Source organism: Oryctolagus cuniculus, chromosome 6 (genome assembly GCF_051225735.1).
Source record: "Oryctolagus cuniculus isolate XC-2025 breed Fujian yellow rabbit chromosome 6, ASM5122573v1, whole genome shotgun sequence".
NCBI classification, from domain to species: Eukaryota; Metazoa; Chordata; class Mammalia; order Lagomorpha; family Leporidae; genus Oryctolagus; species Oryctolagus cuniculus.
In genome coordinates, this window is record NC_142872.1 from 143,221,986 (window position 1) to 143,366,164 (window position 144,179).

At 40.0% G+C, this 144,179-nt stretch overlaps 1 protein-coding gene across 1 annotated transcript; it reads left to right on the forward strand.

The window, feature by feature from the left end:
• Window positions 1-32,052: 32,052 nt before the first annotated feature.
• SLC30A8 (solute carrier family 30 member 8) lies at window positions 32,053-78,530 on the forward strand. Its single transcript, XM_008255843.5, has 8 exons — window positions 32,053-32,233; window positions 47,505-47,704; window positions 59,041-59,187; window positions 62,916-63,069; window positions 67,974-68,124; window positions 70,241-70,346; window positions 76,210-76,344; window positions 77,620-78,530. Exons 1-8 carry the CDS (start codon window positions 32,163-32,165, stop codon window positions 77,763-77,765), a joined length of 1,110 nt encoding a protein of 369 aa, XP_008254065.3. The 5' UTR covers window positions 32,053-32,162; the 3' UTR covers window positions 77,766-78,530.
• The last annotated feature ends 65,649 nt before the right edge of the window (window positions 78,531-144,179 follow it).

Here is a 144,179-nt window from a genome sequence, read left to right on the forward strand (position 1 = left end):
TATAGGGACAAAGTCCTTGACTTCCAGTTCCTGCGAACACCTTCCCAGACATCCCTCATGCCTCTAATCAGGTCAGGAAGAAGTGTTCTCTGCAGCTTTCAAAACCATTCACTGCAAACAGGAAAAAACAAGCAAAGTACCTAACCAGATTTTATAAACTTTCAGGAGCCCTGAGTGTATTTTGGCTGGAAAGTTGTTTGTTCACTTGTGTTTAATGAATGCCCCTTATCTGACAATGCTGAAACACCCATTTAAACTACAGCATCTGTATTTATGTCTGCTGCAGACATGCTGTTATTAAGTTGAAAAATTGTTATCGCAACACACTAGTATGCTTTAACTTTGTCTTCCAAGGTAAAAATTCTTTAACAAAGAACCTTGGTGCTTTTAAGGACAAATCCTGAGATTTCAAAGAGGAAATTCTTTTGAGGGGATGATCCAGGAGGAATTACCATTCAGAAAAGCCAGCTCAGCATTTATAGTGATTAAGATGCTTAACACTACCCTTTCTCTATTGACTTTTCCAAGCCCTCTCTGTTTTGCAAAATAAAATGCAAGTGCAAACCATTTCATCCACTTAATGGAGAATTTAAGTTATTAAAAATTCTTCATTATACCTTGTAAGACAAGTATAACTGGTAAGATTACACTAAAATATTTTGATTCTAAAACTCCTAAAATGACTACCATGGATGTTTGAGGAGGGCCTCACAGAGAGATGCTGGGGCTTTTCCAATTTTCTTTTTTCCAATTTCTATTCTGAATTGTGGAAGCAGTCAGCACAATAGATTAAAAAAGATTTTCATCCAGTAGGTGGAAATGGTAGTTTAATGCCATGCATTCTGTCATTTGCTTGTTCTGATTGAGAGCGGAGGACTTCTTTCCAGTCCTGTGGGTGTAAGAACCGAAAAGCTTAAAAAAAAAAAAAGCACCCCGGAAATGACATAAGGCAGTCGTGTGTGTAGTGGGAATGGTGACCTGGAGATTGATGAGCTGTGCCCGTCAGACTTGCCAAGCAGGTCTATAACAAGCTGGGAGCAGGGGACCTGGCATACATGAGGCACACAGGGAAGTTTTTATCTGTTAAGGTGTTAAAGTCCACTAAGTTACAGAATGTCTGTGAGGATCCAGGGATTGGATGAGAAGGGAGGATGCTCTTGGCTCAACTAGGAGCAAGTGACTGTAGGACTGGTGTGTTGGAGTACTTTTATTCCAAATTCATATCCATCCTTTTGCTTGATTATAGGAGGAAAGATAGTCATCATGCTACTTGTACAATACCTCACTTATCCTCACGATGGACTGAGAGATGAGATAGGCAGGTATCATAATTCTCACTTTTTACAGAAGAGAATAACAAGGTCTGAAGATGCCAAGTGATTTGCCTTAGAACAGGCAAACACTAATTGTAGGCAAGACCATGACAACATAGCTGGGCAGCACAGCATAGTGATTTATGGCTTAGACTCTGAAATCAAACCGACTTTTCTATGCTTGTCCTTCTGCGACTGTCATTGGGAACCCCAGTTGTATCAACTAAACATGCAAGTGTGATGAAATACAGTTTAATAGGCATTTGTGATAAAATTATGTATGATAAATAAACTATGTGTGTGCTTAGCACAAGTCTTGACACACATCAGGATTTAATAAATAGCAGTAGCATTTGTTATAAAGGTTTTCAAGCAAGTTTCCAAGACAGGACCCAAATATACAGAAGGATGGGGAGTCAGTTGCCCAGAATAGCATTCAGAATAAATGGGGACTATATTTTGGAACTAAGCAGAAGCCTGATTATCAGAATTAGAACATAATGGAGAATCAGTTATTAGAAGTAGACCTCTCTTGATTGTCTACTCTGTTCCTTCTCTTGATAACACTAGGTTTCTGTTGCTGAATTACCCCATTCTAAATTATTGATTGCGTGCCTCAGTGAGGTTCCACTCTCCAGGCCAGAAGAGCATACTTAACTAGTCCAGCTCCCATGATTGGTTGGTTTTGCTTTGGGCAAATGGACCAAGCTGATATTATTAGAGTGACGTCTGGATCTTTTTTTTGGACACTACTAGTAAGAAAGCTACTGTCTTTCCACTGGAGCTGCCGAGCTACTGCTGTGTCATATGATGGGCTATAGGTCATCCGGGTCTCATTGAGGGGAGCACCTTCCTAATAATCAAGTCACCTGAAGATCAGTCTAGAGATGGACAGAAACAAGCACCTGATGATCTGGTTTGAGGCAGCTGTGCAGCAAATCAGCTCTGCTCTGTAACTGGAGGGTTTTGGTTTTTCAATTCCTTTCTTGACATATGAAGATGTCTAGATAATGGGCCAATTAGTGCCTCTTCTGGGAGCCAAGAAGTTCCAAGTGCATAAGAAGCAGACTGCGGAGAAGTGGATAAGCAGCAGCATCTGAGCTGTGTCCCTCTGCACTGAAGGGCCTCTGCATCCTGTTCTTGTCCGTTCCAGTCCTTGTTTCCTCTTCCCCTCCCCACTTTCTGCAAGGTTTTCGTCGCTGCCGAGAATTGTTGAAAGTGCTATTTCACCACTAGAGTTGTAAACGACAGGTTCCTTTCATGCTTTACAGAGACAGAATGAATGTTCCAAAGTGTGTTCTCCAGAGCTTGAGAGAAGGCATTCCTAGAAAATAGCTGAATGTGTTATTCTATCTTAAGTCCTTGGAGAATTAAACTTCATTGTATTTATCCTGTATTTTTTTAAGAAAGCTTTTATTTATTGAATATAAATTTCATAGGTATAGCTTTTGGAATACAGCGGTTCTTCCCCCCATACCCGTCCTCCCACCCCCAATCCCATCCCATTTCCTGCTCCCTCTGTCATCCCATTTCTTTTTTGACAGGTAGAGTTATAGACAGAGACAGAAAGGTCTTCCTTCCATTGGCTCACTCCGCAAATGGCCACTACGGCCAGTGCGCTGCACCAATCCAAAGCCAGGAGCCAGGTGCTTCTCCTGGTCTCCCATGGGGGTGCAGGGCCCAAGGACTTGGGCCATCCTCCACTGCCTTCCCAGGCCACAGCAGAGAGCTGGACTGGAAGAGGAGCAACCAGGACAGAACCAGTGCCCCAACTGGGACTAGAACCTGGGGTGCCAGCGCCGCAGGCGAAGGATTAGTCTAGTGAGCCACAGCGCTGGCCTCTCATCCCATTCTTCATTAAGATTCATTTTTAATTATCTTTATATACAGAAGACCAACTCTATACTAAGTAAAGATTTCAACAGTTTGGACCCACACAGACACACAAAGTATAAACCACTGTTTGAACACTAGTTTTACTGTTATTTTGCATAGTACAACACTTTAAGGACAGAAGTCCTACATGGGGAGCAAGTGCACAGTGACTCCTGTTGTTGATTTAACAATTGACACTCTTATTTATGACATCAGTGATCACCCGAGGCTATTGTCATGAGCTGCCAAGGAGATGGAAGCCTTTTGAGTCCACAAACTGTCAGTATTTAGACAAGGCCATAGTCAAAGTAGAAGTTCTCTCCTCCCTTCAGAGAAAGGTACCTTCTACTTTGATGGCCCATTCTTTCTGCTGGGACCTCATTCACAGAGCTCTTTCCAGTAGGCCATTTTTTGCCACAGTGTCTTGGCTTTCCATGCCTGAAATGCTCTCATGGGCTTTTTAGTCAGATCCAAATGCCTTAATGGCTGATTCTGAGGCAAGTGTGCTGTTTAGGGTATTATTCTATGAGTCTGTTGTGTGGCCTGCTTCTCATGTTGGATCATTCTCTCCTTTTTAATTCTATTGTTATTAGAAGACACTTGGTCTTATGTGATCCCTTTGACACTTATTCCTATATTTATGATCAGTCATGCAATTAAAATAATCACTTTAACTAGATCCTGTAGGCTTAATAAAGCCCTTTACTTCATATCTTAGCTCAAAACAGTTAAATACCTTTCTCCCCTTCTCCCCTCCTATTATACTAGAGTGTTGTGTAGAAATGGAACTGGTTTATGGGAAAAAGCCTTGGGATGCAGTGAAGTGTCAAAGCCTGGGCTGGGAGGCAGAAATCCCGGGTCAGCTCAGCCTTCTTTGTTCAGAGGAAAAAAATGAGAATGCTGAAATTGGTTTACTTCACTGAGCCTTGGGAAGAAGTATTAGGAAGAAAATGTCTTTGCAGTACAAGTAGTACTTGGGGGAAACAAAGCCATTGTATTACTTGTATTACTTATAGGATCCAGAATGTACTCTGCTGGAAGCAATCACATTAACAAAATGTGTGATTCTGAGACTCAAATAGCTCAAATGATTCACCTGCTCTGCATGTCTTTTTTTTCCATCAAGTTTGATCATGGGCAGTTCTGCATAGTCAGCACTTTGTTATTGAGTGCTGGTTAATTTTTTTGTTTGTTTGTTTGTTTTTTTGTTTTGTTTTTTTTTTTTTTTTTTTTTTTTTGGACAGGCAGAGTGGACAGTGAGAGAGAGAGAGACAGAGAGAAAGGTCTTCCTTTGCCGTTGGTTCACCCTCCAATGGCCGCCGCGGCCGGCGCGCTGCGGCCGGCGCACCGCGCTGATCCGATGGCAGGAGCCAGGAGCCAGGTGCTTTTCCTGGTCTCCCATGGGGTGCAGGGCCCAAGCACCTGGGCCATCCTCCACTGCACTCCCTGGCCACAGCAGAGGGCTGGCCTGGAAGAGGGGCAACCGGGACAGAATCCGGCGCCCCGACCGGGACTAGAACCCGGTGTGCCGGCGCCGCTAGGCGGAGGATTAGCCTAGTGAGCCGCGGCGCCGGCCTGTTATTGAGTGCTGGTTAATTCTTTAATCCACTACTTATTTCTTGAGTGTTTTGCTATTTCTTCAGCACTAGACATAAAAAGTGAATCAAGAATGGTTGTCTTTCATTAATTTTTTTAAAATTTTTATTATGAAATATAAATTTCCAAAGTAGTTTATGGATTACTATGGCTTCCCCCCCCATAATTTCCCTCCCACTCGCACCCCTCCCATCTCCCGTTCCCTCTCCCATTCCATTCACATCAAGATTCATTTTCAATTCTCTTTATATACAGAATATAGTATATATTAAGTAAAGATTTCATAAGTTTGCACCCACACAGAACATAAAGTGTAAAATACTGTTTCCGTACTAGTTATAGCATTACTTCACAATGGACAACACATTAAGGACAGATCCCACATGAGAAGTAAGTACACAGTGACTCCTGTTGTTGACTTAACAATTTGACACTCTTGTTTATGGCCTCAGTAATCTCCCTAGGCTCTAGTCATGAGTTGCCAAGGCTATGGAAGCCTTTTGAGTTCACCAACTCTGATCATATTTAAATAGGGTCATAGTCAAAGTGGAAGTTCTCTCCTCCCTTCAGAGAAAGGTACCTCCTTCTTTGATGGCCCTGTTCTTTCCACTGGGATCTCACTCACAGAGATCTTTCATTTAGGTCTTTTTTTCCCCCCAGAGTGTCTTGGCTTTCCATGCCTAAAATACTCTCATGGGCTTTTCAGCCAGATCCGAATGCCTTAAGGGCTGATTCTGAGGCCAGAGTGCTATTTAGGACATCTGCCATTCTACGAGTCTGCTGTGTATCTCACTTCCCATGTTGGATCGTTCTCTCCCTTTTTGATTCTATCAGTATTAGTAGACACTAGTCTTGTTTGTGTGATCCCTTTGACTCTTAGACCTATCAGTGTGATCAGTTGTGAACTGAAATTGATCACTTGGACTAGTGAGATGGCATTGGTACATGCCACCTTGATGGGATTGTGCTGGAATCCCCTGGCATGTTTCTAAGTCTTTCATTAACTTAACACATCTTTATAGAGCACCTGCTATGCACTAAGAAGTGAGTATATAAAGTGGATTAGCCATTGTCACTATTTCTACAATATCACCACTCAAATTGTGGTCTGGGGACTAGCAGCATCAGCATCCCATAGGAGTTTGATAGACAAATACAAAATTCAGGTCCCACCCCAAACTAAATCAGAATTTGCATTTTAATAAGTCTTCCAGGTAATTTGAATGCTCATGGTAGTTTGAGAAGCACAGCCCTAGGAAGGCTTCTCATGGTGCAGTTTAGGAAGACAAGAATGAACAAGTCATTTAGAAGCCCAGCTGATAATTCTTGCCAACTTTCTACCCTTATGATTGCAATGGAACTGAAGCAAGTCACTTATCTCTGTTAAGACTCAGTGCATTATGTTCAAAATAGAGATAATCATATCTGCCCTTCCTCCCTCATGTGCTATTGTGAAGATCAGATGAGAAAATAGTTGCAACACTGTTAGTGCCATCCAAAAGCAAGGCATTGCTATTGTCATATTTAGCATATGGAGAAGCTATGCCCAGGAGCTGCATTGCCCAGGAGCTGGGATTCAATTCTGATCTAACAGTTTCCTACATTGTAATTCAATGTTTAGGCAGTCTTATCTCTAACATTCAGAGATGGAAATAGTGGGTTTGTGAAGCCATCAGCATATAGATTGTAGTGCTTTTTAGCTATAGGTATTCAGAAATTGTTGTAGTAGACGTTTTATGTTTAACTCATTTCAATAAAACTTAGCGAGGGTTTGACTACTGGAACAAACTATAGAGCCTGGCAGGCTTGGTTCCAGCCCACAAGCAGTGTTTAAGACAATGATCTAAAATACAAAATTATAATTCATGGTACAATATGTAGACATCCTGAATATGTCTCAGACAATAGTTGGAGACGGGTAGATTTTGTAAAGCACAAAAGATTTGTAAAACAGACATGACAGATCACTAAGATTACATTTTTACTCCTTGCTCCTTTAGCAAACTTGCAAACTTGTAAACTGCTGGGTCATGAGACCTCCACAGGTGTTGGAGAAAGATATCAGTCAAAAATGATGAGTCAGCTCCTGTCGGAAATAAACACTGTCTTATTCATTAAAGTGGAGAATTCAGGCTTCTATCAGCTAGGAAAAGGGGTGGTTGTTCTCTCCTGTAATTTACAAAAATTTCTCCAGTAAAGTGTTATCCTACTGTCTGTCTATACCTAGGAATGATTGTTGGAGGAAATTAGACTAGGATTTGGATGTCAATGTTCAATTAACAAGAATCAAAGTTGAGCTTGGGCACTCCTGCCTCATTCCCTTTCCCATCCTGCCCCTCTGAATTGCATTCAGATTGTATAGCACAGAGTTTGAACACCGAGGGAATACACTTGGTGGCATAGCAACAATTTGGTGATGATAGAGCGTGGAGAATCAATCTGGAGGAATTAAGTTCTGTTACCGAACCCTTAAGCAGAGGAGTAATCACTAAAGTGAATTCACCCTCAAAGGTTAAGCTGACCCCTGTCAGCTTTAAATCCCTCGTCCTCCTATTACCCAGTGTTTCATTTTAAAAAGTGAATTAATTGGCTGTTTAGAGAGCCAGAGGCTTATGGTTTCCTACTTCTCATTCAGCAGATTCTCAGCTCTGAGACTTAGACACTGGAGGCTCCTGAGACAGCAGGTGGGGTCATGACAGACAGTTATCCTCACGTAGGTTCTGCCTCTCCAACCACAGATATTTTAGAACTGTGTGAAAATGACCCCAGAGTCTTGCCTCCCTCCCCCCATGACAGCCACAGAGGCCAGAATGCAGACAGGGAAAATACAAAGGGGGAGATCTGAATTCCATTTTACTCACTACAGTATAACAGCCTTATTTGTCTCTCTAAATGAAAAACCAGCAAGTGAAACTGCTCTAGTTAGCATCTGAGGTAGGGAAAGTTGTGAGAATCAAATGTTGCCTTTCCCAGAGACCTTCTCTCTCTGCCATTCTGTCCCTCTATTCTCCACCAGTCTCTGTCCCACTTCCCTTTGCTCTTTTCTGGGGTACTTTAAAAAAAGATTTACTCATTTATTTGAAAGGCAGAGTCACAGACAGAAAGGGAGAAACAGATTTTCCATTTGCTGGTTCACTCCCCAAATAGTTAAAACAGCTAGGGCTGTGCCGGCGCCGCAGCTCACTAGCCTAATCCTCCGCCTTGTGGCGCCGGCATACCGGGTTCTAGTCCCGGTCGGGGCGCCGGATTCTGTCCTGGTTGCCCCTCTTCCAGGCCAGCTCTCTGCTGTGGCCAGGGAGTGCAGTGGAGGATGGCCCAAGTGCTTGGGCCCTGCACCCCATGGGAGACCAGGAGAAGCACCTGGCTTCTGCCATCGGATCAGCGCGGTGCGCTGGCCGCAGTGCGCCAGCCATGGCAGCCATTGGAGGGTGAACCAACGGCAAAAGGAAGACCTTTCTGTCTGTCTCTCTCACTGTCCACTCTGCTTGTCAAAAAAAAAAAAAAAAAAAAAAAAAAAACAGCTAGGGCTGGGCAAGCCCAAAGCCAGGGGCCAGGGGCCAGGAGCTTCATCCAGTTCTCCCATATCAGAGCAGAAGCCCAGGTGCTTGGGCCATCTTCCACTGCCTTGTTTGTGTGATCTCTTTGACTCTTAATCCTATCATTATGATCAATTATAAACTGAAACTTATCACTTTGACTAGTGAGATGGCATTGGTACATGCCACCTTGATGGGATTGAATTGGAATCCCCTGGCACGTTTCTAACTCTACCATTTGGAGCAAATCCAATTGAGCATGTGCCAAAAAGTACATCTCTTCCCTCTTATTCCCACTCTTATATTTAAATTTAACTGAAAAGTGATCCCTGTTAAACACCTAAGAATAATTGTGTGTTACAGAGTTCAACCAATGGTATTAAGTAGAACAAAAAAATACTAAAAGGGATAAAGTAGTAAACTGTTCCTCGACAGTCAGGACAAGGGCTGATCAAGTCACTGTTTCTCAGTGTCCTTTTCACTTCAACAGGTTTCCTTTTTGGTACTCGGTTAGTTGTCACCGATCAGGGAGAACATATGATATTTGTCCCTCTGGGACTGGCTTATTTCACTCAGCATGATGTTTTCCAGATTCCTCCATTTTGTTGCGAATGACCGGATTTCATTTTTTTTTATTGCTGTATAGTGTTCTATAGAGTACATGTCCCATAATTTCTTTATCCAGTCTACTGTTGATGGGCATTTGGGTTGGTTCCAGGTCTTAGCTATTGTGAGTTGAGCTGCAATAAACATTAATGTGCAGACTGTTTTTTTGTTTGCCAATGTAATTTCCTTTGGGTAAATTCCAAGGAGTGGGATGGCTGGGTTGTATGGTAGGGTTATATTCAGGTTTCTGAGGAATCTCCAGACTGACGTCCATAGTGGCTTTACCAGTTTGCATTCCCACCAACAGTGGGTTAGTGTCCCTTTTTCCCCACATCCTCGCCAGCATCTGTTGTTGGTAGATCTCTTGTATGTGAGCCATTCTAATTGGGGTGAGGTGAAACCTCATTGTGGTTTTGATTTGCATTTCCCTGATGGCTAGTGATCCTGAACATTTTTTCATGTGTCTGTTGGCCATTTGGATTTCCTCTTTTGAAAGATGTCTATTACTTCTTCATTTTTGAAACCTCTACCTTTTGGCCGCTTCCCCCCAACACCAATCCTTCATCAGATTAGTATAAATATTCATTAAATCATTCTTTCATAGTTGTGATTGTGTTTTCTTCCACAAGAAAACACTGAACAGCTACCATGCCTTAGGCAGCAGCCAAAAAAGTTTCTGTAATTGAAATTCTTTGTGTGAAGGAAGCAGATGCTAACCAAGTAAATAAATTAAATAGGTTAATTTCTAGTAAGCAATAAATGGAAGGAAGAAGGTGCTATAGTTTTGGTATCAATCTGGGTGTTGTCCTTATTAGGAGGTAGTGGCACCTTTGAGAGGTAGAGCCTGGTGGCAGATCCTTAGGTCATTGGGATTCCTGCCCTTGGAAGATTTCAGCACCCTGGTCTGTCTCTCTCCCTGTTTCCTGCTATAAAGGTCTTCTATACATGTATGTTCCTGCCATGATGTGTTGCCATCTACCGTGTTTACAGAGACCAAACCAAAGAAGCCCATTTGATCTTGGACTTTGAATCTTCAAAACTTTAAGCTAAATAAACTTTTTTTAAATAAAGTTAGCTTTCTCAGGTCTTTCATTAGAGTGACAAGACTGATGAGTACAAACAATAGTTACAGAACTGTGGATGAGGGTAAGGAGTGGGAGCTGCTTTCTCTAAGTGTTCATTGAGGCAATGGTATATGAGTTAAAACCCAATCAGTGAGAAGGAGCCACTGGTCTGAGGTCTGGGGAGAATCATTCCTCAGAGGAACCACAGGTACAAAGTCATTGGTGTTTCCACAGTTTTGATACAGGAAGTGCTGGAGGGTGGAGTGACAGGAAAGGGGGCTTCAAGACTGGCCTGGAGGCTACATTTGCAGAGCAAGTACATTGGTATTGCTTGTATTTTATTTTATTATTGTAAAAAATTTGACAGATAATGAGAGAGAAAGAAAGGTCCTCCCTCCATTGGTTCATTGGTTCACCCCCCAAACGGCTGCCATGGCCAGTGCTGCGCCGATCCAAAGCCAGGAGCCAGGTGCTTCCTCCTGGTCTCCCATGCAGGTGCAGGGGTCCAAGCACTTGGGCCATCCTCCACTGCCCTCCCGGGCCACAGCAGGGAGCTGGACTGGAAGAGGAACAACCAGGACTAGAACCCGGCACCCACATGGGATGCTGGATCCTCAGGCGGAGGACCAATCAAGTGGGCCATGGCACCGGCCCCACTTGTATTTGATAGTGTGCTTATGTTGTGAGGCTTGAAGATTTGCAAAATTTTATGGAGGAGGATAGGAGCTTACCACACCACCTTCCCCATACCCTGTCTTAAAGACTTTGGTAAATACTCAGATAAAGATAAACAGCAAGAAGAGCAATGTGGTTGGATTTGTTGTTAAGAGGGCAAGGGTGGAATGAGCTAAGGCTTGAGAAGCCCACAAGGACTTAGGGGAAGACCATGGCTCAGAGGCTGAATTTTATTCTGTGAGTGATGGGATAGCACTGGAAAGCTTAATTAGAAGCCACATAATGATGGTTCTCTTGTTTTGCTCTAACAAAACACCCAATTCATTGGTATGTCCAGATTCTGATTCAACTAAACTAGAACTAATGTTAACAGACAATTGAAATTCTGTATAGTCATTTATATTTCAGCAGCTATCAATGGCATATGTACAACTCCTGCTCATAAGCGCAACAGCTCAGATAAAATACAAGATAGAATAAAGATAATTCCACGTATTGTAAATGTAAGGGCACCCTTTTCTTTTCCAATTCCCAAAACATACCCCAAATGCACAAGTGGCATAATTATGGATACTACTTTCAAATCTGCTTTCACTTTTAATAGAGCATTATATTGTTGATTACATTCTACTCCCAGCATACCTTACAAACTGACAGGGAACGTGGATGACTTCTACATCACTGGCTTTTCTTAAGCCCCCATTGAAATCAAGGGTAGTTATGTCAGTGAAATTGGAGAAGTTTTGTTGGTTTAGTGTATACTGAAGTGTACATAAGACAGTGACAATAGGTTTATTCTCTGAATATGTACCTTTGAATAGAAACAATGATTTCCCTATTAAGAAATGTTTTGGCAATCAAATTCAAGGTTTAATCAGGATTATAGGGGAATATTTGAAGAGCCCTTCCTAGAATCCCTGACACTGTCCCATGTAGGTCTTCCTCACCTGTACAGTGGTGCCCACATCCTAATGTTTTAGAACACTACTCTCTTCCCACCACCTTATGTCTTCTAGGATATTTAAACTTTATAGGCAACTCTTGAGATTCAAAGTAACCAAAAATAATTTGTAGTTAATAGCATTTTTTAGCCTTGTGGGAAGGACCTCCCTTTGGAAGAATTTCTCACTTACATGAAGCAGAAGGGCTCTTCTGAATAGCACAATTACAACTAAAAGTTACAACACTTGCTGATGCATATAGTGTTTTCTGTGTGCCAGGGCTGTGTTCTGAGCACTTCACTTAATATTAGCTCATTTAATCCTTACAACAACTCTGAAAGAGGTACTATTACCACTTCCATTTTAATAACAAAAAAATGGGAGCCCTTATGCTAAATTCATATACTTGCAAATATGTGGATAATCTGGAGGCTCTGAATATGCACATCTCCTCAATAAGAGCTTTACCTGTGGGGTCTGATCCCAGAGGACACAGTTTATGAATCACTAAGCTCATTTCTGCAGAATGTGCCGAAGGCTTCCATGGTTGGAGAGAAACATGCCTTAGCAATAAAGCTATGGAAAAGCTTTCAACTTTTAATTAAACAGTGAAGTAGAATTTCAGATGAATCTTCTGGGTACATTTTATTTTATAATGTTTTATGTTGCTATATGTATAGATGTCAGGGGAGAAGGCTTAAAATTAGTTTTGACTTCAGGGGGACCAGCCATCCTAGCACCAGGGGTGAAGGTCCCATTTCATCCCAGCAGGTAGCCAATAGCATCCCAAACCAATAGGATGAAATCTGCATTAAAACCTGAGAAGGTCGGATGTAAAACTCCTTTCAGACTAAATATTTGGCTTCCAAGGTAAAACTGCAAGTTAATGTTAACTACAAGGTCTATTTTTTTCCTTCTTATGATATTTATCTTTTCCAATGAACATGACCAAGAATTCATTTTGTAGAGGCCACCAAAATTATATAATTGCTCCTGTATTAACTTTTCAGACTTTAAACTTGTACAGATTTTACTCAGAAACATCTTGGGTCATTTTTCCAGTTCAGGTGCCACACCATGTCTTTCTCTGCCTCAAAAACACAACAACAACAACAAAAAAGCAGAAACAAAAAAACTTACAAAACAGTTGCTCACAGGTAAAATAGCTACTGTCTACCTGTCATCATTAGTCTTTTGAAACCAGTTTCATTTATTTTCAACTTTTGACATATGCCTCAAAACACCTTTTGATAGACAGGATAAACGATTACTTAAAATGCTGTCTATAAACTTTATAAAGATATTTGATTAAATTGTAAGTATAAATGACTGACACTCAGAATAATTGCTGCCCTAGTGGTTCAGCATGTGAGCTCTGCCATGTATTATGCTTTTAAGTGAACTAATCTAAATTAAAATCTTCCTGGATAAATAGGTCTTCTTTTAAAAATATCACAAAGCATTCTTAATGTATTACTAGACCAGGTCAGTAATATTCTCAGAACCTGATAGTCTGTAGCAGCCTGATATAGATTTGGTGGAATATTTTATGTCAGGACCCCCCCACCCCCTTTTTTTTTTTTTACACAAATACATTAAGAAATATCAACCATGCCAAGTGTAAATGTGTCTGAATTAGCTACTTCTTTCTCATCACAGCACACCTCCTTACTTGAAAGATATTATCACTTTCCTTTGATATGTAAAACTTCTCATCAACCCTGTCTTTTATTACTTGAATAACAATTTGAGTTATTCATTTCTGCATTGCTGTCAGGTGATGCTAAGATTTTGGTGAATTTATAGAAAGAACAATTCAGTTAACAGTAAAACCTTACTCAAAAGTGGTATTGGAATGAAGGCAAATGCCCCTGTTCCTCTGAGACAGACCTAATGTCCCTGGGGATTCAGACTTGGTAGAAGTCGATTATAGCAGGCCCCTTTGGTTTGGTTTCCATGACAAGGAATGTAGAAGCTCTAACTTGAAAAGGAAAAATCCAAATTTTGATTATGTATATCCCAAAAAGTGTTCCGGAAACGGTTCCAGGCAAGCTTGTCTTAATGGCTAAGAGAAACTTGAATGTGGTACTGATAAGTTGTGATACTGGCATTTGAGGGTGCTTCCTTAGAATGATCCACGAGTTACACTGCATTCGCAAAGCAACTCCCAGCTTTCATTGTTGTCTGTAACTTCCTTAATTCATCCACTGTATGTTAGGGGAATATTTGAGTCCTTTCTTGAGCTAGAAATCTTTGGGAGTCAGTCCCTGTCATTTATTTTCCTTGTTCATAGTGTAAACTAAGTTTCCAAAGGAGAAAATAAAAGGAGACTCTTGGTCAGTGCCAGGATTCTGGCTGCTGAAATCTTTCTCCATTTGCCACATCAACTTTAGTCAAAGAGGAAGCTAAGAGGAATGAGGGAAGAATATATTCTCTTAAAAATTACTCTGACTACACATTCAACAATTTCTTTGTGCTACAACTCATCACCACTCTCACTCCCATATGACATCATGTGGTATAAAACATGGTTGTTAAGATTACATTCCATCCTGCATGACATATCATATAAGACCTCATTCTTAAAATGGCCTTTGGGGGCCTAGAATCTTGAGCAATGGTAGAAACTATAGTGTTATATTACACAGTATATTATATAGTGCTATATTAAGATAAAATATAAAATGATTTTAATAAATTCAGTAAACTTGTAAGATAAAAATCAATGTAAAAATCAGTTATGTTTCTATGAAGTGACATGAACTGAGAATATTAAACAAATGATCCTATTTGCAATATCCCTGGAAAAGAATAAAATACTTGGGAATAAACTTAACCAAGAAAGCAAAATACTTTAATACTGAAAAATATAAAACATGATTAAAAGTTTTAAATCACAAATATAGCAAAACATCCTATATAGATTGGAAGATTTACTATTGTTCAAATGTCCATACCATCCAAAGTGATCTATAGATTCAATGCAATCTATCAAAATTCTAATGGCAGTTTTTGCAGACATAGAAAAGAAATCCTAAAGTTCATGTGGAACCATGCAAGAATTCCAAATAATGAACCAAATAATGAAAATAACCTTGAGAAATAACAAAGAAGCTTGATCTATGGCTTCCTAGCCTCTAAACCCCTGGTAATAAATTTCTGTTGTTTATAAACTACCCAGTTTATTATATTTTATAGCAGTCCAAATGGACTCAAAGAGCAGAATTTACTTCTCTTTTTGGGGGGGGGGGTTGAATATTTAATTATATGTGTATACCATAGTTTCCTTATCCATTTATCCACCTATGGACATTCAGGCTGGCTCTTTTGGCTATTTTGTTATAATAAAAGAAAATATGCTAACACAAATGGGTATTAAGCATTAGTTGAGAAGGTACATCCCAGAGATCTGTACACTGTTGCAACTGGAATTAAAATATTATACTCCAAAATTTAAAATTTTAGATTTCATGTGACCTTATCACACAAAAAGAAAATGTAAGATATTCCTACAGTGTCAGTATGTGAAATATTATTGAAATGGAAATCAGGGAATTATAGTGATCATTTACATTTGACACTATTTTATTGAGTGCTTATAGTCAAGCAAATTATTAGTAACTAAGGCTTAGAACCAATGATAAGACTGACTTTTGCATGACCTATAGGCATCTATGTGGGAAAAGGAGATTAAGAGACCTACTTGCAGCTGCAGAGGTTAGGTCCTGACATACTTTCATAATAGGCAATGTGCCTTGAGAGCTTGTGGAGTGCTAAGCAATATTCTAAGTGCTGATAATAAATTGTCTTGTTTAATTGTCATAATAGTTCAATATATTAGGCACTATTAAAATCATTCACCTATTTTATATATAAGGGAATAGTTAATTTACTTGCCCCATGTTACCAAGCTTAAAAGAGGCAGAACTAGGCCAGTGCCACGGCCCACTAGGCTAATCCTCTGCCTTGTGGCGCTGGCACACCAGGTTCTAGTCCCGGTCGGGGCACCGGATTCTGTCCCGGTTGCCCCTCTTCCAGGCCAGCTCTCTGCTGTGGCCAGGGAGTGCCGTGGAGGATGGCCCAAGTGCTTGGGCCCTGCACCCCATGGGAGACCAGGAGAAGCACCTGGCTCCTGCCTTCGGCGCGGCGGCCATTGGAGGGTAAACCAATGGCAAAGGAAGACCTTTCTCTGTCTCTCTCACTGTCCACTCTGCCTGTAAAAAAGAGGCAGAACTGGGATTGAAGTCCAGGCTTTTCCCCTCATTGTTCAGTGATTTATATCATGCCTTTCCCTATCTTTACTCTTCACAGCTTCCAACCACTAAGCTCACCATTTACATGCACTGTTCAGCAACAGCTGATATTCGCTGAAGTCCCCAGATGAACTCATGGTTAAGGTGGGCATTTTTAAACATGATAACACTTTCATTTCATAAGACGTGGTAATAGTCCCACGCCACATTGGAGTGATGAATGTTCCATTGTGGGCCTCCCTCATTGAAGCCTGAATCTCCATGACCACAGAGCCTTGCGATGTCTTTTGTATCCTTGTTGATAACCATGCTCTGCTTTACTCTGCAAAGGACCCGATTTCATTTTACTTCATGGGGTCTTTGCCTTTTAGAAATCATTGAATCAGTTGCAATCATGATGAATCTCATCACGGCTCCTGATATTGGACTGGGAAGTCCTCTATACCAGTAGAATATGCATTCCATAGGAGAGGAAACCACTTTGGCAATAAGCACATTGCTTGACATAGACTAGGCATGCACCAAACACTTGTTGGATGAATTAATGGGCAGATTCTCCATTTTCTGCCTTAATTTGAGACTTTGAGGACATCTCAGACCAGATTTTTTTAAAATTTTGATTTCAGATAAATTTACTGAATAGTCTTCTATAAAAATCATGATTTTATAAGTACAACTTTAGGATTATAGCAGTTCTTTCCACTGTATCTGCCCTCCCACCCTTAAACCATCCCACTTCCTGCTCCCTCTTCCATCCCATTCTTCATGAAAATTCATTTTTAATTATCTTTATATATAGAAGACCAACTCCATACTAAGTAAGAATTTCAACCATTTGCACCCACACAGACACACAAAGCATAAAGTGCTGTTTGAAGACTAGTTTTACTGTTAATTCTCATAGTACAACACATTAAGGACAGAAGTCCTACATAGGGAGCAAGGGCACAGTGACTCCTGTTGATTTAACAATTGACACTTTTGTTTATGGCGTCAGTAATCACCCTAGGTTCTTGCTCAGACCAGATTTCATCTCCTCTATCTTTCATGCTTGCTACCTACCACTGGGAAGTAGCTACCTTCTTCTGGATCCCAGTGTTAGTACATAGCAACAGACAATGTGCCAACATTTAAAACTTCACATTGACCCAGACAACATCAACTCTACAGGTCTACCGCCCCCTAGATTCTTCTGTTTAAAAAATGTGATGTATGGGGCCAGTGCTGTGGCTCACTTGGTTAATCCCCTGCCTGTGGTACCAGCATCCCATATAGGTGCCAGGTTCTAGTCCCAGTTGCTCCTCTTCCAGTCTAGCTCTCTGCTATGGCCCTGGAGGGCAGTGGAGGATGGCCCAAATGCTTGGGCCCTGCACCTGCATGGGAGACCAGGAAGAAGCACCTGGCTCCTGGCTTCGGATCGGTGTAGCTCCGTCTGTGGCAGCCATTTTGGGGGGTGAACCAATGGAAGGAAGACCTTTCTCTGTCTCTCACTGTCTAACTCTGCCTGTCAAAGAAAAATATGATGTAGTTGATTTTATATAGTGCATAAACAGAAATCAGAATGTGACTGATGGGTGATATTTACATAAACAAGCTATCTACATTAAAATAATGATGGAAACCTAAAATGTAATATTAGAAACCTGAATTAATTTCATTATTACTTGCTAATACCGTGCTAACAGTCATACTTTTTAAATAAAATGAAATTTAAAGATCTTTTTGTGCAGAGTAGGATGAAAATTTCAGAACATAAAGTAATATTTGATTTTTAAAATTATACTTTATTTAAAGCAATCATGTTAACTTGGTCATTTTTAATAGCTTTTCTGAGGTGCAATTCACTTATCTTAAAGCCCAGGATTTTTACGTGTACAATTCAATGATTTCATTAAACTCAGAGTTTGTAATATAACTGGATTATAATTTTAAATCATAATATAAACTGGTTGCTTATTTTAATTTCTCAGTTCACTTATAAACCACAGGAAGGACATTGAAGATACTGCGATCTTTTAATGAGGGAATTGATCAAGTAATTTGCACTGGATATTGCTTAGTACAACTGATACATTAACTGGCTATAGGGAAACCTCACTTCTTTCCCTTTTTGTGTTGAGAAGCAAGTGCTCCATTAACTTCAACTTGACAGCTCTTGATAGATGTCCAAGGCAAAGGCAAAGCTAGGCTTGAGTGTGGATAGGTATAAAATTGATTTCCATGAGCAACTTCTGCAAAAATGGTCATTTTTTTTCAGCGATTGAGGCTCACAGGGAGTTTTACAAAAGAGTAGAACCTGTTTTAAGTGCTCATCCCTCTGAAAATAAAATTTAGTCTAAAGGGATGCAGTCTTTGATCAGAGAGTGGACAGAGCAAAGCATTGTGCCAAGTTCTTGCAATAAGAATATTGTCTTAGAAGATGCTAGTATATGCTATAAAAAATAAGTCACAGATCTGAGATGCAAACAGTAACAAAAATTCCTTTCCTCTTATATTACAATCCCAACATAGGTTAGTAGGGAGGCTGTGTGATGCTGTGTAGTCATTCAGGAACTGAGGTGCAGGCTCAATTTCTACTTTCATGGTTGCCACAGAAGGGCAGAAATCAATGCTGAGAGATCCCATACTGGTATTTAAACAAGAAAGTAATTTCCATTACTTCGATCTCAGCCCATTGGGCAGAGTGAGTAATATGATCATTTCCAATATCCCAACTTGAGGTGCCAGGGAAGTCCTCTACTGTGTCTAGACAGCAAAAAGAGAATTAAGATTGCTACATATTTGATGGAATGAGGAAAAGTTAAAAGTAAACCTAAAAGAAAAAGCTTTCAAAATTCTTCCAGAATTTATTTTCGTGGAAGAATTCTTTTCATTTGGGAAAATATCCAGGTAGACATCTTGGTGTGAGCATTTGGAAATCACAAAGAAGACAACAGAAAAGTATCACTGAATTACCTTGAATGTGATCTGTTTAAGAATTTGCTATGATTCTAAGAGGAAGAAGAGGAAAAAATTAAGGAACAGAAGTCAGCAACATGGAAAAACAAAGAGGGCAAAAGACCAGTGAACACCTCATACATTAATCATCTAATGCATTTTTTTGAATAGTGATGCCCACAGTTCCATTTCATGCTGCAATCATTCACATGACTACAACTGAACTTCTTTCATCTTTGCTTCCAGTCTTTAGCAGAAGTGTAGTACATTCATCAATGCACCAAGTTCATAGGTTTCTTCTGTAATGAAATGGAGAGCTTTCTTTCCTGATTTAATATATGGCTAAATGAAGATAGCTTCCATAGAAACACACCCAGGAAGCAAATACTTTCTTGCCCCTTGTACCCTTGTGGTTCCAAGCAAGTTGCTAACATGTAGGGAAGATTTTGGATTTCTCATTCTAGGAAAGAAGATCCCTAGATGGTTAAATGAAAATGTATCCAGAATTTTTTATCAAGATAAGGATTTTTGGATTTAAGAAAGTTTGTTGTTGTTGCATTTATGTTGATTATTAAAACTAGTCTTCAAATTTGGAAATGCAGCTTTGTCTTATGGGTACTGGTTCATTCCTTTAAATGGTTTCATTCCTTTATAGTTTTAAAATTATTTTCTCCATTTTGAATGAAGAGATCCCAACCAAGATTCGTATGGCTCTGATGTGGTCTGTGGAGGAACCAGTAGTTTATGCCACAATTTTGTTAAATATGTATTTGAAAGACAGACTTATAGAGAGAAGGGGTGAGAAACAGAGCTACCTTCCATCCGCTTATTCACCCCCAAAATGACCCTGGGGCTGGGCCAGGCTAAAACCAGGAGCCTGGAACTCCTTCTGGGTCTCCCATGTGGGTGACAAGGGCCCATGTACAAGAGGCATCTTCTGTTGCCCTCGTAGGCGCATTAGCAGAGCGCTAGATCTGCAGTGAGGCAGCCAGGATTTGAACTGACACTCATTATGGGATGCCAGAATGGCAGGCAATGGCTTAACCCACTGTGCTACAACACTGGTTCCCCAGTACTTTTTTTTTTTTTTTTTTTTTTTGACAGGCAGAGTGGACAGTGAGAGAGAGAGACAGAGAGAAAGGTCTTCCTTTGCCGTTGGTTCACCCTCCAATGGCCGCCGTGGCTGGCGCACTGCGGCCGGCGCACCGCGCTGATCCGATGGCAGGAACCAGGAGCCAGGAGCCAGGTGCTTCTCCTGGTCTCCCATGGGGTGCAGGGCCCAAGCACCTGGGCCATCCTCCACTGCACTCCCGGGCCACAGCAGAGAGCTGGCCTGGAAGAGGGGCAGCCGGGACAGAATCCGGTGCCCCAACCGGGACTAGAACCCGGTGTGCCGGCGCCGCTAGGTGGAGGATTAGCCTAGTGAGCCGTGGCGCCGGCCAGCACTTTTAAGTTTATGAAAAAGGCAGAAACACACACACACTGTGAAAGAGGGAAAATATCTTCCATTCACTGGTTTACTCCCCAACAGTCTGCAACTCCCCAGGAGCCAGGAACTCATTATGGTTCTCCCAAGCAGATGTCAGAGACCCAAGTACTTATCTGCTGTTTTCCAGGGTACAAATTACCAGGAATCATGGGATGGGGGTATCCCAAGCAGAATTCTAACCCTCTGAGCCACAGGGGCTTGCCCCTATGCTACCAATTTTTGTTCCTACTTCTGGAGCTTCAGAGACATACACTTTAGGAATTTTTTTCAGCCTAAGGAAAAAAATTCAAATGTTGTGAATAGAGCGGTGTATGGGAAATGTGTAGCTATCAGCAGGGATGGCACTGTGGCGAGGAAGGGCCTTCTATAGCAACAGCTGATGTTTGGAAATAAAAGGCTTCCTGTTCGACATTTTTGCCAGGTGGATAACCTATCCCCTTAATTAACTGCAATTATAAGGATGATAAAATGGAAAAGTAAATATTGTGCACTGAGTGAGCAAAGCCAATTAGTTTTGCACCAGTGCAAAAATAATGCAGGATTTCTCATGTGTTTTGATAAATTGACCTGATCCACATGTATTTTTAAATGCATATTTACTATTCAAATGTACTTAGAAATTTAAGTAGCACTAGAATTAGCTTATGAGATTTAGTAACATTTTTATATTTTAAGAAAAGTTAAGATAAATTATTATGTACTAAGGTCCTATCTAATAAATGTCAGAGTTGTCTTGTTTTATTTCTAAAACATGTTTCAATGATCTCATCTCCCTAACTATTCCACCCCTTAATGAAACAGAGGTAAAGATTTGTCTGTTAGCAGTATAATTTCAAGCTTATTACCCTTACTAAGTTCAAAATTTAATGCAGAAAAGTCCAGTCTATTATAGCTTTTTTTCCTATGTTAGTTGATAACTAGACCTGGATGCACGAGGTGAATTTTATTGTATTAGACTAGATAGAATTGCCTATTTGAAACAGGCTGGTTTTATGTATGAGGTATTAAATATACTTTATTTATTGAGCACTTACCATAAGCTTTATGTGTGAAATACAATTTACCTAAATTATTGAATTTAATTTTTATAACTGTCTTAGAGGCATTAGGACTAGAGGAAAATATAATTATTTACACTTTACAGATAAGAAAGTAGGTTCTGAAAGATTATGATTACCCACTACATGAATGATAGCCAAGTCTACCTGAATTCAAAGGCTTTCCTCTGAATTGTCACAACACTTTCTCACTAATATATTCCATACTTCCATCATCCATCCTTTGAGTTTTTTTCTTTTGCATCCACCCATTGATTTCTAAAATACGTAGTCACCCATGATATACCATACACTGTTCACCAGGAACTTGGTATGCAACTGTGTAAAAACAGCCAAAATTCATGACCATCAAGAGCTGATATTCTCATAGGATTAGATGAGATGAAAAACAAAAAGAAAACAAAGAAGGTAGCAGAAGTGTCACAGGGGCACTGATAGTAGTACGAGTGCTGTGTGAAAAAGGAAAACTGGGAAGAGCTGAAATTACTCTGCTACTCTCAGGGAGATCAGAGAAGGGTCTCATAGGAGGTGCTGTCTGGTGAGGTGAGCAGGCAGCCACCATGGGCACAGCTAGCCTTGTGACAAGGAGAGTTCAGGTGTTGGGGAGAAGTGACTCATAGAATCATTTGCAGGGAAATGAAATTTACTCCTTCAGGTATCAATTTTTTGGAAATTTAATGAATATAAATTTCCAAAGTACAACTTATGGATTACAATGGCTTCCCCCCCATAACTTCCCTCCCACCCGCAACCCTCCCCTCCCATTCACATCAAGATTCATTTTCAGTTCTCTTTATATACAGAAGACCAGTTTAGTATATACTAAGATTTCAACAGTTTGCACCCACACAGAAACACAAAGTGAAAAATACTGCTTGAGTACTAGTTATAGCATTGAATCACAATGTACAGCACATTAAGGACAGAGATCCTACATGAGGAGTAAGTGTACAGTGACTCCTGTTGTTGACTTAATTTGACACTCTTGTTTATGGCATCAGTAATCACCCTAGGCTCTTGTCATCTCACTAGTCCAAGTGATCAATTTCAGTTCACAATTGATCATAACGATAGGACTAAGAGTCAAAAGGGATCACATAAACAAGACTAGCGTCTGAAAATACTAACTGATAGAATAAAAAAAAAGGGGAGAGAACAATCCAACATGGGAAGCAGGATACACAGCCGACCCATAGAATGGCAGATGTCCTAAACAGCACTCTAGCCTCAGAATCAGCCCTTAAGGCACACGGATCTGGCTGAAAAGCCCATGAGTGTATTTCAGGCGTGGAAAGCCAAGACACTCTGGCAAAACTAAACCAAACCAAAAACAAAAACAAACAAAAAAACCCTAAATGAAAGATCTCCGCAAGTGAGATCCCTGTGGAAAGAACAGGTCAAAGAAGGAAGTACCTTTCTCTGAAGGGAGGAGAGAACTTCCACTTTGACTACGACCTTGTCTAAATATCAGAATCAGTGAACTCAAAAGGCTTCCATAGCCTTGGCAACTCATGACAATTTTCCTTGCTTATTTTACAAATTTGAAAGGCAGTGGGGGAAAGAGGGAGAATAGAGTTAGAATTCTCCCATCTGCTGGGTTACTCCCAAAATATCTGCAACAGCCAGAGTTGGGCAATGCCAAAGCTGGGAGCTAGAAACTCAGTTTTTTCTCCCAGATGAGTGGCAGGGACTCAAATACCTGAGCCATCATCTGCTGCCTTTCAGGTGCACATTAACAGGAAGATGAAATTGCGAAAGGAGCTGGTACTCCAACCCAGGGACTTCAATTTGGGATGTGGGCAAGAAACTTCATATCTTAACAATGAGCTAAAAGCCCACCCCCAGGTGTCAATTTCAAAAACAAAGTCACCAATGCAGTGAAAACTATCCTCCATCAACTATATACCACACCGTCCTCTAGAAACAAGACCAATGGGCCTGTCCTTGGGTTTTATCGACTGCGTTAAGGCCACTGTTATCTCCATAGGTGTTCATTCTGGCTGAGCAACTGGAAAGTCTAATGATCATATACACCACATTTATTTCAGAAACCGAGAAAGGAGTCTCATGTGGAAGTTCTTAGGGGAAAATGATGGGCATCTTGCACTTCTAATGAGTCTTTTCATATTACTTAATGTCTTGGTTAAATGACTTTTTTTGGTAGCCTTCCCACTTCCTCTCATCTACTGAATAATAAGCTGCCGAGTATTTGTAAACAGTATGTGGAAGAGTAATAACTGGAACTCTCCGTGAAAAGATTTGCAATGCAGAGTGACAGGATAATTTTGCCCTTAGGGTGCTGGAGGAGAGATTATTTCTTGTGCACTGTCATTACTCCTACAATTAGACTGAGCCAGAAAAGATTCACCTTCCTGTGACATCTCTCTGTAAGACGGCAAAATATTTGCATTCATGTGACAAAGTAAATGTTTCATTTTAAGTCATCTAACTGTGCAGAACAATGTTAGAAGTTTCAGTGGCTGTTAGTTCAGGCTCCAGGGAGTGGGTTTCTTTCTGCCATGAGAAACTAGAAGATAAAGTGTGATGTGTGACATTGTTTGTGATGGATAAGGCCAGATCTAATAATCCACAGGCCTAAGTGAGGAGTTTCTAATTTTTAGTGCTGACACTGAAGGTACGTGGGCTGGCAACATGCACTTTTCTCCTTCCTCGCTCTTTGTTCTGGTTTTGTGCATGAGTGTTATGTACTTTAAGGTTAGGATGTTGGCAGCGCTGTGACACGTTTGCTGGTTTCTGATTGCTATCATGTATTACACTGTAAGTGTATTGCTTTACAGAGGCAATTTTTTATGTTAGAAATTGTAAGAGCAGAGTTATGTCGCTCTAAATGGCCAGACTTAGCAGGAGCTTCGAGTGTGCCCGTTAGATGTAGGAATTTCTTCAGGGTTAGAGAGGGAGGGGAGGATGGGCCTAATGTGGCTGTGATTAGGTCCAGCAATGAGCTGGATCCTCTATCAGCACTCCTCACTTTCTTCTTTCACTTTTGCTGGTAAACAAGACAAGAGGTGGAAAGTGGGATTGCACCTGCTGACTCATGAGGGAGTTATGGAACAGCAGCCACAAGCATCAAACCTCCCTGGTCCAGGAGGCAGAGGACAGGCTGGGGAGTCTCCCAGCAACAGCAGGCAATGAGAAAATGGCTTCATTATTCACACTACCTTAGCAGCCATCAGACCACAGCCACAAAAAAATACAACAAATTTACCTTGAAAACGTGTGTATGTGTCCATAGATGCACAAATAATTCTGTGAATAGGTTCAAAAACGTTCTTTAAAAACTGATTTATCTCTTGAATCTTAACCTAGGATCTCAGGCAAGAGGACTTATTGCCTATTCCCTACTCTTTTGAATTTTATACATACTTGGGTAAATGTGTTACTTCATTAATAAAAATGTTAAATTTACCAATAGATAAATTAACTTATCAGTAAATGAGTTTTTGAAACCTTGGAAAGTGCTATGTTAATTTAAGGATAAAGAGAACTTTATTGTATCAATGTCTTCTGAGATGGTCACACACATTTTTCTGGTTAGAAAATCAGGACAGCAAGAAAACAAACTTATTTTTATTCACTGAACACTAGGAATTAGTAAGAGGGACAGAATTAGAACTCGCAGCCTGTTAGTTTCCTAAGTGAATACATTCAGCATGAAATTGTGTTCGTCAGTAGTATAAAGTAAAATGGGTGCTTGGACTGGACTCAGGTGTCACAAACTCTAGTCCTGAGAACTATCTTTAGAGCAGAGACTAGTATACTACTGGATAGAGATTTGATAATCTTATTTGCCCAGTAAAGAGTTTGAATTAGTAGCTAGTGGCTATGTGCATAGAGCAGAATGTTCCATGCCTTTTAATTTGGCAGTGCAAATGATGTGTTTGAGCAGACAATGAATCTATTGTGTCCAAACTATGGGACTAACTAGGATACCTCACTTTAGTCAGGAGTCTTTATCAAAAAGATGAGAAATGGCTATATAAGAGCTATAACAATGATGATTCTAAGAAATGGTATAAAATTACTGTTCATTGGGGCATTAATCATAGAATTGATTTCTATTTCCTTCAACAGAAAAAGTCTAAGGGAATTTGAGTTTTCTATTTACGACTTTAGTAAAATTAACTGACAGAAATGTAAGATTTTACAAAATTCCATTATAACCAACCTTTATAAAAAATTTGTGTTGTTTATTCATATCAATTTTATAACAAATAGGAAAACATCATTTTGAGTATTCCTTTTAGCAGTTTTATGTGAACATTTATAATATTCAAAATTGGAACTTTCAATGATAAACTATCTGTTTTAGATTCTGAATGGTCAAGGGGAATATTATTCTAGTCACGTAAGACTTTAAAAACTGTTCTTAAATATCTTATTTTCAACCATGCTTTGTGCTTGCCTTTCGTAATTAAACATTTTTATTCTTTCAGAGTTAGTTGACTGCAAAGGAGTTGGAAGCCCCTGTCATCTGCTCACTGACCGATATCTAGATGATAGGGTAGAGAGTTTAGGGTTGCAAACAGTAATATGATGCCCCATTTGTTTTTATTGGAAGCAAATTCAAAGAACTCCATCCCTGATGGTGATGGTGAGATGCTACAATTGGATTAGCAGTATTTCAAAATGTAGACTCACTGGAGGAAATTCACTAATACCAAAGGAAGAGATGAATTTGTTAAAATGCCTTGTGGTTGTGCTTCCAAGCAGAAAAGACAGCTCTGGCCCTTGATGCATTTTTGCATTGCATGTGGAAAGCAAGAGCTAAGTCTTTCTGGGGAATGCTTGGAGGCAGCTTTTGTCTTGTTTCCTGGACTATCTCCTACGAGGCAGTCATATCAGCCAGGAGCCCAAATAAATCCAGCCTTCAAAATTCAGAGAAGACAGGCTGTGCCTTTGCTCTCCTGGCATTCATCGAGAGAAAATCTGAAAATCCCTTTCCCTAAGACGAATTACAGGCCCCCAAGGCCTTTCACTAAAGGAAAGTAAACAATGCTTGTGAAAGTGAAATGGTGGCTTTCCAGAAAATGACAAGAGGGCTCTATTACTATTATTTTTAATCCAGGATTTGGGTACTTTAGTTTTCAGTGATGCTCTGTGCACTTACAGACCCAGAATTATAGTAGCAGAAAGTATACTTTTGCATTCTAATGCCTTAACATTATGACTTAGGTCCTTATCCTCTCTTGCTCACCCAAACCAAAGAAGACAGATATAGTGGTGAGATTGTGATGCCATTGGATCGATGCTTTGATGTTTGCAAGCCATAATCATCGTATCTAGCCTAGAGGGGGCCTCTCAGAGTTAATTAGTTCAGATTTGCAGAGAGCTTAGGAAAGAAAGTGTGGTATAAAGAGACTAGTTGATAAAACATATGTCATAAACATTTCAACCATCTAGCCCCAACATTTGCCTCCTCCAAAACACTGCTAGTTTGTTATTGGTTTTTATCTGAGATTTAATAAAATGGTGCTTCTATTTTCTTCATATCAATGTTTTATCAAGCCTTTCTTTTCAGACACAAACAGCATTTTTCATTGGGAGATTTCTACAGCTCAATCTCTTTAGAAATAAGTTACATGCCCTAATTTATCAAGATGTAAAAATAAGATGGCTCTTAGTCCATTTTTGAAGAATGCATGAAATATTATAAATGGATTGTATTTTATACAAGCTCACTTTAGATTAAAATGAGATTTTCATAGTGTTTCCTAAAATACAATTCAGTTAAATTTTCAATGTCTTTGATTTTATGTGTCCGGATGGAACTCTTGAAAAACTCATTGTGATAAGGAAATGTTGCCCAGTAGAGAAATGTTTTCATTGTCTGTGTGAGAATATTGTAAGTCTACAATCTTTAGTAGGCGATTATACTGGTTCACTTTGAATTTCCTCCCTGTTGTCAAACAGAGCTCTGTACTAAGGACCCATTCTGAATGGTGCTGCACTGGGAAGAGGGTAGAATGAGGCAGGCATGAATCTATAATGTCTTTTGCAACAAAATGGATGCAGCTAGAAGCCATTATACTTAGTGATATAAGCCAGTCCCAAAATGACAAGTGACTTGTGCTTTCCCTGATCTGTGGAAATTAATAGAACACCAAAAATGTAATGTAAAAGGAGTGAAACTGACATTTTGAGCTTTGATGATTGTTTACAGCCCTGGTATCGACTGCTGAACTTTTTTCTTCTTCATACTATTTGTTGAACTCATTTAGTGTAGGATTAATTTTATGAGTATAAAACTGAAAGTAGATCATTATACAAATTAAGAGAGGGAATAAGAGAGGTTGAGGAAGGGTAGGAGCATGAATGAGAGGGAGGGTAGGGTGTGAAGTATCACTATGTTCCTAAATATGCATATGTGAAATACATGAACTTTGTCTACCTTAAATAAAAATTTTTAAAAAAGTTGAGCCCAGAAAGTTTGCAAGATCTACCAAAAGCCATTAGCTGAGAGGAGGTTCAAATTCCAAGCTGCTCTTGCCAATAACCTATAGTTCCTTGGTAGATTTTTTTCCCCAATCATGGATGATTCTTAGCTTTCTGCTAAAGCCAGGGCCAATTCCTCAAGGCCAGCAACATCCCACCTAAATATGGCCAAATAGGTAGCAACTGGTTATATGGCAGAAACTATGCTAAGAACTTTTACTCTTTTTTTCCTCATCACAAGAACTCTGTAAGATGGATTCCATTGGATCCCATTTCATAGATGAGAAATTGAAGTACACAGAGGTCAGGCAACTTGGTCAAGGTCACACATCTAAAGGAGGGATCAACCGGAAATTGAAACAAAGTCTATCTAATTTAAAACTCTATGTATTAAACCACTTTACCACACTTTGATCCACACAAGCACGAAATAGCCAAGCATGATAAAAGTCTACATTTATTATTTAAATAAAAAGCACAGTTTTGCATCTCTTTTTTTAAAGGTTAGTTATAGGTAAACAGTGGCAATATACAGTATTTCTGAAATGTTTAAATGTTAGCAGCAAAACTTGTGAGAACTTGGTACCTTAGTGTCTAGGAATGATCACGTGTTTGCAAAAAATGCACAAACACTTTGTGCAAGTAAAATACTAAAAACACCTATAACACTTGTGTAAATTGTTTTTGTAAAAATGAGCTGTTTATAAAATACTATGAAGAAGCTATTGTTGACAACAGTCAGCATGGGGAGCCAAACCCCTCCTTCACTATGTCAGTGAGGTTCTTGTGGCTGACAGAATATTTATTCCCAGAGGTAACTGTAGTAAATTGCATTTTGCCCCTTCGGATGCTATAAGCTTGTGATGCTGAGTGGGTGGAGAGGACAACCTGTAATTCAGGATGGTTTGGAAGCTGGTTACCTAGGAAACAGAGGCACAGCATAATGCCAACCCAAACCAACTGTCAACAAGGGAGGATTTAATTTTTTGATCCAGATTGCTTTCCAAATGCATATCTTGCGTCTCGTGTGGAGCTCCAACAAGGCTGTTGGCCTTTGGTGGTCAGTTCATGCCAAAGAAGGCTAAAGGTTAGCCAGGGAGATGGGAATTTCATAAACATTGTGCTGACAAGATATGAGTATTTGGGAGGGGGTGATGATGTACTCCAAGTGTGTTTGTAAGAGGATAAGGTAAGCAACAGATGAATAATTTATATAATGAAACTTGCAGTCAATTCTTGATCATAATTTGCATTTGAATTTATAGCAGCAAAGCATACTTTAGTATAAAAGTCTTATTTTCTGTAATTCACTGTTCTTTGCTCTTATGCTTTATCCACACTAGAAGCTTAGGTTTATAGTAGTCATTTTCAAGAGTAGCCCTTAGAAATTCATAAACTTTTGATGAAAATGGTATCTAATTTCCCAATATTTCAAAGATGTAGACTACTTTTTAAAAATGCATTATGCATGGCCACACATACTTTATAAATATTTATACATGTGTGCATATACATATAGGAGGGGTCTTCTTAAAGTTCATGGAGAGGTGGCATTGAGCCTAGTGGTTCAGTTGCTGGTTGAAATGCCCACAACCCATATTGGAGTACACGAAGTCAATGCCTGGCTCTGGCTCCTGACTAGCAGACCCTGGGAGGCAGGAGTTACTGACTTAAGTAGTTAGGTCCCTGCCATGGGCAACCCAGATTGAATTCCAGCTCCTGGCTTCAACCTGGCTCAGACTCCGCTATTGGCCTTTGGAGAGCAAACTAGTAAATGGGAGCAGTATCACTCTCTTCTCCCTTTCCCCCTACCCCTACTTTTCAAATTAAAAAATTGGGGCTGGGGTTATGGCATAATGGGTTAAGCTGCCGCCTGTGATGCAGGCATCCCATGTGGTTGCAGTTTGTGGTCTGTCTGCTCTACTTCCAATCTAGCTCCCTGCTAATGGCCTGGAAAAGCAGAAGATGGCTCAAGTGTTTGGACCTCTACCACCTACATGGAGCCTTATAAACCTCCTGCTCCTGGCTTTGGCCTGGCCCAGCAGTGCCCATTGTAAGGATCTGGGGAGTGAATCAGTGGATAGAATCAATCCCTCTCCCTCTCCCCCTCCCCATTCCCTTCCCTCCTCCTAATTCTGACTTTCAAAAATACATTTTTAAAAAAGAGAACAAATAATACCCATGGAAAGAACTATACATGGATTTCAAAAATGCTCTAAAATCAACACCTGTTAATTCCATTTTCTACAAGCTTTTTGGAGTATCCTTATGCTTAAGTCAAACTATATGGACTTGCTAGTAAATCACATAGAATGTATGAAAATGATAGTTTTATGTTGCTCAACTTACAAATAGAGAAGATCAGAGAAGATCTCTTTTGGAGTATTTTCTTGTCTGCTCTTGATAGAAACCCTCCCCCCATTCCCTCTTTTCCTACTTCCACATTACCATGTCCTATATCTACCCTATCTTACCTCACTCTATCCTTGCCCTACAGGAAGCCCACACTACAAACTAGTGTGTAGGCTTCATATTTACAGGGTCATAAGGAGGTAGAAATACATTTGTACATGCATGGCCATGCTCATGTCCAAGCTTATAGTACAGAATCGCAAATCCCTCAGATTGTCTTTTTCCTATGGATATTGGTAGTCAAATGCTCTATCTTCTGGATTTGAATTTTGCTGATCTTCTATTCTTTCTACTTATCCTAAATGGATTTCAGTTCTATTTTAAATAGTTTCTTGCTTTTCAATACACATTCACTTGTACTAATTCTTTCACTGTACTAGAATTTCTTACACATGATTCCAGCTCTAAAGCACGGCACCATGTTGTATGAGTGGATCATTAATTCTTTTCTGGTCTCCTAGTTTTGCCTCCACAGAATTTCCAATTATCCCGCAAAGTTAAGAGTAAGGACATGAAAATGAAATGCTTTTGATTTTATTCTGCTAACATCAAACCCAGAAATCTACAACTTTTCCTGCAAGCAAAGTGAACAGGCAAAGTGATTATGTGAGAAGGCCCTAGAATTTATGTTATCAGTGAGTGTGTTGCAAATCTTAAGTACAGATCCAACCACATATGCAATAGGAGACTTACATTTTTTACTTTTAGCCAAAAGTCACATTCCTCCTCACTGCCTACTCCAGTTGCCACTGAACCCCATTATCCTTCTAAGAAACAATATTTATTTTATTAGGCCATGATAAGAGATCACGGCTGAGCAAGATGAGCAAGTTCCCATGACTCTGGGCCACTGGATTAATCTCAGATTAAACTACTGAGTTTTCTCACCAGGAAGTTGGTGTGAGCAGCAGGGTGGGGTGGACAGGAGGGGGTGGGTGTGGGTGGGAAGGAAAAGAGGACTCAGTGTGGTTTACTCCTCTTCCTCACTCTGTATCCACCTGCTCCTGCATGCGAATGCCTCATGCAAATGCCTGCTGTGCAACCAGGCTCTTGCCATTGGGTCATAAAGTCACTTCTGTTATTTGGAAAGGAAAGTGCTTTATAATGAAGTAAAATACCATTTCTTAGCTGTTTACAAGTTGAAGATCTCTGGGGAGCAACTCAGAGGGCTCTATTCCTGAGTTGTGAGGGCTGCTCTAGAGTTTTTTGGGGAGGCGCCTTTATTCTCAGCAGAGTGCTTCCTGGTCAAGGGGAACACAGTTCACTTTGGTTCTTGGGTGATTGAAGGCTGTTATTTACTTGGAAGCTGAATCTGCCCTTCTCCTGCCTGTCAACGGGTCTCAAAGCTGCCGCACCAGGAACTGGCTCAGATCAGACTTCAGTAAACTAATGACCCTTGTCCTCCCCTTCGGTAGTGAAATCCCAAAATGGTCCTAGGGGAGGAGAAGCAAATCCTGACAGCTGCTTAGAGGTCATCTTAGAACTAAATCCCGTAAGAAATGCTTTTAGGTTGAGAGAGAGAGAAAAGAGACCAGTAACAAAAGAAAAAAAGGAAAATGAAATTAGTGCACAGAGGGGAAGTGATTTGCAGTTCATCCAGGTGTGCTGTGAAGGTAAATCTACATCAGCAATGAGCAGCAAACCCTGGAGCTCCTCAACCTCTTAGAAAGCACAATTAAATCACACACACACACTTCATTTGACCCCACCCGTAAGCCTCCCCAGGAGAGCAGTTTCTGTGGGTGAAAGAATGAGGCCAGGTGATATTCCAAGGAGGCCATCGTTTTAGCAGACTTACCAAGAACATTGGCGTAGGAGGTTTGTGCATTTAAGTCCAAGCAGGAAGCCTTTTTTATTTTTTACTTTAGAAAGTGTGTGAATAATTGTGGTGCTGCTTTGCTTCCAAAACTGGGCAGCGATTTAAACAGCAGCAGCAGCTCTCATCCTGGCCACCATGGAGTTTCTTGAAAGAACTTACCTTGTGAATGACAAAGCCACCAAGATGTATGCCTGCACCCTAGACAGGTAATAGATGTCTGTGTCTCCTTCACTATTTTCTGTGTTTTGGTATTCAAGAAGTCCCTGGATCCTATTGCTTCTGAATTGTAAACTTTTGTTTTGCAACTCCTGGGGCATTTTGCAACATTTTATAAGTTGCTGACTGACTTGTATAATTCATATACTGAAAAATGCAATACTCTATAGTTGATTTGATTCCTTAAATATCCAAAGTGCCTAAAGGAAACATTTTAATATATTTTTCTCCCAGAAAAAATACATATACAATCTAATGTGTTTATTTTTCTCTCCTCAATGATTCTCACTTTTAAGCTAGATGGTGCATTTAAAAATTCTATTTAGAAAAAAATTCAAAATCTTTCAACAGTGGGGTAAAATTGTTATGCTGCTCCTTATTTTCTTAATCATAAAATATACTCAAATATATACATCAAAATAAATACAACTGAATTTAATGTTTTACCTAGTTCCAGTCCCACCCAATATGCCAAATATGATAAATTCATTCATCACTCACTTCTTTAATAGTTACAGGTAAATATACCTGTGCTAACTGCTGGACACATAATAGAAAAGGGAACATTCCTGGTCCCAGCTCTATCTTCTTGAAACTTGGAGTCTGATGTGGAACACATTTAAATGTAGGCGATTATAAAACAACATGTAAGCACTGTGCTAGTGGTATTCATTGGGAATGTCCTAGGGGAACCTAGATTCCTGGACTCGGGTCAGAAAAAGCTTTTTTCGTAAGTGGTAGGCTAACCATCGCAAGATAAAAAGGAGTGACAGTGGGATTAGGGAAACCCTACACAGGAAATAGGGTTAGGGAAAGTTTTCCAGGCTGAAATAATTGCCCACTAAAGACAGACATGTAAGGTGAGTCTAGTGTGCTTAGGTAGTTCAATCTAAGTAGCAAAGAGAAACACACAGGGTATATTTAAAATATGAGAATTGAAAATATGTTCATGTTAGGAGCAGAATTTAGGAGAAAACATACATTAACACTTGTTTCATGGAATCAAATTAGCAGTTTTCTAGAAAGTAGTGATGACATGTCTAACAGCAAAGATTCTAGCAACTGCAAAGGGACTTTTGAAAACGATATTTTGAATTTCACTTAAAAATGTACAAGAATCTAATGTATGTATATCACATTAGATGGATTATTTCTTAAAATATTAGATGTAATTTATTGAGGTTACAAACAAAAATAAAGACACATGTTACTTCAGGCAAAAATTTTGGAAAAATTGTTAATGCTATGGACACTATTAATAAAGCATCTCTATACTATGTAAATAAAAGTATCCCTCTTATTACAGTTGGCTATTAGGGTTCTTGCACCAACAAGCCCATCGTTCAGAGTTACAGGGTCTCATTCACCTCCTCAGTGACTATGGTTTTCAGGATAGAGTGTTTATAAAAACTCTCCAACTCATTTTCTTGCTTAGTACAAAGATTAAATTTGAAAGAGATTAATCCTGAGCTCTCATTTCACCAGGTAGGAAACTGAATGTCCAATGATGGAAGAATTGGGATCTGAAGCCATGCACTTTGTTAATGTAATGTGTCCCCCCTTCACCTCCCCAGCACCCACATGTCCACTGTGTGGGCTCTGAATCTTTCCTGATTTTCTCTTGAGGTCACATGTGCTTTGATTCACTCTTTCTACCTTCAACCTTTCTTTTGGATTTTGTTCTGTTTCACAGAGAGTTCTCTACCTTGATATTCTTTCTCTTTTCCTCTTCCTCTTATTTTCTTCCATCTACTAGTTTTCTGCTTAAATTGTTGCCTGCAATTATGAAATGTAACTTGTGGGGTGGATATTGTATCACAGTGGGTTAAGCTGCTATTTGATTGCCTGCATCCCTTATCAGTGTGCCGGTTCAAATCCTTGCTACTCTGCTTCTGATTGAGGTTTCTGCTAATGCAGAAATGTCCTAAGAGGCAGCAGGTTATGGCTCAAGTTCTTGGGTCCCTGCCACTCAGGCTCCTGGCTTCAGCCAGACGTAACCCTGGCTTTTCTGGGCATCAAGGGATTTGACCAGTAGATGGATGATTTCTCTCCTGCTCTTCCCGCTCCCCATCACCACAATCCCCCACTGTCACTTTGCCTTTGAAGTAGGTAAAAATAAAAATGAGACATTACAACAAAAGAACTTAATCTGAAGAAAACCTTATGATTTAATTTCAGTGAGTATTTCATTTAGATGTTGCTGTGCAGCAAACTACCCAAAACCTAGTGTCTTAAACAACCATTATTTTACTGCTCACAATTCTGTGGGGGGACTCTGTGTCGGGTCTGTTGGGTTTTAGAAGGCTGTACTAGGCTGGTGTCTGGGGGCTAGGAGGGCCACAATGACTCCATACACAAGACTGGATTCTTTGTGATGGTCTGAGGTGTTCATTCTTCTCAGGGGACATGGATTTTCTCAGACTCAGAACTCTTCTTTCAGAAAAAGTTTTAATTTACTTATTTTCATTTTATCTTAAAGGGGTGGGGAGAGGTCTTTCATCTGCTAGTTCTCTCCCCAAATGCCCACAATAGCTGGGGCTGAGAGACGCTGAACCCAGGAGGTGGGAAAACAATTGCGATTTCCCATGTGGGTGATAGGAACCCAAGTACTTGACCATCACCTGCTCTCTCCCAGAGTGCACCTTGCAGGAAGCTACAATCAGCAGCCTAGATGAGACTTGACCCATGCACTCTAATATGGGATGCGGGTGTCACAAGCAGCGGCTTAAGTGCCATGCCAAATGCCTGCCCCAGCTCAGAATTCTTTATATGATCCTTCAGGGTAGCAAGAGAGCAACAGCAGAAGTTGATAAGTCTCAGATGCCTAAGCCCAGAAGTGGCACTGGCTGAGTTAAAGCAAGACCCAAGTCTCAGATTCCAAGAGTGTGGCAAAACATTCCCTTGTCTGCTGACATGAGCATACAAGATTACAGCATTTACTGGAGGTCATCGTTCCAAACATTTTACAGAAATGGCATTAAACCCTGTAGCAGCCATAGACACTACCTTTACCCTTCCTCTACCCGATTTCTGTTCCAATGATAGGATTCCCAGTGCTTCAGCTTCCTGATAGTAAAAAGATACTTGTGAAAAATTGACTTACACAATTGAAATGGTTATCTTGGCACTGGGTGTGAGGGGTTGCATTTCTTTGTCATTTATTAAAGAAGTGCAGGGGAAATCCAATTTTCCCAGCACCATTTATTGAATAGACTGTCCTTACTGCAGGGATTGGTTTTGGATCCTTGATCAAATATGAGTTGGCTGTAGATTTTTGAATTGATTTCTTGTGTTTCAATTCTGTTCCATTGGTCTATCCATCTGTTTCTGTACCAGTACCATGCTGTTTTGATTACAACTGCCCTGTAGTATGTCCTGAAATCTGGTATTGTGATGCCTCCAGCTTTGTTTTTGTTGTACAAGATTGCTTTAGCTATTCGAGGTCCACGTGCAGAATCATGAAGCAAGACCCCTACCTTTCACCTTACACAAAAATCCACTCAACATGGATTAAAGACTTAAACCTATGACCTGACACCATCAAATTATTAGAGAGCATTGGAAAAACCCTGCAAGATATAGGTACCGGCAATGACTTCTTGGAAAACACCCCAGAAGCACAGGCAGTCAAAGCCAAAATTAACATTTGGGATTGCATCAAATTGAGAAGTTTCTGTACTGCAAAAGAAACAGTCAGGAGAGTGAAGAGACAACCGACAGAATGGGAAAAAATATTTGCAAACTATGCAACTGATAAAGGGTTGATAACCAGAATCTACAAAGAAATCAAGAAATTCCAAAACATCAAAACAAACAACCCAGTTAAGAGATGGGCCAAGGACCTCAATAGACATTTTTCAAAAGAGGAAATCCAAATGGACAACAGACACATGAAAAAATGTTCAAGATCACTAGCAATCAGGGAAATGCAAATCAAAACCACAATGAGGTTCCACCTCACCCCAGTTAGAATGGCTCACGTACAGTAATCTACCAACAATAGATGCTGGAGAGGATGTGGGGAAAAAGGGACACTAACCCACTGTTGGTGGGAATGCAAACTGGTTAAGCCACTATGGAAGTCAGTCTGGAGATTCCTCAGAAACCTGAATATAACCCTACCATTCGACCCAGCCATCCCACTCCTTGGAATTTACCCAAAGGAAATTAAATTGGCAAACAAAAAAGCAGTCTGCACATTAATGTTTATTGCAGCTCAATTCACAATAGCTAAGACCTGGAACCAACCCAAATGCCCATCAACAGTAGACTGGATAAAGAAATTATGGGACATGAACTCTATTGAATATTATACAGCAATCAAAAACAACGAAACCCAGTCATTTACAACAAGATGGAGGAATTTGGAAAACATCATGCTGAGTGAATTAAGCCAGTCCCAAAGGGACAAATATCATATGTTCTCCCTGATCGGCGACAACTATCTGAGCACCAAAGGGGAAACTTGAAGTGAAATGGACACTGTGAGAAACAGTGACTTGATCAGCTCTTGTCCTGACTGTTGATGTACAATGTAATACTTTATCCATTTTAGTATTTTGTTTTTGTTCTAGTACCATTGGTTGAACTCTAATTAACACACAATTGTTCTTAGGTGTTTAAATTTTAACTGAAAAGTGATCCCTGTTAGGAATTTGGAAAACATTATGTTGAGTGAAATAAGCCAATCCCAAAGGGACAAATACTACTTGTTCTCCTTGGTAGGTGACAACTAACTGAGCACCAAAAAGGAAACCTGTTAAAGTGAAATGAACACTAGGAGAAATGGTGACTTGATCAGCCCTCACCCTGACTGTTGATGAGCAACTTGATATGTTATCCCTCTTAGTATTTTTTTGTTTGTTCTACTTAATACTTTTGGTTGAATACTGTAATCAATACACAATTATTCTTACATGCTGAAACTTAACTGAAAAGTGATCGCTGTTAAATATAAGAGTGGGAATAAGAGAGGGAAGAGATGTGCAATTCGGGACATGCTCAAGCTGACTTACCTCAAACGGTAGAGTTAGAAACATACCAGGGGATTCTAATTCAATCCCATCGAGGTGGCATGTACCAATGCCATCTCACTAGTCCCAGTGATCAATTTCAGTTCACAATTGATCATAATGATAGGTCTAATAGTCAAAGGGATCACATAGATAAGAATAGTGTCTGCAAATACTAGCTGATAGAATCAAAAAGGGAGAGAATGATCCAACATGGGACGTGAGATACACAGCAGACCCATAGAATGGCAAATGTCCTAAACAGCACTCTGGCCTTAGAATCAGCCCTTAAGGCATTCGGATATGGCTGAAGAGCCCATAAGAGTATTTTAGGCATGGAAAGCCAAGACACTCTGGGGAAAAAAAAAAAAAAAAACCTAAATGAAAGATCTCCACGAGTGAGATCCCAGTGGAAAGAATGGGTCATCAAAGAAGGAGGTACCTTTCTCTGAAGGGAGGAGAGAACTTCCACTTTGACCATGGCCTTGTCTAAATATGATCAGAGTCAGTGAACTCAGGGGGCTTCCATAGCTTTGGCAGCTCATGACAAGAGCCTAGGGTGATTACTGAGGCCATAAACAAGAGTGTCAAATTGTTAAGTCAACAACAGGAGTCACTGTGCACTTACTCCTCATGTAGGATCTTTGTCCTTAGTGTACTGTACATTGAGATTTAATGCTATAACTAGTACTCAAACAGTATTTTCACTTTATGTTTCTGTGTGGGAGCAAACTGTTGAACTCTTTACTTAATGTATGCTAAACTGATCTTCTGTATATAAAGATAATTGAAAATGAATCTTGATGTGAATGGAAGGGGAGAGGGAGTGGATAAGGGGAGGGTTGCAGGTTGGAGGGACGTTATTGGGGGGAAGCCATTTTAATCCATAAGTTGTACTTTGGAAATTTATATTCATTAAATAAAAGTTAAAAAAAAAGAAAACAAAAGTAGTGCAGGGGAAGCAAGGGTAGGAAAAATGGTAGGGATGAACTGTTGGAATCTTTCAATCACTTTTTCTCCAAATAAGTTTTAATATTCAGGTCTTTGGAAGTTGCCTTAAGGGCATGCAGAAAAGACTTATTCAAGAAAATCTACTGAATCTCAGCAAGAAGTGAGAGTCTGGCATTTGAGCCCGGACCTGCTCTATAGAATTCTCCTCTTCCCCAAGTTTAGTGTGCTGGAAGCTCCACTGAGTGGGTATAGCCAGAAGACAGGGCTTCCTCTGCTCCCAGTTTCTAGTTAAGGGCTATCACGCACCCTAGAGCGCAAGGCTGAAGGAATCTTATTGCCCCAGATCCGTGTTGCAGAAGCTCTGTTCCATATAGAGGCAGCCAAGGTGACACACTATTTAGCCCCTACTCATAGGGCAAGGAGCAGCAAGGTCCTGAATCTCTCTCCCTGGCTCACTCAGATTAGATGTTCCATTCTAGCAGACACAAAGAAAGAACACTAGGGACTATCATCCCTGTTTTGTACTCCACTTATAAAGCAAGAGTGTCATCCCAGGAGAGGTCAGAGGTCATCAACCCTCTCAGCTCGTTTCAGTGATAAAAAGTATTCCTCATGGGAGAGGAAGGATGCAAGAACAGAAAATTATACATTTTTCCCTTATTGAACAGATGATACACAAGCTAAAGCAGTGTTCAGTTTAGATCTTGAGGTAGTTCATACTGCAGGTCACTGCTGAAAACGATAAAGACATTTTCTGCTGAGCAATTAGGAGTAGGCTGGTTGCTTCATGACAGCAACAAGATAGTGTTTAGCTGGCTAGAAATTTAACAGAATCAGGGAAGAAAATGGGCAAGAACCCTCTTGGAGTTAGGACTAGCCACAAATGTTGGCCTGTGGTACTACTCCTATAAAGAGGCCTTTTATGGGTTGAACATGTCCCAAAAATTCACATGTTGATATCCAAATGCCCATCATGCCTATCCTTAGAGGTAGGGCCTCTAAAGAAGTGATTATGGTTAAATGAAGTTGTTGGGGTCAGTATTAGCATTTTTTATGGGTACAGTATGATTTGTCTCCCCAGATAAGCAGCTGTTTGAACTCTGATGTCTTGATGTTGGAAGATCACAAGTAAAGATTTGATCTAAGGATTGCCTCTGAGAGATGGGGCCAGTGGGAAGTCTTTGGGTCATTGGAGGCATGCACTTGGGGGGTGGTTCATAAGAGAATTGATTAGTTCAGTTCCAGTTCAGTGTAGGTTCTCTTTCTTGGCATATGAAGTGAACATGCTTGTGTATCTTCCATAACTAGGTTCCAGCAGGTATTGGAAAATGGGGTTGCCTGATTCAGTAACATCAACTATAAGCTGAAATAGTTTTTTCTAAAGAAGATCAAATCAGTATTTTAAATTAATAGAAAGTGGGCTAGTAGTGTTCTAGGAAGAGGCAGCAGAGAGCTAATTCTCCCTACCCTTGCCCTCTCTGCATACACTGAGCACGGGAAAAAGACCGGATAAGGATGTAATGAGAAGGACGATGTCTATCAGCCAGGAAGAAAACCCTCACCAGCAACCTGTCTTCCAAAAGTGTGATAAAGCCAGTTTCTGTTGCTTAAGTCATCAGTTCATGTTATTTTGTTATTGTAGTTCAAGCAGACTTTCACATGGCCCACGTTTATCAGAATGTGGAGCAATGTATGCTTCAGGGCATTGTTGAAAACAGTAGGGCAATCAGGAAAAAAAATCAAGGAGGCAAAAACTGAGTGAGAGAGCAATGTAGGCAGAAAATCACAGAAACTTAACAGTGAGGCCTTGGAAAGACAGTTGCAGTGAGCACAACTAAAAAGATTACCATCCCTAGAGTGTGTGGGAGAGGTAAGGATGCTTTTGCACATGCCCATTGATGCTCCCTCTGAGGCTGGACAAGCAGGAAAATTCAGAGGAAATACACTCGACTGAATTAGATAAACCAAGTCATTAAACAGAAGAAGAAAGCCAATAATTAAACAACAACAAAAAGCCTATGGGAGCATCAGTATCCAGAAGTGCTACTATGTGTTCTCTACAACTTCTCATTTTCCACAAAATTTAATGAGATGCAAAGATATAGGCTAGAATAACCTATGCACAATAAAAACAGGCAAAAGCTGACAAAAGAGACTCTGTGAACTTGTAGATCTCATGCAACAAAGAATAGAGAGAAAAATAAAGAGAGCCCGAGAGCAATGTGGTACATGGTTAAATGTGTTAACATATGCATAATCAGTACCCGAAAAAATGAAAGCACAAAAATGGTCAAAGAAATAATGGTTGGGAACTTCCAAAGCTGGGTGAATATTAATTAAAACATCTATAATGTTCAATGAACTTTAAAAAGAATCAAGAAAATAAATCTGCACCCTGGTACAGAAGAAAACACTAACGGCAAAACAAGGAAATCTCAAAAGCAGTAGGAGTCAAAATGATACATCCTGTACAAGAGAATTTCAGTAAGCTCATCTCTTACAAAGAGGATGAGAGGCAGAGAAACTATATTCAGGGCGCTGAAAGAAAAAATTATGCATCCAGTCAACCAATAATCTTATATCCAGTGCAGTTATCTATCTAAAACAAAGGTGAAATAATGACCAACTGAGTTTGTTAAAATAGTCAAGGATGAAATAGTTAAAGAAACTTACTAGATGACAGATTACATCAAACATTTCAAGCAATATACACATACAAACACAAATAGCACCAGCACTCCCTTTCATTATCTGAGCACTCAAACTAATAGGAGGCTAGTTACTAACAGAGTATAGAAAAATATTGAGTAAAATTAACATCTTAGGATTTGATTATTGTTTATAGCACTTGTCTATTTCTGCTGAACAGTGGACTTTCAATTTTTTTCAAAAAGATTTTTAAAAAAGACTTATTTGAAAAATCAGAGTCACTGAGAGGGGAGAGACAAAAGAGATATTCTATCTGCTGGTTTACTCCCCAGATACCTCAATGGTCGGGGCTGTGCCAGGCTGAAACCATGATCCACTTCCAGGTCTCCCACATGGGTGCAGGGGCCCAGGCACTTGGACCATCTTCCACTGTTTTCCCAGGCCATTAACAGGGAGCTGGCTCAGAAATAAAGAAGCCGGTACATGAACCAGCACCCAATGCAGGAGGAGGCTTAACCTGCTATGCCACAATGCTGGCCCTCACTTTCTACTTTTTACTTGTTGAACTCTATCTGGTTATAAGGTAATTTAAAGGTATTATAAGGTAATAAGGTAAATTAAAAATTTTATAGAAAAATTAAAAAAGGAAAGGGGAGGGAGGAAGGAAGAGAGTATTTTATTCTTAGAATTCTATCTATGAACCCATGAAATCTGCTCTTTATAGGAATAAAAATTGTAATTAGGAAATAAGAGGCTACTTCAACCTGATGAAAGGTGTCTCTGGCAAATCTGAAGCTAACATCATAAATGACTGTGAAAGCCTGAAAGTCTTCCCTTAAGATCAGGTTTAAGATAAGGATGTCCACTCCCACTACTTGTACTTAATATATCACTGTGTGTTCCAGCCCTAGCCGTTGAGAAAGTCCACAAATTGAAAACAAAGAATTAAAACACTTTTTATTTGCAAATATCATCTTGTATGCAGGAAATCCTAAGGAATGCACTAAAAAACTTTAGGACTAATGAATAAGTTCATCAGGGTAGAGTATATGAAGTTAATATACAGATAATTGTATTTTCATATAGTTGAAATGAAAAAATCTGAAAATGAAATTAAGAAAACTCAATAGTATGAAAAAGTAAGATATTTGAGAATAAATTTAATATATTAAATATAAAACATACTAAAAATCACAAAACATTGAAGGGATTGAAGAAATTAGTGAAATAATTATCAAAAGGTCCAAAAGTTGAAAAAGATATCCCATTTTATATATTGGAAGATCTAGTATTGTTAAGATGGCAATATTCCTAAAATTGATAAATTTGTTACAATAACTATTACAAGTCCAGCTTTCCTTTTGAAGAAGTTGACAAGCTGACTGTATAATTCATACGGAAATGAAAACTACCTAGACAAACCACTCTTGTAAAAGAATAATACGCTTGGAGATTGACACTTCTGATCTCAAAGGTTAATACAAAGCTAAAGTGGTCATGGCAATGTGATACTGGCTTCAAGATAAACAGGATAGAATTGAGAGTCCAAAAATAAGCTCTTTATGTATTATCAATTGTTTTTCAACAAGCTTCCAAAACAATTCAAAGGTAAAAAAAAAAGTCTTTTCAATAATATTGCTGGGGTAACTGATATCCTTATGCAGAAGAGTTAATCTGTAGATCTTTCTGACACAATAAAAAACATACTGAAGGGACTGGTGTTGTAGCATATAGATTAAGCTGCTGCCGGGGACTCTGGTATCCTATATGGTTGGTGTCCTGGCTGCTCCACTTCCTAGCTGCCTACTAATGGCTTGGGAAAAGCAACAGAAAATGGCCTAAGTTCTTGGGCCCCTGCTACCCACATAAGAAACCTAGAAGAGGCTCCTGGCTTCGGCCTGGCCCAGCCCCCTGCCATTGTGGCTATTTGAGTAGTGACCCAGTGGTTGGAAGATCTCTGCTTCTTTCTTTGTAGCTCTGCCTTTCAAATAAAGAAGTAAATCTTTAAGAACTGTAAGTAAAATGGAAAATGGATCATATTCCTTAGAGCTCTTAGCATGAAGTTCTTAAAAGAAAACCTGCCACATAACCAGAAAATACCCTTCAAATATGTCTACTACTTTTTATTTTCATTGTCAGCACTCTGTTCCAAGTTATAAGTATCTGTCTCCTTAAGGGTCTCTTTTTCCTCTCTACAATTCAGCCTTCTAAACAGCATCCAAAGTAATTGTAATCATTTTAGAAATATGAACCACATAGTGTTACTTCCCTGGTGAAAATCTTCCAAGTTTCTCCCTTTAGAGCGGGAATTAAACTAAACTCTTTGCAGAGATCTGCAATATTCTGCCTGATCTACCCCTGCTTACATTTTGACCTAATCCCATTCATTCTTTATGCCACAGGGGCCACCCGTGCAGTTTTTCTATTCAAGACAGAGGCTTCAACAGGGAATCTCTTGACTTTGGACTTTTGCACCAGCAATGCCCTTTGTTTGTGATATACTTCATTAAAATGGATCTTCCCCTGGCAATCCTTAACTTGTTCCTGAGCTACTATCTCTATAGGGGTGCCTTCTCTTATTACTACATTTAAAGTAGCTTCAGCTTCTGAGACTGTCCTTCATAGCCTCTGCTATTATTGACTCATTTATTGTTTATCTCCCCCTAGTAGGATATAAACTGCTAAAGATAGGAACTTTGCCTCATAGAACATGGTATCATTAGCACGTCTGATAATACAGGCACACTGTAGACAGGCAATAAATATTTGTTGAATGAAAAATGCATGAAGTGTTGGAAATGCATGGTGGAATTTAAGTTTTCATCTTCTTTTCCAATAGGAATAGTGGCTTGAGATTCCTGGTAGATGTGATGGGAATGTGCAAAAACAATGTGATTTTGTGTACTTAACATGTAGAATAAGATGGTAAAAAATATTGCCAGTTTCACTTTGAGATAGAAGCAAAGGGATTTAAGTTATACCACCAGGGGCCGGCGCCATGGCGTAGGTTAATCCTCTGCCTGTGGTGCTGGCATCCCATATGGGTGCCAGTTCTAGTCCCAGTTGCTCCACTTCCAATCTAGCTCCCTGCTATAGCCTGGGGGAGCAATAGAAGATGGCCCAAGTCCATGGGCCCCTGCACCCATGTGGAAGACCAGGAAGAAGTGTCTGGCTCCTGGCTTCGGATAGGCGCAGTTCCGGCCGTTGCAGCCATTTGGAGAGTGAACCAACGGAAGGAAGATCTTTTGCTCTCTCTCCCTCTCACTGTCTGTAACTCTACCTTTCAAAATAAATAAAATCTTAAAAAAAGAAGTTATACCACCAAACAAGAACAAAATATAAAAGTTTCTCCAAGATTATAAAATATACATGAAGCTCTATTTTTAAAATTTCTATTCTAAGAGATGGATTCAAAGTTCTGAATGTATCAAAATTTCTAGTATTTGCCTATTTTTCCCCTCTATTTATTCTCCTTTTTTCTCCTCTTTGATGCTACAGCCAATTTCATTGGCCTGTTATTCCTATTTTTTAAAGCTTTGGCTATATTTGAATGCATGTGAATCTACTGATATTTACTAATCAATATCAAATTCACATTTCATTTTTGGATGCATCATAACATTTTTATAGCCTTCTTAATAATGCTTCTTAGAATTCATATCATTTTTTTCAGATCAAGAGCCTGTTCTACATCTAGAGATACTTAGATCACTTTGCTCTAATGAATTAATGAGGAATGTATTTTAACTTGGTTACAGAATCTTGGAAGTCCAGGCAAAGACTGCTTTTGCCTTTCCCACAAAACATACCCACATCTCTTGTTTAGCAGTAGTGAAATAGACACACAATCTCTGAAAAAGCAAGTCCACAACCTGATTACCTTTGGCAACTATCTCAGGAAGACTACCCTGAGGTTGAAATACGGTTGAGAACTACAAGTAAACCTGGAGCCCTGATCAGTGTCTGAAACCTAGAAACCTCTGGACATTCAGTTGCTCAACCAATAATTTTCATTGATTGTTATAAAAAGAGCTTTGCTTTCCGTACTTGAAATCCAAAGAATCCCAACTAATATGGACCCTAATTGTGTTTAAAAGCATGTATGCAAATGTGTACATAAGGCTGTACAACAAAATATCAAAAATACATGTTTCTTAGAGGTAGTGATTTTTCTCTTCTTTGCACTTTTTTTTTAACTTTTATTTAGCAAATATAAATTTCCAAAGTACAGCTTACAGATAATGGCTCCCCCCCCATAACTTCCCTCCCTCCTGCAACCCTCCCAACTCCCGCTCCCTCTCCCATTCCATTCACAAAGATTCATTTTCAATTATCTTAATATATACTAAACTGATCTTCTGTATATAAAGATCAACAGTTTGCACCCACACAGAAACACAAAGTGAAAAATACTGTTTGAGTACTAGTTATAGCATTAATTCACAATGTACAGCACATTAAGGACAGAGATCCTACATGAGGAGTAAGTGCACAGTGACTCCTGTTGTTGACTTAGCAAATTGACACTCTTGTTTATGGCATCAGTAATCACCCTAGGCTCTTGTCACAAGTTGCCAAGGCTATGGAAGCCTCTTGAGTTCGCTGACTTCGATCTTATTTAGACAAGGTCATAGTCAAAGTGGAGGTTCTCTCCTCCCTTCAGAGAAAGTTACCTATTTCTTTGATGGCCCATTCTTCCCACTGGGATCTCACTCAGATCTTTCATTTAGGTCATTTTTTTTTTTTTTTTTTTTTTTTTTTTTTTTTGTTGCCAGAATGTCTTGACTTTCCATGCCTAAAATACTCTCATGGGCTTTTTTTGTTTGTTTGTTTGTTTGTGTTCGTTTTTTCTAATTTTTTTAACTTTTATTTAATGAATATAAATTTCCAAAGTACAGCTTATGGATTACAATGGCTTCCCCCCCCCCATAACTTCCCTCCCACCCGCAACCCTCCCCTTATCCACTCCCTCCCCCCTTCCATTCACATCAAGATTCATTTTCGATTCTCTTTATATACAGAAGATCAGTTTAGCATATATTAAGTAAAGATTTCAACAGTTTGCACCCACATAGAAACACAAAGTGAAATATACTGTTTGAGTACTAGTTATAGCATTAATTCACAATGTACACCACATTAAGGACAGAGATCCTACATGAGGAGTAAGTGCACAGTGACTCCTGTTGTTGACTTAACAAATTGACACTCTTGTTTATGGCATCAGTAATCACCCTAGGCTCTTGTCATGAGCTGCCAAGGCTATGGAAGCCTTTTGAGTTCACCAACTCTGATCATATTTAGACAAGGTCATAGTCAAAGTGAAAGTTCTCTCCTCCCTTCAGAGAAAGGTACCTCCTTCTTTGAAGACCTGTTCTTTTCACTGGGATCTCACTCGGAGATCTTTCATGTAGGGTTTTTTTTTTTCTCTCTCCAGAGTGTTTTGGCTTTCCATGCCTGTCAGCCAGATCCACGTGCCTTAAGGGCTGATTCTGAGGCTAGAGTGCTGTTTAGGACATCTGCCATTCTATGGGTCGGCTGTGTATTTCGCTTCCCATGTTGGATCGTTCTCTCCCTTTTTGATTCTATCAGCTAGTATTAAGAGCCAAAGGGATCTCATGGGCTTTTTAAGCCAGATCTGAATGCCTTAAGGGCCGATTCTGAGGCCAGAGTACTGTTTAGGACATCTGCCATTTTTTGAGTCTGCTGTGTATCCCACTTCCCATGTTGGATAGTTCTCTCCCTTTTTGATTCTATCAGTTAGTATTAGCAGACACTAGTCTTGTCTATGTGATCCCTTTGACTATTAGACCTATCATTATGATCAATTGTGAACTGAAATTGATCACTTGGACTAGTGAGATGGCATTGGTACATGCAACCTTGATGGGATTGAATTGGAATACCCTGGCACGTTTCTAACTCCACCATTTGGAGCAAGTCAGCTTGAGCATGCACTTATGTAATTTCATACTTTCTATAGTTAATGTTAATGTAATTCAGAAAAACAGAAGTAGAATACTAATAATCATCACCATTTAAGTCCAAAATCAGATTAATTCTGGATGACCACCAACCAAATGAAATGAATCTTCAAATGGAAGGTAATTTATTGCATTTTTTTAAATGTTTCAGGGCCAGAAGTGCAAGATTAAGAATCAACATATTCAAATTAAAAATTTTCAAAAGTCACATTAAAGATGTGTGAGCATTTATATTTGTACCAGTAAAATTTGGTTTTAGTGTTGTTGCCGAGTTAAAGAGATAGTGTGTGGTGTAGTAGGAAAAGACATGGAAGCTCCCACCCTCCATTTCCTGGCTATTTTATCTCACACAATTACTTGACCTTTTCTCAGTCCAGAAACTATGAAGTTGAACTAAATATTATCTACAATCTGTCTGTGAAATTCTATGATCCTTTGAATGACTAAATCTAAAGCTTTATTTAGGGGTTAGAACTGACAGCTACTGCCTGATTTGGGAAATATTAGATTTCAAATCTCATTACAGCATTAAGTGATGAGTAGACATTGTCTACATAAGCAATGGTAGGAAGCTTTATGGCAGTGGTTCTGAGTAAGGGCAGGGATCTCTGAGGTGTGTGTTTGTAACCGTGTTCACTTTTTGCCTCTGTTTAACCCACCCATAGTGTGGAACTCCAGCAGAAACCTGTGAATAAAGATCAATGTCCTGGAGAGGGGCCAGGGGAGCTGGAGGCAGGAGGCATCTATCACTGCCATAGCAACTCCAAGGCCACAGAGAACAGGGCAAATGAGGAAGTGCAAGCCAAGTGGAAACTCCGTGCTGCTTCGGCGATATGCTTTGTTTTCATGATTGCAGAGGTTGTGGGTGAGTACTTCTGAAGATTTTTCTGGTTAAACAAGCCAACAAACAGAACCTCACATCATGGTGTGAGGGTTATTTATGTTTCCTTTTAAAGTAAGATTTAATATTTGTTGTAAGTAACATACTCGTTGTAGAGAAGTTGGAAAAAATAAAATTCTTTACTATCCCACATTCAAGTGATAACTTCCCATAACATTATGGAGTAGTTTGTATAATAGGTTTTCTGTGCATAGCTCAGAGTTTGCCTTATTACTTTTACATAATTGAAAACATTGAATGCTTTTGATAATACAAACATTGTTCAAAATTTTTTCATGCCTGAACAATATTCTATATGCTCCATTATAATTTATATAACCTTTCTCTACTGGTAGAAATTTAGGGAACTTTTCCTGCTTGTGGACAATACTACAATGAAAAATCTTGAACAAAACCCTGCTTTTCTGGTTAATACTTTCAAAGAGATACCTAAAAGAAATAATTGGTTAATACAAATATTTTTATTTCTTGATTCCTATTACCAAACTGCTATCAGGAAGTTTAAAAAATTCATAGCTCTGCTAGCTATATTCTCCCATTAAATATTTAATAGGATTTATTGGGGTGGTGATTAAGATGTCACTTGGGACACCCAATGTCCCATATCAGAGTGCCTGGTTTGAGTCCCAGATCTACTTTCTACCCAGCTTCCTGCTAATGCATACTTTGAAAGGCATCAGGTGATGGATCAAGTATTTGGGTTCCTGCCACACACCTGAGAGACCCCAGCAGAGTTCTGGGCTCCTAGCTTTGACATGGCTTAGCTCTGGCTATTGTGGGCATTTGACATTTTTAATTAAAAACCTTTATTAGTGTATAAATGGATATTCATTTTAATTTATTGCTTTGTTACTTTTAGAATATTTTTGCAGGTTTGTCAGTGATATGTATTGACCACTGTTATGGATTTCTTCCTTGCATCTTAAAGTCTATTGCTCATTTGAATTTTTTTCCTCATCTTTTTAAGAGAATTTTCTAATTCTCTATTGGTCTGTGGGAACTCATAGTTGGGATGTTTAATCTTTGTTGTATCTACTAGGAGTATGTTTCTAGTTTATTCACCTATAACATTTTGTTTTGGCTTTAACTGTACCAAATTTTCATGGAGATTTCTTTTACTCATTTAATATTTTAGTACTTAATAATCCTTCCCCATATGTTAAGATGTATCTTTTTGTTCTTACTCAAATTTTTCATTTAATTTTTTTTAACTTTTATTTAATGAATATAAATTTCCAAAGTACGACTTGTGGATTACAATGGCTTCCCCCCCATACCGTCCTTCCCACCCACAACCCTCCCCTTTCCCACTCCCTCTCCCCTTCCATTCACATCAAGATTCATTTTCGATTATCTTAACATACAGAAGATCAGCTTAGTATACATTAAGTATGGATTTCAACAGTTTGTTCCCACACAGAAACATAAAGTGAAAAATAATAGATGATTTTTTTTAAATGATGATGAAATCAGAGCAGACCTATTGTCATGTTTAATCCCAGTGAGAGTCAAGTTGGGAATTGATAATTTTTTTTTTTTTTTTTTTTTACAGAGGATCAGTTTAGTATGCATTAAGTAAGGATTTCAACAGTTTGCACCCCCATAGAAACACAAAGTGAAATATATTGTTTGAGTACTCGTTATAGCATTAAATCTCAATGTACAGCACATTAAGGATAGAGATCCTACATGAGGAGTAAGTGCACAGTGACTCCTGTTGTTGACTTTACAAATTGACACTCCCGTTTATGGCATCAGTAATCTCCCTATGCTCCAGTCATGAGTTTCCAAGGCTATGGAAGCCCTCTGAGTTCTCCGACTCTTATCTTGTTTAGACAAGGTCATAGTCAAAGTGGAGGTTCTCTCCTCCCTTCAGAGAAAGGTACCTCCTTCTTTGATGACCTGTTCTTTCCACTGGGATCTCACTCGCAGAGATCTTTTGCCAGAGTGTCTTGGCTTTCCATGCCTGAAATACTCTCATGAGCTTTTCAGCCAGCTCCGAGTGAAATTTTTCATTTAATTTTTATGTTGGCTTGAAATATGGCATATTGTATGCTCTAAGGATTGAAAATTTTTTAAAATGGTTAACAATTTTTAGCACCATGTGTAGAATAATTACTTATTTCTCTCATTGATGTTTTTAAGATTTGAAAGAGAGTTACAGAGAGGTAGAGACAGAGAGAGAGGCCTTCCATCCAATGGTTCACTTCCCAGATGGTTGCAATGGCTGGAGCTGTGCCAATCCGAAGCCAGGAGCCAGGAGCTTCTTCTGGGTCTCCCACATAATGCAGGGGCCCAAGGACTTGGGCCATCTTCTACTGCTATCCCAGGCCATAACAGAGAGCTGGATCAGAAGAGGAGTGGCCGGGACTAGAACAGTGCCCATATGGGATGCCGATGCTTCAGGCGAGGGCATTAATCCACTGTGCCACAGCACCAGCCCCTCCCTCATTGATTTTTGATGTTTATTCAATTTTTTAAAAGTATTATTTATTTGAAAAGGTAGAGTCACAGACAGAGAGCGACAGAGAGAAAGGTCTTCCATCCACTAGTTCACTCCCCAAATGGCTACAGTGGCCAGTGCTGGGCCAATCCAAAGCCAGGAGCCAGGCACTTCTTCCAGGTCTCCCATGCAGGTACAGAGACCCAAGAACTTGGGCCATCCTCTGTTTTCCCAGGCCATCAGCTCAGAGTTGGATTGGAAAAAAAGAGCAGCCAGGACAGGAACTGGCATCCATTTGGGCTGCCGGTGCTGCAGGTAGAGGCTTAGCCTACTACACCACAGCAGTGACCCCTGTTTATTATTACTTTTTTTTTTTTTTTTTTTTTTTTTACAAACAAGGTTTCAATTCTAAGATTTTCCAATTCTTTGTCAGTAACATACTTAATATTTGTGTAATATTTGTTGTTTCCTTCTCATGATTATTCATTTACAAGAAAAGTAAAGGTTATTCATTTATATTTGTTGTCCTAATTAAACATGGGAATCATTTTGTTCAATTCTCCCTCAGATATAACCATGATAAAGATTTGTGTTTCAAAATTTATTGAAATTTTAGTAAAATTTTCTGTTTAGGTGTCAGTTTTCTAGGTTTTTGAATCAGAATTATACACGCTAAAATGGAACATGTAGTTTTAGTATGTTCATCTTTATAAAGAAACAAATAATTTAGTAAACATTGCAATCATTTCTTTCTTTTTAAGAACACTGTGGGTACCTCTCTGGCTTTGGAGATATTTTTGAAAATAAGTTTTGGATATTTTTGAGCATTTTCACTATTCATTAATATATTTAAAATGTCTACCTCAGGTGTATTTGACCATTTTCCCAGTGCCATTCATCTTTCTGAAATGTTCAAATGTATTATTTTACTATGGAACATGATGGCCTTACATTGGACTTTAGTCACTTCAGATTTTGATATATTTTGGAAAATTATCAAATAATAAAACATATAACAAAGAACACCATGGTATCAACTACATGGTATACAGGACCATAATCTGCCATCACTGTTAGCATGTTACCTATAATTTTTTTAAAAAATATTTTTGAGAGGCAGAGTTAGAGGAAGAGACAGAAAGTCTTCCATCTGCTGATTTACTCTCCAAATGGACACAATGACTGGAGCTGGACTGATCTGATGCCAGAAGCTAGAAGCTTCTTCTGGGTCTCCCATGCTTGGGTGCAGGGGCCCAAGCATGTAGGCCATATTCTACTACTTTTCCAAGCCATTGCAAAAAGCTGGATCAGAAAAGGACCAGCTGGGACACAAACCAGTGACCATATATGCTAGTGGTGCAGGTGGAATCTTAGCCCACTATGTCACAGCACAGGCCCCCTGTCAATATTTTTGTGGCTTTTTTTCCTATTATCAAAAGATTGTTGAAATAAGACAAAGTGGGAAAAATAGACTGTTAAGCACTTTTTGCATTATAATTTTTAGCAATGAGAATTTGCTAGTTTTTTTAGCTACAGAGTCTATATGGCTTATGACCTTTTATTTAGATTTTCATAGCTTTTGAAGTGTAGAAAAGAACCTAGGACCCAGTTCAAAACAACTCTAGGGTTGGCAAATAACCATCTAGTCTAATTAATACCATACAATTTCTAGAGCCAAGGTTAGCCCTTTGAAGAAACTGACATAATAGCTCAATAGAGTGGCAAAGACTTTAGTTCCAGTATGGAAAATTCCCTTGGGAAATCCACGGCCATCTATTCCAAAGGAGTATTCTTTTTATTATTGAAATTCCCAAGATTATGGATAATATGAATTGCTCGTGTTAAGAGTTTGACCAAATGGGAAACCCAATAAAAGAATTCCTTCAAAATATGATTTGAAAAGCAATGTTCTTGGCACTCTTAACGATGTACTGGCACCACCTCAGGCAAACACATCTCAGGAAGATGTATAAACTGACTTGTTTGCTCCACTGCTTTCCCCTCAATCTGTGTGAATGCTAAGGATGGTTGGTGTCTCTTCAAAGCCAATGTTTGATCAGTCTGAAATGAGGTATTCCCCCATTCACAAAACCCACTTTGACACCCTTGCTTATGCTCTGTAATTCTGCTTTAGGAAACTTAATTTTAAAATTAATCAAAATCGAATTCTTCATCACAATATGATGTTTAGATATGTGGGCTTTGAAATAGCTAAATTGAGCTTACTATTGCACATTGATTCTGTATCCTGTAACTTTACTGAGTTCATTTGCTAGGATTTTTTTAGTGGGCTCTTAAGAGTTCTCACCATATAAGATCATGTTATCTGTACCGTTTGACTTCATTCTGTCCAATCTGGATGCCTTTTCCTTCTTTCTATTGCTGAATTGCTCTGGCTAGGACTTCCAGTACTATCACACAGAAGTGTGAGAATGAGCATCTTGTTTTGTTGCTGATCTCAGAGGAAAAGCTTTCAACGTTTTTACCACTGAGTGTCCTATAGCTGTGGATTCATCATGCATAGCCCTTGCACTACATGAAGGTACACTCCTTCTACACCCAATTTGTTGAGTGTTTGCCACTTTGCTTTTAAAATGCCATTAATTTTTAGGTGGTAGAAAGGGCAGTTATTCATTTGAAGTCAATAAATGAACCTCTTTCCCTTTTTGTTCCTATAATTCATAGTCGGATTTGTAATCTGACTATAGAGCCAGATGTTGTCAATGAAGGAACAAAATGGATACTGAGTGAGAATCATTTGTATTTTGAACTGTATTGATATTGAGCCAATTTTACTAAATCCTGTTCTTATCTACTTCTGTCTTCAGAATTGCTCAGTGTCTCCCTTCTGCCTAGTTCAGTAGTTCACCATCTTTCCCCCCATCATGGTAGACAGCAAGCTTTACTGTGCACTGGGCTAAACTGACATGTGTGCTGTAGCTGGAAGTGACTGGTTCAGAGACTTGTAGCTGGAAAAGCCTGTGCTAGGCCCCGTATGCCTTCCCCAACTGAAATGAGATCAATATATTGGGATCCTTTGGCATCCTGGTCAATAAAAAATTTTGGCAATCAAGACATTCTACAATCTGACTGCCAAAGTAACTATTAATATTTACTCTGCTACTGCCATTCTTGATCTATATTTTAGCCAAATGTATTTAATCATTCTGTGCAAAGCAACCTTTGTGTTAGAGTCCCTGTAGCATTTGCTTGTACCTTTTTGTTTGAACACAGAAGCCTCCTTTTTTTCCCCACACTTTTCAAAATCCTGGGCCTCTAATCAAGACCCCAGTTCACAGTTCACCTCCTCCCCAATGCTCTTAACTATGTCAGAGCAATAAGTTATTCTCAGATCACTTTTGGGAATGTGGGAGATCCTCCTGCAGGATATGGGATCTGACCAAAGCTTTGAAGAATGGATGGGAGTTAAGGGTGGCCAAACGGAAGATAATAAGGGTCTTCCACATAGAAGGGCCTGGATGAGTAGCTTTGAAGGATTGCCAGTGGGTAAGTCTGGAACAGGACAGGTCATTTGTACACTTAAAGTGAATCAAATTCAGCTGCCACTATATATAGCTGGATGATGTTTCTTGTTCAAACTTTCTCATACAATTTGCTCTGGTTGGAATTTTGGTCCTCTTGGCCTTAATACCTCAAGCTCAAAGGCAGGCTTGCAAGTTGGACCAGTAGGAGTGTCTGACTTTTGTAGGGAGGCTGAAAAAAATTTAAAAAGTTATTTTCTGTGTGATAATTTAAAGATTCTTTTATTAATTTGAAAGGCAAAATTACAGAGAGGCAGAGGCAGAGAGAATCTTTCATCCACTCGTTCACTTTCCAAATGGCAGCAATGGCTGGAGCTGCACCAATCAGGAGCCAGATGCTTCCTCTGGGTTTCTCATGTGGGTACAGAGGCCCAAGGACGTGGGCCATAGCAGAGAGCTGGTTCAGAAGTGGAACAACTGGGACTCAAACTAGCGCCCATGTGGGATGTTGGCACCGCAGGCAGCAGCTTTACCCACTACACCACAGCAGTAGCCCCAAGAACTCTCCTTTACAAATACCAAGCTGAAATGATTTGGCCTGGCTTCTAGAGTCTCACCTTTCTTGCTGGTGGAGAGGGAGGATAGAGAACTGACCACTTGGTACAGTGAAGATTGGAGAAGAACTAAGGAAGGGCATTAAATTTCTTGTGTCCATTCTTAATGGTCTTTTGAACTTGTTGAATTGAGACTGATGGCTCATGAAAGCTACTAACTCTTGGAAGGCCATAAGGGAATTACATTGCAGACGTACACATGTGTATCTGAAAAGAAACATACAGACGCTGAGAACTCAGAAACAAGCCCAAGTCTGGGTATTACTGAATGAAAATGAGAATGGCGAGGGAGAGGTATCTGAAGCTGGACCAGTCAGTAGTGTTAAACACAGATGTGGGAAACACTATCACTAGACAGGAACACAGAGCTGGGTACAGGCTAGGGAAGATGGTAAATGTCTCAGTGAGGAAATTACTTCTTCCTAAGAGAAAGATATAGCTGAGTGATGTGATAGTCCCAACTGTTATTGATAAGAGTACCTACTTTTAAATAATTTTTATTTGAAAGGCAATGAGAGTAGAAGAGCAAGAGATGACTTCCACCTGCTGGTTCAATTCTCCAAATGCATGCAATGGCCAGGGCTGGGCCAGGCTGCAACCAGGAACAAGGAACTCAGTCTGGTTCTCCTACATGGGTGGCAGGGATCCAAGTACTTGGATCCAGCCATTGTCACTCCCCCTCTTCGTGGAGGAACGACACAGGACCCTGCGTTGTTCTTTCGTCTGCTTGACACTCCCCGGGTTTGCTGCTGGTTCTTCCCAGGTTGGCTACCGTCCCTTCCACCTCCGTGGAAGGGCAGTTCCCCCTGCCACTTTCCCCACTTCCGCGGGGGAGCGGCACACCGCCGGCTGGCTCTCTCGGGGGCTGTACAGGTGTTCCTTCAGATAGATGTTCCTGGTGCATGGTGTCTCTCTCCTCCTTTATAGTCCTCTTCCACCAATCCCAACTCTGCTACCCACACGCCGAGTACGCCGCTCTCCTCCAATCAGGAGCAGGTCCTGCTGTTTATTGGTTGAACTGGAGGCAGCTGTGTAGAAGCTGTTTCCTCCTCTCCCAGCGCCATATTGTGGGAGAGCAGATGCATAGAATAAGTCTTAATTCCAGTAACAGTCTAGTCCGAGTTGCTCCCCACAAGCCATCACCTGCTGCTTTCCAGGTTGCACATTAGCAAGAAGCTGAAATCAGGAGCTGAACCTGGACTTGAACCTAAGCACCCTGATATAGGATAAAGGCATCCCAAGTGGTGTCTATACTGCTTCATCAAAATCTGCCAATGTTTATTTATTTGAAAGAGACAGAGGGAGCTCTCACCAGACGATTTACTCCCCAGATGCCTGCAACAGCCAAGGCTAGGCCTGGCTGAAGTTGGGAGTTCAGAACTCAATCAAGGTCTCACATGTACATGGCAAGGATCCAACTACTTGAGCTACTATTGCTGCCTTCTAGGGTCTGAATCAACATGAAGCTTGAGCCATAACCAGAGTTAGGAATTGAATCCTAGAACCCCAAAGTGGGACAAAGGAATTTTAACTGTTGGGCTAAAGGCCCACTCCTCTGTGTCCAACTGACTCGGATCATTTATATTTTTTATGGTTCTCAGTAACAGAAATTTAAAAAATATCAAAATATGGCTATGAAAGCTGTAGTATATTTTAAATATTTGTTAAGTAAAAACTTAATGAATTTGATACAACATATTACATAGCGATGCTATTTATAAGATAATTCAGGAATTTTAAAAGATGTGAATTAATAGCATATAATGGTATAACCTAGTAATAGGACACAAGGCTGTTGTCAGTTGAACATTTACTTTTTCTATTTGAAAGGCAGAGTGACAGAGTTGGTGTGCACAGGGGTTAGGGGTTGGGAGCAGGGCTGGACCAGGCCAAAGCCAGGAGCCTAGAATTTCATTCTGGTCTTCTACTTGGATGGCAAGGGTCAGGATGCTTGGGCCATTTTGCAGTGCCTTCCCAGTTACATTAGCCAGGAGCTGAGTCAGAAGTGGAGCTGCAAGAACTTGAGTCAGTCTGATATGGTATGCTGGCATCACAGGAGGCGCTTAACCTGCTGCACCAAGATGCCACCCTGGACATTTCCTTCTTTCAGTCCTATCAGTATGTCTGTCTGCAGGAGAAGTATTTTAGAGACTTAAGATCATCTATCTAAGTATGAAGCATGTATGAATACGAGACCCAGGCCCACCTAATGGCTGCCCCACTGTCACCACTCCATAGGCCCTAAGTAGGGTCTGTTTCCAGGACTAAGTGCTTTCTGTGCCTCTCCTCTCGTTACATGCACTGGTCTACATACCAAGTATTCCAGAAATACAGCAGCTACTGTCTTAGTTCACGAGTTTCAGAATTCCCTTTGGCTATTTCTGCTACATCTCCATCTCCAGCTTCTCCCTCCAATTCATCCTCTGTATTGCTGACAAAGATCTCTCTTAAATACAGCCTGAACAAGTCATGGCCTTGACTCTAAATCATGGCCAGGTTCCCTTTTCCCATAGGTTAACATTCAAATTTCCTGGCTTGATATTTAATATCTCATTCAAGGGTTCCCAACCCACCTTCCCAATCTCATTTCCCATTATTTTTCCAATACTCTATACCCTCTGCTTTTCCAGGTTTCATGTTTTTATCTGTTTCTGTCTGTTCTTATCTCTTCCTGAAAAACCCTCATATTTTCTTGCTAATTTGTATCCCTCTCTTCTGTGAAAAGTTCTTCACTGCTCCCAATGAGAGTGACTCTCTGATCCCCTAATCTATTAAAATGTTGCAGTATAGTGAGTGTTTACTGAAGAGAGACTGTGGTTTGTTTATCTTTGTATATCCTATCCCTGGTACCATGCACAGTAAGGGCTCAACAAATACTGATGGGATGATTGAATTAGTTGTCAATAATACTCCATGCTTTCAGAGCCAAATGCAAGTTCAGTCACAAACTGCCTCTTGCAAACAATTTACTCTATAGGATTTGACAGTGATTTCCCAGTGTTTATGATGGCTCTTATAAGTAGCTCTGATGATTGAAAAAATGATTCTCAGTTCCCAGGCCTCCATATTAATATGCTTCTTCCAAAGCAAGCCCTTTAACTTTCTCTGTTGATCCTGACTTGGAAAGCCTATTGAGGAAATCCTACAAGACTTCATTTGTTTGACTCGGTCTACATTTTCAGCCCAGACACAGAATCACCATCATTTACTGCTGAGATTGCCTCATGCTGCTTATCTGCGTGTGGTCATTCTTCAGGCAAGAAAAAAATGCGTTATAACACAGCTTTGGTATCAGAACCAACTTTGGCAGATAGGGCAACATTAGGAGATAATTGGAAGGACAGCTGATTTGTTAGCAAAATGTTGCTTTTCAGCTAATGAATCATTCCGATTTTTGCAGTGACAATTCAGTAACAAGCTTGAAGACTACTTCGCTTCAGACCATTAAACTTTGACAAACTAGTTATTAACTACAGCTAGAGCCAACAGTCTGTGGGGATTATTGCAATTATGAGCCATCTATGTAATTTTTTTTAAATCATTAGGCGAGACAAGGTGAGTCTGATGATGGAGGGGCTGATGACTGGCGGGCTTTTGCTTTGCAGTACACAAGGCAATAAACAGCTGCAAGGAGGACCAATCAGTCAGCAAAAGCTCTTTGCTGGGAAAATGTAAGAGCAAAAAAGGTTATTTCTCTCAACCAACTACATCTGTTCGTGGAAGAAAGGACAAAATTGTCCTTTAACTTCATGTGGCGTGGACATGTTTGCGAAGGAGAATTAGATGGGTATAGAGGAAGTACATTAGATGGAAGAAAAAGCAGGACAGGACATACATGGCTTGGGTTGTATTCTAATACTTTATTGGATTGTTGTTGCATTCAGGACACTCATTGAAAAGTTGCCTTCTCTTTCTCCTTTATTTATGAGGATCTCAAACTGAGATGGATAATATAAATTAGGGCATCAGGATGTGGTAAATATGATGGCAAACCTACATGTCAAATAAAAACACATCTGGTGTACCATATTATAGCACCTGATCTACACACAAGAGTCCAGGGTCCTCAGATTGGATTATGAGATCCTCCGAATAGGACAAAAATATACATCTCTCCAGCCTTACTGAATGTTTGTGCCCCAGTCTATCAGGAATGCTCTCCACGTGTGCCCCACACTTTCCAATCTTGGTTCCTTTGTTTCCCCAGGAATGGCCTCTACCTTGAACCCTTGAAATTTTTATATTCAAATTATATTAACCTTCTGGGTCTCTTTTCTGTCAAGTTGGGAGGAAGGGGTGGGTGAATTGATTCTAAGATCCTTTCCTTGAGGCCAGTGCTGTGATGTAGCAGGTTAAGCCACTGCCTGCAACTCAGGCATCCCATAAGGGCACTGGATTGATCCCTGGCTGCTCCACTTCTGATCCAGCTCCCTTCTAATGTGCCTGGGAAGGCAGCAGAGAATGGCGAAAGTGCTTGAGCCCCTATATCCATGTGGGAAGCCCAGATGAAGCTTCTGGCTCCTGGCTTTGTTCTGGCCCAGCCCTAGCTATTGTGGCCATTTGGGGAGTAAGCCAGTGGATGGAAGATTCTCTGTGTCTGTTACTCTGCCTTTCAAACAAGATAAATAAGTCTTTTTTAAAATAATCCTTTCTCTTCTGAAGTTTTGTGAATCTGGCTTTTTCACTACATTTGATTAGCATACATATGAGCCTAGTTGCATTCTTGAGTATTAACTCAGTGTAATATTGTGCAACTCCTAGGTGGGCACATTGCTGGAAGTCTTGCCATCATCACAGATGCTGCCCATCTCTTAATTGACCTAACCAGTTTCCTGCTCAGTCTCTTCTCCTTGTGGTTGTCAACAAAGCCCCCCTCCAAGCGGCTGACATTTGGATGGCATCGAGCAGGTACGGTTCACTGATGGAGACAGAAGTAATGCCACAGAATCATATAGGAAAATGGAGAGTGCAAACCAAGCTTTGCCTAAATCCCCCTTAGAGGCACATTTCCAATGTGCAGGATAAAATAAATGTATATGTGGGAATGTGTGTTCAATATTATTTCAGCATACAACCAGGTTAATGTTGCTCCCTCATCTCCAGTGGGACAGTAGGAATGTGTGTATCACTCTAGCAGCTGCACAGTCCCAGTGTGTGCCAGAGCCATGGCATTATTTATTAAATCACTCTGTATGCTTTGAAGAGAAGATGGGGTAAAGCTTTTGCCGTATTGCAACATAAGACACAGAGGGCTAAGACAGTTGCAGAAATGAAGAACTTCTCAGGGGTGTCAGGAGTAGAGTCTGGGCGTTCCTGTTCACAAGCAGCATTTAGCCATTCACGGAATGGCTCAGTTTAATAGCCTGCTCAGTCAGCAACAATAAAACATGGAGGATGAGGAAGAGCAGAGAGGGAGGAGAGAAAGAAATTTTGCTTTTTCTCTTTTCTTGGAGCCGATTTTTTCACTGAGTAATTGCTTGCCCTTGTCTGGGAAGTCACTTAAGTTAGAGTAAGTATTTAGTCCCTGGGAAATCCTAACTTTGGCTCATTTAAAAAATTTGTTTCCAATTCATCCTATCTCTATGTTCTGTAGCTTCATTTCTTCTGCACTTCCATTTTTTCTATCAGCTCTTGTCTCACCATACCTCTCTAACCACAGCTGTACAGTTAGACCTGCTCTACTTGTATACCGATTTGGAGTCTCATAGGTAGGAAGCCCTCCTACCTGTCTCTGGATAACCAGAAGTATTTGGGGCATTCAGGACCTCACTCTTGAACTGTTGCAAAGGGAAGTTTGAAGTCATCTGACTAATTAAATGAAACCTTTCCTGTGGGATCATGTGAATATTCCATGTTTTCCCACTGGCTGAGAAAGTCAATGTACAGGAGATCTGAGGGCAGGACGAATGTAGCCCACGTGGCCAGCCTTCACTGGAAGAGTTTCTAGTCATGACCACAGCTCATAGACTGACACCCATGGACTGTGGGCTCTCAAGTTCAGAATGATAGGATGCTCTAATTTCACACTGGCCAACTTACCACAAGTGTTTTGAATTGCCTTTCCTTTACTATTCAGAGAGAGGTGAGGCAATATACAGCAATAAAGAACTTGTGACAACGTGATCCGAGAATGCTTTTACAAGTTCCTGAATAGAGTTATGCTTGCAAAACAGGTTCCTTTGGCTGACCACACATCATTTATCTGTATAACATTACCTTTTCTGATGCCAGTGGTCAAGGCTGTTTAGTAAGTGCAGGGTGGATTGAAAATTTAGACATGGCTCGTCCTTTGTCATTTCGGCAATGGAAGTACCTGAGCACGGATATTCCAGAAGACCAGGTCTGTGTAACAGAACTCTGTGCCACAGGGGAAATGTTCTATAATGTGGCCATGGAGCACTCTAAATGTGGCTATTGCTACTGAAGAACCAGATTTTTAATTTCATTTAAATAGGTTGCTACCATATTAAACAGCACCTCTAGACAGAAAATAACCCAGTGCATCACAGATTTGTCCAGCCAACCTGATGGCCTTGATAGCCTCAGTATTTTCCCAGAAATCATGGCAGCACTTTTCAGTGGTTCCTCATGTTTCTTTTGCTAACTAAACTACTTTTGGATTCCTGATTCTGTGTTATTCTAGATTTAGATCTTACTCTTGGTGTCTGAGCTTTATACTCGTCATTCTGGTCTCATCTCACCATATCTCTAACCACAGGTTTAAGTGTTGAATATACTCATATATCCTGATTTGGAGTCTTGTAGGTAGGATGCCCACTACTTGCCACCTGTAAGTCCAATCTCTGTTTCTGGCTAACTAGAAATTCTTGGGCTGACCCCCTTAAATTCTTGTGAGAGGGATGTTTTAAATAGTCTAATAACAAATTTATTGAGTATTTTCTTTTTGTTGTATTAGTTTCCTAGACCTGCCTCAGCAAAGTACTTCAACCTGGGAGGCTGAAACAGCAGAAGTATATTATCTCACCGTTCTGGAAAATAGGAGTGATCAAAGTAGCAGCAAGGTCACTTCCTTCTGAGGTCCGAGAGTGGAAAATCTGTTTGCTGCCTTCCTCCTCACTTCTGATTGTTTGCCAGAAACCTTTGTTTGCCATTGGCTTACAGATCTGCTTTAATCTCCACATGGCATGCCCCTTGTGAGCATGCCTATTCTCTAGATTGCCCTTTAAATAAATATACCAGCCGTATTATATTATGGATTGTCCTACTCCAGTGTCTCACCTTAATTACAGCTATAATGACCTATTCCAAATAAAATCACAATCTGAGGCACTGATACTTAGTACTTGAGCATGAATTTGGGGGAGACACAATTTAATCCATAACACATGCCAATGTCCTAATACATTTCAATCATTTTAGCACCTATTTAAATATGTCCTTGTTATAGCTACTGTATAGGTAAGGAAACCTAGGCTCCAATAGATTGTTACTTGTCTCAAGACATCTCACTGGTCACGGCAGATCTTTCATGCTCCGTCACACTTGAACTCATGTCCCAAACATTTGCAGCAGCATTTGGCATGGTGTGAGAAATGTTCCACAGATGGTTACTCAGATGATGTTAAGAGGCACATAGACAATAATTATACACACGCATAAGTATTAGAAAATATATACAGATTTAATATGTAATCTCATGGATAATTTGTTTAGCTAGAAGCTTAAGTGTAAGACACAAATTTATTTGAAGGAAACACTAAGTGGTCAATGAAAAAAAAGTTGGGAGGAAGTTATAACAGACATCAGGAATGTATATGCAAATAACCAAACATTGGGAAATAGTAGTTACCACAGTAGTTAGCAATACATTTCTCTGCTTTAAAAGGAATTGATATCTGAGATGTTTAAAGCAGGGGAGGACAAAAATTACAGGCTGTGCCTGACAGCTTACTCACTGCATGCTTCTAGACTCTGGTGGGTCCATAGAACCTACTTGCAAGGTTGCATGAAAGATTAGGATGGATGCTAAAGAACTTCCAAGTGAGCAAGCTGTACTACCCATAGTGGGCACATTAATATTTAAAGATAAGATAGTGCTTAATGTAAATGTCTCCACTCTTCCTTACTCTTGCGCTTACAATGCAGCATTGATAAGCTTCTGAGGTCATGACCATGTTTATAATATGCTGGGCTGGCAAATGAAAATCATTTTCATCAAGTGCCCTCTGAAGCCTGCCCTTTCCACTGTTTCATTCCAAAGGTGCTGGTACTGGCAAGTCATGAACAGTTTATGGCAAAATGAAGAGTTTCTGAGCACGTTTTCCTTGTTGCATCTCATTATTTCATTTCCTAATAAGTTTCAATCATTTTAGCACCTATTTAAATTAAAATCCCCACAGAAAACAGTGAGGGCAGGCAGCAATTAATATTTCTGAAAATTTGCTGGAATTACTTAATATGGATCATAATGAGTGCAGATGCTGGCATTTTATGAATGCAGCATTAAAGTATCTCAGTTTTTATATCCAGCCACACCTTTGCTTCATGATTCACTGAGTGAACTTGCTTGAAGTCTTTTCTTTTAGGGGAGTAAGGCACAGATCTTATGACTCTTGTGGGAGGAGTAGGCAACCTGTCAGTTACTGTGTGCTGTGTGTCTTTGTTTGAATCCCTAGAGATCCTTGGTGCCCTGCTGTCCATCCTGTGCATCTGGCTGGTGACTGGCGTGCTGGTGTACCTGGCGTGTGAACGCCTGCTGCACCCCGATTACCAGATCCAGGGGACTGTGATGATCATCGTTTCTGGCTGTGCAGTGGTGGCCAATATTATGTAAGTCGCCCCCACACAGTGTCCGTGAGGCTTATCCTTAACCCTGTCTGGATGAAGACACCTTTCTTTACATGGTAGAGATTTGATAATGTATAAATGTCTCTGCAACTTAAAATAAAAGCTGATCACTCTGGTTTAAGTTAAAGGGTGTTTTAATATTAGATTCTAGGGGCTGGCCCTGTGACTCATCAGGTTAATGTCCTGGCCTGAAGTGCTACCATCCCATATGGGCTCCAGTTTGAGACCTGGCTGCTCCACTTCTGATCCAGCTCTCTGCTCTGACCTGGGGAAAGCAGTGGAGGATGGCCCAAGACCTTGGGCCCCTGCACCCACGTGGGAGACCCAGAGGAAGCTCCTGGCTTTGGATCGGCGCAGCTCTGGCCATTGCAGCCAATTGAGAGTGAATCATCAGATGGAAGACCTCTCTCTGTCTCCCTCTCTCTGCCTCTCCTGTGTAACTCTGACTTTCAAATTAATAGAATCTATTTTTTTAAAAGATTTTATTAGATACCATTTTTGAAAGATTCCAAGTATACTAGAAACTGGACTAGAATCTTTTGCTATACAAGATCCAATTTAATGCTTGCAATGCCCCTAATTTACAGACAAGAGAACTGAAGCTTCCAAAGGTTAAATACTTGGTCAATCAGGTAGTGTAGAATCAGAATTTGAATCCAGGTCCGCAGAAACAGAATTGAACTCCTAGCCATTCTGCTTTCTTCTGCAAGTTGAGTTGTGACTTATACCTGCTCAGTTTCTGTTGGGTGGGCAGATTATGATAAGCTCCTGGAGAGCTGATTTAGAAAGAATCTTAAAGTTCACTTCAGTCTGCCTTCTAATTCAGGGTTATTTTTTGCAGCATTCCCATAAAGTGGTCAATTTGATATTTTATTCATATTTGAATAACACATAGTATTTGTATATTTGAGATTCAGTGTGATGTTTTGATTCATGTAAACATTGGGTAATGACCGTATCAGGAAAATTAGTATATCCATTGACTTAAATTTTTATGTTTTCTCTAACCTTTGTATATTTTAGCAGAACTAGTAGTAGGGAATTTCCTTAAAGGGTCTATTTTCTGTTTGAATAATTGTGATTGCATGAATATTCTCCCTTAAGCTATGTTAGCTGAATTCCCCTTCAGTTGCCACCTGATGGTCCAGTTCTCTTTTCCAACGATTTTCAAGTTGTTTTTATAGGAGATTGCGTGTCATTTGCCATATTAGCTCTGCTCTTTCCAAAATTTAACTACTCATGACAGTTTTTTAGTCAGGACTTTGATACTTTTGGGTTAACTTTCTCTTTCTCATCTGATATTGATTCCAGGCAAACTAACTTTCTATCTATCCATCCATCCACTCAACTGCCTATTATTGTTGGCAGTCAGAATTATTGTCCTATAAAAATTCCCTCATTCTTATTCCTGGAGTGTTTAAATATGCTAACTTACATGGTAAAAGGATGTGATGTTAAGATGGGGAGATTTTCCTCGACTATTGAAGTGGTTTCATGTAATGGAAAGGATCCAGAAAAGAGGAAGGCAGGGCGTCAGAAAAGGTCCTGTACTGCAGACACTAAAGATGGAAGATGGGGCCTGGAACCAAGGAGTATAAATGTTTTCTCAAAGCTGGAAAAGGCAAGAAAATTAATCTCCCTAGAATTATCAGGAAGAACTTAGTCCTGTAAACCCACTTTAAAATTCTGACCTATAGAACTAAGATAATAAATATGTGTTCTTTTAAGCCACTAAGGCTTTGAGAATCTGTTAGAGCGACCATCTCGCATGTGGATTGAACATCCCTATTTGGAAAATCCCAAGCATCTCAAACTCCAAAATTTTTGAGCACCAGCATCATAATTTGCAAATATTCCAAAATCTGAAAAACGCTCAAACCTGAAATGCTTCTGGTCCCAGCATTTCAGATGAGGGACCAGTCTGTGTCATCTATTTATATTCTGTATAATTTTTTACTTTTTTGACAGGCAGAGTGGACAGTGAGAGAGAGACAGGCAGAAAGGTCTTCCTTTTGCTGTTGGTTCACCCTCCAATGGCCGCCGCGGCTGGCGCACTGCGGCCGGCGCACCGCGCTGATCCAATGGCAGGAGCCAGGTACTTCTCCTGGTCTCCCATGGGGTGCAGGGCCCAAGCACTTGGGCCATCCTCCACTGCACTCCCTGGCCACAGCAGAGAGCTGGCCTGGAAGAGGGGCAACCGGGACAGAATCTGGTGCCCTGTCCGGGACTAGAACCCAGTGTGCCGGCGCCGCTAGGTGAAGGATTAGCCTAGTGAGCAGCGGTGCCGGCTGTATAATTTTTTAAAAAGAATTTATTTATTCAAAAGGGGGAGAGTGAGCAAGCAAGCGAGCGAGTACGCTCTTCTATTTGCTGGTTCATTCCCCAAATGTCTGCAATAGTCGGGGCAGGGACTGTCTGAAGCCAGGAGCCTAGAACTCCATCTGAACTTGGGCCATCTTTTGCTCTTCTCCTAGGCATATTAGCAGGGAGCTGGATTAGAAGTGGAGCAGCTAGCACTTGAAACAGTGCTCATATGGGATGCAGATGATGTCTTAGCATATCTGGTCTCTATGTACATATTTTGCAATGTAACTTGATCCATACTAGTAGGTAGATTTTTACATGAAAATAAAGATGATTGGAGTGTGGTGTTTTAAACAGTGGTAAGAGAGGACATTAGGGAAGCTCTGGATTTGGAGTAAAAGCTGAGCATAAACACTTTGAAAAGACGATCTCAGGTCATTATAATAGTCTTTCCTTTTGATGCTTCAGTTCCCCACCTCTCAGTTTGTGAATCATTGCTCACAATCTCTGAGCTAATCTATTGGAAGAATGGTGTTTGAACTTCTGTCACCGACTAGATCCCTATCTTCAACCAGTTAACTTGAAAATGTGTTTCACATTGGCACTGGAAGAAAAAGTGTGGGCCAATCAATGCAAATCTATCAACTCCAGGAAACAAATACTTCAGATTGCATGTCCTGCCCACTGTGGCTCAATAACAGTATCTTTGCCCAAGGAGAACAATATGTCCTCAAGGAGGAGGAAAAATTAAAGTATTAATAATTTCCAAAGAGTCATATCACAGAGATTGTGTTGATGCTACACAAAGAATACATCTAGTCAAGTTCTGCAACAATCTGGGACCTTAGTGATGCAGTTTGACTTTCAAAATAGATACCTTCCAAACTGTTTTTACTCAACTGTTTTTGAACATCGACCTTAACGTCACAGGTTCTTTTCATGCTCAGACAAGGGAGTTGAAAATCTCTCTGTGCAAATAGATATTTAGGAAGATGCCAAATGACTATAATTTCTTCTCCAAGAACTGGATTACCGATTTCAATCACTGCTAGTGTCTATGTTTAATATAGACATGTAAGAACTGTAATCTGGAAATAAAGCCATTCCTTGGGGACCAAAATCAGGAAAGTTCCAATAGAAGCTATAAATGGATTCTGCCATGAATGTTATAGTCAGAGCCTTGTGACTACTGCATGCAAAATTTTCTGTACTTAAAACATTCCCTCTACTATTAGCCTATTTGACTCTAGCATAATCATTTGAATTCAACTCAGCTACTGTGTCTGTTGCAATCACACTCTTCTGTTTTTCTCCCTTAGTACCAGTTCTACGCAAACTTTTTATAATTAGAATTTTCCACTTACGTTGTCTGTGTGTGTTTAGTCTCTGTTGTCTTCATTATACTTAAAGCTACATTGTGGAGGGACCACATCTGTTTTCACCCACATTTATAGCAGAGCTTTTAACAGTGTGTGGCATGAATCCCTAAGTACATTTTCTTTTTTTAAAAAATAAGAATGAGAATATGATGAGCACATGTAGCAGATACAGAAGAGAGTCTGTTAAATGCCAGCCATATTGGGCTGTGTAAAGAACCTTAAATGGTAACTTCTACTTGAGGGTGAATTTCTACCCAAATACTGATCATCAGAACTATTACGCAAGGATAAAATTTGGTGGATAGTACTGCTTCCACTTTATGATAGCCTGAGATTTGATACACACTTTACCTGCAAATAGATTTGGATACATAGCATTGAACAGTGAAGTTTTTTTTTCTTCACCTTTTCCTCCAAAATGTTCAGAAAGGGTCGTAGGCGAAATGTTCCTTGTTGGTAGTCAGTGAAAATGTTTTCACATTATCTTTGGTCTAATAGGCCTTACATTTGTAGATAAATAGAATCAGGCACTTAATTTATAATACCTACTACTTATCACTTTGGCTTGAACAGGAGATGCTAAACTTTGCAATAGTTTTATATGTATGTATACTGGTCTATTTATAACACTTTAATGTATTTTTGTCTCTGAATAAACAGAAGAATTTACATAGGCACAATACTGTCATTGCCCATTAGGAAACTATTCAAATCTCAGGTTCAAGGAAATGAACAAGATTTAAAAGTAAAATAATGGATTAAAAAAAAAGGTCAACCTTGATGAAATCCATGCCTCTTATTTTGCTGGAGCCATTTCTGCTGCTTTTTGTATTTGAAACCAGTAGATAATTAAGTTTCCACTCAAGCTCAACTTCAGGCCTAGCTGAAGACTCTCAATAAAGGAGACTTACTCTGTCTTGTAAAAATGCTCGACTTTCATTTAAGAAGCGATGCTTCCCAGTTTAATGTGAAACAGTAGCATTAGGTGGATGAAGAAGAAACCTGGGGTAAATCTTTGTAGTCTGTCGTGACAATTTTAAAATTCTATTTTATACTCGTGCTCATGTCCAAAACAGTACATTTTTAAAGGAAACACAGCTCAACTCTTCATTGTTTTGGATAATGCTTGCTCCTGCCACTCTGTCATGCTGGATAGGTTTTTAAAGGTTAACCTCATGTCCCAAGAACATTGTTCTCTTTCAGTTTAACTATGGTTTTGCACCAGAGGCGCCTTGGCCACAATCACAAGGAAATGCAAACCAATGCCAGCGTCAGAGCAGCTTTTGTGCATGCCCTTGGAGACCTATTTCAGAGCATCAGTGTGCTAATCAGTGCACTTGTTATCTACTTTAAGGTGAGCATGTTTAAGATTACCCATTATCTTCGTAAGTTCAGAAGCTTACCTGTATTAACAAATTATGTTTGCCTATACAAACCACTTTACAAGATCAAAGCAAATAAACACCCAAAGCCTAAAACTTTAGACTTTGCTAGTTTCCTAAGAATTGGGCTGCCAGTCTTTCAAGGAAGAAATTCAAATTTTGTCATGGTATTAAGATGGACAGCAATGGAGCTGAAGGTCTTAGTGTTCTTGGATTGTTAGGAACAGAAAAGATCTGACTCACACAAGCAAAAAAGTAGACTTATTAGATAGAATGTACCCCAGATCTCCAATATCCAAAAGCTCACCGACGCTTTCTCTTTAAATATCTTTTTCTGACCAAGTAATCTGTCAGTAAGTACTTCAGAAAGGCTAGCAAATGATGAGTGCGCGTTCTTCAAAAGCTTGAGATAAATAAATTTAAAAGCAAAGGACTGATAGTTCTTCCTTGATTTATCCTGTCCATCACTGAACAGGTAGCATTGTTCACAGGTAGTGCTGGACTTGACCTTGTCTACACAAGAGTCTGGAACCAATTTAAATGATATGGGATGTTCTCCCAAAAGACAGAAATCAAAGAAGAAATAGAGACAAGTTATCTAGGTGTCAGAAACTATCCAATTTCTGTCCCAGGTGCTATGTTAAAATAATTTTCCCTGTTCTTGTACTTGCTGAATATTCAAATACCTGGGAAGGGGAGTCTAATTTATCTTGCTGGGGCCTTGCACTGGTTGATCATCTAGGATAGGGTAGAGACCTTGATTCACTGTCCCTCTGACATTGCTCACAATGCAGGAAAGCTGACTTCTCCCTCAAAAAGCCAGGGTGTAATGCGAAGTGCAGCTGGGTCCCAAATGGGCTCCTGACCCCAAACAAAGATTCACCATGGCTCTCCATCTGGTAATACCAAGAAATAACAGTGTTGGGTTAGGGTGGTGGTGAGGGATAATGAAAGGAAGGGGCATTAGGCTGCCTTTGCATCTTAACTGTCCAATTTCCAGGGGCTCCCGCCGTTTTGTTTTTTTAAAGATTTTACTTTATTTGAAAGTCAGAGTTACAGAGAGGCAGAGGCAGAGAGAGAAGTCTTTTATCCGCTGGTTCACTCCCCAAATGCCACAACAGCCAGAGCTTCCTAGATCCCAAGCCAGGAGCTTCTTCCAGGTCTCACATGGATACAGGGGCCCGAGGACTTGGGCCATCTTCTATGGCTTTTCCAGGCCAAAGCAGAGAGCTGGATAGGAAGAGAAACTGGGACTTGAACCAGCACCCATATGAGATTCTGGCACTGCAGGCAGTGGCCCTACCCGCTATGCCATAGCACTGGCCTTGCTCCCCACTTTTTTTTTTTTAGAAAATCAAAATATATAAGTAAAAGACCTCCGAGTTCAGGTGAGGAAAATGGTTACCGACTGCTTTAAGTCTTAGGTAAACAGTTAAAAATCATGAGGAGTAATGAAATTGGAGAGTCCCCCTACAAAGGTGAAGTCGATGCTGAGATTCTTAGATAATTGAGCATAGAACTTCACAGGCAGAATACCAGGTGAGGACAGGAGCTGAGGTTGGGAAAGAGCAAGAATGACATTGTGGATAGATCAAAGATACTGAGTATGTGCCACACTTGAGAGGGAAAGAAATGATCTAACCCCAGGCAGTCAAGACCATGGTCCAGCTGATTATTGGCCGCATGTAACCTTGTACACCGCTTCTCCTCAATTATGTCCAAAAGTCTTGGGACACAATGGGCCTATTTGTGCAAGTTTTCATCACATACCATTTATTTATTCATTTCAGAGAAGTCAAGTCAAGCCCCTTGAGGGCACACTTAAGAGTTAGATTTCCCCCTGTGTTGTGAAATTAGGAGGACAATGTATCCTGTAGCATCCCTTCTTCCTTTCTCCAGTTGCTGGTAATTTAAAGGTGAAAAGGAGTGAGTCTTCAGAAGAAAATCTTGCCTCCGAGTCAGATGGCAGCAGGGTGGATGGGTAATAGAGAAGGAAAGGAAGGGTTTTGTTTGTTTGTATTTTTTTTAAAGCAGACTTTCTGGATGGGCAATATGAACTCATTTAACCAAAGTCCCTGTATTTTCCAGCCAGACTACAAAATAGCTGACCCAATCTGCACATTTATCTTTTCCATCCTGGTTTTGGCTAGCACCATCACGATCCTTAAGGACTTCTCCATCTTACTCATGGAAGGTAGGAGAGATGTTATTATCTCCGGGATCAATATTTTCTTTCCCATGTGGTCACAAGAAGGGGTGACTGCAAGACATGCAGTTAGTTTGTGTTAAAGGAAAAATTTTAACTCATGCAGAACTTTTGTGAAATTATTTGATTTTATTCATTTGGGAATAAATAAAAAGGAACTAGCTTCTGTTTCTACCCCTAGCAACTGTTCAATACCCCAGAGCATATAAACATTAAGTACAAACATAGACATGGGAGGATAGATTGTAATATTAATTGATTCAAAATATATCTGGGAGGACTACACAAATCTACCCTGCAGACAGCATAACTGAATATTTTACTTCCGTTGGGTCTCATGGCGCAAGAACACTAGGGTGACTCTGTTTACTCTTTCTACATGTGTTTATTGAGCTCCATCTCTGGGCTGGGTAGCGTTCTGGAAGCCAGAGTCAGAGTTGAGCAAAATAGGGACTAGCTCTGTCCTCATGGGGCTAATGTGTCAGTGAGGGGAGATTATTCAAATGAGACACAGAAACAGAGTGCTGGCGAGTGTTGAAGTGTGGAACCTCTGTTGGGGATTTGAACCTGGCCGGGGTAAGGACTGGTGGACAGACTTTGCCGAGCAAGTGGTATCGGCTGGCTCTCCATTAACCCAGATGGGGGAGGATCCCAGGCTAACTAACCTCATTACCACAGCCGGGGTCTAGCCTGGGTGATCCTCTGGGGTTTATGGAACCCCTGCATGGTCCCCTCAATCTTCCAATTACTCAGGAACAGATGACAAACTCAACATCAAGATGTTCTTTCTTATGCCTCAAGTTCACGGCCCACCTGGCCTCTCCCCATTCTCCATTTTTGTAGAGAAACTGCTGTTTCTGCCCTTTTCAGGCTACACTCGAATTGACAAAATAAGCACGCATTGTTTATTTTGTATCAGGCCAACCTCAATTCAAATTCTAGTCATGCAAGTTTCGGGCTGTGGGACTTTAGAGAATACACTCACTCCTCACTCCTGACTTTGTTTTCTCAACTCAAAAGTAGGAGTACACAACCTACACCGCAGTGTTGTTGGGAGTATTAGTGAGACAGATATGAGTGTCTGGAACAGAGTAGCTCCTCAGTAAATGTGATCTCTCCTCTATCTCATTGGGTTCACTAGGATACTGTGTACATGAAACTCGCTCATGGAAATGACCCTGTACTGCAAAGTCATCTCCACACCGCGCAAGTCCCAATTTTTTTCAAAGATTTAAAGTCAGAGTTACAGAGAATGAGAAACAGACGAGGTCTTCCACCCACTCTTTCCTGCCCCAGATGGCAGCAAAGACCAGGGCAGGGCCAGGCTGAAGCCAGGAGCTTCATTCAGGTGGTAGGGACCCAACACTTGGGCCGTGTTCTGCTGCTTTTCTTAGGCCATTAACAAGGCGCTGGATTAGAAGTGAAGCAGCTGGGTCATGAACTGGTGTCCATACAGGGTGCTGGCATTGCAGGTGGCACGTTTACCCGCTAAGCCACCACACCTGCCCCAAAGTCCAGATTCTTGACCACAGGCTGTGGCCATAGCCCTGGTGAGGCTGGGATACTGATGGCCTCAGAGGGATAAGATAGTCTTAACTGGAACAAATCCATTGTTGTCATTGCCAGGAAAATGGTACTTCAAGTTGGAGAACTACTGACTTGCTATACAATTTTCTTGGTATCCAGGTTATCTTAGATAACCTCTCCCTCTACAAGTGTTTTGAACTTCAGAAGTTTTTGAATTTTGGAATATTTGTGTATACATAAAGTAAGTTGGGGATGGGATACAAGTCTAAACACAAAATATATTTATGTTTCATTGTCACCTCATACACATAGCCTGAAGGTAATTTTATACCTATCTGTATTTGGGCTGTAACCTGTCACTCGATGTGAGATGTGGAATTTCCCACTGCAACACTCATGTTGACACTTTAGTTTGAGATTTTAGAATTTAGGATTAGGAATGCTCAGCCTGTGTTAAAGTATGTAGACATAAAGCACTGGATTATATTTCCTCTGTGATTTATTGTTCTATGGTCCATTTACACCACTATTCACACCAATTAAGGGATTCCTACATGATACACTAGGGGTTTGCATAGTGAGCATAGGGATAATTGAGAATCTCCAGATATTGCTTCGATGTTTCTTTTGGCTTTAAGCACTTTGACAGAAGGTGGGCATTCTCCGAGTGCAGTCAGTCACCCTGGTCACCCTCGGTGACAGCTCACAGTTCATCAGCTTCACTCCTGGTACCTTCAAGGCTTTCGCTACTGGCCAGTGCCCTAATTGTTGCAGATGATAGTGAAATGGACAAGAGTCAGATATCACTAACCAGCAACTACTGGGCTCTGAATGTGAGAATCTGGTTTGTCAAGTCACATGCATCTGTTTTCTGTCCTGAGGGCCGAGTGCTGGGGCTGCAGCTGTTACTGCTAATATGGAAATTGTTGACTCAAAGGCAGATAAAAGACACTGGTATACAGTGTGAAATGTCTCTATTCCACTTCTTCTGACTTAATACAGCTCTTCCCTGGTGATTATCTTTAATTTATTTAAGGAAAAGTGCAGAAACTGAACTATCTCAGCTAATTATTGAAACAGACAGGTAACTCCTTTCTGGGAGACACTTAATTTTCAAATTAGCTTTTTAAATGAGGTTATTAAGAAATACTTGTACTTAGAATTTTTAAATGCAGAGAAGTATAAAATAAGTTTCTATATACTTTTATCTTTGAATTCTCCATACTATTTTTCAGAATAACTTGTTAATATATTTCCAAAAATATTTTTCTTCTTATTGTTTGAAAGGCAAAGAGAAACAGACTGAGAAAGATCTGCTGGTTCACTCCTCACAGCCCCAACAGCCAGCGCCAGGCCAACCAGAAGTCAGGAACTGGGAACTCAATCTAGTTCTCCCTGCGTAGGTAGCAAGGATCCAAGTATCTGAATCATCACCTGCTGCCTTCCCAGGTGCATGTTAGCCAGAAGCTAGAATTAGAAGCTGAGCCAGGACTCAAACCCAGGGACTTAGCACAAGTGGCATTTGAACTGCTGTGCCAAATACCTGCCACAGGGAGAGGTTTTTTTTAAGATTTATCTATCCAAAGGCAGAGCAATACAATTCCCAAATAGCCACAATGATATATGTGCCAATGTTTGTGTGTTGGTATGTGTCCTTTTATTAAAAAAAAAAACGAGATATTATTCTGTATCTTGAACTTTTTCCGTTGACGATCTTTTGCATTAGCATATCCATAGATATTCCTCATTTTCTTAGTTGCAATTACTCCACCATATGGATGTATTCACATTCAGTGGACATTACAAAAGATGATATAATTACCACTCTCATATATATATTTTTTTTTTGACAGGCAGAGTGGACAGTTAGAGACAGAAAGGTCTTTCTTTTGCCGTTGGTTCACCCTCCAATGGCCACCGCGGCCGGCACGCTGCAGCCGGCGCACCGCGATGATCCAAAGCCAGGAGCCAGGTGCCTCTCCTGGTCTCCCATGCGAGTGCAGGGCCCAAGCACTTGGGCCATCCTCCACTGGACTCCCTGGCCACAGCAGAGAGCTGGCCTGGAAGAGGGGCAACCAGGACAGAATCCGGTGCCCCGACCGGAACTAGAACCCGGTGTGCCTATTTTACTGGATGCTTTACTATTCTTGCACACTTCTCAGCAAAAGAGATTACTGGATGTGATACAGTGTTGAAATCTGTGGAGGCATGCCTCTTGGTTATGTTATTTCCTGCAGGAGTTTAGTTAAGATGGGCTTGTGTTCTGCATGTGGGTAAAGAGATGAATGAGATGAGAGGCAAGGGTCCTGGGTGAGTAATAGTAGGCACTCAACGGGTCAGCTGAAATACCCCCGAGATGACACACATTAGACAGATAACTTTAAAAAGTTGATAACCAGATAGAGTACACACGAGAATGAACATTCTCCCATCTACTGGTTCACTCCTCAAATGTCAACATGGTTGAGGCTGGGCCAAGAAGCTGAGAGCTGGGAACACAATCCAAATCTCCTACAGGAATGGCAGGAACCCAATTACTTGAACCATCATCACTGCCTCCCAGGGCCTTCATTGGCAGGAAGCTGGAGACATGAACTGGAATGAGTAATTGAGCCTGGACACTGTGATGTAGGTCACAGGTATATAAACCACAGGTTAAATGCTGGCTCCGATAGCCAAATTTTTGACCACTATACCTGGACTATCATTTACATAATACTTTACAATACTCTGACGCTTGTCTTTTCCACCTTAGCAGTATTTAACTCCTCTCTAGCCCCAATTTTCTTCTTTCAGTTAAATAGGAACTGTAACTTTGATATCTAGTAAAGCTCTTAGGTCTGCTAATGAGACACTTTCTATACATAAAATGCTTATGGGGCTGGTGTTCTGCCATGGCGGGTTAAGATGCCACCTGTGACACCAGCATTCCATGTCAGCACTGGTTCAAGTCCCAGCGGCTCCATTTCTGATCCAACTCCCTGCCTGGCAGAGTAGAATATGCGCCAGTTCTCAGGCCCCTGCCACCCATGTGGGAAACCTGGATGAAGTTCCTGGCTCCTGACTTGGGCTGGCCCAGCAATGACTCTCAATATTGGCTGCATGTTAGAATTACCCATGCTGGGTCTTATCCCCAGAGCTTCTGATCCAATTAATCTTGGGTATACCTGGTCCTCAGAACTTCTATAAGTGACTCTGGTAATACTGATGTGCATTCACTGTTGAATACAATCCTGAAAGCCTGCAATCTGTTGGGAAGTCTGAAATGAGGCTAAAGCGTATTTATTATACTAGATGTCCCAGGTGTTTGTTTAGTAGAGGCTAAAAAGGAGTTGGACTTAGAAACATCTTATAGGTCCTCTTTTGTTGAAAGACTATTTCAACAAATAGCTTTACTACTGTTACACTGGTTGAATTATTTTAAATTCTTGTTTTGAACTGATGGGTGTTTTACTCTTCCAACTAAACATTAGCTCTTTCTGGAACTAGCCAGAGCAAATGGTCTCTCATCATCTAGATGGCAAACTTTGCAATATTTGAGAAGAATGACAACACTTCCCTTACCCTTCTCTTCTCCTGGCTATAGACACCCATTTCTCTTTGGCACAAAAAAATAGCTGATTGCCTGTCAGGCTTCCCCCTCTTCCTGTGGGCCCTGTAGTTTCTCTAGAAACAAGAATGGCAGTTAAAGTATTATGTTCTGTGACCCAGACATTGAATGCTGACTAATGTAGCTAAAATAATGGGAAATTTATAAGCCGAGTAATAAGATGGTATTACAATGTTAGGATCCTCTATTAACACAGTTCATTAAGTGACCTGTTGGATAACCAACATTTGTAAAACTCTGCAATTCATAAAGAGCAGATATTCTCCAATTTGCTCCACAAAGAGCTCTGATCTACATCATTCTTATCATACGTGTTTTACTACAAATGCATCTAGGATCAATGACCTTCCGCTATATGACTAAATTTAGTATAGTTGTAGTTGGAATACTAATTCAGGATTATTTGATATCAAACCTCATGTTATTTCATTTTGCTTTCTAGAGTGTATGCAAAGAGAATTAGGGAAAATTTAATACACCCTGAAAGCTGAAGCTGATTACTTGTTGGCTATTGCATATTAAATTCTGCAAACATTCTATGAAATTTGATTGATGGTAAATCCTTTGAAATGGGCGATTCTGGTTTGTAAACATTTGAAGGAAGAAACCAGCAGAGGGCAAGTGGCTATCTTAGGTCTTTGCAGCCTCTCTAGCCATTTCAAAGAGCTGTATTTAGTTGAATAACAATAGCCTCCCACTCTTTCTTTGTGTCAGGTGTACCGAAGGGCCTGAATTACAATGGTGTAAAAGAGCTCATCATGGCCGTTGATGGGGTTGTGTCTGTGCACAGCCTGCACATCTGGTCTCTAACAATGAACCAAGTGATTCTCTCGGCTCACGTTGCTACAGGTCAGTGAGTTTTGTAAGTTATCCTGGACAAAATATAATTGTCCTGTAAAGTCAGCAACTTCCTTTTTGTAGAGCTGCCCTCAGTGTCTATTGCCTGACAAACAACTGTAAAATGTTTTATGCTGCCAAGTGGCTTTAAAAAAACAACCCACTTGATGTTGTCATAACAGTACCAATGACAACTTTGTGGCTGACTGCAGAAGGCGGAGAAGATTCAGAACAAAGGACTACAATGCCTCCCCATGGTCAACACCTTGGACTCTGCAAATTCGCCTTTCTCTGTTCAGCTTGATGACCTATCAAACAGTGGAAAGAAACTCAGCAATAAATTGTAACTGAGTATCTCCTGTGTATACATGCTTTGCCTGACAGGCCCCATGATCAAAGTTTGAGCAAGCTGGGTTCCTTAGAGGGTGGTTAGAAATTCTGTAGCCATGTGCGACAAGGCTTTGGATATTGGTTTTATACTGAAAACTACTTTTCCAAGTAGAAGGTGATTTGTTCATGACAAGTCCTGGGGCTGGGAACACAGGAAGTGGGCAGTCTTTCCCTGCCTCAGGAAAGTGCTGAGGTCTAGGATAGGTTAGGCTGCTAAAATGACTCGAGGCAGTTTGTAGAGGCAGGGGATAGGGACACCAGCAACAGTCGTTTCAGGACTGCACTTTCTCAGACATCCTCATCTTCTCCAAGGGCTCCAATTTGGCTTCAGTGAATTCATAGCGTTCATGGCACAAATATTTCACAACAAATGGAAGAACATAAACAATGAGGTTACTATGGAGGGGACTTGACAGCTTCCTGTTACCACTGGTGGCGGGAAGAAAAGAACGGCTGTGAGGCTGCTGCTCTAGGAAAGGTCTGTAGCGAGCTCTAAATGCTCTGGTGCCGGCGACTGGCCTGGATATAAATTCTAATTGAATAAAAGACGGCCACCCAGAGACCCCCGGGCACTGGTGAACAGCACTGTAAGAAACAATAGGTCTCTCTTGGCCCTTTCCAGGGATTTTCTTCCCTTCCATATTCATCTCCTTGGAGTGCCAGACTCTAGAGGTAACTGTGGGCAGGAGAATCCCGGTGATGATGGGCTCCTTTGCTGCACGAGAATTTGCCGTGCCTTGCGTGTGAGAACATAGATGTTGGTCACAGTCAATGTGGCGAGTGCTGTGCCTGGGCCCCACCCCTCCATGTCGGAGGCAGAGCACTTGAAGCTGGAAGCTCAGTCATTCCTGTGTGTGTGCAATCAGTGCTAATCTTACTGTGGTTCTTTATCAACAGCAGCCAGCTGGGACGGCCAGGTTGTTCGGAGAGAGATTGCTAAAGCCCTCAGCAAAAGCTTTGCTGTGCACTCCCTCACCATTCAGATGGAATCTCCAGCCGACCAGGACCCTGACTGCATTTTCTGTGAAGCCCCCCAGGACTAGCTCAGTCACTGTCAGCTTCCCTCATTAGACAGGCTTTGTACTTGCTGCTTTGCAGTTTCTGTAACATACGAAATAAGAATTCAAAGGAAGAAATTTGAGAAATATGACACTGTGCAGTGTACCCTTTACTCTTTATTTAGCTCCATCCACTTTGAATATGCATTCAGATCCATCAATCAATTGGATTATATACTCATCAGTGGCTGTGTTTAATTAGAGGAATGTGCGAATAGATTATTTGTTAACTGGGGCTGAAAGAGCAGCTGTTTGTAACCACAGGCAATAAATGGTTCATGTGCCATGAATAATGAATCCTGGGAAGGTGTGGTTAAAGTTGAACTCAGAAAAGTCTTATCAGGAATCAGTGTCAGGACAAAAAGAAAGGGGCCACAGAAAGTTTACGGAAAATGTGCAGTATTTTTTAATTCCATGTATCCATGAGATCCTCGCATAGTCACAAAATTCCTCTGAAACATGTGAAGCAAAAACTGGAACAGCAGCCAAGTTAGGAAAAAAAGAACTCGGGGTCTAACTCCCCATAGAACTTGACTCTCTCACTACTTGTATTGTGTGACCTGGGGCAACATCTCTTGGATTCCTATCAACATCGCTATTCACAAAATGGGGGGAAGAAATTATTTCTCAGCCTTGCATGTAAATTATGTTGTAATGTTTGAAATTGTTGAATTTTACTTCTCTGGAAAAACGTTGTGGACAAGATATATGAAATTGCTGCTTTTTGAGTGTTTTCATTTGGTAAACCTAATAAAAGAAAATAAGGAAGCAGAGTACTAAAATCTATCTCAGGTCACATAGAAAATCATTTAGTGAAAGAATACAGATATGAACTCAGATTTTGAATAATATTTATGGAGCACTAACTATTGTCCAATAACTGTACTGGGCTATTTAGCGGTGTTGCCTCATTTCATTTTAATGACCATTTGGGAAGTTGGAACTAATGCCATTATTGTCTAGACAAGAGCATAATACTCAGAGTTTGACTAATCTAACCAATGTTATTTATTCAGTCATTCAAAAAAACTATTTTTGATGCCAGCTGTGGCTGAGCATGGGTGAACCAAGCCAACATGACTTTTACCATCATGGAGTTCTTCCTATTTTGATGAAAAACATGCTGAAGTGCATACTATGAGTAGTGGCAAGTGATAGGAAGGAAGAGAGGCTGATTTAGATAGAAGGTCCATAGAATGTCTATGAATTGAGATCTGAACAGAGTAGATGCTAGCCAAGTGAATTGTAGGAGAAAGCATATTTTAGAAGAAACACCAAGAGGGGCTGGAGTTGTGGCATAGTGGGTTAATCTGTAGCCTACAATGTTGGCATCCCATATGGGCACCAGTGGCTTAAAATACAATCCAACTCCCTCTGAATGCTCCTAGAAAAGCAGAGGAAGATGGCTCAAGTGCTTGTGTCCCTGCTATCCACATGGGAAACCTTGATGGAGTTCCAGTCTCCTGACTTTGGCCTGGCGTAACTCTAGTCAGTCATCACAGGCATTTAGGGAGTGAGCCAGCAGATGGAAGATCTCTATCTGTCCCTCCTCTCTTTGTAACTCTGCCTTTCAAATAGATACATAAATATATGCATACAAAGTAGCAGCAGCAGCAAGAACATGAGTTTATACCCTGAAGACAGAACTTGCCATACTTGAAAAAAATCAAGGAAGGGCCTTGTGGACTAAGAGTACTAAGTAAGGGAGTGAGTTAAAGGACATAAAGTCGGAGACAAAAGCAAGGCCAAGTCAGAAGTTGGTAGAACTATTTTGTCCGAAGACCAATTTATGCTTTTAGAACATCTTTTCAAAAGTTCCGTTTCTTTTAGTTCAAGTAGTTTGTATTGACAATGATTTATTATTTCAGAAGTGCAGGCAAAAGATGATTCTGTAGTCTTCAAAAGGAAGGGATGGATGAATTGATGAGTTAAAAGCAAAGGACTAAAAGTGCTTCCTCGATATATCTGGTCTATCACTGGACAGGTAACATTGGACTTGATGCTGTCTACCCAACAGTCTGGCTAAGGAAAGAAAATTTGAACTAATTGAAATGGTTATGGTCTGTTCTTTCAAAATCCTTCCTCTGTAGAGCTGGAATTATGCTATTAGAAAATAAGGATATGAAAGAGGAGATTTAGCCAGTGCTGTGGTGCAGTAGGTCAATCCTCTGCCTATGGTGTCAGCATCCCTTATGGGTACCGATTCTAGTCCCAGCTGCTCCCCTTTCAATCCAGCTCTCTGCCATAGCCTGGGAAAGCAGTAGATGGCCCAGTGCTTGGGCCCAGGCACCCACATGGGAGACTGGGAAGAAGCTGCCGGCTTTGGATTGGTGCAGCTCTGGCTGTTGTGACCATTTGGGGAATGAACCAGCAGAAGACAGACCTTCCTCTGTCTCTCCCTCTCACTGTAACTCTTCCTCTCAAATAAAATATTAAAAAAAGAAAGACTGAAGGGCCTTGGTCAGTTAGGAAACTTCATGGTAGAAAAATGAACATGAGAGGGAATTAGAAATGTGGTTTCCACCCTTCTGCTTCCTTCCAGATCTGATCTTAGCTGGTTCTCAATTTCTTTGATGTTCAGAGTCCCAGGGGTTTCTGTCAGAATGAATTACATGGGATAATAAATGTGAAGAGAAAGGTTGAGTCTAAGTATATACTCATGCTCAGTAAATGTCCTATCCAGAGCTTTTTTTTTTTTGGGGGGGGGGGGACAAGCATAGTGGACAGTGAGAGAGAGAGAAAGGTCTTTTCTGTTGGTTCACCCGCAATGGTCGCTCCAGCAGCGTGTTCTGGCTGGCGCACTGCGCTGATCCGAAGCCAGGAGCCAGGTGCTTCTCCTGATCTCCCATGTGGGTGCAGGGCCCAAGCACTTGGGCCATCCTCCACTGCACTCCTGGGCCACAGCAGAGAGCTGGCCTGGAAGAGGAGCAACCGGGACAGAATCCGGTGCCCCAACTGGAACTAGAACCCAGTGTGCCGGCGCTGCAGGCGGAGGATTAGCCTAGTGAGCCACGGCGCTGGCCCTACCCAGAGCTTTTCAACCTCAGCACTATTCTCACTTGAGACTGGATCATTCTTTGTGCAGAACATTCCTGTGCACTGTAGCATGATTAGCAACATCCTTGGGCCCCACCCACTAACTCCCTGTTATACTCCCTATGCTAGTTGTAAACCAAATGCACCTAACACCCAGGCATGCAAATACATGCAATCCTGCAGGTTATAAGAGAAGCAGCGAGGTGACATAGCATGTGTGTCTTGGAGCCTGGATGGCTGATTTTAAACAAGAAGCCAACAGGATAAGAGGTAATTTGTGAATGTTCTTTCATGCAGGATCTTTTTTATTTTCAGGTTCTCCATGAAGGTGGTAAGTGCACTTAATACAAATTGACTAGGACATTCATTGTTATAAGTTTTACTCCTAGAAAATCACTGTTTTACAGCTGGGACACACTTTCTTGCCTCCTTCATCAAGAAGTTTAGCCACAGTATATCTCCTTGAATCAGGCCCAGGCCTGGTTCTCTCCTTTTCCAACTCCTGAGCTGAGCAGATAAATTAGACTAAGGTCTTCTATACAGATCTGCCCATCCATCTCTTCCTCTCACTCCCTCCTTGTGCAGGGAAGATTGAATGTCTTGGTCTTAAGATTTAAATTTAAATAGTAAGAAAAGAAATAGACAGTTCAGTTTGACTTCCAATCTAGGCTGTGCATTTCAAGTCATGAACTATTTCACTGGGTTATTGGAGCCTGACTCAGACATTGGCCAAGTAGTACTTTGATGCATTTTGTTATTTTTTTTTCCCAAGGATAATTTTCTCAGAACCTCTGTAGGGAAGAGGGGAATAGGCAAGACAGGATTCTATCATTTAGAGTGCTTGGTCATTATGACAATATTCTAGTACCATTCAAACTTCAGCCCTCACCTCCAATAAGGATAGAGAACTGATTGTAAGCTCCTTTTGAATGCCTAACTCTGGTGGTGAAATATCCACTAGGCAGTTAGAAATTTGGTTACCAACTTTAGATCATTTCTTGGGATATTTTTCCTAGACTAAATTTGGACATATGTGTGAATAGATAGAGAGGTCTTTTACAACTGATATTTCCTTGTCACATTCTGGCAAAAAACTCCTTTTAAAAAAATTCTAACCTGTTTATTCCAAACCTTTATAATCACTAGTCAAATGAAAACATTTTCATCTACCAAAGGGCCCAAGCACTAGGATCAGCTAAGGAGGGCTGTTGTAGATATACAGAGACCCACAAACATCCAAGTTGACTCCAACATTGGTGCCACAGATAGTTTAGGTATTTATCTGTGAGAAGTTAATTCATTCCCTTCACTAGCATGATCCGAGTGTCTGCTTTGTGCTAGGCATTTTTCTTAGCACAGAGCTAGCAAGAGGAATTGGACACAGTGAGCGTTTCAGCCCTGATTGTAGTGCAACACCCCCCTGTGGAGAGCAAAGATGTGCAAGTTCATATCCTGGCAATTGGAAGGAAGTCAACAGGTCTGGTTTGGAACATGGGCTTCTGTATTTTCCTTAAGTTACCCAGAGATGATTCAAGAACAGTCAGGAACAATCAACTGCAGATTTCACAAAGTGACATTCTGCATTATGTATGCAAAGTTACATAGGCATTAAATAGATATTTATACAGTTATATATGGAGTTTATCCAGGTACATGAAGAGCAGTCCAAAGGGAAGACAGTGTAAGGTCCTCGTGTTTGTCCATTAGTTTTTAATTTGAAAAGCAAAATACTGGTGGAAATCTAACCTCTCAACTCTGAATTTTAAGACAGTATGGTGGTTGGTTTGTGTGTGCGTGTGTGTGTAACATTACTGCAGAACATTGTAGAGAACAGGAATTATGTCTTATGTGATTTTTATCATTCTGTAGAAGGGTGCTGAAAGCCTAGTGGGGATTCATAATTTTGAAGGCAATGACTCTGGAGCAATACATGGGTCTTGTCATTATTTTTCATTTACATTTGTATTTTGCAGAAATGCTGTGGGCCAAGAAAACATTGACAGAGGTCACATCTGTGCCATCTCTGAATCAATCAGCACTGCCGAGACAGCCACTTAGCTCTCTGCTGACAGCTCACCCAGCTTAGTGGTGACAAATACACTTGTCCCCCACCTCAGTGAGCACGCTTAGGCTCCCAGGATTAGAGTTGCTTGGGTTCCTAATGTCTCATGCCACATCTGGCTCTCCAAACAGAAGGGGCTGTTCATACCAAATTATTTCTCCAGTTTCAAGGACCACTGAGTGATTTTGCTTTTCCATATTTTCTGCAGGATAGGGCCCTGATGACCAGATGACCTAGCAAATGCTCATGTTCTAGTGTAATTGTTTGCATTGACTTCCTTTGAAAAGCCTTATTTAAATTTGATTTTATGTCAGAAACACACTGAACATCAGGTAACACAAGCAAGGAAGATTGGTGTATCAACCCAAGGAATTACCTCATGGCTTCTAGTGATTACAATCATTTCCCTGACAGTCTACTTCTTTAGACCGATTGAAAACTCTGGATGGGAGATGTTTTTGTGGTGAACTACAGACAGTCTGCAATTGACACATAATGTTTGTGTATATATATGGGGTTCAGTATGATAATATAATACACATATAGAATATACAATGATCCAATGAGAATAATTAACATTTATCTCCTTGAACATTTATCATTTCTATGTGTTGAGAATGAGGACTGTAAGATGGAAAAGCAGATGCCTCAGGGACTTGGTGCAGCATCCATCACCTGTGAAGGGCTGAGTCTCCCCTTGTCCCATCCTTGGCACTGCCACAACTCCAGGCCATGGATATTAGTGGCTTGGTATAGTAGAACTCTTTCGTGGGAGGCATTGTATTCTCTCTAGCTATCAAAACATTAATGACCTTCCATGTCTTCCAAAGTTAAGTACTTTATTCTTCTGAGTGTACTGAAATCAGGTCAACTTTATCATCACTCCCCATCTTTAATATATTTCTCTGTCATCTAGCATCCAGCTAAGATTTATCTAGGGTTCAGTGGTGATGTTAGGGACTGTTTAAAAGAATTTATGCGTTCCATATGTTTGGTTACAGATGGGAAATGGGAATGTTGGAGGACAGGAAGGAAGGGATGTTTATACATTAAGCATCCATTCAGAAGTTAGATTGCCCGAGTTTGAACCTCAGCTCTTCGCTTTATGAGCTCTGTGACCGAACTAATTACTGAGATGCTCCGATTGTCTATTTCCTTCATAATAAAGCCTGTCTATTCAGAATTTAACAAAACAGGACACTTAACAGGTTTGGACCTGTGCATAGCACATATTTAACAATCAGTATATAGTAACTACTACTACTATTATACACAAAAGTGAGCGTGTATATATGTGGGCACAAACACAGCATTTTAAATAATCAACTTATAAGAACTTCTGCATCATTGATTTTTGCCTCATAAACTCCTACAAAAGAGTAGCAAAATAATTGTTGCAGATAATGCTTTCTCTGAGATGGAGCTGAGATAGACACTTACACAGAGGGACTTATTGGTGAAGGAGTCATGGATTAAAAGGAATAGGAATAGTCAAGTCCCTTTCTGAAAGTCTCCAAATATGACTTTTCTCTTTGAAGTAAAAGCTAGGTGAGTCATCCAGAGCACATTTAACAAAAAGTACAGCTTTCTAGTTTAACGAAGGCAAAGTCATAAGTCTTCCAGGTCTTGCACTACTCTGGTTTTCTTTCCTCCATCCCCTTCCAAAGCTCAGTTTGCTCTAACTAGTTGGATAGCTTCTAATTTCTGAATAGTCAGTGGCGAATTTGGATCTTAATATCTGTTAGGTTTTGCAAGCCAACAACAACCTTTACTACATTGATGTCAAAAAGAAAAACATGCTTCCAGCCTTATACATTTTGTAGACTCCTGGAGAATGTTGTTCTGCAGTTCCATCGCACCCTGAAATATGATCCCAAGGATGCTGCAAAGAAACAAGCTTCATTCTCCTCAATTAGTCCTAAAGTGCCTTCAGGAAATGATTCTCAGCTCATCTCCCCGTGTTCCGTGTTTTGGATCACAGGGCAATCTGTTTAAATGACTAATTACAGAAATCATTAAAGACACCAAGCAAATGTTGTCTTTGAAAATCCACTTCCCAGGTTTTACACGTCCTGCTCATCTTGACAGTGATGAGGCCACTTAACGGGTCCAGCACAGGCGGATGTTAAAAAGAGAAAAAGGTGACCATATGCGGTTCAGTTTCCTAACTTTCAGATTTCACACTTAACGTTTGTCATTCTGTTACTGGGCACCTGTTTAAATTCTATTTTAAAATGTTAATGTATGTTGTTTAGAACAGAATCTGGAAAAAAAAGTTGGGGTTAAGACATCTTTATCACCAAAATCATGGCAGAAAATGTGTTTCCATGTTAGCAACAAGGACTCTAAGGAGAATGCAATCTTCCGTTCTTGATCTTGCATTGAAAAAAAAAAAAAAACCCATTTGGGGAGCACATTGACCTAAGAGAACTGAAAGATGATCTAAGAATTGAGGGCTCTTTTGAAATCATCCTCGTCATGGATGCGAATCCTCAGTGGGGGACAAGGATGGTGATCAGAGGCAGTGGTAGCCCTTGACTATTGTAAAAACGAACTTGTGGTTCTTCGACCATAAAGGCCAGGAAGTGATGAGATGTCAAGCTGAATTGCACCCCTTTCAGGAGTGTCAATCAAGTCCTGGAGACAATGTATCAATATAATTGCCCTGCATTTCCTCTCTTCAAAGGGATACCCATTTGCAAAAACCATAATTGTCCTATTTACAACCATTAAAACCATATGGTTGTTGTACACAGTCTCATGGTACCATCAAATGCCATTTCCCTAGATCTGAAGAGTTAAAGAGTGTTTGGGGGTATTGCAGAAGAAAGGGCACCAGCTGGACTGAAGATTGTAAACCATGGTGAGTTAACCTGTACAATGGAATTAGGATCAGATGTGAATTTAGGGTCTTGTTTGAAGTTAAACTGCATCTTCAAGTGCGAATCAATAGAGATTTAATAAACTAATGCCGATGCCCTGGGTATTTTCCAAACCCTCCAATTTTCAGAGATGAAAAAAGGGTTTTGTTAGGTATACACTTTGGATTGATGTACAAGAATTTGTTATTGTCCTATGTTCCCCACTGAAACTGACTCTGGTGTGACAAAAGTCCATGACCAAAACAGTATGAATACTCTGTGTTGGTCTTCCTTTAGGACAATACTTTTTTATGGATAACTAATGGCCTAGAAGGATGAAGTCTGCTTTGGTTTTCGTTTCTACCTTCTCAGAGTTGAACACCTTGCATCCATATTTTGGAGAAAAGGACACTGCACATTTCCCTGCCTAGGAAGCTTTGGAATCATAAACACAAAGCAGACTCCCTTTCTGTTCAGTCTCCAGTCCTTTATAAAAGCTACAAAGAGGATGTTTCAGGATATAAGATTAGATAATCTTTCATGTTGACTAAAAAGGAAATTCTAAGAGATGCACTATGATCAAACACAGCTGATAAGGACGTAGAATTATTTTTCCTCCTCTTATTATTTTGGTGGTTTTAAATGCCCTAGAGTTTACCACTTATCTGTTAAGCAGAGGTGTTTCTACCTGTGTATAAACATTTGCACAGGATAGATGCTTTGAGATATACTTCTAAGCAGATCTCTAATGCATACCCTGAGGCTTTTTACTCATTCAATCCATGTGTTCATTTAATATTATTTTTGGTAAATGGCATGCCATATACAGTATTGGAGTATAATATTGTTTTAGATAGGCTTATATTTGTCAATAAGTTTTATATCAGATTTAAAATTTACTGAGTTGCTGAACCACAGGGGTCCTAAAAAAGCCCAATATTCATATACTAGGCATCAACGCTGAGAAGTAAACACACCTGCATTGCTTCCTCCGTGGAAGACATTCCATAAAGTTATTGCTCAGGTGCAATCAAATCATGGGATTAGTCACATTTCCTGGTGTAATTTTCCTGTTGAAGACTTTGGTGACATATTTCACATCACTTTCCTTCTCTGATTACTTGAATCATTGTACCTGCCTTGCACAGTGGCAAATATTAGGCAGTGGTGTGTCAGAATGGGGGTGTTAGCTCTGGGATAAATCTCAGAGGTACGGATGAGAAATGTCAGAGGAGGGGCTATGTGTGGGGTGGGGTCTGATTGGGAATTTGGTACTAGATCAGTTGAGTTCTTAAAAGCAAATATGTCAAAGAGGCATTTGCTTATGGAAGTCTGCAGGTCAGGAGCTAAGTCTGGGCTTCTGTTACAATAGTAGTAGTCTTGGAGGAGCCTCATAATCACCAAGGTGTCGGTGGTGATGAAGACTGTTCACTTGTAATTACATCATCTGGAACACTTAGCCTCTGAGGCAACATTGGCAGAGACTGAAGAGCAACACTGGCTTTTATCTGCATCTTAAACTTATCACCTATGGTGCCTTGAAACCGATTGCTCTCACTTTTGTCAGACTCCATTGAGCAAAACAGATTAAGTAGCCCTAACCTAACTGACAGACATCTGTGAAATAGAGGAGAGCACATGGACTGTTGGTGGGGACCAACTACCACTAACAGAGGGGAGAGATGCTAGAGTGGTGCACTTGAGTAAGTTACAAAGGATGGAGTCTAGTGTACAAGTAATGGACATGGCTCTAGATGGGATGGTTATACACAAAATGTCTACTAGAACAATTGTGATGGTAGGAGGGTAGATATGGAGGTAATCTGCCATTCTCTTCCGATTGCTTTATTTTTCTAAGTAGGAAGTAAGGTCATCAGCTGAGTGTGACAATGAAGGGGAAGGCAATGGAGGAGCAAGAGTGGAGACTTCACTGGAAGTCTGATACCCTGATTGAGCCAGTTATCAAAATGTTGTCTCCTAGAGCCCAACTCTTACACTTGGCTTCATGATGCTAGGCTGGGGCCTGTGGTGCCTATATTTCTCATAGGCTAACTGCTGCTTGTTAGGAGGCCCCAGAGAGGGAGATCAGAATCCCAGGGGGAAGCAAAGGAACTTTCTTACTCTTTCCTGCTTGATCCTCTCCCAGTCCATGTTAAGCCAACAAGGCTTCTTCACCCTGGCAGCAGCAATGCATCCCCATTCCAGCCATGTTTCCAGTTCTCAGTTTACCTAACACTGGCAGAATCAGCCTCCTCCTATCATACCATGCCAGAGAATCACCAGCATCCTGGACTCCTCTCCTGGAGTGCCAGATCCCGGCTCCATGGTGGCTGTCTCCAGGTTCAGATACCAGCATCAGTTGATCAGTGCCCCCTCCACAGAGGGTGGAATTTTGGCTACATTGGGAATTTACTCCCCTATGCTTCTGAAATCTATTAACTCCCACAAGTTCCAGGAGTATAACTGCTCTCTGCAATTCTCTTCATTTCAGTGTTCTTTGCCTTTTAGTTCTGCAATCCCTAGCTGAAAATTTTGTGAAATATAGAGAAGATAACTGAGTCATATCATTAGCCTGTCAGAGTATCTGCAAGCTGGTCAACCATTCTAAACCTCAGTTTTATTCTTAGTAAAGGAATTAGTACCCACTTTTGGGTAGTTGAGGATTAAATGAGAACCTGCCTGTGAAACATTCAGCACAATGCACTGCTGACAGTAAGTTCTTCTTTTGAGAATCCGAACAGATGGTCCCTCATCCAGAAAGCTCACCCTGACAGTCTGCCCACTGCCAACCACCCAGTCTTCAGACCTACTTTTCAACCACTGCTTTCTTGTGCTTTGACTTGTGTCACTTTGTCCTTTCTGTCATGATTTTTGTCTTTTCCCCCTTCCCTAAACAGTGAATTTCTGATCATCTTTGAATACTAAGACTTAGCACAGAGCCTTGGACTATTAGCAAACTACTTTATCTAGAAGATTAATAGTCATCCATAAAGAAACTGAGGTACCTTAGTCCTTTGATATGTTATTGTAAATAACAGGTTTCTTTGTTTAGACTCTAACCCCTGGTTCTAATACAAGAGCTGCATGGCTTTGGCCACATAAAGCAGATTTTTGTTTCCTGACAATAAAATGGGAATAATGACATCATATAATAAGTTTATTTTAGATAATCATTAGGTAATCTTTAATAATTTAGTTAATGTGACACTCATCTCAATAGCTGGCATATAGCATGGACTGAGAACAAAGTTTTTTGCGTGGGGCCAGCACTGTGTTGCAGGGGGTTAAGCATATAACAGAGCTCCCATTGAAATCTTACCTGTTCCAATCCCATTCCAGCTCCCTGCTATTGTTTCTGTAAAATCAGAAGATGGCCCACCCAAGTACTTGTGCCCCTGCCACACACAGGTAAAACCCAGAATGTGTTCTAGACACCTGGCTTAGTGCTGAATTTACACCCATCTGGAGAGAGAAACTGCGATGGCAGAATGGCATCATTCTGTTACATTCTCATTCTGTTACTCTGCCTTTCAAATGAAAAAAAAAATCTTTAAAAATGAAAGGGAAAAGGAAGTTTTTTTTCCCTCTGTACTAGCTTCATGTTGTTAAACAGGAAATTACAGACCATATGATATGATCATAGAAGGTATAGATTCTTAAAAAATATTGACCTTGTCTAAATATGATCAGAGTCAGTGAACTCAAAAGGCTTCCATAGCCTTAGCAACTCATGACAAGAGCCTAGGGTGATTACTGATGCCATAAACAAGAGTGTCAATTTGTTAAGTCAACAACAGGAGTCACTGTGCACTTACTCCTCATGTAGGATCTCTGTCCTTAATGTGCTGTACATTGAGTACTAGTTATAGCATTAAATCACAAACAGTATTTTTCATTTTGTGTTTCTATGTGGGTGCAAACTGTTGAAATCTCTACATAATATGCTAAACTGATCTTCTGTATATAAAGAGAATTGAAAATGAATCTTGATATGAATGGAAGGGGAGAGGGAGCAGGAAAGGGGAGGGTTGCGGGTGGGAGGGAAGTTATGGGGGGAAGCCATTGTAAAATTTATATTCATTAAATAAAAGTTAAATATTGGACTTATTTGGAGAATCAAATGTTAAATATATGCCATAATTATTTTTCTGGCCTATGTCAGAGGGTTTTTAAAAATGAGAGGTACTTGGGTAAAAGGAGAAATATTTTAAGAAATTGATAGAAATAAATAGGAGGTAGAGAAGGTAAAATTTTTAAAAAGGAATTTTATAAAAATGGGAATGAATGGGTAGGACAGTCATGATGCAAATTTGTAGGGCTTGGCAATATTTGGTGGGTATTTATGATAATCTGAATTCAATGTTAATACATGTAAAAGGCTTTGTGTAGTACCTTGATATGCTAGGACATTATTCCAGATAAAGAGAAATGCAAATTCCTTTCCACTCAGAGAAATAAAATAGATTGGAAGTGTAGGGTAGAGAATCATGTGGGTGGAACACAGGATCGGGGTTGGGATAATGTAATAAAATTTTTCTACAGGTTTTATATATGCTGGAAGGAGAGTATTGAAATATAAGGTAGAATAATATTTAGCCATTTTCATTGACAATGGACATAGTCAGAGATTTATGTAGCTGAGATACTGCTACAAATGGAGGGAATAATGTAACTCATCATCTAGTGAGACTTTATGATTGCCCATTTTGTGCCAGGTCCTGAAGTGGGCACAGGGATCCCGAAGTGGACACGGATTCTGAATGATGACACTTAGATTCCTGTGGGGAATGTGAATAATCAACCAATCAGAGCCCCAAAAGACAGATAGGGTCCAGCACCGTAGCACAGATTAATCCTCTGCCTGCGGCACTGGAATCCCATATGGGCACCGGTTCTAATCCCAGCTGCTCCTCTCCCAATCCAGCTCTCCGCTGTGGCCTTGGAAAGCAGAAGATGGCCCAAGTCCTTGGGCCCCTGCACCCACATAGGCCAGGAAGAAGCACCTGGCTCCTGGCTTCAGATTGGTGCAGCTCCGGCTGTTGTGGCCATTTGGGGAGTGAACCAATGGAAGGAAAACCTTTCTCTGTCTCTCCCTCTGTCTAACTACCTCTCAAAAAATCTTAAAAGACATTTTCAAATAGTGTTAAGCAGGAAGAATAAAGTGAAACAAGATGGTGTGGTAGTGTTGGGGATGGATAGGAGGAGACAGCTGCCTATAGAGGATGCTCCACACAGGTCCTTTATGAGGAGTGACACCTGGGCTGATCCTCTTAGGAAGGAGCCAGCTATGCAAAGTGGTAGAGAAGCGAGGACAGCATCTGTAAACCCAAGGTAGAAGAGCGTGGCCTCCTTAAGGAAAACAAAGGAAGCTGGAGTGCCAGATCACATGAGAGGGGAGAGGGCTGGCAGGGGTGGGACCAGTGAGGCTGGAATGGGGGAAATGCTTAGTGACTCATTGCAAGGAACCAGAGCTCTCCAGTGGAAAGGGGAAACCATAGTAGAGGGTTGACATCCTGCAAAACATTTTCAAATTCAAAGATTTACCAAGTACCCAACAACCTTATAAAGAAATGCTTAATTAGCTAATTGACATTTGTTATTAAAACACAGAAAGCAAAGTACTGCATGGAGAAGCATAACTCACAACCAGAAGGATCCTCAGGTGGAGAGTCGGGGAGGGGCGATGGTTAACCCCAGTCCCTGCTCCTGAGATACGTCTCTTCAGAGACTTTCTGCCATCTGTTATCACTAACACTTAACAAGGTTGTAATAAAAATCAGTCTTTCCCTGCTTTTGTTTTCGTTTTAAGGGATGATTTTCTTCTCTGGGTCTTCAGAAGCTATTATTTTCCTTCATTCAGTCACCATGGTGCCCAGATGGTCTAAGTTATTGACCCCAAGACTCCTATCCTTTCTACATCTGCCCTAGGACAAGCTTGGCCTCCTTCCTGAGAGTGAATTTCCATATTCACTAACCCAGTACTTAGTGCAATACTCCTTTACAAGCCCTCCCCAGCAGCTGGTAACCACCATTATACTTTTAACTTCTAAGAGATCACTTCTTTTGGATTCCATATGTTAGCAAGATCTTGCAGCACTTTCCCTTCTATACTTGGTTTATTTCACTTGACCTGATGGCTTCCAGTTCAATCTGTTATTGCCAATGACAAGATTCCATACTTTATTATGGCCAAGTAGTACTTCATGGTGTATGTGTAACACTTGTTTTTGTATTCATTCACATTTAGCGTTTTCTTGTTCCCCATAAATCCAAGGGCTGGTGTCATGGCATAGTGGGCTAAGCTGTCACCTGTGATGCTGGCATCCCATTTTTGGCACTGGTTCAAGTACCAGCTGTTTCACTTCCAAACCAGCTCCCTGCTAATATGCTTGGGAAAGCAGAAGATAGCCCATGTGCTTGGGCCCCTGCACCCAGCCCATTGGGGAGTGAACCAGAAGATGGAAGATTTGTCTCTCCCTCTAACTCTGCCTTTCAAATAAATCTTAAAAAAAGGTATCCAACATCATGCCTAATATCTAAGTGATTCCTGAATAGCTTGTCAAATGAGTAATAAAGCAATATATAAACTTTCAAAATATAGGAGTAGGTTCATTGATACCTGTTTGGGCTCATAAGGAAATGGATTTTCAGGAGCAGCTGGGAATAGGTGGAAGTATAATGAGACACTTTTCAATATAGCAAATTCTGTCACTAAATTAGTCATAGTTGGTGCTGGGAGCTGTGTTTCTCCATAGATAAAGTGGGATTGAGAATCCTGGTTCTTCTCACTTCCCCTATGAGATCAAGTGAGATATTGTAGGCAAACACATCTTGCAAACTATAAATCACATGATTAGCTTTCACAATCCTTATTAACTGTGATAATTATTGTATTGCCATGTATTATAGAAATTGTACAATAGATATACCACTTTTTCATGGGAACATAGATGCAAGCCCCCTTCTGCAACATGTTTAAAATATATAAAATTCATATAAATGTTTGTCTGGATAATCTGCACATTCAGATTATTTGTTGACTATCTGGGGATAATTGACTATTGATATTTTCCTGTAATACTACTTGACCATGACATTTGGAAACAAATACCAATGGAGTGAAAATTGCAAATATAAATTCATAGAAGCTGATTTTTATGTTGGTAAGTATTATGTTCAATGCAGCAAATATTACTCTAGCAGCTTTAATGTGCTTATCACTGTATCTGAAGAAGTCAAGGGAATGCCACAGGAAAGGGGGCAGAGGGTCTGATTTGAAATTTTCCCAGCATTGCAGATAAAACAGGTCAAACTTACAATACTGGGTCATAATGGGAACATTTTGCCTTACTCACTGGGAATGTGGACACCATCTTCTCTGAAGGCCATTTTCCTGAGCTAAAGCAAACAGTGGAGTAAAGAAAGCAACTACAGGATGCATTTTGTGACTTAGAATAGAATGCTAAACACTAATTAAGAGTGGACAACTTCTATACTAACATTGCATCCAGAATTCAGGGCACCTTGAGCCCTTTGGTCTTAGGACAATTTTTTGGCAGGTAGGAGGTCAAGAACTGGGTGATTCTAGAAAGTGCAACTGGCATAAAAATCCTTCTCACTTTTCTAATTAGAGTGGGAATCTGGAATCTATCCAAGAAGTATTAATGAGATGGTAAAGCCATAACCCCTCAGTTGTGTTTAAGCCTCTTAAAGTAAGGGGTGTCAGTAGCATTTAATCAAATTACAGTTTTGCTATATTTTAAAGGAAAAGTCTGTTTTCCAGTGGATCAATTCATCTGACAGAAGCAAGATGAGGCAGAAGGAAATAGCAACATGATTGATAACAGGCACCAATACATTACATGCCTCTTTAGGAGGCATTAAATTCTTAGACAGGAGGGCTTGCAGAATCTTAATGTTCAGCTGATTACGAGCCAGGTAACTTGGTTTAGCAGAGGCCCATAGGTTTCCTCATAGCTCTGATTGCACACATCCAGAGGGTTGTTTGGGCTGTGCCATTCTCAGCCACACATCCATCCAGCTCCAGGCTTCCAGCTCAGTTCAGGTGAAAGAGGCTTCCCACACTTTGTGTTCCCACAAATGCTGTACCATCTCAGTGCACAGGGAAAATGAAATAATCAAATAACAATATCAGCCTGATCCTGGTATATCAAAAGTTGTGGACAGGGGACAGGAAGTACAGAACTGGCTGCTAAAGAATAGGGTCCTAACCTTTCCCCATTATAAGTGATAAGTGATATTATATTACCAATATAATAATTGTACTTGGCAACGTGTTGGGCACTGGGCTGAGAAACTGATTCTTATTTAACCAACAAATTTCATGACTATGTATGTAGACCTCCATGTTACAAATGAGGAACAGCTCGTGGAGTTTAAGTGCTTTGCTCAAAGGTTATAACAGAATTAAGATTCAAACCCAGATTTATTTAATTCTAAAGCATATACTTTAAAATTTTAATGCATAAAAATTCCATGTATTTTATATAAACAGATATAGGAATATAATAATTCCCACCCTTCCCTTCCCTCCCAAACTTCCTCCTCCTCCCCTTCCTATTCCCACTCTTAATTTTTAGAAAGATATTTTCAGTTTACTTTATACTCATAAGATTAATCCTACACTAGGTTAAAAAGTTCAAAAAATACTATGAAGGAAAAGCCACTGTTTAACAGTCAAGATGAGGGCTGTAAACTCTTTCGAAAGCACAATTCTGTACTATGGTTGCAGCCTGTTTATCATTGTGGTTACATGAACAACATGACAAGTTAATTGCAGGGCAAGAGGAAGCCTTCAACTGGGCACCAATGAAACCAAATTCCTCTAGACTTGAGGTGATGAAGGGGGGACTGGAGTGAAAAGATTGAAAATAAAAGTAAAGTCAACCTACATTTGTTGCATTTTGTTTTTTGAATCATTTACCCAAAGGACTAGTGAATTTTGCCTCACTTGAGAGTGTCAGTCATACTAATAATAATGGTGATGGTGATGGCCATATAGCTTCAGAGAAAATTTTCCCAGCTGCTGAATAAGACTGAAAATATTATCAAGGTTCATTACCTCTAGATTTGTAAATGCAGCCCCCATATGCTACATCCTGGAAACATTAAATGTCTTGGAAATGTGTTGGTCGTGAATATGCCTCAATTTATTCTGCCTAAAAAATAAGAAGCTAGAATTGTGTGAACTTCATTAGCTGTTGTTGAAATAGAAGCTGCAACGGATTTATTTGTGAATGTCAACATCTTTCACATTCCCTTATAGATTATCACCAAAACAAGTGGAATGGGGAAAATTAAAACCTTCATAGTCCATATTCAGTCACCCAGGGAGACATTTATAATCCACTGATTCCAGTATATGCATAAAGCTTTCAGCATTAGCTCAAACGGAGCAGAAGACACACGGGAAGCAATTGGAGTACAGAGAGAATTAACAGAACACAGATCCCAAAAAACAGATCTGAGACTTTTATTTCCTATCCTAATGGAGTACTAGAGATTTGCTCTCCTGTCTGGAGCAAATCAATTGACAAAATGTATGAAATGGTGGCTCCCAAGACATTGAACACCAGTCAATGAAGGACAATTACCCCTGAAAGACAGGGTATAAGATAGTGTGAACCCAGTAAGTTCCCTGGCTCTGGAACAGAGAAGGAAACCACTGGTAGAGACTGGAAGTCTTCCTGAGTAGGTGACACCGAGTAGCCAGAGTTTGCAGGGCAGTGTACTAGAGATGAGAGCACTGTGCAGAGATCTGGGACCTGCAGAGAATCTCCCTGACGTCCTCAGCTAAACGCTAATTAGTGCATGATAGTGACAATACTACTTAAGGATGGAAAGTACCATTAGAAAGAATAAAAGGAGATATTTCCTAACTCAGACAAGGCTGGGAACAGAGCCTGTTCCCAACAAGCAGGATAAAAAAATGAGTTCAGTAAGTTTGTGGTATAGAAGATCAATACAAAAGCCAATAGTTTTTCTCTGGACTATTAAGAAATAATTCCATTTATAATAGCATCCAAAAGAAAATATTTAGGAGTAAAGAAAGCACGGTTAAGACTTGTATATTGAAAACAACACATTGTTGACAGAAATCAAAGATCTGAATAAAGGCAATTCATTTACATGGATCAGAAGAGTTAATCTCGTTTAGATGGTACATTCTGCAAGTTGATTTACAGATTCAAGGCAGTCTCAACAGAATTCTACATGACTTTGTGCAGACACTGAAAGCTGATCCCAAGATCATGAGGAAGTATCAGGGGCCCAGAATAACCAAAACGTTGAGTAAGGTAGGATACTCCTTTCCTAATTGCAAACCTTACTTAAAAATGATAATTCAGTGTCACACTGGCATTAATACATTTAACTCAAATGAAGTGGAGAATCTAGAAGTAAATATTATGTTTTTTTTTAAACAAGAGTAGCAAGCAATTTAAAGGGGGATATTTTTTCAAAAAATAGTGAGGGAACAATTGGATAGCAAAATAAAATGGGACTCCTTCCTCACACCATACACAAGATTTCACTCAAAATGGATCAAAGATTTATAGCTAAAACTAAGAATCTTAGAAGGAAACACAGGAATAAATCTCAAAGTTGATTAGAGAATCCCTTCTCAGATACAACAACAGGAAACAAAGAAATAGATAAATTTGACTTCAGTAAATTAAAACTGTTCACATCAAGAAAAACAGACAGGGGCCCTCCTGGTGGCATAGTGGGTTAAGCTACTATCTGCAATACCTACATTTCATGTGGGCACCAATTCGAGATCCAGCTGCTCCACTTCTGATCCAGCTCCCTGCTAATGCACCAGCTAATGGGAAAGCAGTTGAAGATGACCTGATTGTATGGGCCCCTGCACCTAGAGGGAAACCCATATGGAGCTCCTGCTTCCTGGCTTCAGTCTGGTCCAGCCACAGACATTCCAGCCATTGGGGAATGAACCATTACATGGAAATATCTGTCTCTCCTAACTCTATCAAATAATAAATCTTAAAAGAAAAATGTGACAGAAAAACAATATTTTCAAAACATATCTGATAAGGGACTTTTATCTAGAATGCATATAGAATTCTTACAACTCAATGTGGGCTGTGTAGCACAGTGGGTTAAATCACCATATGGGATGCCTAAATCCCATAACAGAGTGCCTGGTTTGAGTCCTGCTTCTGCTACTCATCCAGCTTCCTGCATACCATGGGAGGCAGCAGATGACTCAAGTACTTGAGTCCCTGCCATCCATGTGTGAGATCTGGTTGGAATTCCTGGCTCCTAGCTTTGTTCTGACCCAACCCTATCTGTTGCAGGCTTTTGGGAAGTGAAGCAGGGTTGGAAGATCTCTAGCTCTGTTTTAAGCATTTATTTGAAATGGAGACAGAGCAGAGTGATATAAAGACCCTCCAATTCTCCATCTGCTGGCTCCCCAACTGGCCACAATGATCAGGGCTGGACCAGGTTGAAGCCAGGAGCTTCTAGGTCCTCCATATGGTGGCAGGAGCCCAAGCATTTCGGTCACCTACTGCTGATTTCCCAGGCACAGTGAATACAAGAGAAAATTTGAGATAAACATTTAAAAAGAATTTTGACAACTCAGTATTAAAAAATCATCCAACTTAAAATCCAGCAAAGGATACAAACAGACAAACATGAAAAGCTCAAATCTTAAGCCTTTAGATAAGTGAAAATCATAACTGTAAAATACTGCTCCATACACATTGGGATGGCTATAACAAAAAAGACAATCAATAATAAGTGTTAATGAGGTTGTAGCAAAATTAGAATCCTCCTACATTGCTTGTGGCAACATAAAATGGTACAGTTGCTTTGGAATACAATTTGGAAGTTCCTCAAAACAGAGTTACCTCTATGACCTAGCAATTCTATTTCTATGTGTATACCCAAGATAATTAAAATATACTTCCATTCAAAAACTTAAAAAAATTTTCCTAGTGATATTATTCATAATAGCTCAAACTGGAAACTATCCAAATGTTTATCAACTAATGAATATATAAAGTGTTATAGCGATTTAATGGATTATTCAGTAATCAAAAATGAAGTATTGACACATACTACCATATGTATCAGTTTTGAAAACATTACACTCCATGAAAGAAGCTAGTCACAAAAGGCAGAATTATTATATAATTCTGTTTAAATTGAGGATCAAGAATAGGCAGGTCTACGGAGAGTATATTAGCATTTTATAGTACTGAAGGAGGGGAGTTAATGGAATTGACTACTAATCAGTATTGGATTCCCTTTGGAGGTGAAGAAAATATTCTATAATTAGAATGTGGTACTAGTGCTCAATTCTGGGAATATATGAAAAACACTGAGTTGTACAATTTGAGTGAATTATGTGAATTATATCTATAAAGCTATCATTAAACATCTTCTGCCACCGAGCTAGCCACATGATTTTAATAGTTAAAAAATGGATGATGAAGGTCCTAATTTCTAAACATTACTTACATATTATGTGAAAAACTGTAGACTAGCATATACAGCATGCTGATTTTTGTGTAAGAATACATTTTTGTCCTCATTTCTGTGTGTCTGGAAGAATACATAAGAAACTAATAACAGAAGTCACCACTTTTAGGAAGCTCTGGGGAGAAGTGCATGAATTAGAGGGAGATTGAAACCCTTTCCATACACACGTGTATATGTATGTATATACATGTCTTTAAGTATATAATATATACACATATATATGCATGTATATAACATTTTAGTTTAGAACTTTTCATTTGGATTTGTGTTTTGAATACATTGCTTATTTAAAAATAAGCTTTGAAAACAATCATTTGACAACTTTAAAATAGTTAAAATAAAACTACCCCAGAGCTCTATAGATGTAGTACTTGAATTTTGCCTATTTCAAAAATATTCAACACACAACTAAACAATTTGCCTTTTCCACTACATTTAGTGTGGGGTAGAGTCTAACAGAATTTCAGACAGGCACAATAGCATGTGACGACAATTATCCCTGCTCCTGCTCCTGTAGTGGTTTTGGGGAAGCAAAAGCTCAGCATGTTTCTAACCTTCATCAAAGGTTGGCTGCAGTTGCTGAATGATTCAAAAATCACCCCAGGGCCCAAGATCTGAGCTTGACCTTGTGCATCTCACACTAAAATGATTAGTTTGTGATATCAGGAAGCAGAACACAGGCTGGCTATATGGCAAGAGAAGAAAACTTTCACTAAGTAAAGAGTGTATTAAGAATCCAAGGTTTGCCATATGGCAAGAAATGTGGGGCAGGGATATGACAGCTTAATGGAAGCTGCTGAAATACGGGCTGCCTCCCGTTTCTGCAGAGCCTCTTAAGCACAAAATGTCTAATAGGTACAGAAAGTACTTCTGCTTGTGTCGTTCACATTTGTCAAGAGGTCTCTGCCAGCTGTGTGCACCCAAGGCAGATAGATGCTCAGAAATTTCGTCTTGAATTCCTCGTCTACCCTCGCTCACAGCCAGCCAGCTGAAGAAATATGTATGGCAGATGCTTAGCAGTTCAGTGTCCTCCAAAACACAGAGCTGCTCATTAGAGGCAGTGTCAGGGTAAGTTCAGCTGGTTTCGGAGCCAGGCTGCCACGTGTGACTCCCAGGGGAGCTCTGTTTGTTGTCGGACATCAGTTACTGAAGTTTTCTAAGGCTGAACTTCCCCATCTATAAGATAGGGATGATCAGATTATCCACCTGGCGGGGGTGGAGTGTTACAAGTATCAAAAGCTAAGGCTTCCTAGTGTGTTATTTCTATGCCACACCCCAGCTTAAAAAAAAAAAAAAATCCTTCAAGTGACTTCTCAGTGCCTTTAAAAGCAAGTCCGAGAAGATTGAACAATGCATTCCCTCATGACCATCTTTCCAGCTTCATGGGGCACTTTTCTTCCAAAAAAACAAACACCACCACCACCAAACCACTCAGGCCACATTCCGTTTATCAGAACTCCCAAACTCCCAACTTTCTCCTTCAATAATATTGTATATTCTATTGCTCTGCCTAGAAGATTCTTGCCTTCTTTCCAGAAGAGCTAAGATCTGTCAACTCCTGATTTAAAAGACACACTGTTAGTTCTACTAGCTTTGTTTTATATATATATATATATATATATTTAAATATTTATGTGTCTGTAAGGCAGAGAGAGGAGAGAAGAGAGGAATAGAGATTTTCTGCCCAATGGTTCATTCCCTAAATAGCTGCTGCAATAGCCCAGTATGGGCCAGGCCAGAGACAGGAGCCAGAAACTCCATCCTGGTCTCCCATGCCTATGGCAAGTATCCAAGTTCTTACACCATTTTTTGCTGCCTCCCCAGGCACATTAGGAAGTTGGATAGGAAGGAGAGTAGTTGGGACTTGAATCAGCAGTCCACTATAGGATTCCCATTGCAGTTTTATCTGCTGTGCCATGATGACAGCCCCTATGCCTATCTTTGATCTCCTCCATGGTACTACTATAGCTTCCTGGACTTCTCTTTAGTAGACTTATTGCTTGTAATTACATAAATCTTTGCATTTTTGAAATGGTCCTCCCACTTTGTTGTACATATACTTGATGGTCACTATAAAACACATGTTTTTATTAAACACAGTTTTTATTAAAACTGAGCCAATAACAGCCAAATAAATGAATGAATGGAAGCCTCCCTTGTAGTTGGTAAGTTGTGCTATGCAATAGTAGCCCCTAATTGATCAATATGGACCTGGTGTCAGAAATCTTTAGAAGATATTAAATGCCAATACTTTAGCATGTTTTTGTTATAGACCCCAGTAACTGTTTATGTGCTTGTCTTCTCTATAAATCCTCAAAAGAAGAAGCCAGTGATTGAAATGCATTAAGTCAGACAAATTCTGCAAGGTTATTGAGTTCAAGATAACAAGGTCAGCTATTCTATATTCTACACAGCCATTTCGTCTGGTGAACAAAATATTCACTTTTCCAAGTATAAACATAATACATAAACTCACCCAGAAGTTGACATTTTCAGGGTATTGCCATTTACAATTATCTGAGTTTTGATAATACTCAAGGTTATGATCACAGCACCTGACCTCCCTGTGCTACATTCCAGATAAGCAGTTCTGCCTACTATTGAATGTCACCTGTCACTTGGTTTTGCTCCTTTGCCCTAGTGGCTTGTCAAAATGCTATCTGCTCAGAATCGGCAGAGCTCAAGCTATCACATACAGTGTGACTTTCTGGCACAGCAGCATCTCAACTGTGTTAAGCTGTTTCAAGTTGGATGTGCGGTTCTGTATCAGTGTGCTGGCTTTCCCTGTCTTCTCTTGGTTCCCCCTACAAGTTGTAGATTGAGCAGCTGCAGGTAAAAACAACAGTAAGCTTGATCCAATGATTTCAGCATAGTTTTTGTGCAACATGTAAGTTAGCATGAGTTTAGTTTCTATAGAAACAGAGAGGGAGTTCAGATCATAAACTTTGGAGTAGGCTGGACCTAAGTACGATTCTGCCTCTGACATGTATTACCACCAGTGTGATTGATAAATCTGAGCCAATTTCTTTAGCTTTTAAAACATCTTAGAGATTACCAAAAGAACTTAGTGGAACAATGTATGTAAAGTGATCGACATGGTGACTATTACAGCTATTATGAATACTGTTATTTTTATCTCTACTATTAATTCTGAGCCTAATGAATTTCACCAATCTGTATCACCCATGGTGGGTGTCCAGAGACCCATGTCCTATAATGAAAAGTACCTGAACAGACCCAAACAAACTATTCTGTACTTTTTGGGGAGACCATTAAATAATTCTTCACACTCTTCATGCTGATGCAACTGTTGATGTTCAAATGATGCTGAAGGGAGGGAAGGCAGATGAAAAGTGAAGATAAAAGACTTGTGAATTGATTGTTATGCTTGAAAATTACATGGAAGCCCTCAGTGTCTATTTTGCAAATTAGCTTGCTTTTTAAATTTCCAAAAGCTCAATTTCACTAACTAGTAAGTCAACAGGAAGTAGGATTTTGGTGAGTCTTATATGTGCTATATATTCATAATAACTCACTTTATAAAGTTAATAGACATAATAGATCCTTCTTTATAAATATCTAAGCTCTTACTTGGAGGTTATTAGAATGACTGCTTGTCATAACTGTCTCAGCATGGTGAGAACAAAGCCAGAGGCTTGTAGGCTTCTGTGCAAGTGGTCCTTACCCTTGCCCCCATCCCACCGGTATCAGTAGGGAATGGTTCCCATGGCAATGGGGTAAGTGAAACAGCACTGCAACTCAGTGGCAGATGAGTCCATAATAAAGGTATTTCCAATCGATGGAGTGGCTTTTTCAAGTTTTAATCCATTTATTTTGGTATAAATGTAATCAAAGTGATTCCAAGTCTTGAATCTTAAATGTTCAACCCAGGGTGGGTTTTACCATTTGCCCCCAAAGATTCATTATGATGGGAATCTTTGTCCAAAGGGTAGTTCTATGGAGAAGTGCTATGGACTCTTTAAAGGCAGGGTCTTGTGGCAGGATGAGGAGATGTAGTTGGCAGAAAGAATGATCTTTTGAGTTCTCTGAGGGTTGTTATTAAAGGAAGCAAACTTGGCCTCTCCCATTCTGCTTCCTGGCTCTAAATGTGACCCCTAGTCCCAACACAGGCTCCTGCCTCTGCTGTCTGCCATTGGTCATGAAGTCCTTACCATATCCTTGAACCTCCAAAACATCGAGCTAAAGAAACCTCTCTATTTTCATAAGTAGCCTGAGCTGGGTATTAGGTTATCATGATAAAAAACTAATACAGTGGCATCATTTCGTGTACTTGTGGGTCTTCCCTACTCATTTTCTCTGGACTTGGGACCTACTGCCATGAAGATTTTTACCTAGTCTCACAGATAACTTCCACTTCATCAGAACTGCATCCTGGAATTTATATTTCACAGTATGTGCTACCATCTTAGGCACATGGATGAATTTATGACATCCGTAAATGTGTGCATGAGTATATGTACACACACATATATACATGCACCTATCTATACATATGCAAACATGATATTCACATACATATATGCAATATATATATTTCTACAACTCTTCTCAGAGGTGGGAGGGAGTCTTCTATAGCCACCCTTCTCTTCTGCTGTACTCAAACATTCAAGTTATTGTGTGTGTATGTGCATAATACGTATCACAGCCTGATAGTCATGATGTGAGTGCTAGGGTCACATCATAACTATAAAGATTCAGGTCTTAACTCTTTTCAAGCACCTCATTTGTAACAGCTTGTGCCAGGGAGCCAAGAAGAGACGTGGCTTTTCCACTTCTCACTTACAGGGCAGCGAGGTCCGAGATTGCAAGCCGGTTCTCCAAACGTCTCTTCCTTCGGGCTGCCTGGTCAATTCCAAGCCTCTGAGCTATTTGTGCCATTGGGATTATGCTTTCTCAACCTCAGTAGTTTTCTGTGGACTGATACATAGAAGTTTCCGGCACACTGAATATGACTTCTGCTGTCTTTGCTTTTTTGACATCAGGCAAAAACAACATGTTTCAGTCCAGATGGTGTCAGTTTAATCATTGGCACCTAATGTAGCATGATATACTACTGTTGACCAAAGTACATTCTGGGTAATTTTCTGAAATTTTTGCTTTGGAGAGAAGAGGTTGGAAAAAATATTTTAGTGGTTTGAAAAACTGACTTTTAGAAAACTGAAAAATATTGCCATTCTAATAGCATAATTAGTCAATCATTGGTATATGTATCATTAGATGTAATTGGCTACTTCACACATGTTTGTAATGTGCAAAACATGGATTTTTCCACATCCTGTACAGCCCTATGTAGTCTGGCTTCTGTTGACCTCTACAAGTATGTCAATTAGGTATTGTGGTTATGTGTTAAATAGGAGCAAACTATATGACATCGGTCAGAAAAAGAAGTGAAGTCCTCTCATATTGCAAGCTTCCAGAAGCAGGAAGTCCAAGCAGATGATAAACAAGTCATCCATGAGCTTAGTCTCCTTTTATTGTTCTTGAATGAAATTTTTGTCCTCGTGACCACAAAACAGCTACTACATCTCCTGGTACTGCGTCTGTGTTTCAGGCAGGAGGGATGACGAAGCACAAAGGGCAAAGGCAAGCGTGTTGAGACTCCAATGTTGCTTTGATTCAGAGAAACAGGGGCTCCATAAGGAATTACACTTCATGTCATTGGCTGGGGCTGTGTCACATGACCACCTTCATACAAGGTACTCTTGCTAACACTTGGAACCCAACAGGACATAGCCAGCAGCAAACAAGGACAGAATGAGAGGCAATTCATGTCGGCCTCAGTAACTGCATCTTAACACCACTGTCTTTTCCCTTCAAAATAAGGAGCTCTTTTCGCTGAGCATCCTGGCTCTTATTTTTCTGGTTAGAAATTGCTTCCTCTCATCCGTTCCCAGAACTGGTTTCTGTACAACTAAGCTTACACTGTGTAACATGAGCCCCTCTCACCTCTAACCAGTCAATACTGAGCACATCCCCCTATTCTGTATCTCATGACCCTAGTCACTGTATGTAGTTGTATCATTTATGTGCTTACTTGTGATATCTGAAGTGTGAAATCTCCTAATCATCTCTACACATCTTTGTTGTCCATCACCATGTCTTTAGCACCAAGCATGTCAGATACCTGGCATGCATTAAATAGAAATTCACTAAATGAATAATTTGTGTTGAATATTCACAGGAGCCCTATGGAATAGGTTTAATAGTTCATAGTCAAGTGGCTACCTATCAGAGCCAGACTAGAACCTATGTCCTCCCCAGCTCCTTCTAGAAACAGAGCTTCTCACAGGAGGCAGCTACCTTGGTAGTTCTCAGAGATCTGTTTCAGGGCATGGAGGTCATGCTATTAACCAAGCTAACTGGTTTGTTTGCCATTTCCACAATATCCTGGAGTTACTGATGTTAGCACGCCTCTAAGAACACCAGGTGTTTTTTTCCATTTGATTTCTCCCAAAAATGCCAGAAGCCAGAGTGCTTGTGGTTTCCCTTGATTGTGAATGATGAGAAAAATTAAGTTCATCCTGTTGACCAGCAAATGGAGAACTCCAGTCCTTAACATGTTTGTCCATTAAGACTTTTCTCTCAAAGGTAAGGGAGTTATTCTCAGAGAAATTACCTCTTTTGAATTCAGGTGAGTTATTTTCAAGGATCATTCCTAAGTTGTAGTCAAACTGTTTTAATCATTGATCTTGTTTAATGAGACCCCTCCCTGCTACAACTGCTATCATACAATCGACAAAAGGTTTGGTCTAGATGTACAGGGTAGTGACTGCAGTTAATAAAACTGGGCTATACACTTGAAATTTGTTGAGACTTGAACTTCAGTGTTGTCAACACACACACACACACACACACACACTGAGGTGATGGATATGTTTGGTTACGGTAATCATTCTACAGTTTTTACATCAAAATATTACTTTGTACCACTTAAATGTATGTTTTACTTATCAAGTGTATTTCAATAAAATTGAAAGAAAGGAATTTGATCTTATTAGTTGTCAGTCTCATCCTCTTGCACCTATCCCTCTTGCACACTGGGTAGTTTCTTCAAACTCATTTTGAGAGCTCTGTGTTCCTACGACCATCCTGAAAACACTGTATATCTGGAAGATTTGTTATTACTGCTGTTGCTGTTTGTTTTTCTGCCATTCTATCCGAATCACCATTCGAATATTTTTAAGAGGACTTAAAATTTGAGTTTTCAGAGCTTTGTGTTTTAGAATAAGATATTAGAACAAGTTATTCAACATTTTTTGAATTACAAAACATTCACCAATTGGCTTGAAATGTTACATTTATCATGCATTAAATTCCTATTTTTATTTGATTCCATTTCTTCTCTTCAGCTCCATGTACATTAATATTCCTGTGTAGGATAAAATGTTATATGTACCATAGCCTTCTAATCCCATTATTATCTGGAAGAGCTATTTCTCCTCAATATTCTTTTAAAGAGCTTTCATACATTTACTCTCATTAAAAAGTATTTACAGAGAATCTTACCACACACCATATGCCATTCTAGGCATTGGAAAATAAAACAGAGCATCCCTTCCTTTGTGGAGCCTAGATTTTTGGTAGGGGATACAATTTACATAAAGAATATGACCCATTCAAAGGGAATTAGTAACTTAGACAAAACTAAAAAAAGAGAGAAACAGGTTCCAGGAGGCCTGGCGAGTTGAACTTTAGGTGAGACAGGACTAAGGTGACATTTGAGTGGAGATTTCAAAGAAGTGAGCGGTTAGCTATTTCAGGGATGAACATTCTATATGGAACAAACAGCAAGTGCAAAGTGGTTGAAATGGATATGTATCTTGTTTCTTAGAAAATAGCAGAGGCCAGTGGACCACAGGGAACAAAGTGAGAGGAAATACTAGGGGACCAGTTCAGAAACAGAAAGGAGGCCAGGTAGTGTCTGGCATGATGGCCATTGTAATGATGTTGAAGCTACAAGAAGCAGGAAGCTATGAGATGACTTTATCCAATAGAGAGACATGATCTAAATTAGGTTTTAAGAATGACCTGGCTTCGAGCCGGCGCCGTGGCTCAATAGGCTAATCCTCCACCTTGCGGCGCCGGCACACCGGGTTCTAGTCCCGGTTGGGGCGCCGGATTCTGTGCCGGTTGCCCCTCTTCCAGGCCAGCTCTCTGCTATGGCCAGGGAGTGCAGTGGAGGATGGCCCAGGTGCTTGGGCCCTGCACCCCATGGGAGACCAGGAAAAGCACCTGGCTCCTGGCTCCTGCCAGGATCAGCACGGTGCGCCGGCTGCAGCGGCGGCCATTGGAGGGTGAACCAACGGCAAAGGAAGACCTTTCTCTCTCTGTCTCTCTCTCTCACTGTCCACTCTGCCTGTCAAAAAAAAAAAAAAAAAAAAAAAAAAGAATGACCTGGCTTCTATTTTTGGAGTAGACTCTAAGACCAGATAGGAGACACCAGTTTGGAGACTATGGCTATAATGCAGGTAGAGAAATGATGGTGGCTTGGACCAGAGTGCTGGCAGTTTTTAATGGAGTGAGCAGAATTTGAATATATTTCAAAGTAGAATTGGAAGTATTTTCTAACTGGATGTGGGATATGAGAAGTCTTAAAGCTCTAAACATATTTTTGTCTATACTGATAGAAAGTTGGAGTTGGCATTCAATGTGATAGAAAAGACTGCAGGAAGAATGGCTTGGAAAATCAGGTTTCTGTTTGGATGTGTTATGCTAACATATCTTTGGACATCTGAATGGAGATACTGAGTAGAGAGTGAGACATGCATCTGGAGTCATGTCTGGGCTAGATTCATACATTTAAGAGGCTTCAGCATACTGGTAACACATAAACAAGAGTTTTGATTGTTTTTATGAAATGCGTAGAAATTTTTTAATTGAAGTTGGATTATATGCATAGATTAGATTATATTGGGAAGAACCAATTTGATAAAAATATTCGGATCTGGCTGAAGAGCCCATGAGAGTATTATAGGCAGGGAAAGCCAAGCACTCTGGAAAAAAAAAAGACCTAAATGAAAGATCTGAGTGAGATCCCGGTGGAAAGAACAGGTCAAAGAAGGAGGTACCTTTCTCTGAAGGGAGGAGAGAACTTCCACTTTGACTATGACCTTGTCTAAATATGATCAGAGTTGGTGAGCTCAAAAGGCTTCCATAGCCTTGGCAACTCATGACTAGAGCCTAGGGAGATTACTGACACCATAAACAAGAGTGTCAATTTGTTAAGTCAACAATAGGAGTCACTGTGCACTTACTCCTCACATGTAGGATCTCTGTCTTTAATGTGTTGTTCAATGTGAATTAATGCTATAACTAGTACTCAAACAGTATTTTACACTTTGTGATTCTGTGTGGGTGCAAACTGTTGAAAGCTTTACTTAATATATACTAAACTGATCTTCTGTACATAAAGAGAATTGAAAATGACTCTTGATGTGAATGGAATGGGAGAGGGAGTAGGAGAGGGGAGGGTTGCGGGTGGGAGGGAAGTTATGGGGGGAAAAAGCCATTGTAATCCATAAGCTGTACTTTGGAAATTTATATTCATTAAATAAAAGTTAAAAATAGTCATCCCACTCAAGTTATATCTTCAATTTACGTAGCTATTCTTTTTAGCCCCTCAATCTAATGTTTTATGTCTTCTTCCTATAGATAGAAATGAATTCAACAAGAAATGTTTAAGTATTTCATCATTTTGTGTTACAAAATATGAATACCGTATTTTGCGTCAGAGTTTGGTAAAGTTGTTTATAAGGTACCAGAAAGTAAGTTTTTAGGCTTTGGGGATACATACATGATTCTCTCATATACTATGTGTATATGTGTGCTTTATAACTCCCATAGCATGTAAAAGCCATTCTTGGCTTACTGGAGCTGGCTCTCAAATCAGTTTGCCAACTCCTACACTGAGTAGCTGTATGTATTGGAAAGCTACTGACTTATACATATTGTTGTAACAGTAGCATTATTTAATTTTTAAAAAACTAATCTTAGTAGAGTAGGTTGATTCTGAGTGTTCTGACAATTATATGATCTGAAAATGCTAACTGTCTTTCTATCTTTATATCATTCTTTTTCTTACTAAAAGATGAGGGCTAGCATCTTCAAAACTGTTAAACAGTGCTGTTTTGTTACTAAGATTTATCTGAGTTTTGGCTGAAACTATAAAGTCATTTTTAGAAAGTGTTTGTCCATATATTAAGAGTTTTTCCAGAAATATGTAACTTTTATAGAACATTTTTGCCACTGTTCATGGTGATCTTGACATGTTTTTTCTTCTTTGGCCTGTTCAAATGTTAACTTGCTATTCCCGTGCTGGGTGGAATGCAATAGACAGGATATGTGTCTCCGTAGATGGAGGACCAGGTTGACACGGGAGCCTAGCTGAGACATTCTGCTGGGAGCCAAAATCCCACCTCTTTTCTTATTGGCAACTCTGGCACCATCCCCCTAGAGCAATGTTCTCCCTTAGTGTGCAGAGTCACCTGATAGGCTTGGCTTGTTAAAGCACAGATTACTAGGCCCCATGATGGAGTTTCTGGTTTAATAGGTCCAAGTGGGACTGAGAATTCGCATTTCTAACAAGTTCCCAAATGAAGCAGAATTGTTGGTGCTGGGACAGCAGTATGAGAGCCACTTACCCAGAGGAAGAGAATTTTTTTCCCCAACTTGCCCAAAGGAGTCCTAGCAGCTAATGAGAGTCTTGGTAGACCAGAACAGAATGTGAGCATTCAGACAGAGAAGAAATCATAGGAAAGGGTGTAAATGTAAGGTAACATACCAGGGAATGGGCTGATGCCTCAGTTTTTGTAGACTTCAGGCTATAGATAATTGTGATCTTTCAAAGGCTATCAGTTAAGGACCCTTAAGAAAAAGATTAACAGGAAGAACAAATTTTAAGAGGTTCATAGTGAATGAGTATAGGAATTTGAAAGTTGGTTAATGAGAGGAAAGGAACAAGTAGAAATTGAGAATTTATCTAAGGAATTTTGCAATAGATATTTATGGAGAATAAAATAGGGAACATCAGAACGATTTTTGAATGTGGCTTGTCAAGGAACAGAGGCAAGTCAGAAATGCCCACACCCCAGCAAGGTTGCTTTGTTTATTATGCTAACACTGACAAAAGCATTGAGTATGGTGTTCCAACTTGTCCCTGGATTTGGCAAGTACAGATGTAGAAAATCCATGACAAGTAGCACTGTATGGTTGGTATTAATAGATGTGTGGCTTCTTCTGCACCTTCACCTTTTAAATAGATGGTCAAGCATAACATTAGAAATACAGATGTTGTAACAAAGTTTTGCAGAAAACTTATTCAAAATATTTTTAGGCTGCTGAATGGAGAATCAAATAGTTCTACCAGCGAAAGATACTGATGTTCCCCTCACCCCCGTATGATACAAACTGACCCTCTACTTTACTAAGAAGGGAGACCAAAGGTAGCTATTTGCCAAGGTTGATGCTTTACAACTGTGGTTGAAATTCTATGATGACCAAAGACAAATGACTGAAGAGCTCAATGCAGGAAGTTTTCCCAAGCAGTTGTGGTGGGGAGTAAGTTTGAAAAGTTAGTTTTTGGTTTCTATAGAACTAAATCCCTAATAAATATTCTGAAGCCCAAAGTAATTATTATTGGGAATAGCAGTGCTTGATCTAGAGCCAAGACTATTGTGCCCATAGTGTCTGTTATTAGTTTGGGACTGGTTGTGCGCCTGTGTGCACATATAGATTCTGGACTTCCTATTGCTTTAGGTAAGTGCAATTTGCAATACTAGCTTCAATACTGCAAAGAATGGAACATTCTAATTCATTTATTACACAAAGTCAGATCTAGCTGAAAGATAGCTCATGGCTTTTGCATAATGATCAGTTATTTTCATACATACTGGTTTATTTGATTCCTCTAATAACCCATCAAAGCAGTCTCCTTATTGCCATGGAAATACTCTGGTCTAAGAATGAGCTAATTTCCAGTTGTGATTAGTAGTCATTCATCTTCACTGAGGACCTATTGTGAATCCATCACTGTACATGCAGTCTTAATACCTGTGAAAATTTCATGAAGTAGATACAGTGGTCCTTATCTGTAAGATATTTTACCCCCTGGTGATGTTCATCAGTGAAACCTATTTAGTGGTCATAGCTGGGAGTGAGAAGCTACAAGAGGGTAACTCCTGGCATCTCGAGTACAGGTGTACCTAGGCATCCTATAGTGCACATGACAGCCCCCTACAATGAACAATCTCTAGCCCAAACACTAGCAGTATTAAGATAGGGACACCTGTTTTTCACCCCATACAGTTGGAAATGGAGAGATAAAACCAAGGTTCAAAGAGTTAAAGTGACTTTCCATACACACATTCAGAGACGGTTGAGTCTGGTTTTGAGCATAGATTCAACTGGCTGAACAATTTCTTCTAGTTCTAATCCAATGCACTGACCACAAATGCATGTGTTATGACTTTGAAACATTCAACCTCCTGGTATCTGTTCTGATCTCTAAAAAGAAAGATGCAGTATTATTGTCTGCCTTGCCCTCCTGATTATTCTTTTTGTGTCAACCAAGTAAACTCACATTGGGTGTGTATGGTGGCATAGTGGGTAAGGCTGCTTTCTGCAATGCAGACACCCTATGGGTGCCAGTTCGAGATCTGGCTGCCCTACTTCTCATCCAGCTCCCAGCTGATGGCCTAGGAAAGCAGTAGGAAATGGCCCAAGTGCTTAGGCCCCTGTAGCCACATGAGAGATCTGGAAGAACCTCCTGACTCCTGGCTTTAGCCTGGCCCATCCCTGCCTGTTGCAGCCATTTGGGGAGTGAACCAGTGGATGAAAGATTTCTGTCTCTTCCTCTATTCACAACTACCAGGCCCCAAGACTTAGCTTTGCTTCCTGCTTTCCCTACAATGCTGATTCACCTCTCTATGCTTCAATGTTCTCATCTGAAGAAGGAGGTAAGAAAATTTTACTTCTTGGTAAGATGAAATTAGAGAGTTTAGAAGAATACATGGTACATGCTAAGTGTTAGCAAGTATTACTGTTATTTAAAAAGACATACTTCAGGGGCCGGTGCCATGGCACAGTAGGTTAATCCTCTGCCTGTGGTGCCGGCATCCCATATGGGTGCCGGTTCTAGTCCCGGCTGCTCCTTTTCTGATTCGGTTTTTCTGCTATGGCCTGGAAAAGCAGTAGAAGATGGCCCAAGTCCTTGGGCCCCTGCACCCACATGGGAGACCGGGAGGAGGCTCCAGCCATTGCGGCCATTTAGGGAGTGAACCAACAGAGGGAAGACCTTTCTCTGTCTCTCCCTCTCACTGTCTGTAACTCTAACTTTCACATAAATAAAATCTTAAAAAAGGCATACTTCAAAAAAGTTTACAGACAAATTGAATAAGTTTTGATGTAAAAAAAATTGAAATGCATGCATTTGAAAGGTTTAAGAAGTTCAGGAAAAGCATGTACTATACAAATTCATGCATGGGCTTCAAAATTTTTTGTACCAAAACTCTTATTTATCTCTTAATTATCTATCCCTTAAAATTTTTGAAGTTAGGTATATAATATAGGTATTTATATGTATTAGGGCAATATGTATATTTATATAATTTTATATACATCTATATAAAATATGTATATTATAGAGTATTATACATATTACATTTACATATAAATACCTAATTATGATGAAGTTTTAATTCATCCAGTTTTCCCATAGTACTTAGGATTGAGAATCAAGCCAAGTTCACAAGCCTACAGTCAAATCGCCTGTCAACACCTCGTTAATGGGAGCAAATCTATACTAAGCCTTATCAATTTGAGTGACGCATAAGATTGAACAATCTAACAACCACAGATTCCTTCCCTTATAGGCACCGGAGGACTAAAAATGAAATTGAGAATACAAAATCAGGGTGGATTGCCTGATATGGGGTTGGTTGCCTTGTAGACAAGCTGAAGAATGTACTCATTAAGAACTACAAAATGTTTTAGAAGAAAAATCCCCACAGTCTCAATTATTCTTCAAGAGCCTCACAGGATTGCAGCCTAAATGTACATGCATGTGGATGTAGCTCCTTCAGATTTTCATTAGCAAAATCTTCCTCTTAGAAGCTGTAGGAAAAAAGTTCTAAATTGATCCATTTAAGAGATAGAAGATCAATTTAATAAAGAAATTTAATCTCGGGCAGTCTTTAGTGAAGTGAAAATACCTGCATGACTTTTAGGTCCCGATTCCCAACAGAATACTGGCCTTGTAATGAACTAAACATAACATCACTCCATGTTAGAAATAATTTTATTGCCTCGATTCTGAACAGACACAGTGGCTGTGTTTTTCTAACCATCCCAGTTGAGAATAAGAAAATCATTAAGAAAATATAGCCCACAGGCAAATAGTCTCATCTGCAGTAATACTAAAGTAAAAGAAAATTGTTCATTTGTTTAAGATAGCTACTGAATGCTGAAGTTGTTTTATGGATTGGAAGTAAAATGGTGAGCGAGACCAATAAGACCCTTGTCTTCTCATGAGGGCAGACGAGATACCCAATAAAGAAATACATACATATAATTTCAGATGGTGGTAAGTCCAATGAAATAAGCAAATGAAAGATTAGAGTGTACCATGCATATTAGTTTTTCATCACAATGACAAAATACACAAGAAAATTAACTTCATAAAAACAAGTTAACTTTGGTTCGTGAATCTGGGAGTTCAAGTCCAAGATGCTATGGTCTTATTGTTCTGGTCTCGGAAAAAGGCAGTGAGAGAGAATTGCAGAGGATTCACTGGAAGGGTCACATGGTGAGGCAGTGAGTGACCGGGCCCAAAAGTCAGGCTTTTATAACAACCCTCTTGTGAGAACTATTTTCTGATGATGCATCCCCATGACCTAAGGCTCCCCACTATGCTTCAATTCTAAGCACCATAATTGGACTTTCACCCTTGTAGTATGGCCTGGGGACTTTAAGTCCTGTATGAATTTTTTTTTTTTATTTTTGACAGGCAGAGTGGACAGAGAGAGACAGAGAGAGAAAGGTCTTCCTTTGCCGTTGGTTCACCCTCCAATGGCCGCCGCTGCAGCCGGCGCACCGTGCTGATCCGATGGCAGGAGCCAGGATCCAGGTGCTTTTCCTGGTCTCCCATGGGGTGCAGGGCCCAAGCACCTGGGCCATCCTCCACTGCACTCCCTGGCCATAGCAGAGAGCTGGCCTGGAAGAGGGGCAACCGGCACAGAATCCGGCGCCCTGACCGGGACTAGAACCTGGTGTGCCGGCGCCGCAAGGTGGAGGATTAGCCTATTGAACCACGGCGCCAGCTCATGAATTTGAAAACCAAGTCATATTCAAACTATAGCAGCTGCAAAAGGTTGGGAGATGCAAGAAGAGATGGGGAAAAAAGAATACAATGAATAATGCTTTAAAATTGTTGAGCAAAAGTTTCACAATTTAGAAATTCAGGCCTGGCCACGAGGGAACTTCTATCCTCCTAGCTTTTCAGTTGTTAATGCAGCCTCAAAGTATCTATTTTGTCTTGATTCAAGATGACTGTAGAGGTCTAGCCACTACACCACCACACGGTGTTCCAAGTAGCAAGGTGGGCAAGAATAAGAACAGAAAAAACATCTTCCCCTTGGAAGATTTCATTGTATTCCTACAGGACACTGATTTCAACCACATTAGCCTGAGCTAAGTCATTTGGTCTTTTACATAGCAAGGGGACGGAAAAACGCAACCTTTTTTTTTTTTTTAAACACAACCTTTCTATCAGGTAGTAATGTGTCCAGTGAAATGAAAGATAGCAGTTTTTTCTGTTGAAAGAAGGGAAGACTAGAATTTGAATAGAAAACCAATAGGGTCTGCTAGGAGAGCTACTTTAGAATGGATAGTCATGGTTGGTTTTTTAACAGAGATAATATGGATATATCTGAGGGATGTGGAGGAACATTTGAACAGATCTAGGAAAAACATGAGTAAAATAGTGAGAGCAAAGGCTCTGGACTGGACATAACTGTTATGAGCCAGGAAGAAAGAGTTCACATAAGATTAGAGAGGCTGGCATGGACAGAGAAGAGTTGTTTGGATGCAATGGTAAATTAAATACTTGAAAATATGTAAATTGTTTCTGTTTAAAGCCCTCAAGTTTGTAAGACTAATGTGAGATGAAGGAAAAAGTATTTGAGTATTTAGAAAAATATATACCCCACTGCCTAATCCCTTCAGTGGAACACATGAACAAAAGGAAATAGAACATGTTTTTACTTTGGGGATGTTTGCCCTTCCTATCTACTCTGCATTTCTCTGTCCTGCATCAGTAATCACCTTGCTCTCCAGCTTCCCTCTGCATAGGGGCAAGAGAATGAGTAGAATGCAAGCATGAGATCAGGAAACAGGTGAGTGAGTTGGCATCTTTTTGTCTCCCAGCTGTGGGTTGGCTGATCTCCCTACTATACCTAATTCCTGTTGGGTGAGCGTTCCCTTACTTAATTTCCTCTGTATTGGTAATTACCTCTCACTTAAGGCCAGGAGTGGTCATGGTTCTTTACTATTGCCACCCCTTGGGTACCACACTATGCCTTATAGCTCCCTAAACTTTATCCTCACTTTTGTCAAGTCTAATGGTTAGACATTTTTCAGTGACTCAAGTTGAATGTGCTATGTATTTACTCACTGTGCAAAGCTGATACGGGTACTTTCAAAGTGCCAAGTACTGTACATTATCTGATTTAATCTTCGAAACAAAATTGTGGGGCAGGAATCATAATCACTGCTTTACATATGAAAACATCCACTTCTGAAATATTAACTTAGAACATGGCAGGGGGACCAGGCAGGCTGGCATTCCACTTTGCATTCTCTAACTTCCCCTTGCTTTTCACTATAAAAATATGACTTCAGCATTATTTTTCTCCTTTGCCTTTATTTCAGTGCTCAAGGCCTATATTATTTTTTCATTCAAGATTTTTTCTCCTCTGTTATTTACACTACATATGTGCATTTGAGGGACTTCTCTGTCAACATTTTTACAGATCCTCTGTGAAATGGAAGCACAAAGGCCATTGCTCACCCGCCACAGGTGCATAAGAGCAAAGAAAATACAGTTCAATTCTTGCAAGTGACAACCACAGATAATAGATACCATCAAACCAGGAATTTGAGAGTGGGTTGTAAATCAAAACAACAATACGCAATCAAACAGAGTAGGAGTGATAAAGGCTCTTCTCATCTATGCATTTATCTACTCTCAGCAAAAGGTGCTGGCTCTGGAGAATGAGCTCCTAGAAACACCAATTCTCATTGCTGAGCAAGGTTGGATACCGACATGTTATTTCACACTCCAGACATCATGCTGCCACTCTGATCTACGTGACAGCCTCTAATAAACACCCAGGATGGCTGTGGTGGAAGGGAGCACGTTCAACAGTGGTTAAGATGGGTAACAAGCAATGCAAGCATCCAATGGAGTAGAGGTTGATAGATGCCTGACAGCAAAAGGGTTGGTTGTTCCCTCATTGCACTGCCCTGAGAGGCTGGCTGTCACTTGTATGTTATGATAGGGATATGCTATTTAAGATTTAAGACCACTTTTATTTTGAAGGAGATTAAGTGGGAAGACCACAGAAAACTGAGTTTTCTCACTTGGTGCTAATTTACCTGGACACAAAATAGTTTATGGATTTTGGAGAATAGAAGCAGCTTGTATGCAGTATTTATTCTGCTTCTGAATTATCACTTTCCTGGTTCTGAAAATACAAGATTAATTAATGATCTGTGGTAAATAAATTTCCTCTATAATATTTGAGTACACAAAATCTCATATGGCTTAGTTTTCTTAAATCAGTTTAAATCTGGTTTTGAGTGTCTTCAGAGCCACAGTGAGATAATCTTTTCTTCTTAACCAAGGAGGTCTTTTCACTATGGTTATCCTGGGTCCCAAATTTTTGGCTTATGCAACTCATTCCACTGGAGCAAGTACCTTTGAGATTTACTGCATCAGCACTGTCATTCTGGCTACTCACACTCCAAGGTTTCATAGTCCATTCAAAAGTACTTAGCTGCATTGCATTGGTGCTAAACTGGAGCACATAGCATTCTGCTAATAGCTCCCTGGACCACTATTGGTATTTACTCCCTATTCCATTCCCTTTGAAATCCATGTACCATTCCATCCATCATACTAGATATTGCACAGCTGTGAAGCTCAGCTTCCTCCAAATCATGGAGTTTATCACTGTCCTCCTCTTTTTGGCCCCAAGACAAAGAAATACCCCTAAGGAAAGATGCACTAAAATCTTCTTCAATAGGGCTCTATCAAAGATCTATCACAGGCCAAATCTGGCTGAGGGCCTGTCAGCCATGAATGGCTTTTACGTTTGCTAGGAATGTTTTTTCAGATGGTTCTAAGAGTTCCCATAGAATCTGATTTTTCTTCTTGGCCCCAAATGCCTAATATATTTAATATATGATCCTTTAAGAAAAAGTTGGCCAACTCCCACCTCAAGATTGCCATCTGAGAAAGCTTGATGGTCTGGAATTTCCAGTTCTGATTCTGAAACAGGAAAGTCATTCGCAACCCCAATATAAGTCAGACGACAAATTCATGCCAGTCAACTTTGAGGAAATGAGGGAAGGAGGTTTTTCATAATTTACCTTAATAATCCTTAAAAAAAACCACACACACACACACACACACACACAAAACAAAAAAAAAACAAAAAAACAAACTTGAGGCCGGTGCTCAATAGGCTAATCCTCCACCTAGCGGCGCCGGCACACTGGGTTCTAGTCCCAGTCGGGGCGCCAGATTCTGTCCCGGTTGCCCCTCTTCCAGGCCAGCTCTCTGCTGTGGCCTGGGAGTGCAGTGGAGGATGACCCAAGTGCTTGGGCCCTGCACCCATGGGAGACCAGGAGAAGCACCTGGCTCCTGCCCTCAGATCAGCGTGTTGCGCCGGCCGCAGTGTGCCAGCCGTGGCGGCCATCAGAAGGTGAAACCAATGGCAAAAGGAAGACCTTTCTGTCTCTCTCCTTCACTATCCACTCTGCCTGTCAAAAACAAAACAAACTTGGTACAGTAAGAAAATGGAACTGAATAAAGTATCTTGACAGATGATTTGGAACACTCTGCGGACAGGAGTGTTTTATTTTTTCTCGTGCGTTGTGCTTGAGGCTCCCCTAGTTTTAATTTGGTCAACCATAGAAATGAATATAACCTGGTGGGAAATACGAAAAGTGGGAAAATAAGTACCTCTGGCCTTCTACAGCCAACTGCTACGAGGGAGGAAGGCACTCAGTCCATTCTCTGGTTGCAACTCTTCCATAGACTCTGGGGACACCTATTTTGCTAGAATTAAGGAAATTAAATTCAAGGCAACAGTGACTCTGTATTATCAGTCTTGCTTCTGGAATCACTAATATTTTACCACTAGTGTAATTACAAATTTTGATTTTTAGGATTTTATTTAAGTAAGATTTATTTATCTGAATTCCACTCAATAAAATACACTCAAGCCTCAGTTTAAGGGTTTTGACAATCATACACACCATATATCTACCACATACTTAGGCCATAAAAGATTTTTATTACTCCAAAAACTTCTCTTGTTGCAGTGAATTTGTCCTCCATACCTCTGATGCAGGCAGCTACTGACCTGATTTTTGTATATTAAAAATTTTAAGATCTATTATTTATTTGAAAGGCAGAGTGACAGGCAGGAGGTAGAGAGAGAGATCAAGATCTATCTGCTCGTTCACTCCCCAAATGGCTGCAGTTGCAAGAGGTGGGCCAGGAATCTTGAACACTTTGCAGGTCTCTTGTGAGTAGCAGAAAATTAAGCACTTTAACCTCTTCCACTATATTTCCAGGTACATTTCCAGGGAACCAGTTCCCAAGTGGAGCAACTGGTACTCAAACTGACCCTAAGATAAGGGAGGCTGGTGTTGTAAGCACCGATTTAACCTGCTGTACAACAGTGCTGGCCCCACTATACATTAGTATTGCCTGCTCTAGAGTTTCATTAAACTGAAGGATATAGTAAGCATTCTTTTGCTCTGACTTGTTTTGTACAGATTTTTTTCATCATTTATGGTATTATGCTATTTATGATGTTATGTGTATCTGTCTTATTCATTATGCTAATTGTCATGAATTAAGCTGCCATGAACATTTGAAACCCAGTTTTGTATGGACATTTCTATCTGGTTAAAGTCTTGGAGTTGAATTGTTGGGTCATATGATAAGTCTGTTTACCTATCTAAAATGCTGATGCATATTTCCAAAGTGATTGTTCCATTTTATAGTTCTGCCAGTGATACTGAAAATGCTGAGATTTATGAGATATCAGTTTTGGCTTTAACTTGAATTTCATTGATGATTAATGGCATAGAGCATCTTTTTTCTTGTATATTGTCTATTTGTTTTTATGTGATATATTCAAGTCTTATGCCCATTTCTGTCATCTTAAGATATAAGAGTTCTTATGGATTCTGGGTACAAGTTCTTTGTCAAACATATCATTTCAAATATATCTGCCTAGTTAGTAGTTTGGGTTTTCATTTTCTTAAAGCTGTCTTACAAAGAGAAGTTCCTAAATTTAATGGTTTAATTTAAGAATTCTCTTTTACAATTTGTGCTTTGAAAAACTTTGCCATACCAACTTTTAAAAGTTGTTCTGTGTTGTCAGAATTTCACCTCCATATATCTTAATGTATCTCCATACATATCTTAGTCTCCACACATACTTAAATGAAAATAGGAAAAATAGAGCAGAACATTAGGAGACAGAAAATATAAGCTAAAATACACTAAATTGAAAGGCAAAAAAGCTAAACAAAAATAATCAAAATACATCAGAAATTGGAATATTAGTGGAGCAAACTTTCTAGTATAAGACACATATCCACATCTTGTTTAGTGAAGTAAATCTGCTTCATTCATTATCGTATTCCTAGCATATACAGTAAGACAATGTTTATAAGGAATCAGATTATTACTTTAATGCTTGGTTGAGATAAAATTGAATAGAAAAATTCTCATATTTTTAGTCTTTTTGAACAACCTTCATGCTGTTTTCCATATGATTCTAATTTCCTATTATTTTAAAAAAGAGCAGTATATAAGAGTTCTCTTTCTACATCTTTCTACATCATAGCCAGCATTTGTGTGTGTGTACTTAGGGTATATATCCATAGGAAATAAAATCAGGACATAGATACCTGTATTCCCATGTTTATTGTAGCATCATTCACAATAGACACATAATCAACTGAAGTGCCACCAATGGATGAACAGGTAATGAAAATGTGATATATGCATATTGAATAATATTCAGTCATAAAAAAGGATGAAATCCTATCTTTCATGGCAGAATGAGTGGAACTGGGGGACATTATGTTAAATGAAATAAGGCAGGCACAGGAAAACAATGTTTATTCTTACTTGTATATGAAAGCTAAAAAAGTAGATCTCATTGTGGTTACTAGAGGCAGGAATGCATAGGGGAAAGGCAAGATAGACGAGAGATTGAATAAAGGGCACTAACATAGTTAGATAAGAGGAATAAGTACTAGTGTTCTACAACAGGGATGATGACTATTGTTTACAGTCAATTATACATTTTATAGAGAACCAGGAAAGGCTATGTGAGCTCCAAACAAGGAAATGACGACTATTTAAGGAGGTAGAAATACTAATTATTCTGATTTGATCATTACACACTGCATACATGTACCAAAAACACCACATACTACTCCATAAATAGGTATAATTACTACATCTCAATAATAAATTTAAGGCCAACTGTTGTGGTGCAATGGGTTAGACCACCACTTGGGACACTAACATACTACAGAGAAATGACAAGGGACATCTGACAGAAGGAAAATGGTACTGTACAAAGGTGTATCTACATGAAGGAATGAAGAACAATGGAAATGATAAAGTGATTAATACGTACATTTTCTCTAAATTATTCATGAGTGGCCATTTAAGCAAAAATAATCACAATAGATTATGGAGCCTTAACATATGTGAAAGTGAAATGCATGGCAATAAGAACACCATGATCTGGAGGGGAGAAACAGATGAGTACCATTAGAGCCTTCTTACATTGCTCTGTGAAGTAGATGGTATCTGGTGATGGTAGACGTGATAAGTTTAGGACATTTACCATAAACTCCAAGGTAACAACTAATAAGAATTATAGTTCATAAGTCAATAAAAGAGATAAAATGGGAACATAAAAATATCAACTAAACCAAAGGGAGCAGAAAGAGATGCAAAAAAGAAAGCAGATGGGAACAATAGCGCAAAAAATGATAGATGGAAAAGTACTCTTATCTGTAGTTGCATTTCTTGTGGTAGGGAAAGTACAATGGAATAAAACCACTTCAGGAAATGGCTTGTCAGTTTTTCAAAATTTTAAAAATATAGGGATGGAGTTGTGGCAGAGCGTTAGACTGCCATCTGCAATGCTGGCATACCATATGAGCACTGGTTTGAATCCCAGCTGTTCCACTTCAGATCCAGCTCCCTGATAAAGTGCCTGGGAAAGCCACAGAAGATGGTCCAAGTATTTGGGTCCCATCGCCCACTTGGGGGTCCAAGATGGAATTCCAGGGTCCTAGCTTCGGTCTGGCCCAGCCCTGGTTGCTTGAGGTCATCTGGGGAGTGAACTTTGGGATGGAAGATCTGTTTCTCTCCCTCTTTGTATCTCTGCCTTTCAAGTAAATTAGAAAAATGATTCTGTGATCCAGTCTTCCAAATGAAAGTATATATAAGTATATATCAAAGACTTGTTTATAAATATTTAAGGTAGATTTGTAATAGCCTCAAATGGGAAACATCTCAAATATTCACTAACAGTTGAATGGATAAATAAACTGTGGCATATCTGTACAATGTTAATACTCCCCAGGAATAAAATGGAATGGACTAGATATACTTAAACATGCATAAACTTCAAATTACATGAGTGAAAGGAGCCAAGCAAAGTGAAAAACATACATGGATTTCATTTATACAGAATTCCATAAAGCACAAGCAAATGCACAGTAACAGAAAGGGTACCAGTGGTTACCTCAGTATGTTTTAGGTGGGAAGAGATAAGATACAGAGTTTTAGGCCGGCGCCGTGGCTCAATAGGCTAATCCTCCACCTTGCGGCGCCGGCACACCGGGTTCTAGTCCCGGTCGGGGCGCCGGATTCTGTCCCGGTTGCCCCTCTTCCAGGCCAGCTCTCTGCTATGGCCAGGGAGTGCAGTGGAGGATGGCCCAGGTGCTTGGGCCCTGCACCCCATGGGAGACCAGGAAAAGCACCTGGATCCTGGCTCCTGCCATCGGATCAGCACGGTGCGCCGGCTGCAGCGGCGGCCATTGGAGGGTGAACCAACGGCAAAGGAAGACCTTTCTCTCTCTCTCTCACTGTCCACTCTGCCTGTCAAAAAAAAAAAAAATACAGAGTTTTAGGGGGTGATGATATGTTCTTTGCTTGATCAGGATGTTGGCAAAGACCTAATACAAGACTTACTAAATTGCCCAATACAAATATGTACAGTTTTTATATAAAAAGCTATTTTTAAGAATGTCAATTACTATCCCTTCCTAATATCCTATATAAAGAAACTCTCCAAAAGTTGTGTTTGGATATTTCAATGATTCTTTGTCAGTAATTGAAAGAACTGATAGAAAGCAAAACATTTTCTTAAAATATTTGACAAGTTGTTCCAAGAATGTTTGGCATATATCAGTTTGATAGTATGTTCTCTATAATATGGAATATTATATGCCTTGAACATATGTTGTACACAATCTAATTTTAAATTCTTAGTCCATTATAATCCATTAAGTTATTTTTATGTTATAATATGTAATAGATTGATTTATACAACTAGAAAAGTTAATTTTGAAGCAACAGTTAAGGTTTTAGAAAATCATAATCATGAGAAATTTGAGAATTAGGCAAGGAGAGAAAGTTTGCATTTGATATATTTGTTTTGATTCTTTTATATTAGCCATTTCAGTTAAAATCTTGTTTAAAATTCCATTCCTGGCAGTGAGATGTAGTACATAAGCAGGAGAACCATCTGGAAGCAAAGTATCCAGACACACAGAGGACATTGGATCTTCAAATGCATGGATGAGGGCCCAGCACTGTGGGCAGTGGGTTAAGCCACCACTTGTGATGTTGGCATCCCAAATCAGAGTGCCGATTCTTGTCCTGGCTGCTCTGCTTCTGATCCTCCTTCATGCTAATGTGCCTGGTAAGGCAGCGGTGAGGGTCCAAGTACTTGAGCCTGTGCCACCCACATGGTTAGACTAGGATAGAGTTCCTGGTTGCTGGCTTCAGCCTGGCCCAGACTCAACTGTTGGCAACTACATGGGGAGTGAACCAGTAGATAAGATTTCTCATTGTAGCTTTGTATTAAGCAAATAAATCCTTCAAAGTTAAAAAATGTATAAATGCTCATGGAAAATTACAAGAATTTCTAGGGGCATCCCAGAAACTGAAAATTCAACAGCTGTATTTGGAGGGGAATCAGAGCTGGCACTGGTCTGTAATTCAAGTCGGTAAGATTTAATAAGCACATAAGGGCAGGAGATAAGGCCTTGACAACATCACAAAATAGGTTGGCATTCAGCTTCAAAAGGCTGCATATAGTTGAAATACTTTTTCAGCATCACCAACAGAAAAAAATGATTTGTGTTTTCACCTAGAAATTGGGAGAAGGATCACTTCTAAAATTGAGAGCCATCTATAGTTGAGGTTTCACTTTTCATTACCTGTGTTTTCAAGAAAACACTCAAGCAGGCATTAATGCGAGAACACTGCAGGTTAGTAATAGCACTTAGAAGAAGGAACATCTAATGTATTTCTTGGGACACATTCTAAAGTCAGACCTCCCCAGATTTCCATGAATGACTTAGACATATTCACAGACCAAAATTATGGAGCTCAAAAGAAAAGAAAACCAATGGACTGATAACATACAGATGAAAAAACACTTTATAGATGATTTTAATTGGGTAAACACATGAGCATGTTTTTTGAACTATGATCTTTGGAAAATCATTTTTGTCATAAAACATTTTTAAACTTATGAAAAATATGAACTTCATGATCATGTATTTCCAATGTTGGGAGTTGATTTCACACAAATTTCTCCATTTCATAATTAGAATGTTCCAGGTCTCATCTATTTTTGATTTACAGTAAGCATATAAACAATGTCTCATTAACTAAATCAAATTAATTTTAGAAGATTTTATTTTATAAGTCAGATTTACACAGAGAGATAAAGAAGAAAGAGAAAATCTTCCATCCCCAGATAGCCACAACAGCCTGGGCTGGCCAGGCCAAATCAGGAGATTCATCCAGGTTCCCCCATGTGGGTGGCAGGGACCCAAGCACTTGGGCCATCTTCTGCTACTTTTCCCAGACCATTAGCAGGGTACTAAATTGGAAATGGAGCAGCCAGGGCTCAAACTAACACTAGTATGTGATGCTAGCATTGCAGGTGGTAGGTTTACTCCCTATGCCAAAACACCAGCCCCTATCTAGATATTTTAAGAGATTATGAGAACCAATTGAAACGTGTAATGAATTTTTACTATCTAATGTTCATTTAGTTCAAAAATTTAAATATGGGACTTTTTAAGCTTCTCTAATAGCAATTTTTGAAAGCTCCATTTGTAAGACATTTGGCTTTGCCCATTTATCTTTTGCATAAAATTGGTGCAACTTGGTAATGACCTTGCTTATTTTATATTAAGCACTTAACTTTGCCTGCATATTAAGTGGACTTAGGATTCTTACATATTTCTTTTAGCTGCTGTGATCTAATTGTGATTTATACTCAGTCTACCTTTCTGACAACTTAGGTGAGTTCAGCTTCAAGGACTTCACGCATTATTAGCTATGGACACAAATGGTTCTTGGCAGAGAAACAAACAAAGGCAGGTTTACTGAGGCCTATTTCTGGAAACCACGTGGATATACATACAGGAAAAGGAATCTGTCTAAATCTTCCATGGTTCCCCTATTCCACTCAAAATTGTGTTTGGAATGACCTATGTGAGAATAAAGCAAAGAATTACTCCAACCTTGGTACAAGGTAGATTGGAAGTCCCAATCTGTCAGGTTTGAATTTCAGATATTCATATTTGCCATTAAAAGCCCTGAAGGGCTGTAAAGAAGTATATGGCCTAGGCCCTCCAATTCTCTAGTTGAGTTGATTTATTGTTTATATAACTTCATAGCAGCTTGACTCACCCATGGTGATTTTAACAGGGCATAGTTGGTGGAACTGGCCCAAGTTGAACTATAGGGTAACTAGGATGTGTTTTCTGATCCCACAGGCCCTCCATGTAAGCCAATTCCCCTGATCTCTTTCAAATCAACAAAATACAAACAAACAAACAAAAAACCACACCAAAACTTACTGGCATATTCCAGCATTCTAGTCTTTATGTGTGTTGAAATTATAACTATGGAAAAATGCAGATTAAGTTTCTAATGAAGAGGGATCATGGCTCCGAGAGGGAGTTGTACAGGGTGCTCTGGTGAGCACATAGACAGGGCCCCATATGGATCTTGGAGGATCAGTAACGAACTCCTAGAGGAGATGACTTTGGGCAGAAACCTGGAGTAGATGTGAGCCACGTGAAATGAGAGTGTGTTCCAGGTGGACAAGTGGCCAAAGTGAGATAACTTGGCATGTTTATAAGAGGATGTAGTTTTTGCTAAGCATTCATTGCAACACCTTAAGCAGCTCCTTCAGAAATGCTCAGCAGCTGCTGTTTTCAAAAACATTGCGTCTTAACTATCTGATATTGGCAAACCAATGTTGACAGGTGGCTTTGGAGCCTGGCACTTCTAAGACATGTATAAGAATAAGTTCATTCCAGAAGGTTGTAATAACGTTACTAGTGTGGAATAATTTTGCAGGGAACTTCTTAGGAATGTGTTCAAAATTTATGTTCCAAGTTCCATTCTTGTGACTGGTCCTCCACGGAAGTGTAAACCACAGAAATAGGATCCTCCTCTTGATTCATTTCTAGTGTTCATTTGGTCCCTCTGGCAGCAAAAATTCTGCTGGACACCAGAACTACAAATTGGGATAGGAAGAGCTTCAGCAGGGATGGCCACTCAAGATTTGCCTCTACACATTTTCGTGACAAATGTATTACATTCTTTTTAAGTGACGGTTGCCTCACTTTGTTTTTTGGCACATTGAACATTCACTTATTCATTCATATTTAATAGGAAGTCAGACAAGTTCATTTTTCATGAGGTTTATAGCCTATAAACTCACTGAAAGACTCATAAAAATCACTAAATAGAGAAAAATTAAGTAATTATTAATGTGATGAAAGTTGTCAAAGTTCCAGAAAGGCCCTATAAGTGCTTAAAAGGAGTCTACCTGTTGCTTTTACCCAGCGAGATCATAAAAGGCCCCTGTTTTAAACAATATGTTTTTATCCCAGAATTATAAAGAGGGAGGGGCTATAAATAATGAATTCTAGTATTGACTAGTGAGAAATGGCAGAAAAAAGGGAATGTTGGAAGAGGAGGAAAGATGACCTTGGTGAGGAAATTACACATGCAAAGAGCTGAAGAGGAGGAAGGCTACAGGGTGGGTGGTAAGTCGTGGTTGAAGATGTGACAAGTAGGCATGGCTGGATAGCAAAGCTCGTTTAATCCTCAAAACATCAAAAGTAGTAAGTGCTAGCATCAACTAAAAGGCTACTCAGAATATTTCCACAGGGGATCTGTTTGGCCTCTGAGACATCTACAAAACTGAAACCCCGAGTGTTCCCCACAACCTGTTGCTTCTGCAGATTTCTTAGTAAATAGTATTTTCATAAGTCCAGTTGCTCAAGACAAGGTCATTGATTCTTCTTTCCTCACACCATATATGTGTCAGTAAATCCTGCTGCTTGTACAGTCAAAATATACCCAGGATTCCACATTGCTCACCACTTCCTTGGCCCAGGCCACCCTCAAAACTAATAGAGCCTATTTGGCCATCTCATTTCTGTCCTGGATTTTTCTTGTTTACTTCTGTTCTCAAAGTGGTAGTCATAGTGACCCTTTTAATCCCTGAGATCACATCACTGTGCTCAAAATCTTCAAATAGCCTTATGCTTCACTCAGTGTAAAAGGAAACTGTAGAAAAGATGGCAAGCTCTTGAACTTCATCTTCAATTACTTTCCCGGTCTTCCACTTGCTGCCACCATGCTGCGCTCCTTTGTTTTCCTGGAACTCACACATGCTCCCACTCATGACTCTGACTCCATTGCCTTTCCTTCAGCTGTCTTCTAGGCTCATTGCTGGTTCTGGTCTCTGCTGCATCACAGTCCCAGATCTTCCCAGGCTCCCCCTCCTTAAACTTACAACTCCTTTTTTAAAAGTTATTTATTTGAAAGTCAAAGTTGTAGAGAGAGGGAGAGAGAGCTTCCATCTGCTGGTTCACTCACCAGCAATGGCCAGGGCTGGGCCAAGCCAAAGCCAGGAGCCTCATCTGGGTTTCCCACGTGGGTGGCAGAGCCACAAACACTCGGATCATCTTCTGCTGCTTTTCTCAGGCCATTAGCACGAAGCTGGATTGGAAGTGGGGCAGCTAGGACTTGAGTCTGTGCCCTTACAGGATGCTGGCATTGCAGCCTGTGGTTTAACCCACTAGGCAACAATGGCAGCTTCAAAGTCATAACTCTTATGTACTCCTGTTCTCCCTTTTACTCTTCTCCATAATACTTAGTTCAATTGATTTTTAACAGTTATTTAAAGCTTAGTAGAATGTAAGCTGATTTAGGGTGAAGATTATAAATTTTTGTGGGTTTTTTGGGGGGTAGAGATCGATTTATTCTTAGTCTCTAAACTACAATAAATACTCAAAACTTGCTAAATTATTAAGTTGTCTTTAGGTTTTCACAGAGGGTCAAAGTCAGATGTTAAGAAACTTACTCAAGTTCCCACAGCAACTTGCAAGCCATGCTGATCTTGGTGGGTGGCTAACAGAACGGCAGGCTTTCACACTGGGCCACATCTTAGAAATATCACAGCAGAATCAGAGTAGAGGGCTGAGGGAGGTCAGTGGAAACTCTTGGAGCCCTGTTTTAAACGGAGGGAGAAGATAACCCCAGAAGGCTGCTTCACAGGGGATAAAGCTTCTGTCACTTCCAGCCAGCAGGTCAAGGGCTCTTCCTGCCATTTTTTGCAGGGACATTGCCTATTCCTCCTCTTCTTACTGGTAAGGAATTCCCTTTAAAACCTCAAACAGGATGGAGTGGCAGGTGGGGGGCAGAATTATTTTGGGGTCTATTATGGACTGGGCACCACTGTGTGGAAGGAATGCTTTGAAGACTTGCTTCTGAGAGGGCCCTCTAATGGTCCCATGGGGTTTGCCTTTTACAGGCTTTATGGAAGGATAAAGAAACACCTTTCTAATAAAAATTACCTATTCTGCTTTGACTGTTTCTTGATAAATATGTGTGAAATTTTAAATCTCCTTTCAAAGAGAAAACTGATCCTTATTCAATGGGATTCAATGAAAAAAAAAAAAACCTCAATTGGAGAGAAAGGGGATTTATCCATTGTCAATGCGTCTTTATATAGGGAGACAAGCTTTGATGTAACTGATAGCTTGGTTATATAATAGCCCAAGAATACAGAAATGGCATGTGATGTATTATGCAGCACTTGAGACCAAAAGTTTGCTTCTCTTAGACTAGCATGAAAGTTCAGACTGAAAGCTTTTGTTGGAAAGAACTTCCTTTATAATAAATCAGGAGGACCTGAAAAGTTATCTTCAGTAGGCACCTCATATGTAGGTTGGAAAAAATTGTTAACTCATTAAGCTTAATGGCCCCTGAAGCATTGCAGGATGCTACAGAAGCTAAACCTTTAACAAAGAACTTCACTTCTAAGGAGGTAGTATTGAACCTACAAAAGAGAAATTCTTCAAAGTGGAGATTAGAAAGCTGAACTACTATGAAAGAGCCCAAGCAGAAACTAAGTCATTCTTTACTAAGGGTAGCTAACAATTCCACGGATGGATACTACAAATTGTGTACACGAGGAAAAAAAAAGCTTAATAATGGTCCCCTGGTTAAAAAATAAGTCTTAAAAGGCCATCTCAAAAAGGTCTAGAAGAAAACTAATTAAACTGGGAAGTCCTTGCAAGTACGTTATCTGAATGTGTGTATTGTATAAGCATTATGTTCATCTTGGAAATGGTTGCAAATCGACAGAAAAAGTAGTGAAGAATAATAAACATGTCCTTGACCCTGTAGTCTTCAATAGTGTACCAATAAAACATCGAAGAATTGTAGTGGACATGCAGTCCAGCATATACAATATACAACTCAATGCAAAAGTGAAACATGGTGGCACATAAGGGCACATTTCACATTAAATGCAATAAAGTTCTGCTCAGTGCCTGGCTAATAAGAGCTCAAACACTTCATGATTATAATTCTTATTCCAGAGTAGACTAAGCTTTGTTTCCAGATTTATATGTACTATTTAATTATAAACAAGAGGCTAAAAAATAATCAAAGTTCAATATCAACAAATTAGAATATTAAGAAATCTAGATGTAAGTCAAAAGAATCCAATTTCATATTTTCCTACAGATAATGCCTTTTGTCTGACCAATGGAAACCAAATCGAACTAGGCATCAGGCAAATATATGGTGTACCTTACATTGCATCACTTTTCTAATAGTTCAGATGTTTGTCTTAATTTATTATGGCCAGACACTCACTTCCTTTTCTTGTCCCATCTTTTCTTCTGACATTGAAGCTCAAGCTCCCGTTTGTCATTCAGAGATATATTACTTGTCTCATTCTTGTCCAAATTATTTGCGAAGATTCTGTAATTTAGTATGGGCAACTTGGGTGACTGCTAGAGTTAAAATTATTGCTTGCCTAAGGTTTCATTTTGGAATCCTGATAAGTCATTTCAAATGTAAGCCATGTTGAGTACATTTCAATTTATTACTTTTTCTAAGTGAACTAATCTAAATTAAAATCTCACAGAATCAATACCTCATTTTTATCATAGAGCATTCCGATTCTACCTCCAATCACTGATTTATCCCTTATGTGGCTTGGAAATTTCTAGCAATGAGGAGCTTCTTCATATCATATTATGGAAATGACACATTTTGTAGCTTCTTGTCTCATAGAAACTCAAGTTCAACAGCAAATGTTGTCTTGCTTTAAACCCCTTCATTTTAATTTTTTCTGTAGGTCATTCCTATAACTCCTTATCATGAGGATTCTGATGCTTATATGTTCACAATGTACATAATTACAATCTGAAAACTGCCACTGTCCCCTAATTTGTTTGGCTTATTTCTCATTATAGTAATAGCCACCAGCCTAGACAAATGGGTAGATATTTTTCAGGTTTTCCAAATGCTATTCAGTGCTGTTCCTATAGTGTATTCATTTTGAATATTTCCTTTTGGTTTGTAAAGGTCTACTGTGGACTTGGAGGTATTGAAGATTTTTGAATGCACAAGCCGTTCTAATATATTTTCATTTCTAGTGACCTAGAACAGAACAGAAGCAAAAAAAAAAAAAAAAAAAAAAAAAAAAAAAAAAAAAAAAAAAAAGCACAAGGGGAATTTATTCTCATGACAGAGTGTGGAAAAAAGTTTTCAAAGGATTTATTTAGTCCGGTCTCGTCTTTCCCATTATTCTTTTATGTCCCATTTGTATTGCATAGTCTATGGCCAATCCATAAAAGAATAAAAAGGCCCCACTTTATGCAGCCATGTACTAGCACGTCTGCATAAAATAGATGATGCATATATTTTATGTCCAGAATTCCAAATGGTCACCCATATTTCTTTTATTCCCTCTCTAAGTTTAAGGTTACGTGCATAGTTTTTCAAGAGCAAAAGATCATCAATGCATTTACTTCATGAGGGCGGGGGCTTATGTGTCTTACTCATGGATGGATCCCAGAACCTATGGTGGGTCTTGGCACAAAACAAGATCAATACATGTTTAGAAGTAATCTTTATTCTCTATTTACTATTAGTCATTATAGACAGGTACCCATTGGTATTCCTATTACCTAAAATTCTGAAAAAGATTTAAGAAGTATCTCAATTTTCTGGATCTACAAATATATAGGTTTTAAGGATACTACTACAGTTTCCACCTGGAGAAAAAAATGAACTAAAACTCAGTGATGTGGCTTAGTGAGAGTAGGCTATAGGTTAAAGCAATGGTACAGAAATATTGGTGAGGTAAGCCAGAGGTTGAGAGATACCCTGTAGGTTCTATGCCAACTCAGGCATATGGCATCAGGGGCTTTGTCATATAGTCTTAGGCAACTGGAACAAGGATACAGGGTTCATAAATCTGTTAAGAGGAAATAGTCATTGACTCTCATAGCTGAAGACAAAGCTTATGAAGAATCAAAAAGATAAATAATGGGAGCAGGCATTATGGTTGAGTAGGCTAAGCCACAACTTGGTACACCTATGTCCCATGTTGGGGTGTCTATATGAGTCCTGGATGACACTCCATTTCTGACCCAGCTTCTTGCTAATGCATCCTGGGAGGCAGTAAATGATAGCTCAAGTGCTTGAGCCCCTTCCACCTTTGTGGGAGACTCAGATGGAGTTCCTGGCTCCTGCATTTGACCTTGCATAACCCTGGTTGCTACAGGCATTCAGGGGATTAAGGAGTGGATAGAAGCTCTTTCTCTCACTCTGCTTTTTAAATAATTAAATCAATAAAAACAACACAAGGCCAAATATGGCAAATGTCTAATGAAATGAGGCAGAAGAGATCATACAGGGCTTGAACAGGTAGAGGAAGCTTCTGGAAAATTTTGTTCAGGATTGAGCCCTGAAAAATGAGTAGAATTCTTATAATTCAAGAGGAAGAACATGAGGGTGAAGAAAGATGAGAAAGAACATCACTTATTTGAGAAAGAAGAAACAGTGTCCGCTAGCGATATTTGCCTGGACCAGTGACACAAAGGGGTTTGTTCTGGAAGGTATTCAGTAATATACAGTTAGGCCAGGATTTATGCAAATATCAGTCATAATGAGAACTGGATGGGCTCAGGATTTTCCAACACACATGAAAGATGATCATGTTTATAAACAAGAATATATCTGGTCTCTGATTGCAAATGAGTCATTTGGCCAAATAGTGACTGTGGAATTGTCACTATTGGAATAAGAGCTGAAATCTAAGTAGAGCTGAATCAACACATGGATCAAGAATTCCGGTTCTCTGGTCTATGTATTTTTTTTGTAAGAAGTCAAGAGCAGAAAATGGATAAGGAGACTAAAAGCACAAGACAAAGGGAAATGTAAATGATTAAATACTTGGTTACTTAAGCAATTAATTCAGCAGTTTCCGGGGCCATCTGAATGCAATTCAGGATAACTACACACATCATCTCCCCAAATCTCCTCAGCCAGGAAATGTACATCTAGAACCAGAATGTTAGCAGGGCCAAGTAGAATGCTGGTTTCCTTAGAAATACAGCCAGTGGGGCTTGGTCTGTCCTCTTTCACTATGGAGAAATCACGAGGTTTCCACTGAAGACACGAAATGATTGAACTCTGATCTGCATGGAGCAAATTCATGATGGTCAAGAGGTTGCATTGTGACTGATACCTCAAGGTTGGATAAAGACCATGCATCTCATACTTACAAATGAATCTGTATAAAGACAATAATCATGCTAGGTATTAATTTATGAACAAAGCATTTTGAATAGCAAACACTTGCTACCAATTTAGATATCCATTTTTAGGAGTTTAATTAAAGACTTATTTTATATATCTACTATGACAATGATTATGTAACCTTTAGAAAGGTGAGGGCCAACAGCATTTGGTAGTAGTTAAAGATACTTCTCTGGATTCCCACAGTCCATATTGTCCTGGCTCTGCTTCCAATTCCAGTTTCATATTAATGTATACTCTGGGAAGCAGTAGGTGATAGCTCAGGTACTTGGGTGCCTGCCACCCAGGTGAGAGATTTAGGTCAAGTTCTAGCCTCCTGGTTTGAATTGGCCAAACTCGCTATTGCAGGCATCCAGGCAAGTAAACCAACAGATACAAAATCTTTCTCTCTGCTGTTCAGAGAAAAAAGGGCAAAGGTCTATGAGATGTTAGTTGATGTTCTTTGAAGAAAAAAGAAAAATACCCTCTAGTTTAAGCATGCTTGAGAATCACCGAGTTATACTATGGTACTGTATTAAGCCAACCTACTTATTACTTGGTTTCTGAAAACCTTTTAACATGTGAAGGGACATAGGAGCATAGAGGGAGGTGGAATGGATAAGCTGTACCAATATGATTAACTTCCTTAGGGAAGAAATATACTCTTACACCTAACAGTATTTTTTTTTTTGACAGGCAGAGTTCATGAGAGAAAGAAAAGTCTTCCTTCCATTGGTTCACCCCCCAAATGGCCACTACGGCCAGCATGCTGCGGCCAGTGCACCACGCTGATCTGAAGCCAGGAGCCAGGTACTTCCTCCTGGTCTCCCATGCAGGTGCAGGGTCCAAGCATTTGGGCCATCCACTGCACTCCTGGGCCATAGCAGAGAGCTGGACTGGAAGAGGAGCAACCAGTACAGAACCAGTGCCCTGACCGGGACTAGAACCCGGGGTGCCGGCGCCACAGGTGGAGGATTAGCCAAGTGAGCCATGGCGCTGGCCCACCTAGTACACTATTTCAAACAGTGACAATGTCAGTATTGTTAAAGGTCTGAGGGCTTTAATTTTATTATGAATGGGAAATATTGATCATCATCCTCTGCAAAGTCAAAGAAAAGCAAACTTCGATAAACTCCTAATTCTGGTTAACCATGGTATCCAATTCAGATATAAACATGTATTCATTTTTAAGGATATCACTTAGAAATCAACGTGAAAATATGTACATTCTGGGCAAGAGCAATTAATTTTATTTGATCAGCATCCCATCCATCACTGTGTAATGTATGCAGTCTAATGCATAGGAAGATACAAAAGTGAATCTAATGAGTCATGGAAACCTAATAAGTATGCTTAGTGCATTAAACCCTTTCTGCTAACCCTTCCCCTTAACCTCCCAGCAGATATGGCCCAAATAATTGCAGGTGGCCCAAATAATTCCAGGTAAACAAAACCCCTTAATCATCTTTAATATTTAAAAGGGAGAACAATATAGTTAATATGCATAACAATTTAAAAATATGATCTCATTTTTCTATGTGCTAAACTCAACTGTATTATTGTTTGCACCAAGGCTGTTAAGTAAGGAAAAAGATGAAAATTTGCTCTCAACTGCCAGGCTCCTATTAATTGTAGGTATTGTGTGTCCTATTGAATTAATTAAAAAATAAGGTCACAATTACCATTCAAATATAAAAGGGCACCTGCAACTTGGAAAGTTAACTTTCCAGTTGATATTTGAATTTAGACTAAAAAGGGATCCTACTTACAGCCAAATTGTAAGAACACATCTTATATGAACACACCAAGCATGGGCCAATACAAATGCAGTGAAATACAAATTCCAAGTATGGGTCATTTATTTACCATGTCAGTAAAATATTCAGTGGCCTGTTATGAAGGAAATATTGGGCTTTAGGCCAAATGATTGTCTCAAATTTTTTGTAGTTTGTAACCTTGTGAAATTATTTACTGAGTAATTAAGGCTTCTACTTCTGTTTACTCATCTCCTAAATGTACCTATCACTTATTAAGCATTTACTATGTGTTGCTAACTAGGCGATCCCTTTACAGGCCTTACCTCAGATCTTATGATCATGAGGATCATATTGCATGTGAGTTAACAACAGAAACTACAAGACATTAAATAACTACCTTGTGTAACCCAGAGAATATGGTAGAGGGTGAATTTGAAACCAGGATTCATGCTCCACTGACAAGTTTTTCAAATTCATTTATGTATTTGAAACATGAGACAGAAACAGAGGGAGGAAGGGAGAGAGAGAAACATACTTCTATCTGCCGTATAAATCCTCAAGTGACTCCATTAGCCAGAGATGGGTGAGACCAAAACCAGGAGCCAAGAAATCAATCCAGGTCTCATGAGTGACAGGGACTCAACTGCTTGAGTCTGCCCTCCAGGATGCATGTTAGCAGGAAGTTGGAATGAAGAGCAGAGCCAGCCCACTTAAGAGATGGGCCAAGGACTTCAATAGACATTTTTCAAAAGAGGAAATCCAAATGGCCAACAGGCACATGAAAAAATGTTCAAGGTCACTAGCAATCAGGGAAATGCAAATCAAAACCACAATGAGGTTTCACCTCACCCCGGTTAGAATGGCTCACATACAGAAATCTACCAACAACAGATGCTGGCGAGGATGTGGGGAAAAAGGGACACTAACCCACTGTTGGTGGGAATGCAAACTGGTCAAGCCACTATGGAAATCAGTCTGGAGATTCCTCAGAAACCTGAATATAACTCTACCGTTCGACCCAGCCATCCCACTCCTTGGAATTTACCCAAAGGAGTTTAAATTGATAAAGAAAAAAGCGGTCTGCACCCTAATGTTTATTGCAGCACAATTCACAATAGCCAAGACCTGGAACCAACCTAAATGCCCATCAACGGTAGACTGGATAAAGAAATTATGGGATATGTATTCTTTAGAATACTATACCGCAGTAAGAAACAACGAAATCCAGTCATTTACAACAAGATGGAGGAATCTGGAACACATCATGCTGAGTGAAGTAAGCCAGTCCCAAAGGGACAAATACCATATGTTCTCCCTGATCGGTGACAACTGACTGAACACCAAAAAGGAAACCTGAAGTGAAATGGACACTATGAGAAATGGTGACTTGATCAGCATAGCCCTGACTGCTAATGGACAACTTAATACATTATCCCTCATAGTATTTTTTTTTGTCTGTTCTACTTAATATGACTGGTTTAATTCTGTAATTATCACACAGTTATTCTTAAGTGTTGAAAATTAACTGAAATGTGATCCCTGTTAAACATAAGAGTGGGAATAAGAGAGGGAAGAGATGTATAATTTGGGGCATGCTCGGGCTGACTTGCCCCAATTGGTAGAGTTGGAAACATACCAGGGGATTCCAATTCAATCCCATCAAGGTGGCATGTGCCAATGCCATCTCACTATTCCAAGTGATCAATTTCAGTTCACAATTGATCATAATGAAAGGACTAAGAGTCAAAGGGAGCACATAAACAAGTCTAGTATCTGCTAACACTAACCGATAGAATAAATAAAGGGGAGAGTGATCCAACATGGGAAGTGAGATACTCAGCAGACTCATAGAATGGCGGATGTCCTAAATAGCACTCTGGCCTCAGAATCAGCCCTAAAGGCACTCGGATCTGGCTGAAAAGCCCATGAGAGTATTTCAGGCATGGAAAGCCAAGACACTCTGGCAAAAAGATCTCTGTGAGTGAGATCCCAGTGGAAAGAACAGGTCTTCAAAGAGGGAGGTGCCTTTCTCTGAAGGGAGGAGAGAACCTCCACTTTGACTATGACCTTGTCTAAACAAGATAAGAGTCGGAGAACTCAAGGGGCTTCCATAGCCTTGGAAACTCATGACTGGTGCATAGGGAGATTACTGATGCCATAAACGGGAGTGTCAATTTGTAAAGTCAACAACAGGAGTCACTGTGCACTTACTTCTCATGTAGGATCTCTGTCCTTAATGTGCTGTACACTGAGGCTTAATGCTATAACGAGTACTCAAACAATATATTTCACTTTGTGTTTCTATGGGGGTGCAAACGATTGAAATCTTTACTTAATGTACACTAAACTGATCTTCTGTAAAAAAAAAAAAAAGAAAAAAGAAATTATCAATTCCCAACTTGACTCTCACTGGGATTAAACATGACAATATGTCTGATCTGATTTCATCATCATTTTAAAAAAAATCATCTATTATTTTTCACTTTATGTTTCTGTGTGGGAACAAACTGTTGAAATCCTTACTTAAGGTATACTAAGCTGATCTTCTGTATATTAAGATAATTGAAAATGAATCTTGATGTGAATGGAAGGGGAGAGGGAGTGGGAAAGGGGAGGGTTGTGGGTGGGAGGGACGGTATGGGGGGGAAAGCCATTGTAACCCATGAGTCGTACTTTGGAATTTTATATTCATTAAATAAAAGATAAAAAAAAATGTGAGACATAAATATGAGCTTAAATTCAAACCACTATGTAATATAAATTTTCTAGTATCCACATTAAAAAAATAAAAAGAAACAGATATGAAAAAAAAAAAAAGAGCAGAGCCAGGACTCAAATCCAGGCACTCAGATATGGGCTGTGAGTGTCAAGTGGTGGCTTAACCACTGTGCCAAATGTTTGCTCCTGATAAAAGGTCCTGAAGTGCTCCCCATTGATGAAGATAGATAATGTTTGTCTTAACCATCTCCCAAGTTTCCATGATGCTTGTGGAAAGCAGTATTTTCCAAAAATAGTTATACCAATATCTATCCCATTCTACATGCCCTTCTTATCAAGAATTCTCCATTGAAAGGTGAGGTCTGTTGTCCCTTCTCATGTCTGGATTTATTTTACATCCTAGACTAATAGAATGCAAGAGAAGAGATTGATGCCTTCCTATGGAGTCAGAGATGGCAATCTCTCCCACCCCCCAACACCAAATATACACCCTTTGCCTCACATAGGACCTAACAAAAAGCCTACTCAGACCCCAAACTTAGGATTCCTGGTTTAATGCTCTTCCTACTCACTGACTCTGCAGGTATCACATACCCTCTAAGTCTCCTTTAATTTCCCATCAAATCTGATCTATCCTATGCTCTATTCCTTTACATCCTGGTCTCTCCCATGGTTAAATAAGATAACATGAGGCCGGCGCTGTGGCTCAATAAGCTAATCCTCCGCCTGCAGCACCAGCACACTGGGTTCTAGTCCCGGTCAGGGCGCCAGATTCTGTCCCGGTTGCTCCTCTTCCAGGCCAGCTCTCTGCTGTGGCCTGGGAGGGCAATGGAGGATGGCCCAAGTCCTTGGGCCCTGCACCCGCATGGGAGACCAGGAGAAAGCACCTGGCTCCTGGCTTCAGATAAGCGCGGTACGCCAGCCGCAGTGGCCGTTGGGGGGTAAACCAACAAAAAGACCTTTCTCTGTCTCACTGTCCACTCTGACTGTCCAAATAACATCATTCAACTTCAATAAGCTACAAATAATTGAAAATATGGCCATTTGAGTACTGCCTTAGAAATTATAATCTTAGAAGTGATTGGTGTGAGGACTTTCAGCACAAAGGTAGGCTCTGACAGTTTACCATTTAAGTGCAGGACTTCTGATGCTTGCAAATCACATTACCCATCAGTTCAGATTAGAAAAGGAAATTCTAGGCGGAGGGTACAGCAAGTGAAAAGGCAGGAGGACTTGATAGTGCTGGGCTGCATATTCCAGGGAAAGAGTCATGGACAGAGTAGGGTGATCATCTCCCTGTAGATGATTTAACTGGCATCATAAAGACCTTGCCTCAGGGAGCTGTCCCTCAGCTTCAAATACTGTTAACCTGGCCAAATTATCCCTTAATGAGTGTCATACCACCTTTCCAGGTTCCCTCATACTCTGGCTTCTCATGAGAAGGGCAATGTGCCCCGATTCTGTATCCCAAGGCAAAGTCCAATTTGAAACTTGAATTACCTTATGGAGGCATCTTGGAGCTTTTTACAGAACTCAAATTAGCTCCCTGTTTGTTGACTCAGATGTGGGAAGAAATATGGCTTTCCCAAGGGTGAAACTGAACTGTGTAGAGTAGAGGCACTAGAACAATTGATTTCAATTAGTCTTAAATAGTAGTAATGAATTCTCAAAAAGCGCTCTTCCCAAAATGTCCTTCAGCTTATAATTTATTTCCACTCTGTTCCCTCTTCAGAGGAAACCTTTAATGGACTGTCTTTTTGCAACAAATCTTAATATAACAGTTAATATGCAGACGAAGTGACCGAGTCCCCTTGACACATGTGTCTGATTTCCATTTAGTAGGAACGGGAGGGAGGAGGAAGTACTTAAGTGAGATGTGGTCCCCTCCTCCATTGCAAAGCGCACGGTCTGTCTGCATTGCAAAGATTCTTTTATTAGTTTCTTACAAATCTCTCAAAAGCAGCAAGTTATGGGCCATCTTTTTCAATCCTGCTGAAGACAATGTCTAATAGAATTTCACAATCCATAATATGAATATTATTCACACTTGATATTTTATGGTATATAAGATTTTAGTCCTTTTACTTAATCTATTTCAAGATAAACAATGTCATGATTCTGTAGCTCTACTTTCATTTTTTGTTTAAAATATCTTGGGCCCTCTTCCTATTTTTTTTTTTTTTTGCCTTATCTCCAATTTCCTGGTGAACTACTCATTAAAACATCCATTAAGCTTCATTAATCATTCGGCCCCAAGCCTTCTTGTCCTTCTCAATTCTGATTCCAGATTTTATTCTTACATGTTTCTATTTTATTTTTTCCCTACTTTCTATGAGATTTAAAAATCATGCTCACCAATATTGCTGGGGTCTGCCTACAGAGAGGCGAGGATTCAGACCTCATGAACTGGATGCCCTGAGTGCTAGAGACAGTTGCAGTTCAGCAATATGACTGCCAGGGCCAAGACTAGGGCTTGGAAGGGAGTGGAATGGCATGTGAGTTGAGAGGCGAAGGGAGCTAAGAATGGCTGAGTGACAGTGCAGGGCCATGGGAGCCCAGAAGAGATGATCTGGCCAAAGACTTAGGAGTAGCCTCTTGTAAATAAAGCTGAGTGTAAGAAATTTTGGAGCATTTTGTTGTGATGTGCATTGTCCCTTCATTAAAAAAAATCTATGAAGAGATGCTTTTTTCTTTAAGTTTTCTTATAACTCAGGTGTTTGTGTTTGAGAGTGGTGTGAAGATAGAAACTACAGTAATCAAGGTAACAAACATTTGAAGGAGTTCTGTCTGTCTTATTGTTCCTCGTAGCCTTTAGCCAATTTTGGCCAACAAGACCACCCCACCAACCCCACTGAAGACCCTGCAGTGGGCAGGGATCATCTCTGTATTGCACTCCCTTGACAGTCTATCATACAGACCTGGCAGTGATGGTTCAGGGAGTCTTGGTGGGCATTCTTGCTTTATTGGCTTTGACTTCTGGTACAGGTGCAATTTCTTGGCTGTGCTAAGGATATTGTTTATTACATGTAGGAAAAAGAAGTCATGACTAAAGAAAGCAGTGAGGCAAGAGTGTGATTATTCAGCTTCCCAGCCTCACAGATTACATCTTTCTGTCTCAGGGATTCTTTCTCCTCTCAGGCAAAAGGTCCTGAAATGCTGTCTGCTGCTCACCATAGCTGGCACATTGATTTGGCTATCTACATTTCTAGAACATCACTGAAGTCCTTTTCCTTATTTGTCCTCATGTATAACAAAGGAAAATTGTCACTCTGTGTGTTAAAAGACCTTAGACTCCTGAGCCATCTACAATCTCAGCATCACTCCTTGGTTAGTTGCAAGTAAAAGACTTCATGTGTAGCATTGGCTTTAAAAGCAGGAAAGACTTTCAGCAGGTGTCTAGCGAATGACGTAAGATATTTCTAGCTGACAAACACTTTCAGTCTGACAAAAGCCTTGAACGAGATCCTGATGTGAGGTTGAAGCTGGTAGATGGTTCCTACACCCATCTCAGCTTTCTCATTACCGCCTTCCTAGCCTCTATCCCCTCACTACATGGCTGCATGTCCTTGGGCAAGTTGCTAAGTGTCTCCTAGGGTTATATTCTGCCAAAGAGTGGAGAAAACAGGCCCTGCTGAAGACAGTTGGTGTAAGGATTAAACAAAAGGTTGCATAGGAAACCCTTTGTGCCATGCCTGGAACATGGCAGTCTGATAAATGTTGCCATCACAGTTTGCTCTTAATGGCACAATTAAGACAAAAGATCTCACTCCTCATCTCTGCTCTTCCATTTCCCTACACAGGAATATGTAGTCTGTTCTGGCTTTGCTTGGGCTCATCCCATGGTGTATTTTTGCTCTACTATTGTTTTCACTATTCCTCTGCTTGCTGATTCTTACCACCACCAGCCCAGCCCAGGCAGCAGCCCCAACCTGATCTGCTACTCTCCCAGCCAGCTCACACAGATGCACACATGCACAGATGGGCACCCAGACTCCTCCCTGCAGTGTGGAACAGCTTTAAGCCTTCTTATCACACGGTATCATCTGGTCGTCCTCTGGCATGAAATGACTGTCTTAGCTGTGGCCTGATCTCTTCTCCTTTGCCTTTTAGACCTCACTTTGCTCTGTCCTTCTCTGCTCTTTGAAAAGGAAAGCTCTTCCCACATTTTCTCCTCCCTTGTTTGCCTTGCAAGCTGACTTTGTCTCCATCTTTCCTCTCTCCTGCTCCTGCCTCCCTACTGACAGAAGCCTACTTGATTGCATACTTGGGTCTGCTCCATCCAACTGTACCAGTGAGCTCCCTTGTTCCCTGCCTCATTTTGAAAGTTTTATTCCAGGATTGAAGTATCATACTAATGCCTGTGGCAGTATCAGCATCTCATATCAGTCTATGGCTACAACAGAGTGCTATTGGAATGATATGGGCAGCCAGGTGCCACCGACAGCACCAATCTGAGGGCCCTAATCCCCAGTCAAGGGCTCCACAAGACCCACAGTGATGATGCCAGATGAATGAAGGCCATCTGTACACCCAAGTCTGGCCAGGAAGGCAGTAAAGTCATGGTGCTTGGTATTTAATTTTAATTTCCCCTGAATAACCCAGAGTGAATTTTGTAATTTGCAGTGTTGTGAATTTTGTCAACATGTAGGGAAGGAAAACACTGTTTACCCAGTGCACTGTGGCTAATCATACCCTGGCTGTCTTTCTGATTGCTGATTCATTTTGTTCAAACTTACAAAGACCAAAAACATATTCCAAAGAATGTTTGTCTAGACATGCTCTTGAGCCAAAGCAAAGGCTGAGCTACTAAGGATAATTGGGCTCAGTGAAAATGTGCTGCATCTGGGGAAAGTAAATATATGGATATCAATGGAGCTCATAAGTATGGCTCCTATGGAATCAAGATATGAGCACTAGAGTCAAACTTTCCCACACTCCTGGTCATTCCAGACAATGACCTCTCTGCTATGTGTTTCAATGGCCATTGACAGCAAAAATTCTGCCAACTGGAGAATTCTATTAACCAGAAACCCAAGAACTGGTGCTTTTTATGTATGTTATATATACTGAATCCATAACTGTATAAAATTATTTGACACAGTATATTAGATATAATTTATAACTATTTTATACAAAATATATTTCAGGTATAATATAGGTGTTTTGCTAGTAAAGTCAATATGTAATATATAACATATGGGGTTATAGTAAAGAACTGGTTAAGTTAAATTATGAAGTGACCTCTAATAATTTTAGAAATTCTTTCATCAATCCAAATATTTGAGAAAGTTCTGATAGAGCCTAGAATACCAAAGTGTGGTCAATTGTTTTCCATGTTATGGATTTTTTGCATTTTAAACATTTAAAGGGGTGTGTGTATGTGTGTGTGTGTGCGTGTGTGTGTGAGAGAATCAGATTTGGTTACTTGCTCTTTGTAAGATGCCATATTAAATATATATGGATTCAACAAGCAATCTGTGCGAATTTCATCTGTTTCTTTTATCTGCTCAGTGTGTCCTCTGTGAATAGTGCCCCAATCTTTGAGGAATGAAACTTCCTAATTGCAAGCCCCATGGTGTAATGTTTTTTGAAAGTTTTTATTTAATAAATATAAATTTCATAGGTACAGCTTTTGGAATATAGTGGTTCTTCCCCCATACCTGCCCTCTTACCCCTATTCACATTCTACTCTCCCAACTCATTCTTCATTAAGTTTCACTTTTAATTATCTTTATATTCAGAAGATCAACTCTGTACTAAGTAAAGATTAACAGTTTGCACCCACACAGACACAGTATAAAGTACTGATTGAAGACCAGTTTTACTGTTAATTCTCATAGTACAACTCATTAAGGACAGAGGTCCTACATGGGGAGAAATTGCACAGTGACTCCTGTTGATTGAACAGTTGACACTCTTATTATGTCAGTGATCAATGAGGCTCTTGTCATGAGCTGCCAAGAGCTGTGGAAACTTTTGAGTCCACAAGCTCTGACATTAGACAGGACCATTAAAGTGGAAGTTCTCTCCTCCCTTCCAAGAAAGGTACCTCCTTTGATGGCCCCTTCTTTCCACTGGGATCTCACTCAGATCTTTTATATAGGCCATTTTTTGCCACAGTATCTTGGCTTTCCATGGCTGAAATACTCTCATGGGCTTTTTAGCCAGATCTGAATGCCTTAAGGGCTGATTCTGAGGCTAGCACGCTCTTTAGAGCGTTTGTCATTCTATGAGTCTGCTGTGTGGCCTGCTTCCCATGGTAGATCATTTTCTCCTTTTTAATTCTATCTGTTGTTATTAGCAGACACTTGGTCTTATTTATGTGATCCCTTTGACACTTATTCCTATCTTTATGAACAGTTATGCACTTAAAGTGAAATACGTTTGTTTAAAGGGTATATGCTTAATCACATAGTTTCCACAAATACTTTTTCTTGGATTGCTTGCAGATCAGGTGATCATTTTCTTTAATCCAGTCCATCCTCCCCACAAATCAATTAACTTGAAACACTGGGGCAGTGTTTCTATGAAATTCATAACCTAGTTGGTTTTCCTTCATTTCTCTCAGTCTGCTCTTCCTCCTGTCTTATGTTTTCTGAGAGTTCATTATTGGTGTATTTGGTTTTCTGAAACCTCTGTGATATATACTGTCCTTAATCAGAAGAGCAAAGAGAATTAGTAGTTTGAGACACGGAAGCCTGTGAAGTAGACATTCATATGCATGCCACTGAAGCTCCCCTCTTCTGCCATTTAGATAATTTTTAGATAATTTAAGAGCATACCCAAGCTCTCTCTTTCCCTCAAGCTGGGAGATTTGGTCACTGAGATAGCCTGAAAGTCCTCATGAGTGTTACCTAGAACCTACCCCAGTCTGGACCCCAGGACTGCGACAGCCTGGGAAATAGGTGGCCTATGTGAGTACCAGGCAATGGCCTCCCTATTTAGGGACCCCCAAAGTGTTTCTTCACTTATGAATGAACCATTTTGGGCCAGCGCCGTGGCTCACTAAGCTAATCCTCCGCTTTGTGGCGCCGGCACACCAGGTTCTAGTTCCGATCGGGGCGCCGGATTCTTTCCCCGTTGCCCCTCTTCCAGGCCAGCTCTCTGTGGCCAGGGAGTGCAGTGGAGGATGGGCCAAGTACTTGGGCCCTGCACCCCACGGGAGACCAGGAGAAGCACCTGGCTCCTGCCATCGGATCAGAGCGGTGCACCAGCTGCAGCACGCTGGCCACGGCGGCCATTGGAGGGTGAACCAACGGCAAAGGAAGACCTTTCTCTGTCTGTCTCACTGTCCACTCTGCCTGTAAATAATAAAAAATGAACCATTTTCTCAGTTTTCATAGTGTGATACATCTATCCTTCTAATTCTCTCATCCTATTTATACGTGTCTCACATTTATTATACAACATCTTTGGAAACAGAGCAGGCCTAGTTGCCTTATTTGACAAGCACCTGGCTTAGGTTGAAAGATAAATATCTCTTACCTTCCCCCATCCTATTGCCCTACATCCTACTATCATTCATTGGGAATTACTTCTGCAAGTCTGCACTGTTTTTGGTAGCTCTAGAGAAGAAACAACTATCTTCTGTGTCTAGACAAAATGCTTCCCTGTGTATCCATCATACTACATTATCAGTAAATTCTTGAAACAAATACTGATAGATCTTTAATAGAAAATTAAACAATTTGGCATCTAATACCATGAGCTTAAACTTAGACTGAT

Coding starts and splice junctions, on each gene's coding strand:
- SLC30A8 (XM_008255843.5), top strand. CDS start 32,163: ATGGAGTTTCTTGAAAGAACTTACCTTGTGAATGACAAAGCCACCAAG. Junction 59,188..62,915: donor ATTTGGATGGCATCGAGCAG/GTACGGTTCACT, acceptor TTGAATCCCTAG/AGATCCTTGGTGCCCTGCTG. Junction 70,347..76,209: donor CTCCATCTTACTCATGGAAG/GTAGGAGAGATG, acceptor TCTTTGTGTCAG/GTGTACCGAAGGGCCTGAAT.